The sequence below is a fragment of the Zonotrichia leucophrys genome, chromosome 1 (assembly GCF_028769735.1).
Source record: "Zonotrichia leucophrys gambelii isolate GWCS_2022_RI chromosome 1, RI_Zleu_2.0, whole genome shotgun sequence".
NCBI lineage: Eukaryota > Metazoa > Chordata > Aves > Passeriformes > Passerellidae > Zonotrichia > Zonotrichia leucophrys.
This window is the reverse complement of record NC_088169.1, coordinates 66,255,272-66,377,167: the sequence shown is the minus strand read 5'-3', so window position 1 is coordinate 66,377,167 and position 121,896 is coordinate 66,255,272. Positions and strand designations below refer to the sequence as shown.

General features: G+C 38.8%; 3 protein-coding genes and 1 long non-coding RNA gene across 14 annotated transcripts; 2 read left to right on the top strand and 2 right to left on the bottom strand.

The window, feature by feature from the left end:
* Positions 1-2,890: 2,890 nt before the first annotated feature.
* On the bottom strand, positions 2,891-22,079 carry ALG5 (ALG5 dolichyl-phosphate beta-glucosyltransferase). The gene is made up of 10 exons (XM_064715924.1): positions 21,933-22,079; positions 20,771-20,912; positions 19,890-19,936; positions 19,141-19,209; positions 17,851-17,943; positions 16,214-16,327; positions 14,860-14,919; positions 13,185-13,336; positions 5,373-5,458; positions 2,891-4,160 (listed from the first exon to the last, which is right to left on the bottom strand). The coding sequence occupies exons 1-10, from the start codon at positions 22,020-22,022 to the stop codon at positions 4,048-4,050; spliced, it is 966 nt and encodes a 321-aa protein (XP_064571994.1). The 5' UTR covers positions 22,023-22,079; the 3' UTR covers positions 2,891-4,047.
* Positions 22,080-22,206: 127 nt separating this feature from the next.
* EXOSC8 (exosome component 8) lies at positions 22,207-31,609 on the top strand. Its single transcript, XM_064715937.1, has 11 exons — positions 22,207-22,259; positions 23,847-23,883; positions 24,912-24,975; positions 25,523-25,596; positions 26,148-26,193; positions 27,185-27,290; positions 27,377-27,422; positions 27,688-27,784; positions 28,873-28,993; positions 30,871-30,977; positions 31,389-31,609. The coding sequence occupies exons 1-11, from the start codon at positions 22,243-22,245 to the stop codon at positions 31,502-31,504; spliced, it is 831 nt and encodes a 276-aa protein (XP_064572007.1). The 5' UTR covers positions 22,207-22,242; the 3' UTR covers positions 31,505-31,609.
* On the bottom strand, positions 31,530-61,320 carry SUPT20H (SPT20 homolog, SAGA complex component). 11 transcript variants are annotated; one of them, XM_064715826.1, is made up of 24 exons: positions 61,186-61,320; positions 60,409-60,506; positions 58,385-58,420; positions 57,239-57,297; positions 57,089-57,155; positions 55,690-55,819; positions 54,981-55,084; positions 54,338-54,454; positions 54,170-54,223; positions 53,838-53,977; positions 52,397-52,553; positions 52,255-52,311; positions 50,593-50,664; positions 49,446-49,603; positions 47,252-47,284; positions 45,227-45,338; positions 43,064-43,172; positions 42,676-42,834; positions 40,633-40,945; positions 39,485-39,639; positions 37,150-37,205; positions 33,544-33,649; positions 32,887-33,014; positions 31,530-32,056 (listed from the first exon to the last, which is right to left on the bottom strand). In XM_064715826.1, the coding sequence occupies exons 2-24, from the start codon at positions 60,424-60,426 to the stop codon at positions 31,922-31,924; spliced, it is 2,475 nt and encodes an 824-aa protein (XP_064571896.1). In that variant the 5' UTR covers positions 60,427-60,506; positions 61,186-61,320; the 3' UTR covers positions 31,530-31,921. The 11 variants fall into 11 exon arrangements, with proteins under 11 accessions (XP_064571896.1, XP_064571920.1, XP_064571954.1 ...); XM_064715850.1 differs by having other exon boundaries at positions 31,530-32,053; XM_064715884.1 differs by having other exon boundaries at positions 40,633-40,702.
* Positions 61,321-99,778: 38,458 nt separating this feature from the next.
* LOC135455651 (uncharacterized) lies at positions 99,779-108,950 on the top strand. Its single transcript, XR_010442373.1, has 3 exons — positions 99,779-99,876; positions 104,327-104,395; positions 108,820-108,950. It is a non-coding gene; the product is annotated as an uncharacterized LOC135455651 (long non-coding RNA).
* The last annotated feature ends 12,946 nt before the right edge of the window (positions 108,951-121,896 follow it).

Genomic DNA, 121,896 nt, shown 5'->3' with positions numbered 1-121,896 from the left:
GCCCAGCAAGCAGGCCTGGAAAGGTTTTATTTGTTTCTTTTTTACACCAGAGAAATATCTAATTATACAGCCAGGGCAGTTGAACAGATCCATGAACGGAAAGTTAAGTAGATTAAAAAACACTGAGGGAAATGGAGGCTAGTTAGCCCTCTCTTTTCTGATGGATCTCCTAAATGAAATCATATTCTAGCACACCCCTCTCAGCTATGATCTCACAACTATTACTAATGCTTGCTCATATGGAAATATAATTTCTTTCCTAGTAAGAAACAAAGGTTTGCCGGTAGCTTCTCCCCTGAGCCTCAATGACCCATTGGGCTTGTGTGCTCAAGACTCCCTTATGTGCTGTTATATAAAGAAATAGGTATGACTTGGTATCATCCCATTCTTAACCTCTGAATCTCTATCCCAAAGAGGTAGATAACTTATGGTCCAGCTGGCAGGGTGCAGCCTCCAGCAGTGCTGGAATACTACTTTAATTCATGCCCCTTGAGCTATTACAGACATGCCACTGCATCACTAAGAAACACACACAGATCATAAATAAGGTTAGATGTTATTTTAAGTAATAAACACTAAGATACAGAGATTTCATTGCAGCCTTCTGTCTTTGTCTGTCTCTTCGTTTTGACTATTTTTAGTTTGCAGTCAGCATTATGACTGTGAACTCAAGGAACACTTGGACAATAGGTACATAAATAATTATGGATAGGTCTCCAGAGCCTTAAACATTAGCAAAGAATTCAAGTTAAATACTGGCTGGTACTATTCTGTGGCTTGGAAATACAAACTGTACTTATACACATTGCTATAATTTTATTTCCCATGACCTGGACATTGGTGGTGGTGGAAGGGTCTGCACAGAAGCTTCAAGAATTTCAAATTGATGTATTACTGAACACAATTCTGCAGAACAAACTGGTGCCATCTTCTATGTTTATCTGCTTATACCTCTCAGCAGTGAACTTTGAGCTGTCATAGAAAACATATTGCATATCCACAGACATGCCTGAGAGTAAAAAGATTTTTACTGTTTTTCCAATTGATATTTAAAATATGAGTTCAAAAAAATAGCTTGTAAGGATAAAAGCTAAAAGATAAAGTGTGTACCAACGGATATTGCATGGCTAGTGCTTTGGGTTGTGATAAAAAAGAGAAAATTGTGATAAAAAATGAGTACAGCAAACTCATGTTAAATACTGAACATTTTCTAGTAACTTTTTTTTAATGTGTTTTTCAAAGAGGACTTTAAATTGTTCCTTTTGAAAAAATCACTTGTCACTAAAGTGGTGCAGAAAACTAAGGTTTTTATGCAGAGATGTAATTTTTTTTTTAATTGAAATTTGTATTTATAAAAGCGCTGCCTACGCAGACATCGATGCTGGTAAGAATGTTGCAGAATTACCATGTAGATTTTCTCTATTTGTTTTATTTTCTTTTCACATTCTGTGAGAATACTTTGAGTTCTTTGGAGAGCTGGGTCAGGACAGTGAGTAATATAGAAGATTTTCACCTCCTGCAGGTCACCCCTGCAAATGCAAGGCTAGGAAGAAATAGTAAAATTAGGACTCCACTGGAATACAAATAAATCTATCCCTGAAACTCTACAAAGAGAATCATGAGGACAAGTTAGGCAGAGCACGGGTCTGAATGACAGCCTTGGTGATCAGGGAGATTCTTTGTTTATGTCTGAGGTGCTTAGTTCTCTACACAGAGAAGGCCTGCATCAAGTGAGAATCAATCAGCTCTTCTCCTACTAGGAATAACTGAAACATTCAACTCAAACCTCCCATTTCAAGTTTTATCACTTTGTAAAACCAAGTGGGGTCTCTGGAACATGTCAAGAGCCAGAATCAAATCTTTCTTGATGGAACAGAGTAATTCAAGGCCTCATTTTGAGAGGGCAACAACATCTCAGGTCTTGTATAGGTTTAAAAAAGGAGGAATTTTAATTTACTTTTCCTGCCCTTGAACAGTGAACTAGCCTCCAGGTGACAAGTCAGTCTACAAACTTGTGGTAAGTTCACAGCCACCAAAGGCGGCAGCTCTCCTTTTGCTGCTGCACCCTCTGCCTGATAGACCATGCAGGGAATCATTTTAGATCACTGAAATGGTAGAAAACTATCTCAGAAGAAAGGAAAAAAAAAAAGCAGACATGTAGAAGATGGCATCCTGCCATTCTAGTGAGCTGAACTGGCTTCAGGGAGACCCTAAGCAGCCCCAGAACAGGTGTAGAGAGAGAGCAGGAATACTCCTCTTTATGCCTCTGTGCCATTAAACCAGTACATCTGCTTCTGAAATGGAACCCAGGAGATTCTGGGATCACTGTGCAACAATTGAGGTGTGCTGGGCCTGAAGGAACACACAGGAGAGTAGAGCAGAAATCTAAATGCAAGTGTGAGTCTAAAACATGGTTTTTTAGAGCATGTGTGTGGTGAGTCCTGGTCTACTGGTACTGCCTGTGTGTCTTGTATCTCCAAATAACTGCCTGGGAGATGAGTATGCTACCCCGAAGACTTCTGACTGCTACACGAATGACAGAAGGCCAAGCCAACCATCTTTCTCAGCCAAAGTAAATCTTCCATTTCACTCTAGCTTTCAACCTCAGCCCCAGATCATGCTCCTTTTCTATTTCTCCCCATTCTCCTTCCATCCCAGTTGGCTCCTTTATTCCAGTTCAGCTCTTATTCCCACTGCAAAGGAATGCACCTATAGAAGCAACCATTATAGGTCCCTTCCAACTCAAAATATTCTCTGATTCTGTGAATCCACACTGTAGCAGGTGTCCTGAGGAGCTGGTATTTTATTCTAGTAAGGACAATGAGAAGTGGTGATTGATTCTGCAGAAGTGACAGACATGTATCTGGACAAGGTAAGAGAACAAAGCCTGTAAAGTCAAACTCAATATATTTTTTGAGAATTTATTCCAGCACTTTATAGAAAACTGAGGTAACCCTAACAAAGGCAAAACCCAAGTCAGTATTACAGAAAGAGTAAGAAAAATCACCAGTGAATTTATATGTGAAAGTACAACCATACTATTCATTTTTTAAAGCTCTTCAAATTTGTACAAGTTTCAGGAAGACAGATTGGCTTAGATTGTTGGCAATTCACAGCTACTTTGAAAGCACAAATGAAACTGTTACTGTACTGTAATGCAGTGTGACATTAGTATGAAAGAGTCAAGACCCTCCCTCTGCCTCTGATCTCATTTGAAGCATGACAACATCAGACTGGCATTACTAATGCACAGGTCCCCAGTGTACACCGGGTCTCACTTTCGCATGCTCTGAGCTTTCCATACCCTTTTCACTACAGATCTGTAGATGTCAAGGACTCCTAGCCTTGAGCATGCACTACTAAGTACGTATGAGCAAAACACATTTATAAAAGACATTTTTAAATTAAATGTGCTTTCTCTTGGACCTTCTACAGTCTGGAAAAGATCTGCGGTTGGATCTCAGGAAAACTATTTCAGCTTCAGACAAAAACATTTGGAATGTCAAGGGACTAATGGAAGTCCTGAGAACAACTTTATGAACATTACTGCTAGAACTCAGTAAAATCCATTAATGTTTCCCATAACATTGAATCTAAACATGCATCAGCATGAACCATGAATGATAATTCCAAGTTGCAATATGTCCTAACATTTCCAGATATAACAGAAACAAATGGCTGTGGTCATTCACAACAGAACATTGCACAATGTCGAACAGAGTGCCTCTTTTTATAAGGAGATTCCAGATGGATGATGAGACAAAAGCAGATATATTTATTTGAATGAATTTATAAGAAATGTTAAAGCTGCTGTTTAATAAAATAAAAACCTGATTACCACATAAGAAAATCTTTTTGGAAATGCTTTCTTTTATCAAAATGTAGAAATTCTCCACTGACAATCTTATAAAACACATACATGCTGGAAAAATGAAACATACAGAGGAGCAATGAAGAATTACCTCAGCTTTCACCACCACTTCACTTGATTGAAACTGTTCTTGTGTTCCATTAAGCATAATAATATATTTGGAAAATGTAAATAACCTAATTACATTTTTTTGCTTCAAGCTTCCAGGCACCAGTCATATATCGCAGTCGTATAAAAAGAAGATCCCTGCCCATCTGCAGCCAGCTCCAAAAGGGAACTAACTTAGAACCTGTGATTAATGAAGAAGAAAATCAGAATGACATTGTTAAGAAAAAAATGAGCACTGGCAAGACTCACATTTACGCAGTCACGAACCCCTGCATTCTAAGCATACTCAGCCCCACAACCTAGATCTTAACATTAATAAAAAATACGTATTTTGAAAGCAATTGCTTTATAGTATTACGTTATGCCATAGGTGAGACACTCGAGTTTGCAAGCAGCACAGTAATTCCATGTATGTGACAAGATGTGCACTGCTCCCCATGACAAGGCTTTGTTCAAGTAAATGGGAACCTGAGCACCAATAGCTAAGCAAATTATTTATCCAGCAGCTTTGGAGAGGAGGATCACCAGCTTGTCTTACAACAGTAATACGAAGGTACCTATCTTGAGGCAAGGCAAGGAACCCACACTACAAAACCAAGCCTTCCACCATCTCTGTTAATATTTGTGTTGGATGGAACACATGGAACTGCACTGAAAGGAAACATTCACATGGAATTGCACTGAAAGGAAACATTCCTAGTAAAGCTGGCTCAGGACATTCTCTACTTGCACCTTTCATCATTACTACAGTTCATTATAATTTCTGTTGTCCAGGGGTTGTGTTGAAGAGATTTAAAAAAAGATAAAAAACATGAAAAGGGCAAAAAAATAGAGGAACCACATTTGATGTGGGAGAAGTGAGCCAAAGCAAGCAGAACCTCTTAAGCTGGTTCTGCACTGAAGAAATATGCATGGAGCTATACTTCTCAGTAACTTAGTGGCAGAGACCTTCCTACAGGTCTGAAACAATATCACATTTTAAGAAGACATGGTACTCTAGAGGAAGCCTTAGTAGCTGAGAATTTTGTAAGGCAAGATACAGTGAAATGGAATTTAATCAGTAAGTGGTGATGGTCAGACTGCCTGCAGAGTGTTTTAAAATTGCACTGATTTATTGACACATTACAGCAAGAAGACATGCCAAAACAGTGTTTTGTCCTAGAATTGTAATTTCTTGCTTTTGTCTCCATGGGACTGCAGTTTCTCAGCCATGTTACCCCTTCACATACACTTTCTGTACCAAGCCATAGCAATAGGCTTGCAAGGACACAAAATTCAGTATGGAAAGAAGACTGTGTGCTATCAAAACCAGGTAAATAGGGCAATAACCTTGGATCTATTATTCTGGATTGACATGTCAGGAATCTTGTAAGAACATGAACTATCTCCCCACCTTCTATTTCAGTCCAGTTGACAGCAACTTCTGCTATAGGTATTTTCAAGCGCTGGGCTATATAAAGAAGTTCCACATCAAATGCCCTGAAGAAGAACAGGAAATACCAAATATAATCACACATACTCCCAGATGAAAGACAGTGGAAATGTTAATTAAATGACTGTTCAGTTATGCAGTTGATACCAATGCTCCATGGGTCAGATACACATGGATGGGAAATTAATTTTCTTGACTAAACATCTCACAACATAGCCAAAATACAGACAACAATAACAATACTTCACTGTGTTCTGTATTTGAAGGTATAGATCAATCTGTGTTCAGCCCACTTCTTGCTTCTCCTTCTGTCACAATCACAATTTAAATGTTTTTGAAGACCATGAAGACCAAGCAGTCAAATGCACAGTGTCACTCCACATCTCTAGTAGTTTCATCAAAGAGGACATCTACCTGCTGTGGCTTTATGCTGATCTGATGGGTGCTCCTTTTATTTTCTCAGTCAAGGAACTCAAGGCAGCAGCACAGAAGTGAGAAATTATTTATGTTACCATGCACAACCGAATCCAAACAACAGTTTAGTGACCACTTAATGCACAATACAAAAACCCTCTTGAGAGAGACGTGGGGTTTTTTTTGGCTCGATTCTTTGCAGGTTGTATGGCAAAATTAATTGGGGCAGTGATGCTGCTGTGTCAAGTGCTCCTTCCTATTCACTTTGTCCAGAATGCACCTTAATCCTCCCAGTTGTCTGCACAGAGAATTGTCTGTGTTTCATTCCTGTAAATGCAGTCTCAAGTAGGCCTTCTGGCTCTGAAACACCAGACTTTTGATAAGCAACAAGTAGTTTGGCAGCTTTTAATGCCTGTTTAGAAATCAGCATATGAAACTGTCAGTAGCTACTACTGACAGTGTAGAACACAAATCACAATTAAGAAGATTCTGATAATTTGCCTTAAATTCTTGTTGCTGAATCAAAGACAGTTTTCTTTCAAAGTGAAAGAAAATATTTTGCCACTGGAGGAAATGTATGCAATAAAAGACCCCCAAGATTATTCATTCGTGCTTAAAGAGTTGCTTGAATTCACATCTTTGGTAATTCCATTTAACACTAGAGAAAAGATGGAAAGGGACAAAGGGATCAAGAGCAGGCAGAAGACACACTTTAGCAGGTTGTTTGCCAAGTTCAGATGTTACTTCCTTCTACTCCAAGCCACCTTCTCCTTTCAAGAGGTGCATTTCTGTAAAACTATTAATAAATGCAACAACAGCAGCAGTCCACTCTGAAATGTGCACGTAGGTCTGACACACACAGGTAGGTTCCCCCTGCAGTGCAGACCACAGCAGGCTGCCTTGCTGGTGGAATCACAGGCACAGAGCTGGACTCATGATCTCTGTGTACAGGACAGGAGAGCCACTGCTTCCACACGGGACAGCACTAAAACAAGCAAAGGCAGCACAGACAGATGTTATCTATAGAAGCTACAGCTATTGTGTACAGGGAATTTAGAGCTGCTTTGCAACTCCAATTTTGATTAGGACACAGGCCTTCTCACTGTCACCAAAAAAGTTAGAAGAATAAATTATTTTTTACCTCAGTGAACTAAATCTGCTCCAAGCAGCCCTGTCATTTCACTGCTGTCTTTACATGAGGGTTGAATATTATTTTATTAATCACTCCATGGTCTCTTCTACTGAAGAGGCAGTATTTAATTTTTTGCTGACATTTTACATTTGTAAGCCAAAACCCCAATGTATTCACCTTTGAATGTTTATGAATCATGTGTATTAAGACTAAATCTAATTTTGTAATACTTACTTAAATGACTAAAAATCTTAAGAGACGCAGAATAATTGTCTGATGAATTAGACTGCATGAGCTGCTCTAAAAGTATTACATAAACTATTAGCCTAGTGAACTAATAGTTATTTGCAGTAATTCCTGTGGACAACTGATTACTGGAATGTCAGCACATACATCACAGAACAAGAACATTAAATAGTTCTGTGAACTACAGGGCTCAAAGTAAGAGATTAAAAGCACAGGAATTAATCAGGTTGAACACTAATATTGTTACATGAGGTTGCCATTTGGGTAACAGTGAACATATCCTGAAATAAAAAACAACTATTCAAAACTGAAAGGAGAATGACTTCAGTAAAATACCATTGGGTTATTGTTTTTCATTCCTTTTCCCCGCCACCTTTCAGTATGCCAGAATGGTTAGTCAGGGAACACAGAGTGCACCGTGCTCAATACACTGACAGCACTACAGGCACACTGCAGACCACCAGATCCAGATGATACAGGAGAACCATACAGAAGCCTCCACAGCCAGGATTAAATTTGGGTGTGTTAAATAGAGCCTACACTAGAGGAGATCAAAGCCACACCCGTGGATGAGCTGTAAGTGCAATTCATGGGCCATTTGTGAGCAGTTAACCCGTGACAGAACCGCTCTCGAAAACAGCAAGATATTATTCACACCATGTACTTCATTCTGCTGCCTCTTGGGAGGGGGACACATAGATTCCAATCTAAGTATCCAGAGTTAGATAGCCAAAAATCTATGGTGTGAACGATTTCCCCATCTATTTCTAATAGTAGCTCCATGACTTGCTAATTACCACAAACATGTATTGTAAAGAAAAAATTCTCCATGTGGTTGTATTTTGGTTAATTGTGTCACAATTTAAGACAATGCTGGCTAAAATTCATCTGGAAACCAAGTTGGTAGGTGTTTAATTGAATTCAATCTTTTTAAACTGAATCCTTAAGACGCTAGAGCTTATAAAATATCTATCCTTAAAAATTATTCTGTATTTTAAAATTGCACTAGGACTCTTTATTTTTCTGGTCCAGTATTATGTGTTTCAAAAAGGAAAATCAGACCTTCAGCTATAATGTTCTAACTGGAATTTACAAGCTTTGTACATGCAAGATATGTTTTTTCCAAGAAACTCTTAAAGGCAATGAAAACAGCAAATGGTCAAAGAAGTCTAACCATGAAACAAGATGCCAAGTGGACTAGACTGCCAGAACTGCCCTAGCTGAACTTGGGCTTTTGAAAGTCCACACCTCAGCCAAGAGCAGGACTTTTTAAAAGACATAACAGACAGAGTTAAAACAGCAAAAATATTTTTACGTTGACTAGACACTCAAAAACAATTCTACGTGCCATGCACAAAACCAGGAAAAAAACAATTAATTCCACTGCTTGTATTGGTCTACAATGGCACAAAAGTGGGAAAAAAAAATCCCTGCAGCAATATGAATGCTTATTTTTCTGTAACTGTTATATAGCAACTCATATTTAGAGATTAGTGACAAACTGGACAATAATTTTTTTTACTAGTTTCTTTCCCAGTTTTAAATGTGAAACAGCCTGCCTTGTTCAGTGCACAAGGCAATTTTTATAGACAAAAGTAATAGCAACAATTTGATCTCTTCATTGATCTGCTGACTTGTACAATGCCATCATAAATTGCCACTTCACAAAAATACGTCCATCAAACCAGGATTAGAACTACATTTTGAATTTCCCCTCCTTTTATCATAAAGGTAGGACTGCAATTGCTATGTCTAGTTCTCCTAAGGTTAGACATTTTCCGGCTGGAAGAAAATTTATCTTTTTTTTTGTTGTCAGAAAAAATCAATGATCAAATTTAGGATAGGAAAACTCAGCCAGCGAGACCATTTAATTTTCCAGTATTTCTCCTGTGCATTAAAATTTAACATGAACAGTTACAGCTTTTAGGTCAAGACCGTAGATGCAGAACTAGATCTTCTTTTATAGCCTGAAGTGACTAATTCCAACTGTCTCTGTTATGTTTTTATAAAATCTCTTTTAATTTTCTTTTAAGTTTAAAATTAAAAAATCTGCTCCATCCATTTCTGAAAAACAGATTAGCTATGTAATCAAATTCAGAATCTAAAACACAAAGCATATGCTCTCTGTTCAAAAGGCTGCTTTAATTTCAAACTAATGTCAAAACTTTGCTATTTAGAAAGTAAATTTCAAGAATGCTTCGTTTATAGCCACATATACACAGCCAAAGGATAGTTAAACAAAAAAGACAATGAGAACATTCACCAAAAAAAAGGCAGTTTAGGATGCAACTATCGAATGTATAAACACTTTGTAGTATCAATTTTCAAATGCCTTCTAAAATTTAGGGTTAGATTAAAAAATATTCTAGGAAATATCTTGGTCTCTCTTTAAGAAGTGTTACGTGATCCTTATTGCCATAATAATAAAACTGTATTTTAACTTGTATGCTTCAGTTTCAAGATTTCTTAAATGTAAGCATCTATAAATCATATTCAGTGCAGCAAGAAGAAAAATTCTGGTCTGTTTTCTAGTATTTTTAATATTAAAGAGGTGATATTCACATCAATGTGCACTGGAATGGAAAAAGCATGGGGAAAGTATTAAGAAGTGAAGGTCTAAGCAGGTGGGAATTATTAGATAGCTGATTTTATAGTACTTTTGTATTAACTTGATGACTGAACATGTTATGCATCAATTTTACTCTAGGTGTTTTTTATAAGCATTTCACCTAGCACTGCAGTACCCCCACAAATCCAAGCCTGACTAAGGTTGAGCAGACAGCACAGACAATTTAGTTTGTGCAGAAGCCTGGTGTTCATTCCCTTCAGCAGCTCACCACACATTCCAGCACAGCAGCTGCGGAGCCCTTGGCAGGCTCAAGGACCAGGGTGCTTAACTCAGATGGCTTTTATCCTATTAAATCCAGCATCCTCCTCCATTATTCCCTGAACATCTGAGCACTGACCACACAGAGCTGAACACCCCTTCAAGTACCTAACAGACCTGCACCCCACTTGTGGGATTTTAAGAGTCAATGAGAATCAAACGTCCAATTCCTTGGAAGTCAAGTAGCCCCAGTGAAGTGACGTAGAAGCGGAAATAAATCCAGATTTCAGAGCCTGTTATCCAATACCAAGAGAGTGGTTCCTCTGCTACCCCTTGCTGATGGTTTCTGTATGAAAAAGTTGCTTTGTGAGCCAGCTGGAGCCACATTGTTCCAGGTCAGCAGAAGTACAATTCCAACTACTATTTCTTATTCTTCTGTCTCCATATTCATGATATGTACAGAACCTCTATGGCACTAATGTCTAATCAGTTTGTATTTTCCTTTTTACACATGTTATGCAATGGAAAGATATCAGATTTGTTTAAAAAGAAGTTTCCAGCATTGAGCTATTTCAGATTTTACACAATTACATACAAAGAAATCTAATGTTATGGGATGAATGTTTGATGTCCCTATATAATTTCCACTGCAATTATCCTAACTGTTTGTACAACATTGACATTTCACTTAGGACTATCATTTCCCTGAATATATGCACTCTCCCCACACACTTATACCTCCCCATCTCCCAGTTTAATTCCAGATCTTTGTAGTATTAACTGGGAAAGGGACAATACTTGATTTGTGCACTGACATGCTATCTTCCAGTTACAGAGGCTGAATGACTAGCTATGGAGCAGAAAAGTAACTTTTGAGACTTTTGAGGTTTTTTTCTTCAGCAGTGGCAATAATCTGAGTTTTGCTCCTCTAAGAGGGTTTAATTTTCCACACACCTTGCCAAAGATTTTGATCTTGAAATCTCTACTGTTCTGTCAGATTTGGTATAAATTAGCCAATAAATATAAAAAAGAAGGCAGGTAAACACAAAGAGTGTTGATTGAGAGATGAGCATGAAACCAGAAAATACATTGCCAGTTTGTACAGAAGTAAACCAAATTTTAAAAGATCCAAAAAAATCTATAGCTGTTTTAGGCAATTTCTGACTTATAATTATCTGAAGAGCTTATTTCTTGGAAGAACTTGAGTTGCTCTTTTCTTGACACACAAAACAAGCATTCTTCATCACTAACCAGCACATTTCAGATAAATAATAAAATATACAAGGGATTAGTTTATGGATTACTGTAGATAAAAGAGCAAGAATAGAAGGCTCATCTTCTAGTGGCACACACAAGGCTCAATGAATTAAGACATGAAGATCTGCCTGTATGTTCCACACCAACGGCCTAATTACTGTAAAATGTTAGCAATATTCCTTTTTCACTGCTTCTATTCCCGGATAACAGAGTACAACACAATTGTTTTTACTCTTTCATTCTTTTGGTGCTAGATAATTGAAGTGGCAGAAGAAAGCTTGTTTTTATCTAGAAAACACTTCATATAACCAAAAAATATTATTACAAAAAAATCCTTAATTTTAAAAATGAATAAAATTCAGGATTGAATTTTTACAGCTGAAACTGATTATCCTCATCTACTTCTTTCAGTTTTCTTCTTGGAATGCTTAATTTATAAAATGAAGTTAAATAAGACAATTTTGAGATGTGCACTTCTGGGCCTTGCATATGAGTTTAACCATTTATTACTAGCACTTAGAAAAATCCTGTATGTGAAATTTACAGAGCTTTATAGATCAAGACTGGGTTTGGAGGTAGCAGCACAAATCCTACTTCTGGCTCAGGCACAGTCTCCTTTGGTGCAATAAGCAACCCACTCAGGTGGGAAAGTAATTTTCTGGCTGTTGACTGCTCAGTTCAATGCAACAATGGCTCTCTGTTCCACACGAGATCCGTGTGCCCAAACACCACCTTTGCAACTGCAGTCTGGAGGGGCAGCACAGCTGTCAGAGCTCAGCCTGAAACTATACACAGTGGAATTGGCTAGGACTGTAGGATTGCACACAATCCTGTTTGTGTTTAGGAACATTGTTCAGCAGTTCTGCTCCCTGTCAAGCAAACAGAAGCCCATGAGAGATTTTCTTGAATGAAGACAATAGTTTGAAGAAGTTTGATTACACCTAATTAAACTATCCTTTTTAGCAAGGATTGTGGTATGGAAAATCTACAGAAATTGTGATATTTGTGTGAAAATAGTGCTTCAGTCTCATAATAGCTGTCATGGCTGTATAACTCACATATGGGAACTGTTGCAGCTAAATTATAACTAAAGAAGCTCTAAAGTAATTAAAAAAAACCACATAATTTTCAGTTTTCTGAAATTAAAGATATCTGTCAATGTTCCTCACATAAAATACTTCAGCAAGAAAGTAGTAAAGAATAAGCATTTGCTTTCACTTTACAGTCCTCAGCAATTACAAACACCTTATCAGATATTGATTTTACATAAAATACTTTGGTTAAGCATTACTGAATTGTAATGTATAAAAAATAACACTGATAGGAGATTTGAATATGATTAATAACTCTTAACTTTCCTAATCATAACAACAGCTGCTGTCTGACTCTGCTTGTATGGCTTATATCTGTAAAAGGTAAGAGGACTCACAGAAATTGGGAGTGCATTACAGCACCATGAAAAACTGTTTGTTTGAAATTTCTTCTGGAGAAAGAAGAGTTCTTGGGATTTTCAGTTGTTTGAGGCCTTTTTGCCTCTTTTTCCCCTCTCCTCTTTCCTAATCAATTACCATGTCCTATGACAAGGCAAAACCAAAGTTTTTTATCCTACCTAGGGTTACATACATCTTTTGAGAAAAGAGAAATTAAATAAAGAATAAAATTAAATACCCAAGTACTTTGCTACAATGTATCTTAATAAGAACATAGAATTTCTAGCAATTACCAGGATACTTTAACATAACAAGAAATCAAAGTTGCCATGCAGGCAATACTATAATTGGCTGAGATGCACTACACAGACATCACATGCTTCATTGTAGCTGCAACACTAAAATTACTTTTTCAAACCCATGTTCAATTATAAAAAAACACCACCAACAAAAAAGGAACAATTTACCAGCGTTCTATGTGAAGATTTGAGAAAGTCTGCAAGGCAGCTTGTCTGGTGAGAAGTTTAAATCCACACTGTGTGTCCCGGATCTCTTTGACACAGAGAAACCACACCAGGAAGTGGAACCCATACATGAGGAGAGTTCGGAAGTAAGAGCGCTGTGGACAAAAGGCAAGAAGTTATCTGGCTTTATTTGAGGGATGAGTGAATCGTTTGAAGAGAGCAGTCTTACAGGACAGTAATCCTGTTTCATGATAGCTTTCAAAGTTTGTAAACTGGTTGCATTTTGCACCGGAATGAAAACAGAACTTAAAAATTGTTACAGTACAAACAAAATATTGGCTGAAAGAGAAATATTTTGATCTAGGGAAAGACTTGCCAGTCATGTGTATAGTCTAGGATAGGAGAAATCCAAGTTCCTTTTTCTCCTCTCCCCAGTTCAGAGCAGTTTTTCACTCAGGATTATGCCTTATTAAGTAAAGCAGGAACCTGCACCTGAATTTCAAATAATTAGTGGAACAGCCATAGTTATCTTCTGATTGATTCTTTGGAAGTATATAATGGACTAAGTGAAAACCAGGTCTAAAGTAAAGGCTGCTGTGCAAGACATTTTCTTTTATATTTCCAGCAATGTTACAGTCATCTCTTTTGTTCTTTTGCTTTCACAGATATATTTTATATTCCCGATATTTGTACCCAGCCTATTCATTGGTTACACTTGTGCTCCTGACATAATAATCATACAGATAAGTTTGGCCATGAACTCCAGAGGCTGGAGTCTGGATTTGCAGAGGTCCCTCTTAGTTTTTTATTCAAGACAGTTCCTAAACAACTAGAACTGTTGTTGGTAATGATCTACAAGAGGCTGAACATTACCAGTGTAACTTCTTTTGAACTTCTGTAACTATTTCAGTAGTTGTGTATATATTTTAGAATAATTTCAAGTACTAAACATCAGTATAAACAAAGCTTACTCTTGAGAACATTCACCATGAAGAGCATGTCCAATGACGCTAAAAAATGAGCCCAGCAATGTGTCTGTTGCAATACACATTCCATGCCTGTACTTTGTCAATTACTGTCTGCCAAGACATCAGAAAATCAGATGCAAGATAAAGCCATGTGCCTCTGCATCACTGTTTATTACACAGGAGCCACACATAGAACAGCACTGTCCGTGTGTTCAAAACTCAAAAATTTTACTATGAGTAATACAGAAGACTTAAAACCACTTTCCCATGAATAGTGGTACTCTTCAAACAGCTGGCTGCTAATTATCCCTAACTCATTTTCAACAGGTTTCAAGATCTGCAGGCCAAGTTCTAGCACTGGAAGGAAATCAATAATAATGAACTCATCAGCTGCCTTCCCTTCGAGCCCCACTACTGGTTACTGGCTACCAATTCTGTCAGGGTTTAGAAGCTCTGCTTGTGAAATACTCTCAACTATAAAAATTAAATCCATAAATTGGAACACTAACTGAAATAACTTCAAAGTGCTTAAAATTTAGAACACATCCTTTGTATATGATGGAGGATATCCTGCATGTATGACAAGCTTCTCCTTATTTTTAGCTTCCATTCTTTAAAAAATATTGATTATCTACTTGCAAAACCTGTAGAGCAGAAACAAATAATGGAAATATTTGGTTATTAGCACACAGCAGGAAATGGAAACAAACCTTTGCTATTGAGTCCTTCTCCAGATGAGCTCTAGAACCACAGGAAATAGCCATCCCTTCCTGTACAGGAATATAAATTAATGAGTTGTTTCTTAAATAGTTATTATTTGAATTGGTGGAATCTTGTGTTGAGAACCATAAAATTAAAAAAAAAAAACAACTTCAAAGCAGTACACTTTTCAGCTTCCTGTAGGTGCACTCCTTCTATTGCTAGGTTTTGATGCTAAATCAGTCTCCTACAATTAAGAGACAATCTAAAGTTTATTACAATTTGCATAAGGTGCATGCAAATTGCCTCCATTTATTCAGGTCTTGTTTAGCTTTAAATTGTTTACTTTATGCACATGGCAAATGTTAGCAGCACAGATAAGTATGCAGCATTCCTAGGAACAAAGTGTTACAATGTACATTTTCCTTAAATATTGCATGATGGAAGCAATAACAGAATGAAGCACTTGTTGCACTGATGTATCTTCAAACAAATAAAATGCCACGATGTCAACAAAAAATATAATCTCAAATTAAATCAACATGATCAAAACAAAAGGTTTAACACTATTCTCACACTACTTCTCACATAAAATCTCTCAAATCTACTCTATTTGAGGCCAGTATGGAGAACCAGCAGCTGCTGCAGCCCTGGTAGGGAAGAGCATCAGGGTCACATGCTGCCCGCTGGGTCCTGCACTTGCGGCTCTTGCACTCACAGGCTGTGACCCGTTCCACAGGTACATCCCCCACAGCTCTGTCTGTAAGGCTGCACACCTCTTCTAACGCTCTGGGAAACCAGCATTTAAGCAGAAAATAAACCTCAGTTCTTTCAAGTCAAGCTCCCAAAAGAGAATGACTGTGCAGAGAGGTGTTCTTGTTCCACAGGTTCTTGAATTTTTGTTTACAATAAAAGTTCTTCCAAATACTGTCATTAAACTAAGGACCCTGAGAAAAGAAAACCTATATAAAAGAGGGTAGAATTAAGATGCACCCTTAAAGGTATACAGGATGACATCAGATAAAATGAAAAAACAAAACAGTTCACAAAGAGGAACTAAGTAGGCATCACATAGTATTTATACAGAACAGAACAATTTCAAACAATTTGCAGGAAGGATAAACAGCAAATAGAACATTCTGTACTGCCTTGGAGTAGGCACAATGGTGCAAAGGAGGTAAGAACTCAGTAAAAGCTCCTTCTGACAGCCCATTCTTGAGGCTTCTAACCTTACACTTAGATCTTCAGACTTACACCTAGATCTTCAAATAGATCTCAAAAAGTTTGAAGAGAGCTATAGAAGTCTATCTTGTGTATTAAAGTATGCATGTGTATTGCAGAAAAAGCATGAGAATTTATACCCACAGGCCATGGCTGGAGATTCTTCAGACCTTCTTCTACTTTTTCAATATCTGCAAATTTTGTAGCTCCATCTGCGTCAGCCATAAGAATTGTTTTCCCCCGAGAACTAAAGACACCCTGCAATGAAAATAGTCAATACAAAAATCAACGCCTTTGTAATCAAGTATTTGTCATAAGCTAGGTGCAAGACACTCCAAAAACCTATGTAGTAACGAAACAGTGATATCTCTCAGATTCCACACAGCAGGTGCGTCTTAATATTCTGTTACTAACAGTAATTTACCTATTTATATGGTTCTAACATCTAGAGACTTCACACTCTGAGTGTCCACAGTGACAGACAATGCATGAACATGAAAGGCTAACAATCCTTCTCAGGAAAACCTAAATCTAAAAGGCAACAAGTTGCTACAGTCAGCTCTAGAGGGGAGCATGAAGAAGCAGTGATTAGCAATTGCCACTGCAGTGGGTGGCTTTTCTTGGTCACATGCACTGCGGAAAGGAGGATGCAGCGCGAGTTTTTCCTAACACCGTTTCATGAAAATTCAGGAGCTATTTCTCAAAACTAATTTAAGACTAAGTCTCAAGTCATAGTACCACTGCAAAACACTTGTGATGCACAGGTTTCACAGCTTAATTTGCTATATGCTTGGTCAGAAATATTTCATAATTTTTGAAGGGGTCCAGACAGGAAAACAATTAGCAGTACATGCAACAGAAGTACTGTTGCAACCAAGCATGTGTGCATCTGGAAAAGCCTGTCAAGGAAGTAGCTGTACACACATCCACTCTGCATCATGCATTGTAAAAGTATATCACACAGAAAACTGTTCTCCTTCTCTTGGAATAGCTTCAAATTTGTATCTCTTATAACAGTTCCATATGTTCCAATATTATGTTCTCTCAATTTCCAATAGTTATTAATTTTTCATAAAAAATAAACTGACATACTAAAGACAGAGCTGAAAATACAGATAAAGACACATCACTGACAATCCATAGATGGTATCACCCTTTTTCAGAAAAGCAAGGTGTCATACATCATAGGAATACAATGTTCCTTCTAAATGTGTAACAGCTATTTCATATTTAGAACATGCTCATTTTATGATAATATCTATGTGAAAGCATGAATTGTGCTGTTTTGACTATCGAGTGTGGGTGATAGAACAAACTGTGCTGGATGAGTTCTTGTTTATCAGCCATGTTAAAAACCACAGCCATGACCTGGACAGTGAAGTTTGCCAATTTGACTCTATTTTGTCTACATAAGCTTAACTTTAATCTGAAACAGTTTTGGGTTTTTTTTTTTTTTTTTTGTTGGCTTTTATAAATGCAAGTATATTTCTAAGTAGAACTAACATGATTATGAGATTCCAGCAGTTTTTTCTACTTTGAATTATTGTATTATAAAAAAGTCTTTGTTATTGATCTTTCTGGAAAGACAACACTGCTACCAAGATCTAAAACAGTCTTATTTTGAAAAATATTTTTGCTTTAATTTACAGAATCTGTACTCAGTTTTCTCCTAATCATTTTGTTAATGCATTGAATTCAAAATGTCAATCAGCACAGCTCTATCTTCTGCATACTCGGGCACAGGTAGTTCAAACAGAGAAGGAGATGAAAGTATTAATTACCGTCCTGACTGCTCCCCCTTTCCCTCGATTTTTTTCCAAAGTTATCACTCGCACTTTGTCACTTCCATATTTCTTGCAGTACTCCTTTGCAACCTGACAGATACACAAAAAGCCAGCATAAAACAAAACCAGGAACCAAAGGAGAAGTGTACATTTGCTCACCCTTCAAAAGAAAATAAATTAATAGCACAGAGCTATAACCACTTCAGTCGGCACAAATACATTGCCGGTGTTCGCTGGAGTCTGTTTGGGAAAATAAAAAACAGTTCACAGTCAAAACAAGAAGACTGAAGAAATGAAGTAATGTTCAATAAGAACAGGATATTTCCCTAAGCAATCTCAACTCCCATCCTCCCACCTCTAAAAAACTCAATCCTAATTTAATTTATATCATACTACTACAGACCTTTTCAATTAACACCAATAGTTCATAAAAGAAATACAATTTTCTATGACAGCCACCTATTTCTCACTTGTCTTGCTGCTATTTGAGGTTTTGAAGAAAAATTCATATTGACCTAAAACCCCATTCACACTGCAAGGATCTGAACATTTTGGTACATGTGGGGAAGAAAAAGCTTGAGTTTTCTTCTAATTTTTTCTAAAGGTTGTCTTGAGTCCTTTTAAGTCCAGAGGCCTGCAGACATTGTATGCTCAGTTGAGAGAGATGGTAGAAAAAATGCACAGCAGTCAAAAACATATACTAGCAATCCTTAAAGCAATATACATTTTAGTGTCTACCTCAAACATCTTCCAAGCAGTAGAAAAAAAACCCCACAAGCTGGCTAGCCTTCCTTGTCAGTGACATACATCAAAAGCAGAAGAAAACAGAACTATTTTGAAAATACTGCTACTGGCACATGGATTTTTAAATTAACAATCCCACAAAGGGAAAGAACTGTGTCACCTGTTCTGTCAATCACAGTATGAATGAGATCTTTTAAAAGACTTTTTAGCTTCCTCAAATTCATATTCACATCATCACTATGCACATGTAGAGTACTTCAAGTGAAATTTCTTGAAGTTAGGATTAGAATTCTTAGAACCTCAGCTGCAGGAAAATGGCTGTCACAGTTGCCAATCAAGAAAACTAGAATTTGCAAAACAATAATATGTGTATTCATCTGCAGATGCACCATCCACGATGCAACAACAGAGGCAATTCAGAAATGTGAACTTCAACTGTCAACCAAAATATAAATACAGACCACTGGTATATTCCACAAATATACAAAAATCCAAACAAAATTCATGACTCTGATTGCTTGGGAAGACATTACTTTTTCTTACCTTTGCAGTTTGATCTTTACTACCATCATTAACCACTATCACTTCATAAGTGAATGAAGGATCTTGTTTCTTGAAAATAAAAGCAGAAATAATGCATTTTGTTTCAATTTCATGCAATTTGTTAAGTAGGCAGTAGGCCTTTCAAATGTCATTATTCTTTTCTCCCTAGAAGTCATTCATAGGTGCCAACAGATACTAATATGATGCAGTAAATTTGTTAAGAAGACATAATTACAGAATTTTGCCATTTTTGATGCAGATACCGTTACACTGGCTTGTCATGCTACCATCTAGAACTGAAAAATCCATTTAGCTGTAGAAGATGGAAGCTTAGAAAAACATCACTTTTAAGAAAGCCCAAACAAAACAAAATCCACAAACTTTCACAATGAGCTTCTTACCCAGAGAACAAATCCTAATGAAGAACAGATGCTTATGAAACTTGCTGGAACAAACCAGGACTTAGCTTAGAAAGTTAAATGCATGGTTAATCCTTAGCTCTGTCTTGGGCAGATTTCATGCATATCAAGATTATTTCATCCTACAGTAGCAAATTAAATTTTTACTTAATTTAAAAATCCTTTCTGGCACTAGATCTAAAAATAACTGATAAGATACAGAAGCATTATTTCTAAGTTGCCAAGTGCTACTGTTTTAATGTACACTAACATAACAAAGTGACTAGATCACTGACTTGTTATGCATAATACACAGGAAAACAATGAATTTTGAATGCAAAAAGAAAATACCTGTCTTTTTTCTAGATAATCCAAAGCTTCATCCATCATAAGTGGTACTAGAGAAAAGGTGGAGGAAGTCAGGTTAGCAGCTTATAACACCAAAAGCACCTGCACAAGCAAGCTGAAAACAGCCACAAAGCAAGGCTAAGCAAATCAACTCTTTCATACAACACTACTTTCAGTAACCAAGCTTAGCAGCTGCAACTCTAAGTGCTGCCCTTTCTGAATGCAGAAAGAACACTGAAGAAAATCACACACATTATAAAAAGACAGGATAAAAATATTTTTTCTGAGGAACCAACTTTTCATTTTGAAGTATGTAATTCTCTACACAATATTAAAGGATAAAAACATTCTTTATGACTGAGCCTGTAAAACAGCACTGACTTTTATCTATTTAAGCAAGCTGTCAGCTTGTGCACTGCCACATCACTTTAGAGTTTGATTATTTCTATCACATTTAAATGCCTTCACTCAGTATCAGGTACTCCTATCTATGGCCAAACTAAACACAAACCAGTGAGATCATCACTTTTTCTGCTTGTCTGAAGCTGCTGTTGTCGTTTTAAAGAGTGGGAAGCTCTCAAATAAATGAAAAAAGTATTTTACTACTTCTTGCCTTGCAGCATTTGAAGGGGCAACGAACAGCCATTCTTCTGGGGTTCATTAAAATTAAGAGGACTCTTACAAGTGCCCCATGCTATTTTTAGCAGTAGAAATCAAGTTACACTATGCCTTAATTTTGAAATCCAAAGTACTTGGACTGTTTTCTGGAAACTGTGCCCAAAATCTGGCCTGCCAGAATCTACTGCTAACCCAACTGACCTCTGTATTATTACAGTAACAACAGACAGATTTTCTTCTTTTCCTGAAAACTAGAAAAATCTTACACCGGTTTTCCTCATTGTATGAAGGCACAACGACAGAGAGTTCTCTTGTAGCAGGATCATGTAAATTTAGTGCAGATCCTTTTCTGCACTCAGCATCTTCGTGTGGCATTGTTTTGGCAGTCACATGAGCGATTACACAAATCTGTGATGAAGAAGAAATGAAAAAAGTTGTCAGGCATTCTGTTAGAACCTTACCTATCTGTTAAATGCGCTACCAGTTACCAGAACTAAGTATATTCCAGTAACGAGGTGGGTCACTGTTGTGGAATTTCACACAGGACCAAAACCCTCTCATGCTGTTTGGTCACTCCCACTGTGATCACTGTCAGCATCATTGGCTTGCTGCTGTTTTTAACTGCAAAGCATGCAGGTGCCTCCAAAGTCGTGGTCCAAGCTCCTTCCCCAAGTAACCTTGAGCACAAAGGCAGGTGCCACCTCTGATCCCCACCAAGCCACTGAAATCAATGGCAAGGCTCACGACAGGCCAGCCCTATGTGCTTGCAAAACTAAGGCTCTGATTGCTTTATGCAAGGCTAAAAAAAGCGGCAGAACTTGGGTTCTGGAGCACTTTTACTTGGTGGCATCACACACGGAATCACTTAGGTTGAAAAAGAACTCTGAGATCACCGATGCCCCAACACCACCGTATCAATTAGACCACGGCACTGAGTGCCACGTCCAGTCCTTCCTTCAACACCTCCACGACGGTGCCTCCGCCACCTGCCTGGGCAGGATGCATACGTGGCACTGTGGACAGGCAGCAGAATTTCGCTTTCCAGGGGGTCGATCTTCTTAATCTCGCAGGGCATTTCAGATAGGCAGACACACAGCCACTTCCCAATGGTTAACGCGAAGGCGTTACCAGGACATTTCCCAACACGTACTCTAAGGCTGAAATGCTCTGTCTTGGTGCCCTTTGCCAGGTACGGCACCCCACGCCTTGCGAAACACGCTGCCCGCACAACCCCCCGCACAAGCGCAGCCCTGCCGTCTTCTGCCGCCCGGCCCGGGCCGGCCCTGCCGCCTGCGGGACCGCGGGACCCCCGGGCAGGGCCGGGACTCCGGGCAGCGCCCCTGCCCCGCGCCTGGGGGCGGGCATCGAGCGGCCTCGCCCACCGCCCCCGCCACGGAGCCCCCCGGGCCCGCCATGCGCGGCTCTCACCAGGACGAGGAGGAAGGCGGCGAGGGCCGCCAGCGCCAGCGCGGCCGCGGGCAGGGACAGGGGCAGTGACGGGAGCGGCGGCAGCGCCATCGCCCGCGGCAGCCGCGGGGCCCCAGCGCGCCGCGACAGCGACGCGGAAGCGGCCGCGCCGCCCGCCAGGTGCCGCTGGGAGCCGCCGGCGCCCCCCAGCGGTCAGGGCCCGGCAGCGCCGCCGCCCCTGTGGCCGCCGCTGCCGCCGGTCCGCCCGAGGAGGCTGCCGGGAGGGCAGGCCGCCAGGGGGCGCCACATCCGGGGCGGAGACGGTACCGCCATGGCGGCGGCGTTCAAGTAAGTGCTGGGCCCGGGGACCGCCGTTCCATCGGACCCGCGCCGGGGGTCCCGCCCGCGCCTCCCAGCGCCCCCCTGGCCGCGCGGGGACCCTTAAGGGCTTTATCCGGTCACTGCCCCGGCCGCGCGGGGACCCTCGAGGGCTTTATCCTGCTCCCCGGCCGCACGCCGGGGGCGGGCTCGGCGCGTCTGGGAGGGATGGCGTCGGTGCTGCGCGGCTGTGGAGCCTCCGACGCGTGCGGGAAAGACTGAGCGAGCGGGGTTTGGCCAGCCGGGAAAACGCCCGGCAAAAAGCCGAGCTCAGTGAGGCCCGGAGCTGCCTGGTATCAGAATTGCAGAGAATGCCGAGGTGGATCCTTAGAGATCAGCGAGTCCAGCTCCTGGCTCTGTGCAGGATACCCCCAGGAGTCACCATGTGCCTGAGGGCGTTATCCATGCACTTCTTGGACTCGGGCAGTTTTGATGCTGTGACCTCTGCCCTGGGGAAGTTCCAGTCCCAGTGCCAAATCATCCTCTACGTGACAAACTTTTTTCCTACTCTCCAACCTAAACCTCCCCTTACACAGCTGACCGAATTATAAGGAAGTTAAAATTGTAGGGAATTCAATGACTTCCCACTTACAACTACTCGTTTTAGAACAGGAAAATGGTTTGGGTCAGAGGGGGTTTTCCCAGATGATCCAGTTCCAATCCCTGTGCCGTGGGCAGGGACACCTTTTGCTGGACCAGGTTGCTCAGAGCCCCATCCAGCCTGGCCTTGAACACTTCCAGGCATGGGGCATCCACAGCTTCTCTGGGTAGGCTGTCCCAGCATCCTTGATTCTATTGTGTGGTTTAGAAGCTTCAAACAAGGTTTAGCAAGTGCTGTTACATGAACTGTAAGACAACAGACCTTATGCTGGGTTTGTAATCCAGTGGTACCGGACCAACACATGTGGAGCCAACAGGAGCCAATTCATGCTGTCCATTATGTTGGTGATACCTCTGTGTGTTAGTTTGCATTTGGAAAACTTGCCTATTCCATTTATCTTTTTTCCACCCCTGCCCCAGAAGCACTATTTTAACAAAACTGTGATTGCTTTGTTTAAATATTGGCAACACATTTATAATAACTTTTTTTTTTAACCTTAAAAATCCCTGCTTAAAATACTAATTCACAGGTACTGTTACTAGTATATGATTAATAATAAGCATCAATTATTTCTTATCTGAAGCACTGCATGAAGCATATTTTGTAGTTTTACATTTTCTCAAAGATTCTAAGAAAAACTGAATAATTAAACATTTTTATACAGATCTTTGCATTGGTTTGCAGTCCTTGAGCTAACAGATATTTCACACAGTGTAGTAAAATTTTCCTGTTTGCATTCCTTGAAAGATGAAAGCTAGCAGTTTTTGTTCAGTGTATGCACAGGCAGGTTCATTGTGAAAACATCTTTTTTTTAAGATTAGTTTAAAATTTCCTCATTGTTCTGTAACTGTATTGCAAAACAGCTTTGTCAGGCATCTTGATTCCCAGATTTTTTTTTCCCTGTGTCTTGCCTACTAAGGAACTTGCATTTGAACTTCTCTTTCTATTTGTTCTAGAACTGTGGAACCACTGGAATATTACAGGAGGTTTTTGGTAAGTGAAACATAAGATGCCGTATAAGAAAGCAAGAAAGAATTTTTTCTTTCTTGCTTCTGCTCTTCTAACTTGTCTGTATGGAAATATGAAACTATGGAAATAGAAACTGAAAAAAACCCAACCCAAAAAACTGTCTGAGCAGGTGAAAAACTTTTGTGCTCTTCAGAACATGCTTTTCTTTCCATCTTTCCATGGTGTTGATGCTGTTCATCTTGATGGGTGAATGCTTCTGTTGGTCTTGAAAGCAGTTCAGGTTAAATTTGACCAAGATGGTGATGCAGGTTTTTGCCTAGTACAAAATGGTGCCAAACCAGGCTTTTAGATGCTACAAAAATTAGTAATAGAGACTATTGCTGCTAACCATGCACACTGTAACTGCGGGGGAAGAACACTCAACAGCTGAACCTTAAATTAGTTCAGCTGTTACTGAAGTTGTATTGACTTAGAAATGGATCCAGTATTATTGCAAATTTTGGTTCTCATAATTGAACCAAAAGAGTTTGCTTTTGAAAAGCTTGAAACTGCAGTGAGTAATCTAAAATGATGGAATATTGTTTCAGTTTCTAAAATAAGGGTTATGTGTGGTATTGATGGTATTTGAATGCTGCATTTTCTTTTGGTGAAGGGTTTTTCTTTTGTTTTCTTTAGTTCACTCTAATTTTAAGAGCTCCACTAAGCAATGCAGGCAGTTAGAAACTCTCATTTTAACTTTACCAGTGTGTGTTCATTCTTGGATTATGTTCTGAATCTAATCTCCTGTAGTACCTACCCTTGAGACATCGGTCTATTGTTATAGTGTCTAAATAAATTTAAATTAATTTTAAAAAATCAGGAGTTTTCTTTTGTAGGCCTATAACCACAAACTACATATCAGTTGATGAAAAGCTAGCTATAGACTGACTGAGTTTTCCCTAGCATTTTTGCTAGGGAAAACTCATATTTTTTATGAAGTTCTGTAGCAAAAATATTACCATGTTATTTGATAAAGTATGTTTTCTAATTTGAAGTTTGTAATTTTTCTTTAGAAGGAGAACTGTCGGCCTGATGGAAGAGAGTTGGGTGAATTTCGGACAACCACTGTCAACATAGGCAAGTGCTTATGTGGAATAATAATGGGGGAGGTATTATTAATATCAGGTTATAGCGGTGACATGAATGACTTGCTAATTGGTTTTCTTGGTTCTTGTATTTGGAAACCAGGAAGAGGAAGGATTTTTCTTTACAGTTTCAACAAGCATGAAAGGGAATGTGGGCCACAATGGTATCCTCAAGCATTGTTTTCAGTCCCGTTCCTGGGCTAATGTGCTCAGTGTAATTAGTCAGTTCTGCTCCTGTATGTGCAGCACAGTTTAGGTGCCCTCACAAGTTTGCAGATGACACTGAACTGGGAGTGTTATCTGATATGCCAGAGGGTTCTGCTGCCATGCAGAGGGGGCTCAGCAGGCTGGAGAACCTCAACCATTCTGTATGATTGACTGTTTAATACAGAGATTCTGTCCCACTCTGGATTCAAGATTTTGCTTAGGCTGTGTTTAGTACAAAATGATGGAAGGTAAACACTCCATGAAGATTGGATGTTATTTAGCGCCCTTTGAAGGGAAAATAGATTTTATTGAACAGTACTTTTTCTCTTCAGGTTCAATTACAACTGCAGATGGTTCTGCCCTGGTGAAGTTAGGAAATACCACAGTGATTTGCGGAATAAAAGCGGTATGGTTGGTTTTTATCTTTATTTATCTGTTCGCTGATTTAGTGCATTTGTGTTTAGAATTGATCGCCCTTGGAGTTACAGTAATGTGCCAGTCAGATGCAATTACAGTCTTTCACCTGAGTTACTTCCAGACCTGAAAGTTAATATATAATGTAATTGTATAATCCTACCTGTATAGTCTGAGAACATGTATTTTTGTGATGCCCATCGTGTACAAAACTAAAGTCCTTGTTCCTTCTAGATAAAAGCTCTGTAATTGAAAAAAGTTCCTGAACATGGATCAGTAAGCGCACTGGGAATGAGCTGGCTGGACTATTGAATGCCTTGTAGCCCCATCTCTACTGCTGGCCTGCCATGACCTACAAGACAAATGACTGTTCATCCCTGTACTGAGTTCTTCCATAGGAAATTAACAGAGAAGGAATGATTAAAAATGACTTTTGTAAATCTCATTGTAATAATAACTGGGAAGAAAACAACCATTTGTATATAGAACAACTAAAAATATTTTGTACAAAATTCTTCATTTTTCTCTTTTGTATTTTTCCAGGAACTTGCTGCACCTGCAGTGGATTCTGCTAATAAGGGATATATTGGTAAGTGTTTCAGTATGGATCTGAGGTTTTGTATTGCTTCAGCTAAAAGGTTGTGGAAATTGTGTTCTGTAGATTTCTTAAAAGAATTCATTTGGATCAAATTTTATTACAACTCTTCAAATTAATTTCAAAATTGACATCTAGGCATCTAGAATTCCCTTTGCTTTGCTTGTGAGTTTTCTGTATACAGCTACCTTTTTGTTGCTGTTTCCAGGCTAGGCATGGAAGGAAACCTGCATCATTGTGTATATTAAGAGGGAGAAGGTACTCTATAAAAGATAGTGGCATGCATGGTTGTGCAAAGGCATGTTAACTTCTGTTTCAAAGTCCCAGTAGGCAAAAAATGTAACTGTTAAAAACTGTGGAATAAAAACTGTTTATTTCTCAGAGAACTGTAAGTCCCAGTGGTACCTCCTCACTCCTGTTTGGAGTTTCTTTGGAAATAAAATAATTCTGTGGAATTGAGAGACAAAGTCCCCTTTTTCTAAGGCATCTCCCAAGTATGTTGTTTTCAGTAAGCTTGACTATGCTTAGGTTTTTTCATGAATGTTTATGCATGTTTTTGCTTCAAGTCTAAAGCCTCAGGTTTTAATAGTTGATGGAAAGCAGACAGCATACCAGCAAAGTCAGGCAGTGGGATGGAAATGCTGCTGTTTTGATCTGCTGAAAACTGCTTAATACTTAAATAAGTGTTTGTGTGGGTCATGATAGAGAAGGATTATAAACAGAGAGTGGTAGCTAGGAGTATGTGCTTTTCCATGGAATATATAGTTCCTGAGTACAGAGAGTACTATAAGTTCTTTAATACAAACTCATGCCTAACTTTATTTTTGAGGGGAGAATTAGGAAGGCTTGATTGAAAAATTCTTGGTCTTGCCTTTCATTTGAAGTACATAAAATAGTATTAATAGCATTTGTTACTTATTTTTTTATTTTTGATTACCCATTGCCTGTTTTCTTTGGTTTATGACTAATGATTCTTGCCACCTAGTTCCAAATGTGGAGCTGCCATCCCTCTGTGCAGAGAGGTTTCGCTCTGGACCACCTGGTGAAGAGGCTCAAGCAGCGAGCCAGTACATCGCAGATGTGATTGAAAAGTAAGAACCATCTCAGTGCTGTTAAAATACAAGCAAATCTGTCTTGGTGCCCTTTCATTGCCTTGCTTACTCTCATTTTATTTTAGTTCACAGATGATAGTGAAAGAAGACCTATGTATTGCCAATGGCAAGGTAAGTTCTGTCTCAGAACGAAGAGGGAGATAGTAACAAGATCACAGGACCTGTACACAAGTGCAAATAAAGAAGGTATTTGAGGTTATAGGAGGTTTTAGTATTGTTTGTGCTTTTCAGTCTTCATAGCTTAGTTTACTTCCTAAGTCCAAAAATCAGATGATAGAAATAAGTATCTGTATTTAGTGTGGCCAGAATTTTCTTATATATTAGACCATTTACTTAGCTGATGGAGTATCTCACATGTGCAAACCTTTTTTGATAGCTTGCGTGGGTGTTATACTGTGATATCATATGTCTGGACTATGATGGAAACCTTCTGGATGCCAGTGTCTTTGCTTTGTTGGCAGCATTAAAAAATGGTAAGTCTTATTTAGAACAAGAGACATTCTGGTAAGTGTTGCTTGGAGAAAGGCATCTGTTTTGAACCCTGCTAAGTGGGTAACTAGTTAATGGGACTGTTTGTTTCCTGTCATTTGAATGCAAATACAAGGTGGAAGTGATGGTGGGATGCCATAGGTGTGTAACACCTGGAAAATAGGATCTTTTTTGTACACTAATTATTGCTTTCTTAAAGGACTAACTGCTATTCTGCCACGTGTTCTCTGGTGTCAGATACATGAGTCTTTCAGCAGTGACCATGAATAAGTTTAACATCTACATCAGGGTATTACTTTGATAATGTATTTTGCGTAGGCAGGAAGAGCTGTTGGAGGCTTTGCTTACAGATATATAATATTCTGTTGTACTTTGTCACAACAGAATATTCCTTTCCTAGCTTAATGAATTATAGTTTGTAAAAAAATGTGTGGCCTGACTGTTTGCAGGTGTGTGGCTTATAAATGCATGAAGGAGCAGTTTAAAGGGAAACTTATGGCAAGGCCTCCCTTTCTAACTGTGAATTGCCAGCCTTGGAATTCCCCTAGCTACTTGGCTCTTGTCCTTGTCACTAGCAATGTATGGGTTGTCACAGCAAGAGGCAAGAGTTAGCTGAAGGTCAGGTTGCACTGTTTCTACAGATATATACAATTCATGACATGAGACTACATTACTACTTTTTATATGCCCAGTAGACTTGGGGGAAAAAACACTTTTGGCTAAATATTCTAAAGTATTAGAATCTAAAGTACTAGAGTCTGAAGTATTTTAATTGTGTGGCATTTTGGAAGTAGAAAATATTTCTGTGTAAGGAAAAAAAGCTTCTGTTACCCTCAATACAAAAATCAAACACTTCCTTGAACAGGTCATTCTAAGCTAAATACTTTCCTTGAATTCAAGAATGATTTGGTTTTTTTGTGGAGTATAATTAATGTAGGAAAAACGATTCTGATTGATTTTCAGCAGGTTAAGAGAACAGCTTAAATATTTCAGTAGTTGTTAACATTTCTAGGCCTGTTTAATATTAGACCATGTTTAATATTAGACCAGTGTAATTTTTTCATCTCTTCAGTGCAATTGCCATTGGTTACGATAAATGAAGAAACTGGTTTATCAGAAGTTAATTTAAAACAGAAGAATCCTTTGATTATCAGAAAGCATCCGGTTGCCACATCATTTGCTGTATTTGATGAGTAAGTTCCAAACTGTTTCGTACTTTATGGAAATAACAGTGTTTGTAAAACAAATGAAAGATGGAAGATGCCACCGATGATGTTTGTGCACTTCTGCCAAGGACCAGAGTGGAGCCTCAGGCAATGCTGCTCCACCCGTCTTAAATCCACAGCCTCTCTCATTGAAGGGGCCTCTAGTTCTGTGATGTAAGGAGTTCACAAGACAAAGTGCAGTAAAAATAAGCTTAAAAGTACATGGATGGGTACTGTTTGAGGTTTTTGAAGTATCTTTAAGATGAAAACGTTACCAGTGCAATTAATGTTTCAGAAGCCTGTGTAAGTAACTGATAGAAAGGAAGTAACAGTCCAGTTAGAACAATAGAACCCCTGGATAACTGAAAACATAATTACTCAAGGTGAAGTGTAGCCAGCATGCTTAAGTCATTGTTCATGTAGCAAGAGAATCTGATTATGAGAATTCGAAGTAATCACATCTGGTAACTTGACTCCTCATCTGAAATTGTCTACTGGGTCTTCCTTAGGTCAAGAATGTTAAAAATGTGTCCTGCTGCTATTTATAAGAAATGCAGTCATTTCTGGTGACATCCATTTGCAAAGTAGAAAGTGACAGGATAGTGATCACTCTGCTCTTCAAGATTTAGGTCTGTTTGGAGATTATGGGGGGTTATGGCACATTAATGTTTATTTACAGAAATTATTAGTAGGGGCCTTTCATCCAAATAACAAATGATGTGGGGAGAGCATTAATGTCAGTTGTTGACCAAGTGATTACCAATGCATCAGAGCAGGATATTATTGGTACTTTAGAATGCCTCTGTTAATTGCTTTAGTACCATTTCTGCTGGGTCTGAAGTTGGATGTACACTACGTGTTTGAGTAACGTACTAGGCAGACAGCTGTCAGTAAGGTATTATTTACACACAAATCACATATACTTACACATAGACCAAAAAGCTGCCTGGGGAAGAAGGCTTTCCATGAGTGTCTGTTGGGCTTTGTTTCCTTCCCTGAAACCAACTGTTGCATCAAACAAGTTACTGAAGTCTCCTTTTAGCTTCTAGAACTAAGTACTGAAGGGGTGTCTGCCTGTGTTGTGTGGTTTGCGTTGGTTTTATTTTTTTTTTTTTAATTCTGGTTAATAGCTCTTTCAATAAAATGCTTTACATACTCTGGCTTCCAGAGGCAGTTTTCTTCTGCATAAAAGGCCTCCTTGAATAAATAGAAGTGGTAATGGAAGTGGTAGGTTGCTGGTTAGTGTGGCCATGGCTGAGGAGCACTGCTGCAGGGCTGCTCCTGTGGCAGCAACCTGTACATCAACAACAGCCATGCACTGAACTGCATATGTGACAGCATGAAAGCCAAAATAAACTGTCTTAAGCAACCCAATGAATCTGGTTTTGAACTATTCCCAGTCTGAGTGATGTTAACAGTTCACTGACAACAAACTGAGAACCACTTTGGTGAACTTGCCAGTGGCAATCAGTTTTGCTTTAAGGTGTCTGGTAGAAATTAGTGCAGCCTACACCTAAAACCAATGCCAGTCTTCAGCGTAACTACAAAATAACAACTCCAGTCTTTCATATTACATACTGCAAATAGCAATTCAGCGGCCTTTTCCTGCAACGTCACAGATTTATGAAACCGCTTATATGCCTATTTTCCACAGTCACAAACACATGATTATGTGGACTCTCCCACATTTTTTGGCTTTTTTTTTTCTTTCTTTTAAAATTGGTGCATTTTGGTAGGAAAACAGATAAGCTTGAGCACTAAATCCATCTACAAGTATTTTGTAAGACTGCAGTAAAAATTGTATTTTGCAATAACATTAATGGAGCAATGTATACCAACATATGTGCATGCATTTCTTTCACAAGCACATTACTCATTGTTGATCCAACTGCTGAAGAAGAAGATTTAGCAACTGGAACAGTAACCATTGTAACTGATGAAGAAGGCAGACTGTGTTCTGTCCATAAACCAGGTACTTCTAAATTTACTACAAAGAAGCCTATAAGAGACGATGATGTTAGGTCAAGAAAAGATTCTGTACCTGCTTTGCTTTGTGAGATGCAGGTGCTTTATGGTAACAGTGTCTGCCTGAATACTCATTAAATTACCTGCTCTTGAAAGGAGTTTTAAGATGGTGGGTGGCATGACTAAAGTTCAAGAAGCAATCACAGGAGAGGACTAATTGTGGGCATGTCTCCTGTTACACCTCTTGTTTATTTCCATTATCTTTGCCTGAAGCTAGGGCTGGGAAAGCTGTATGCTCCCCAGTGAAAGGGAGCTGGTAATGGTAATTAATGTATTAATACTTGCATTTGGAAAGCACAGTTAGATACACATAACTGAAGTTTAAATAGAAAATCAAATTGTTCTCTTCAATGTTTAGGTGGAAGTCCTCTTACAGGAGCCAAGCTTCAGGACTGTATCACCAGAGCAATTACAAGACACAAAGAAGTAAAGAAGCTCATAGACAAAGTAATAAAAAGTATAACACCCAAGTGAACAAAAAGAGAGCTCTTTTCAAAAATGGATTTGTAAAAATTGTATTTGTTACAGTGTTCACAAACCTTTTATACTAAATAAACAAATATCAATACTACATTTACAAAGTTCATCTTTTCTAAAATGTTTTTCACCCTCATTCTATGTACAATGTTGTTGACTGGTAAAAAATACAAGATAAAACATTCTGTTAAAAAATTAAGTGACTAGAGGAAACCAGATCCTAGCCACTTTATAGATTAAATTTTTAAGTTCTGTAGGGTTGGCTTCCAAATCAGTTCATTTCTTTTAGTGTAATGTCAAAAGTTCATTTTCCCACCAGTAATATAAAACACTAATTTTATTTTAAGCCTTTTCCTTAACAATCTGAAAAAAAAATCCCCTTCCAATCAATTTTTTTGTGGGGGGAGGCAAGTCTCATGATTTTGGAGGGGCTGATGTGCCTCTTTTCCTTTTACTTTTTGAGTGGCTGCCTGAATGTTGATGATGCAGGTGAGCTGCTTGTGCTGCTGCCGCTGCCATAGCCATTTGATGCTGCAAGAATCGCAACTGCTGCCATGGAGGAGAAGGGAGAAAAAGCTTGTTAGTGTTGACTATAAAGCTTTCACACCAGGAAGAATGAAGAGGGGGAGAGAAAGAAAAAATAAAGAAGCACCAGGTTGACAAAAGGAACACACCATGTACTGGGGCAGTTGGGTACAGTCAAGCAGCACCAGTGGCACAGAAGCCTGCTGAGGGCACAAGCTAACATTTTACATGTGAATGTGCACAGCTTTGTTTCTTTGCCCTTGCTCTTCATTGCAGTAACTGCAGTAACTCAGCAACTTCACTGAGTGTTTGGGTTACACAGTACCTTCCTAATGTGATAGCTTCTCAGTGTATGCGTTGTATGAATTTTCTGTATATACTACAAACATGTGACTGTGTGCTAAAAAATGCTAAAATTTTTTTATGAAGCATCTGAATGGTAAAGGAGCTTTGCAAAGCTCATGCTTTCATGTACTGACTGTAGCAGGGCTACATTTGAAATTCCAGGTGCTTACATCCATGCCATTTTGAAATCTATTGTCACCTGGTATAGTATTTAGATATGTGCCACAAGCACCCCTTGAATGTTTGCAAATCAGGAAGGTGGAGGGCTTAAACGAATAAAAATAAATTCAGTGCTCCAAGCTGAGAGAACCACAGATTTCAGGTCCTGCATGATAGTTTGCCAAATACATGTTGGTTTTGTCGTTTGTTTTTTCTTTAAATTTGCGAGACCATAACTGCATTAATTAAAAAGAGAGATCAAGAGGGCAATATTTTGGATTTTGGAGCCAAGAATTGTATTTTTAATTTGATTTTTTTTTAACACAGTCAGAGTGAAGTTGCTGGATTACTTGTATCTGTTGCTGCTGCTGCTGCAAGGCTTGTTGTTGTTGCTGTTGCAAGGCAGAAGAGAGCTGGAGTCTCTGCTGAGGAAGGCTTTGCCCAGGTCTGTTCACAGCAGAGCCAAGCTGAGACAACACTGAGAAAGGAGAAGGGGAAAGCAGGCAGGTCAAAGAAGTCAGATTGAGTTGGTCAGGGGAGGAAGACATAGGAATACAGTGTAACAGGAAAGGGGGATCAATTGAATTAGTTTTAGAGTCAGATTTGGAACAGTGCAGAATAAAGTATACATGATATACATACTCTGTTAGTTAATTAGATTATGAAGTGCTTGTGGAGACACAAAGGTTTCTCACACTGGATGTTAAGCACAAGAGTTAAAGAAACATTCCTTAATGAAGTCTGGCATGAAGTTCGCTGCATTTTCATTTTGTCTTAAGTGTAACTTGCTTTCATGTGATACTATCAATTGATGGCACTTAACTGCCAAACAAAGCAGAGAAGTGCATGCTTTAGAAGTCAAGTATTTCTCATAGAATTCATGTCTTGATAATAAACAGTAAATCATTGTGATCTAACGTAAGACTTCCTTAAGACCAAACTTCATTTCAGTGTGAATTTATCAACATAAACACTTCGCTACAAAAGGAGGCTCAGCAAGCACATACCTGTGGCTTGAGGTTGCATAAAATTCCCTACTCCAGTCAGGTTAATTACAGCAGCTTGTTGGGCAGATAATGCCTGATCTTGATTGGATGGACCTTGGTCAGACCCCTAGCAAAAATGAAAAGCTTGATCCTTATTACCAAACTCGTATCAATGAATAAGCAAATAAAGCCAGTGTGAAGGCAAAATTCTGAAGTGCCATTTAAAAACATTTAATGCTACGTCATCCAGTATGTGCCAGATACAGGCTAGTGTAGTCACTAACAGCAGAACTAACAGATACTGAATACCCCAGAACAGCTTTGTTTTGGCAGAAATGGTAGTGCTCCTGTTACTCAGCAGAAGTCCACATAGTTTTCAATTTCTCTGCAGTCTAGCAGAGACTACACTTCATGGTTGTAATCTTACAACAATTTCCTGTCCCACTCCCAGCCCCAAAGTCTTCAGGGGCCCCTGAAATACCCATGTGCAAAGGTCCTAATCCATCAAAGTGTGCAAATGCTGATGCATTCCCATGTTCGTATTGTGCTACACATCTAAATTTCATAAAAATACCCTGCTTTTAAAATCACATTATCAGAACACAGTAGTTTTCACAGTAATCACTTAAACCGAATTAATGGGAGTCTGACCAATGTCTCCTGAAGTCAAAGGGTGCTGAATTATGACCTCTTTTAGAACTTAAATTACGCACTGATTTATAACAAAGGAAAATAAAGCATTATATGTACAATTCATTATATGCATGGCTTATGAGTCAGAAAAAAGATGGTTCAGTCCAGGAGTTGCAATGCTTCTTCAGCATTACATTATAATGCTACTAAGATCTAGGAAAACCAGACCAAAAGATTGCATGTTGAGACATCATCACCTCCATGATGACTAGGAGTCATAGAAACACCATGTGGGGAGAATCCCTAAGTATGACAGAGAATGCATGTTTGTATTATATTGGTAGCACAGAAAATTGTTGCTGTTTTTGGGCCTAAGTTTTTCACTAAGCACTGTGAGCACATAACATTCCTATCTGTTCCAAAGCTAAGGAATCTAGCATTCATAATATGTCATTTTAGCCAACAACCCCCTCCTCTATAATGCAAGGTATGAGAGAAGTTCCTTAGGGCAGTTGAACCAATGCAGAGATTGATTTTCTCCCGAACTTCCTGCCACAAGAACTATGCTTACGTCAGCCTTTTTATAAATGCCCTTGATGTTCAATATCTAGAAAATAAAACCCAACAGTACAAGGTCAAGTTACTTTTTTTTTTTTAGTAGTTCAACGACTAGCTGACATTCAGAGATTCGGATGCTGTGAACAAATTGCAAAGTTTCCCATTAAACCTTCCCACAATCCAGAACAAGGCCTGTGGCACAGGAGGCTATATATACCATAAAAAAAATCAGAGAGGCATCTTATTTATGAACAGCCTACAGTCTCACAAGTCAAATTATGACTAACTTGAGTACCCAGTAGAGAGTATTTGGTTAAACAGAAAGCTTGTGTGTCTGAGAACTCAAAAGCAGAGCAGCTAGTTTTCTCATACTGCTGCATCAATGTTGGTTAGGATTTTTAAGTACTAACCTGGTAATTGTACCTTAGGATTTTAAGGTGCAACTGACCACTCAGAATTTGTCATTTAAAGATGGATCGGTGTCTTATCAAGACTCCAGATTTCCTCAGTGATTAAAGCCTTTAACACTTATTACAGGCAGCAGCAGAGCAAATCTCTTAAGATTACAGCTTTAAAGACAACTTGTATTTCCTTTGGTGCAAAGAAAATTCTGCTGAACTACAGCAGTGAGGTTTGTAGGCCAACTCACAGCAGTGTCAGTAACAAGTGTTTGTTTCTCTGTTATAATGCTGACTGCATTTTTTCTCTGTTCATCTGATACATCTGTTAGTTATGATAAACAAATCACTAAGCTGATTTTACACCACTCATACAGTGGGGCTGGCTCTCTTCATGACAGAATTAGACAATGCTCAGCAGTTATAGCTTTTCTATACAGGATACAAATAAAGAAGTATAACCCAGCTCCAGCCATAGCAACAGAGCCACTGCACTCTTTGCTGTTTGAGAAAGTTTAGGAGGAAGAGTTTCCTCCCCCTCTGCTTCAGATCCATGGGTAATGGCTCATTTACTTGTGGAGATGGGGAGAATAGGAGGAACTGTTTCATCCATGCACCCCAGACTGAGGGCTGTTAGCACACACCTGTTCTCCCTGCTGCTGAGGACTACAGGTTGTAGGCTGCTGAGATTGCTGCTTTGGAGAAAACTGTGACAGCTGCTGCTGGAGTGGGTTAAAAATAAATGAACCACCTGGAAGCTGTTGAAGATTAAAAACAAAAGGCATAATTCAATCAAACTGCTGAGTTTCCTGCTGTTCTAGGATGAAGATTGTATTGATAGTTGTGTACTTCCCAGGGGCTTGATTTTTGTTTTGTAATGCCTTTAAAGTCAATCAATTTACAATTGTTGCTGTTTCTGAAAAAGGCTCATGCTCTGAAAACAAACTTGAATGAACTGACAGAAAGGTATTTCCATAGGAAAATGTATTTTAATTATTTTAATTAAAATGGCAGATACTGTACTGATACTGGAAAGATAAATGACAGTCTTCAACACCACTGTATATAATTTCCACTTTCAGAATATTCCACTGAATTTTAATAGATAGTGAAACAGCCTTGAGTCCTTTCCCTTACCCCAGCTTTAATTGCACTTATTTCAGCTGAATTGTTCTTGGTTTATATGAGTGGCAGAGCTAGCTTGAAAGAACGTCCTTTATGGAATCATTCAAATACAAGCATTTAATTCTATAGAAGAGCTCCACTCTGACATAACTGCCTCCTGTGCCTGCCCTTTTCCATCTTTCTGTAGTGTACATGAGTGGGAAGAGGAAGTAGCAAAGCTGGTAGTAATTTTTTGAAGCGTGGTGCAATGTATGTGGAACACCGAAGCTGCAATTCTGCACCTGCATCTGGCAGCTGACTGCAAGGTCTGGGAACTCCGCCCAGTTCCACAAACAACCCCTGCTCTGCTTTTAAATGCAACTCTGATATAACAAATATCTGCTCATGTTTGTATTTGTATGTATGCTTAGTGCAAATAAAGCATTTACAGACCTTCCAAACTCCCTATCTTACATGAACTTTCATTTCTAAAACCTCTTGAAACCTATTACTGCACCTACCTGTGCATGCTGAGCTTGGCTTTTAGGCATTCTATGTGTAACCTCTGAGTGATTCTGTTTTGTACAGTATAATTGTGACTTTAGTCTGTGATCTGCAATGAAACCTTAGGCAAATCCTGAAAGATTGTATTTTAGGGTTAATCTTTTGAATTCAGATGTCAGCATCTTTATATTGTTACTGAGAATTATCTGCTTTTTTCTGAGCTAGGAATATAACTTCCACCTTGTATGTCTATGGAGATGTTTTTTCTCTTATTCTAAGCCTTTTAAATAAGCAATTAAGATTTGCAGTAAATGGTCTGACCACCTGGCTCCAAAGATCTGTGTGGGGCAGTGCAGTAAGCAGCACTAAGCAGGTCTCTACAGAAAGATAAGAAATTATCATTATTATTGTGTCCAAGTATATAAATTACCTGTAGAAGATTTAAGGGCCGAAGATTTGATGTATTTTTCAAACCAAATGGGCTGCCTGTTAAAGAAAACATCTTTTTATTAGTAGTGAGTCTTTACTCAGTTCTATTTGTGTTTTGCAGTACACCTTTCCACTGGGACTATTTCTAAACATATGGAAGTTGGAAAACTGGCAAGTGTAAATTGAGCGTAAACTTAATACTAAGTGTATAATAATAAAAGTATAATAAAAATGTAATACTGGCAAGTGTAAATAAGGTGTAAACTTAATACAATGCTGCATTTTCCATAATGCAGCTCATAGTTATTCAGACTCCAAGTGCACAAGAGCTGACTAAATGGAAAGAAACCTGTATCTCTACTTAACATTATACCCTGTGACCTATAACCTGTTGGTGCATTTACACAAAGGTGATTGTGGAGAACACCACAGCAGTTATTTTTCAGTGATCCTTCTTCTGCCTTTAAAAAGCTTTACTGTTTGTACAGTAAATCTAAAAAAGTCCAAGGGCTCCATGAAGTAATACACTCTTACAATCTTTAAAAGAAAACAATCCCACCCCAAATTTGAGTGACACTCCAGTAAGACAGCAGGTCTCAAAGAGAAGCCCTGGAGGTCTTGCACAGACCTAGCTCAGCTCATTACCTGCATCTGTTGTGTGTGGGTGACAGCACAGCATGTACAAAAATGTGACACCTAACTGGTAGAAGTTGATAGTGCTTGAAAGGACAGAAGTAGACTAAAAGCAATCCTCATGAAGTGAAGAAATGGTCCAAAACTCAGTAACACTGATTTAAAAAAAGACAAATGACCAAGTACAAAATTGTAACTATCTTTGCGTCTATACAGCAAGAAAGGACATGTGAAGTTACAGGTCACAAACATATCCAAATCATCCATATCACAAACTACAGAGCACACAAAAGAAAAGAACCTCTCCACACAGTTTTCATTTATAAAATTCACTGTCACAAGATGCTGTAGAGATTCCGAAAATATACATGGGTTCAAAAACCAATTAGATAAATCCACAGACTAGAAATCTAGCACAAGATATTAAGCACAAAGATCCATGTGGATATTCTTCAGCTGAGAAAGTCTCAAAGCTGTAGATTGCCAGAAGAGGTACAGTTGTAGACAAGGGATGTTTCATTTCACATTTTTGTCTCATCTCAAACACTCTCCTCAGTATCCTCTAATGGCAACTGTCAGAGACAGAATATAAACTGGATGGATTTTTGGCCTAAACCAGTAAAGCCATTCTTATGTCAAGGCAATGCTGTTGCAAAAAATACAGATAAAAAACAGGCAGACCTCATTTGGGGAAATGTTAACAGGAATGTTGTGAAAGAGATGAGATGCATTTATTCTGCTGTGCTCCACAGTAGTAAATCAGCCAAGCTCAGGCTTGTGTCCCGTTTTGGTTATCACATTTTAAGAAGGATGTAAGCAAATTGGACAGTCTAGAAAAGAGTGACAGGATTATGAAAGGTTTGAAAAATACAACCTATCAGAAAAAGACAAATGTGGGACATGACAGCATGTTTGATACTTAGAAGGTAAAGAGAAAGAGTGAACAACTATTTTTCACATCTGAAGGATATAGGAGGAAAAAAAAATTGCAATTCAGGAGATGCATTGTAATTAGAGGGAAACATTTTGCATGGATAATGAGCCACTCCAAACAGCTAGAGGAAGACTGGAATCTTCTTCAGTGGAGATATTTAAATACAGTTTATATAAACATTGGTTCAGTATGGTTTAGACAGATTTAACTCTTAGTATAAGGGATGGATATCTTGAAGTCTTCTACTGTTCTCATTCCATAACCATACATTAGACTCTTTTTTATTATATGTTCAGAAAAAAGAAACTGATAATTTAAATTGTGCTTTTAAGATTTATATAGTTGCATTTGAAGGCAATAATGAACTACTTAATTGTTGTACAAGAATAGAGTAGTACCAGGGCTAGAATAAAATGCCCCACACATTTAGAAAGTGAGGCCTCTTTCTAATTTCAATCATGACTTTTTTCTGGCAGTCATCATTATCAAAATTTCATTTAAATTTGGAGTTTCTTCTGAACTTCTTACTGAGTGCACCAAACAATCCAGGTTTTGACTGTGTACCCCCAGCGCAGCTCACCAAAAACCAGCTTAAAACAATCTCAACATAGCCTACACCTTGAATACAAAACGATGTACGTTGTTCCTGAGCTCCAGCCATCAAATACACAACCTCTTCACACAAAGGCCACTTCAGTGCACTTTTCTCACAGAATGTTTTCACACTGTCCCTGTCTGAAGGGTGGCTTTTCCACTCAGTCACACTGACCTGCTTGGGAGGCAGATTGCATTGCAGCGGGCAGCGCACTTGGTACCAGACCTCCTGGGGGTAAAATGCCACTCAGATTTATACCTGCAGGGGCTATGGCACCAGTGTTGCACCCCAACATAGGGTTTGAACCACTCATCAGTGACTGTGTTCCACTGTAGAAGAGGAAAGACAACACATCAAACCCAATTGGCACAATTAAGTCTGAATAACTAAACTGTCGCCCTCTGTCTCATGGCAAGTAAATCAGTAGCTTGCTGTAAATTATGGAACTATGGATAAAGCATCAATGCAGCTTAAAAAAATCATTTTGCCTAGAGCATAAGATATATTTGATATTATGAGCACATACTGGTTTTTTTCTTCTTTGATATGAACTGTTAAAAATAAACCACAAGTGGTCCTTTCATTCTAGAAATACTAAAGGGCCAACAGTCTGCAAAATGGTTGTACTATCGTAAAAGGAACGGGTTTGCTCTTTTTTCCCTATAAAAAAAGTCTAATTTATCAACAGTGACCAGCTGCTGAACACCTTAGCTGGGCAATTTGAATGTCTGATACCTGCATTGAAGCACACTATGTGTCTTACACTGACCATCGTAATTGCAGGATTTTCTATAGTCTAAAAAGCAGTTCATGTTATACCATACCATCTATTCTTGACAGCATTTTTTTTCTTCAAACCACAAAATGAGTTTTAAGGATCAAAAAGTATTTCACCTCAATGCTTTTTCAAATGGATAGAAACGAATCTGTTCCCATTTTTCATTTAGATTGGTCTGCATATGATATCTACTTCCCCTCTGATTAATAAAAACTTTTCAAACTTACAGAGCAACACCTCAGAAATCACTTAAATTGAGATAAAGCCTTCAGAAATGAACCTATATGGCTCCACAAAGATAAAAGCAATAAAGGCCTTTTTTAATAGATCATTTCAATACTCTAATAGTAGGTGACTTCTATCTGAGAAATACAAATAGTTTCTAGTGGCTCTTCACTTTGTAATTACGAAGTGAGTGATCATTTTGTACTGCAGATCCTGAAAAATATTTACCCTAATGGATGGTGGACAGTTCTGGACCACATCCCCTCCCACCAACCAACCCCCATGGCAAATTAAGAAACCATCATAACAAAAGACTTACCACACAGAGCCCACTACATTGATGAAGTTAAGTCCTGCAGGGTTTGCCATGACCTGGGTGGAGGTTGTTCCTGTAGTAATGGATGTTACCATGGTGGAAAGAGGAATGGTCATTACAGGCAGTGCCTGGCTCAGAGACATTTGCTGCTGAGCAAACGGGGTTAACAAAGTGGGCTGAGGGGTGAAGCCTGAATCTTGGGGAGTAGGGGTGGCAGAAAGGGTAATAGGAGTTGAGCTCTGAGCATCAGGAGGGTGTGGGGTCGATGAAGGGGTGTTGGTTGGAGTAGGAGTAGATGGTTTAGGAGTTCCAGACCCTGCTCATTGAGAAAAATAAAAAGTGCTAGTTTGTTATAAAAGGCCAGTCCTTTTTGTATAAGGTTAACGGAATCTTAGCATTGACAATTTCTTCCATTTTTTTAGATTGCAAGTGTTAATTTCTACTTGACAAGTGTAGCAGCACACATTCGTTGTTAAGGATGCAGTATAATCACAAAGAAAATCCATTCTCCATGCTTCATTCCTTGTAACATACACCAATTTCTATTTTCCTTTAAGGCTTCCATAATCTATCATACATCAAGTCATAATTCTATTCAAGAATACTTAAAATAATTTCTTAGTGACCATTTTAATCTAATTAATGTTTGTCCTAAACAAATAGTATCCATGTACTGCCTGCACAATAGGTTGTGTTAAAAACTTACAATGGAAAACAAGAGTCAGCAAGATCATGTACAATTTCAGTGATCATGGGGCTGATCTAAATTTCATCATAGTCAAACTGCAATCTTCCAAGTAATGATCAAATAAAAAGCAACTATCTAATATTTAAGAACCATAGAAGAGGATAATACTGCATCTTTAAAAGCTACTGTGCAATTCTCTCTACTTAAATGTAACACACACAGCTGTAGTTGTTGTGGATGCAGTAGGCAAAGCCTATCAATAGAAAAACAAAACAAAACCAACCCCCCAAAAAGCTTGAGCTGTTTTTTTTTGTTTTTCTTTTTTTTTTTAAGCTTTTATGTCCTGCAGAAAGAAAGGAAATAAATATGAATGGTGACCAGAGCCTTAAAGTAACTGTGTGCAGCAGATTTACACAATTCATAACACTAACATAAATCCAGACTCAGTATTTTGGAAGAAAACTTAAGTTTTCTTTTTTATCTTGTGCAAAACAAGAAGGCAGAAAAGTTACACCTTTTGAGCTACCCAGGTTTTAAATTATTTAATGCAAAAAGCATATTATAATACCATGCAGGATACTGGAATGTGCAGTATACAAGTATTCATTAAAAAATTTGAGAAGCTGCAGCTATGGTTTCCTCTTTGTACAGATCTGTTCATGAAATGGCTCAAGACACATACATGTTTTAGAAAACATTTATGATCTACAGCTAAGATTACAATGATCCTGTCAGTGTTAATGAAAATACTTTAACTAGGATGTTGCTTCTGATTGAAATTTGCATTTTTACACCTGAGAATATGGTGCTATCATCAGCAGCATCACCACCACACTTGCAATCAGCAATGATTTGTAAAACAGTGTAGGAGTGTTTTTAAAAAATCATCTTATCGTTTATTGTATCATCACCTTGGGACTGATCAGATTATATACATACACAGATACACAACTGCACCAGCTCCTATAACATTTAAAAAACCAGATGCTTAAATAATGTAAAGGCAAATTGATCTAACATACTGTTTTTACACTGGAGGAAAAAAATCTACACTTTGGAATTTATCTCATCACATCATCTACCAGCCTTTCATATATGAGGAGATCATGCTAATTGCAGAAAATGTATTAAAACGTATACACAGAGGGTGCATACATATATATACAGAAAACGAACACAGTTACAATAAACATAAAATACATACAGTGAACAAGAGACCTGCCTAAAGCTGCACAACTTATACAATTTAGGGTACACTGTACACTTAAGTTTCATCATTCCACAGGTTAAGAAGTTTATCTCAGGAAGCATTTATGCAAAAGCCTAAGATTTAATGGAGAATTTAGGTCGTGACTCACTTTGTGAAGAGCTCGCAGGAGACATGGCAGCTGGAGAGAGCATGCTAACTTGATTAAGATCCATAGATTGTTTCCGAGAAAGACCAGGAGGCTTAGAAGGAGGAGGTGGAGTTGGGGATTTTAGATGGCCACTTGACTGTTGTGAACTAAAAATATTACCTGAAAAAGCATAATTAAAATACATTACTATTCTGTGAGTACATGTTACCTTGAATATTAAGATAGAATTTTATGAACTATATAATCAGAAACTAAAAAAAAAACCCATGCTCTTCTCACAGATAAGATTCTGATATTTTTTAATTAAATCTTAACTAAAGGGATATACTTTCATTTTACAACAGGCAGATCATGTTAAAATTAGATGTTTGAGTCAAAAAATAATTACCTGAAGAGCTACTTCCTGAACTTGAAGGTAATTTGATAGGAGGAGGTCGGTGTTTTACACCTTTCCCCAGTACTGAAGACTGAACAGAGCCTGATACACTTTCCGGCTGCTGGGAGGAAAAAGCAATTAACACTACCAAAGCAATGACAAAAATTTTCACACAGCTGATAGAAAAGACAATTGGTTGTATGAAATCAACTGATTTGTATGAAGGCTTCTAAGAACTACGACAATATTCCTTTCAGCCATTTCAGATGCTTATGCATTTATTTTTAAAAACTAGCCTATTATGAACTCTCTTTACATGAAGTCTTTACCATCAAGAAGCAGCACGAAAGTGCTAGTAAAAATTTAAACTGAGCAAAAAAATAAGTAATATAATTTAAGAGTTTCACTTTTCTCCATAATTCTGGAATTTCTTGTAGTAATTTTCACAAACACAAAAGTGATGAATACACTTGAAATAATAAAACATTTACATTTTACTTGAAAAATGACATAATTTAATTCACTCATTCTCTATATACCTGCCATTTTCAACCAGGACAGACTTAAAGAACAGGATCAGAATTCTTTATTCTGGAAGCAGGATTTCAAATAAATTCAAGGAAAATCTTGAATGCAGAGAAATCAAGACACATTTCCCCACTGGTTTGAGTGGGACCAGAACTTCATACTCTTAGAGGGAAGATACAGCCTTTTTGTTTGCTTTTGTATCCTAATCATCAGGTTATCTGAACATGTATCTGCTTCACCTATATGAGTCTGTAGTTCTCAGTCACTCACAACAGACCCTACATCCATAATTCCATTATCTGACACTGTCTAAAGACTCAACAGTGAAATGCATTCAGTTATATTCTATGTGGTTTTACCTTATAGCAGATGTCCATAAATGACAGTACTGTTTAAACAAACATACAGTGTGCAAACTGCTGAAACTGGGAAATGAGGCTGGCAATTTAGTGAACAGAATATGTCAATACTGGAGCCTCAATTAAATGTGCATGAGCTAAGAAATCAGAGCATTGTGCAGAATCACCCTTTTTTGGTGAGCTTAACTTCCAATGATTCTCAGTGATAAGAGAGAGTCCCTCTATATGTTTTTAATTGCTTGCTTATAAAAAAGAATCCTTTGAGGAAAATTCTGAGGTCTACCTTTCTCTTCTTGTATTAAAATCTGCTTTCTTGATTTTGAAAATAAAGACCAATGCCCCATTCCAATGGTACCTAGATCATTAAATACAGTAACCTGAGTAACTCTAGTCCAGCTTTTGGCAGTGCACACATACATAGAAACATCCATATTCCTTTTTGCAACTGCTGGCCTTGGAATGCTGCTGGTCTGCCTGACACCAGGAACTACCTCCTTCAGAAAAACATTGTTGGAGTTTTAAAGTAGATATTTAGGGGAAAGATGTCAAGGAAACACCCCAGGGGATATAAATCTCATTTACTAGGTGGAGTATAACACACAGCTCACTGCTGAAGTACTGACTCTGACTAAACAAAGCCAGAAGCAGCAAGTAAAACGCAAGGCAATACCAACAGGCAGGGAAATTTAGGAATGCAAGAGTTTATACTGGAAATGTAGAAATGCGTGTGCATGTAAACATACACACTTTAAAGTTGTTGGGGTTTGTGTTTTGGACGTTTTTTATGTGTTTGAGCTTTTTTTGCCTTTGGCTTTTTGTTTCTATTGGTTTTTGTTTGGGTGTTTTTGCAAGTTTTCCTCTTCAAAATGAAGAGAAAATAATTTGAATTTCTAAAGGTAAAAGAAGTTCAGCTACTCCATCTGCTTCTGTGTTTACTGACCTGCAAAACAAGACACACAGCTGCATTTTACTATACTGCTCTATGAAAGTTTCACCTGAACAGGGGAAAATGCTAAAACAAAACTTTGGAGCTAGCTACATGATACAGAGCCAACCTCCCACCCCTTAAAACAGCTAAAAGACAACATTTGAACATTGAAAACATAAATGTTTTCCACTAACTTTTCCAATATACTCACACTGAATGATCATGACCATAATGCATTTAAAAATTCATTCAGGATAACATTTTTAGGTTATTTTACTGTTAAATGTGCATAACAAAATTTATTCTAATATTTCAATAATTAAGCTCAAATAAAATAAATTTGTAGCTTGATAAACTCACTTCCATTTCCTTCCCTGGAGAAAGATGACTGACTGATCCACTTGAATTATGAAACATTTTCACAGTACATTTAGCTTCATTTTGCACTAACTCCTGGTACTGGTTCACCACTCTGAAACAAACAATAAGGACATAAAAAGATTTAAAAGTTTGAACTTCCAGAGTATACTTATAGATAAACACATAATTGTATATGTTATAGTCATATATTTTATATATTGTGTAAGCATATCTCTATGTAACATAGAGATGCACATATATAAAACAGACTTATACCTCTTTGTATCTTTCTACATTATATTCCTGGGCTCTTAGATTTATTAAATTTTAACTTTTAATCTCTCTTTTTTTTTCTAATACAAAATACAGTGTGAGAAACACTCTACTGGAAGAATACAGAACACAACAGAACAGTTCATTCCCAAAAGCAACTGCAGATCTTTAGGATGTCAGTCAACAGGGATCCCATTCTCCCTTTATTACAGAGGTCCAGAATATTTTATAAAAAGTGTCTCTTCTGGTTATGCTGCCTGTGAAACAGTCAACCCTCCTTCAGCTTGAGGTCCATGTCAGATGAGGAGTCTAAATGCAAGGGCTGAACAATCACTCCCCTGTGAGCATTATGACAGACATTCGCTAAAGCATCAGGGAAACAAGTTTAAAATATGGTTTTATCAAATTGAATCAGATACTACATCTCTGCTCATCTAAGACAACAAAGTTGAGGGAATACTGTTTCACAAACATGAGTGGAATATACAAAATGACTTTGAAATATAAAGCTGAAGTACTGTGGTCACTCACACTCTGGCAGACTGGACCTCAGTGAAAACCAGGTGGAATATTTCCATTACCTCACACCTAAATGTGATGAAATACTCTCTATTCTGATGTAGCCCTGCTTCTGTCATATGCAGTTGCCTGACTAATGCAGACATAAGCAAGGGCCCTGACACACATGACAGAGGAAAGGGGGCAGTGCACTTCTTGTAGCAATTAGATTTTAGACTGACATATTTAAAAATCGGTGGAATCAGGGTAGCAAAATGCCATGTACTCAAAAAGGAGGCCCTGCACTCCTCTACTGTTTCTTCTCATCCTTGTCACTGAAACCCTGTTGCTTATTCTGATGAAAGGACTTCAGTGACAAATATGATCAGGAAATCAATCTCAGTTAAAACTATGCTCTTGTAATATTTTTGTTTTATTTTTCAGCCACCCAATCTCCCCAGTTCAGCTTACAGAACAAACAGCAAAAGTATCAGCACAAAGGAGGCAGGAGAGAATATAAGCAAAGAGTTTCTTGATCAAAATTATCTATTTAAAAAAAGAATATTATGACTGATTTTTGATCAAATCAAAGACTCATTTCCCTGCCAGGCACATAAGGGTGTGTGAAGAGCTATGGCATGTACATAGCCAGCAGTATCCTATGGAGGCACAAAACCACAACTGGATCTGACAGAGGTTGCTTTTTAAAGGTTCTGTGCTTATATGCACTGGCAATCCAATGCAATGTAGTCTGACAAAGAGTTAAAAACCACTTATTTTGCTGCCTCAGTTATCCCTGAATTAGCTACTGCTACCCATTCTACAACTAAAATATACTGAAAAACTGGTTTATGACTTGCTTCTCTAGGAAAGCTGAATCAAGGCATGCACAATAAAACAAATGAAGGTGTATAAATCTTAAATCCTAGATTACACTTCAAATAACAAGTTTAAATCAAGCATTTCCATGATTGCTAATTTACCATGCCAAATGTTAGGATGAAATTACTACTAAGTGGTCTCAGAGTTCAGGTGTACTCACGTATTTGATGTCCTCTATTCTTCCTTGCTTGTTAAATACAGAAGCTACACACTATTCTACTTCTTGATATGATGACTAATTCCTCTTATTTTTTTTCATTTGTTCTGCATCTGCTTCCATAACCATAGCACTGGCAGTCATAACTGCCAAAAAGGAACAAAATTTATTATTTGTCATCAAGCCAAATAGCCGTACAAACTATATTAATTTACCTTTCAGCATCAGTCTTCGAACCAATAAGGAACCTAAAATATAAAGTATATTTTCAGTATGAATTGGACTAAAAGAACATATTTTTATAATCACAAGGCTTCAAACAAATGGCAGTGCTGTGTTTTTCTCATACCTGCTTGAAATACAAATGATAATGTATCCATTCAATGGACTGAGTATCATTCAGTATTTGAAATACACACTTGACTTCCTAACTACATGTACAATATACACACATGATCTAATATGGTCTCCTTTAACAGCAAATTACCTACAAAGCAAAAGGCAGAATACAGAAGTTTTGGATTTTGGTTTTTTTTTTTTTTTATGTAACTGCTACAGAATTACTTATGAAAAAGTACAAAAGAAAAGATATGTATAAACCAACACCATACCAGTACACTCAGACTGAAATACAAGCGTGCTGAGGGGAGGTCAAAAACAGTCCTATGCATAATATTTTATGAAACAATGGAAACAAAATGTTTGTTTTCACTTATGCCAATTCCAATTCCCTATGATCTTCCAGACCTCCTAAATAAGTATCTCTCTTTTGCATGACACTTACAGCTCGAAAAATTATTACTATGTTTCTTTAACTTTACAGAAGTTTCTCCAGCTCCAAAAAAAGTTTTTAAAAGTATTTTATTTTACTGAACAACGAAAAAGTTTACTTCACCTTTCATTTCATATGTCAGTTTGCCAAAGATGAGCTCTCTAAGTTTTGATGAACTTTAATTGTTAGTGTCTTAGCAATGATTTCCAAAACCCTCCAGGCATTTAATACCTCTATATTAATTTAATTCCCAGCCTTATTACACAACTCCAAGCTAGCACTGTTGTTCCAAAAAGATCAGCACTAAGTATGTGTGCTGATTTTGGCTAGGGTAGAGTTAATTTTCTCCATGACAGCTGACACAGGGCTTTTTTGGATTTGTGCTAAAAGCAGTGTTGGTAATACAAGGGTGTTTTAGCTATTCCTAAGCAGTACTGAAAGGTCTCTCACAAGCAAAAGGGCCAGGGGTGTTCACGAAGTGGGGAAGTAACACTGCAAGGACAGCTGACACCAAGTGACCAAAGGAAGAGATATTCCATATATACCATGTGGCAAATAAAGCCAGGGCATAAAGGAAGAGAGGGGTAGGGGAAGCATTTAAGGAGAAGGCATTTGTCTTTCCCAGTAACCATCAGGTATGATGGGGCCCTGCCCTCCTGGAGACAGGCAAACACGTGCCTGCCCATAGGAAGTGGTGAATGAATTCCTTGTTTTGCTTTGCTTCCATGTGTAGGTTCTCCTTGACCTATTAAACTGTTCTTATCTCAAGCCACATGGTTCCTCACTTTTACCATTGCTATTTTTTTCCCCCATTCCACCAGGGAGGTCAGGGGAGGAGAGAGTGAGTGCTTGCATGTTGCTTAGTTGCCAGCTAGGGTTAAACCACAACAGTTTAGAAACAAAAAGTGAATAGCACAAGTCTAGGGATAAAATACTCTTAAAACTCAGGATGTTTTAAGATTTTCATAAAAAACTAAAAGAATGATTACATACTAGAAGACAAAAAATAACTTTCATTAGCAGAACTAAAAGGTTTGCTCAGTCTCACTGCTCCTTGCCTTAGTGAAATTTATAGGCTCTACTCTGCTGCATGGGTTCCTCCACACAAATTATCTGGTATACACAACAAAAACAGCCGAGAGCAGAGAATCTGTAGAACCCCAGCCAAAACCAGCATATTCCAAACAATTCAAAATTATGAAGCTTCTCAGAAGCTCATGTTTTTCTTCATTTATTTAGTTCAACTGGATCTAAGAGTAAACAGAATATAGTCACATCTTTCACTTTCACGGCATCAAGCAAATTTTGAGAACAATCTGAGTATCACCAAAAAGGAGTGCAACAACATCTTACAGTATCTCCACAACTTTCATGACTGGATTTGCTGGTGGTCTTATTTCTCCCCCAATGTATCTTTAATGTAAAAGAATGTACTAATTTAAAATAAAAGAATAAAAGTACATTTGAAATATGATGGTGGCATGTACATGTTTTGGTTTGGGTTGTTTTTTTGGTTAAAAAATCTTAAGTCAGACTTCTAGCTCTAGAGTATTTTTGTGCCTGAAAATGACAAGCAATGCTTGTTTTCCTCCACTTACTTATCACAGCATAGTTTAAAAAAAGAACATGTAACTTACTGTGATGGAGTTAACAGGTTGTCATTTTCCTCATCACCTTTGAGCGTCTGAATTTTACCATAGTACAAGGGATTGCCAAGAGACTGAAAAATGGTCAGTTTTGTTTTTTGAACCTGATTACCAACTTCACATTCAAACACATAATCATCCTTCATTTCCTAAAAAGACAGAATGACCTAGTAAGTCTTGAACAAGCCTTAGCTGAAACAGCAAGTAAAGCAGACCACCTCTATATACAATACAGAGTAAGAAACATTCTATAAGTAACTTCAAATAACACTCTATAGGAAGGGGTGCATTATCTAAAATCAAAGTGATTCCAGAAGTTACATTAACAGGATGAGAGGAAAAGGATTTATACCTCTTAAAAATACAAAGTTATTGCAAACCCCAAATGATCATGTTAGACATAGAAATGTAGACTGGGTAAACATATATAGAAACAGTTTTATATGAATTATGACAATGCAAAAATGTTGAGAATAAAATGCTGGAGCTGAACATTAAATTCTATGGGGAAGTATTACTTTTTTCCAACAAGCAACTACAAGGATATCATGATACATGCTGTAATAAAGCTAGTACCTTGCCTCTCAAATTATACAAAAATACTCAATTATGTGATTTAATCACATAACTAATCAGTGAATCCATTATTATTAATGTGAATTAATCAATGATTATATTAAATTACTACTTCTAATCAAGTCACATCGTTTGTGCCAAAAATCTTAAGGTTCAACTTAAACATTGCAGAAGGAGTTTTTTTGTAAGAGGCATTTAATATTACTCTCTCTCAAACTGTAACATTTTGATTTCAATAAAGCTCTTTTTAATCAGCCTTTGAATGTCTGAGTAAAGAAAGCAATTTGCTGTGCAGATGTCTGTGTAAATAATGATAATTTCCTTAATACAAGCTTCTTATCCTTGTATTTCTGGAAAATCTGAGGAAATCAGACTGATCACATGCTTGCTTTACTGTATAAAATTACAAGTATCTCTGGTAATCTTCCCATGTCTCTGTAACACATGGAAGATCAATTAAATTGGGGGAGGGAAGATTATTCCACATTACACTGATTTTGTTGAAATAAGAGGCATTTTAACTAGAAACAGTGAAGTTTGGACAAAGGTCTAAATAACTCACGTGTGCTGGCCAGACAGTTGGTTGTGAGTCATCAGACTTGATAGACTTTTCCACTTTGGCATATTTTTCCACCTTAAACAAAACAGAGAGATCAGAAAAGAAAGAATCCCCTATGTTACCTCCTACGTTTCTTCAAGAAAACTTAACTGAAGAATCCTCAGAACTATACATTTATAGGGTTATAGCACATTTCCTATGTTAAACTTAACAGAAGAGTGAAACATGGTTTCAGACTACAGATTGAAATCATTGCCTGCAATGGGGAACGGTTAAGTAATTTCACCATAACAGTAATTCCTAAAGCCTCTGATTAAGTCAGGTACAACACAGTTGAAGTGAAAAGAGAGGTTTGTTTTGTAGAAACTTACACTGTCATTCCAGTGTCATTTGCACTCTTGGCAGCCCTATAACGTCCAGAGCTACAGTCTTGTCTAGTCTACAGTCTCTTACAAAACCTCAGCATAGTAGAGAAAACCTGTGGAAAGGGACCTGGACATCCTGGTTGGTGGCAAGTAAAATATGAGTCAGCAGTGCCCTGGCATCCTGGCACAGCATCAGGCACAGCATCACCAGCTGGGCAAGGGAGGGGATTGTCCCGCTCTGCTCTGAGCTGTGGCTGCCTCACCTCAAGTGCAGGGGGCAGTTCTGGGTGCCACAGTATAAGAAGGATATAAAGCTACTAGAGAGAACTCAAAGGAGAGCCACGAGGATGGTGAAGGCCCTTGAGGGAAAGCTGCATGAGGAGTGGCTGAGCTCACTTGGTCTGTTCAGCAGGGAGGAGACTGAGGACAGAGATCATAGCAGTAATAACTTCCCTGTAAGGGGAAGAGGAGGGGCAGGCACTGATCTAAACTCTCAGTGGCCAGTGACAGGACCCCAGGGAGGTACCTGAGGTTGTGTCAGGGGAGGTTTAGGTTGGATTTAGGAAAAGGTTCTTCACCCAGAGGGTGGCTGGGCACTGGAACAGGTTCCCCAGGGTGGTGGTCATACCACCCACCTGACAGAGTTCAAGAAGCTTTTGGATAAGACACATTATATGATTTTGGGGTTTGTCCTGTCCTGCAGGACTAGGAGTTGGACCTGATGATCCTTGTAGGTCCCTTCCAACTCAGGATTTTCTGTGAGTCCCTTCTATACACTAATAGCATGTGTTCTGGTAGTGCCAGAAACTAAGTATGAGTGCCCCAAGAGAAAAATGCACACAGAGTGAAAAAAACAACTCTCAATTAGAATTCTCTGCATAAAATCTAAAACTTTTCAAAATATTAATGTCCCATAGTACAGCATATCAAAAGGCAGGAATTTCTGCCAAGATGAAAAGTAACTTATATTTAAACAATCTAAAAACCTCATTTGTTTTTTGGGTTTTCATACTATCAGAGAACTTCAAATAGACATGTGCTCATTAAGCCCACAGAAAAACAATGCTAACAATTTGTTTGTACTGATTACTTCATCCAAACTATTCTGATACAACTGCAATATATTACAGTGTGGCTTAACTTGTGTTTATACCTTATGGTACAGAAAAGTAACTGTAAATGTTAAAGTCACTCCCATTTTTTAAAGGTCACTCTTTGATACTGGTTACTTCTTAGACACTTCTTCATATAATACAATTTCTAATAATTGCTAATTATAGATAACAATTGGTGGTCTTACATCTACTTCAGAAGGAGCAGTCAAGTAGCAAGGGTTCTGTTTCCACATATCTACGCACTGGAAAATGAAAAACATGATTAATATATTAAATCCTTTAATTAAATAGTTAGAAGTACATTACATTACTTTTCAGAACACTTACATTTCCAGCTTTTGAAATTTTGAGGTCATACTGCTGGGCTGCTTTCCTCTCCTTCCTTTTCTGCAAGTAGTCAAGTAGTCTGAGCTGAGGTGGGGTTGAGTAGTGAGCTACTTCTTGCTGTCTGTTCAGAGAGGACCTTGAGTACCTTTTGAAGCACCTATGGCAAAATCACATCTAAGCTTGTAAAACCATCAACAATAACTTCTCCACTGTCCTTGTACAAAACCAAAAATAAGCACAGAACTGCTACTTACATGCAGACTAATAGGTTTGTAAATACTAATTTAAAATTGCTTCTGGATTCTAATTGGATTACACTATACAACTTTAAATTATGATTTTGTATTTATAAAATATACCAGTATTCTGTTTATCTGTTTCAGCACTAAGAATGTGGTTATTTTTTAAATGCCTAATTTAAGTACATCATCAAAATGAGTAATTAAGAAGATGCAAGCTTAAAATATTTATGTATTACATTATCATAATTTCAGTGCCATCAAATGACGCTTGTCCTACCTATGTAACTATAAAGTTGTAATGACAGTAACTACCCTCTAGTTTTTGTTTCATGACAAACTCATGGGTTCAGTAATGCTGTTCTGGACATTCATTAATTCGCTTTTCCTATTTTTCTAGTGGAATATTTGTTGACTGCCAAGCTTTAATTTCAAAGACAGCATGATCAAATTAATTATTTACATTTTTCCAGAAATTACTGCTGGTTTGGTATAGCATAGTATAGCATAGTATAATGTATAATAATAGCATAGTATAATAATAGCATAGTATTTTAATGAAAATTTATTTTTAAATATTTCAGTAATTGTGACAGACCATGAATACATTTCCTGTTTACAGAGTGAATGCAGCTCTGATAGAACAAACACGTTGAACAAAGCTTTCAAGCTTCTGTGGAAATAAAAAAGGGCCCAATCATGCACAAAAGTGAAGCAATTTCAATATTTTGTACATAGTGCATACCACATTATTTTAAGTTTTTCCAATATTTTTATATACTTACACTTCTGTTTAGCCTGAATGTCAAACACAAAAATAATTCTTTTCATTTGCTCATTCAGGATTAAACTTATATGTAGCTTTTAATCAATGAGAGACCAATATGCAACGTATCTGTTTATATATTTTACATAACCGAGCTGCCATCTGACTCTGCAAAGAAAACCCCAAATCCAAACTGCAATAAAACTGATTATGTTAACATATTTACACTTTCCTTTGATATACAAAAATGACCCCACTACAGTATCTACTAGTAACCAAAATAAAATACAGTATTGAACACCAAAAAATATTATATAATTTCTGACTGTTTCTCACATATTCCTATTCAAGTAGATATTACATAGGAGGAGCTAAATTTTTACATAAAGCATTACTTTTATTTGTCTTTGAAAACATATTTCATACTGAAAACTACCGTTTCATGGGGCGAGTGTTCATCTTCTGCTTGTTGTACAGGAGTCTGTTTGTAGTACAGGTCACTGCTATTGAAGGATCAAGACACAAAGGCTCTGCTGTAGCCAAAATAAGTTGGCTCTCAAGTAGGAGTTTGTCCTCCTGTAATATACACAGCTATTAATAAAAATAAAATTTTTACAGCAGTCAAGTTCCTATATACCTATGCATGTAGACATTATCTTAGAAAAAAACCGAAAAAAATTATTAAACAAATAAAAACTGTTAATAAATTTTTGGTTTGCTGTGTAATTATGACATCACTGTAAAATTTTTAAATGACCTTTAACCTACCTGTGTCCATTTGTGGTTGTCACTTGTTATAGAATGCACATCACAAATTAAAGTCTGAGGAAAAAGACATAATGGTAATTGTGAATAATAGGATTTGATAATATATGTTCAGTAACTGTGCATATCCAGTCTATGAACTACCACAAATTACTTAAGGCTCCTCTTTACCTGCATTGTAGGTCGCAAAAGAATGTGCTTGCTTTGGTAGGTTGGAGATTTCATGTTACCAGACTGCCTGTAGTCCCGTATTTCTGCTATGACACATCCACAATGGAAAATATTAACCTGGTTGAAAGAAAAACACCAGCTTTTGAATAAACTAATATTTACCAATCTTCCCCTGCCTCTATAAAGAAGTTTGCTATATAACATATAAAATTCAGTGAAACTAGGAATAAAACTCATGACTACATTTTTCAGACCAGCAGTCTTTTCTATGTACACAGACATGTTTGTCCTAGACACACCTAAAGTACAAGCTTCAAATGCAGGGTTTTCATATGCCAGCGATGCAGCTGTAAGAAATTCCCATGCCACACATTCCATAATGACAAAGAACAAACGAAATTTTGCTAGAGTTGAAGATGTTTCACAGCTGTAATCATAGCAATCTCTCTTATCTCCTTCTTCTCAGTAGTAAGTACTGGTTTTTTCCTATATATCAAAAAAATATTTATTTGGGGCATTAAATACTACAGTTTCATATGCATAGGTATCTTGTGCTTATAATCATCTATGTGAAGCATTCAGAAAAATCAAGGTTTATCTGGGTGCAATACGTAAGTTCTTTGTGAAAACAGAAATTTCAAACCTGAGATTTTTCTAAAAGATCAACCAGAATAGGTGGTAGTTCCTCTGCATCCAAATATTCAAGCAGCTCTCCTTCTTCATAAGGCAGACGAATGGTCTCAGAGTCTGAATTTAAACAAAACATATTACCTTTGTATTTCAAAAAAACACATTAAGAAATCTAAAACAAACTTGCCACAGGAAAAAGCAAGGCTGGCAGAAACCTATCCACACATACTATTTTTTCGGATACTACTATTTTTTTACATCCATTTCTGTACTTAGAGTTTTAGTTTGCTCGTACTGTGCTAGCTTTTGCTCCCAGGTGACATAATGTATGCTCTAATCGCCCATGGCAGTACAAATGGTATGAAAATAACACCAAAGTGGAACACAAATGCCTCTGGGCAGATCTAGACATGGGAAGCAGTGAAAGAAACAGTTTGACAGGAGAAACCTGAAGTGAATGAAACTTGCATATGCAGCTGCAGAAACTAAGGGAAAATAAGAGACTGGAAAGCTATCAAAAAGACTCCTATCTACAGATTTTGTCTGTAGATAAACAGCTCAGAGCTTTATGTAAATTTTTAGCTCAAGTACAATTGGTTCTTCTCCCACCCCCCAGTGCAATTAGGTTGCAATTACGTAACAGATAAATGTAAACAACAACACATTCTAAAACTTTATACAGCATTCGGAGTATTTTTTAAAATTCAAGAGAAAAATATTACCTGAACCATTTTTCCCCCTGAGCATCAGCGAATAACCCTCATTTCCTGGATAGAGGTTTACTACCAGACACGACAACGTCTCCTGCATAACCAGCTTCTCAAGTAAGTTCACATTTCGTCTCAGCTTCTGCTTTAAAAGTAAACATTGCTCATGAACATAATACTATGAAATAATTAGCAGATATAAAAACAACAGCAATTGTTTTTGTTAGACTGTTGCTTAGATTAAGGACAAATTACACATCTAAACAAGCCCAGTTAAATTTAACTGTACTGTAGTCAGCAGAATAAGCGTATTACGTATCATCATGCATGTTTATAGACACAGATTTTTGTAAAAAATCCCACTCATTTAAAATTACAAACCCTAGAATTGGAAGTTCACATACAGAGTTAATAAGAATAACATTATGCTAAAATGTTGTAAATCTACAGTGCACCATTATTTGTATCATTCTACAAACATCATGAATCCAGTACAACTTGCTTAATAACAACAAAATATTTAGTACTTTCAGATATTCCTAATAGAAGGCAGCATTTCTGTCCAGGGTTAAAATAATGTGCATTTGGTAGCTTTCTTAATTGTGTTTTCTTGTCTTTATTTGCTGAAATTTGATCCAGCAGCCACAGACACTATTCCCGTATTGAACTGTAAAACTATCTTTTGGATGTATAACAGATTTTTATAATTATTTGATGTGTTTCAGAGAGCACATAAACATCCTACAAATGTAAACATTTGAAATCCCCTTAGAACTTAAGACAATGAATTCTGAACCTCAGATAATTTTACAGCCTCTGGCTGGAGACCATATTTCATCTCTGAATACGAGTTCTGGGTACAATCATCAGCTGGGAGTTAACCTGAGTGCTCATTTGTCTTCTCATTAGTTTTACTTCCTTGAAAGCAGCAATACAGCAGGTTCCACAGCTTTATCTTGTTCAATTTGACATTCAGAGTTTAGCAAAGATAAGCCTCTTTGAGTGTCTTTGCTAACATTGTGAAAATTTTCCACAAAACTTCTTAGCTTACCAACAGCTGGAGAAATTAATCAGAATTTACAACAAAATTACAGGGTCTGAAAATGTTCCACATTTTTCCATGGCAGTCATGCTAAGCAATTGATTGTGAAACAACAATGCACATGGCACTGACACTGGCCCTGAACTTGTCAAGTGACCTTCACTGACCCAAGATTAAGACAGAATGAACAGCTCACTAAAGCAATCTAGGCCTTACTATTCACGTTATATAGTCTTATCTTTAAGTGACTACTACAGTAAGAAGGGTTTATACTTGATTTAACAAAGAAATTAAGTGGAATTAAAACCAAAGTATTTTCTCAACCTGCCTGTTTAGACAGAAATGAAAAGCTTTTCAGCAATTTCCACTTACCTTTATCTCAGGCTCTTTTTCACATTCTTCAATATATAAATCATAAAGTTTTTGAAATACAGATTTTCTGAAATTAAAAAGACTCAACATGTAACCAAAATTAAATCAAAGAAATGCTATTAAAAAACTAAATACTGAAACTCTTGGTACCTTCCACTGGATAAATATTTTCTTTTGGGAGGTCTCTGACGGGCACTTTCAATGATATACTAAAAGAGAAAAGTAAACAAGGAATCAGCATGCATTACAAAGAAATTTAATTCTAGCTACCACACAACTAGAGATCACTACCAGACTGTGTTCCACGTATACAGAAAGTAATTAACAATTATAGTACAAGACTGTTCTGAAAGTGCAGTAACTACAATCTATTATGTTACAGTCATCAACAAGAACACAACTCAATTTAGCTGCCAAAGACAGCATTTCATGCCCATGGCATCAGTTTCATGCAAGGTCTTGATCCTACACTCATATCTTTTAATTACAGTAGCAACTAACACTACAACACTACTGTACTTAGCTACCACTACTGAAATTCATGTGGTTAACACACTAAGGTACAACCAAGTTGATGCATACTGGCTTGACAACATTTACAAATCAAATAATCTTCAACATGATAATTTCAGAAAGTTCGTCCTTTGCCTTTTGCATTTAATTATTTTTCTCTATAGAGCTATGCCTTGTAAATACAATTCATGTACATTAAACATTTGAATTAAAAAAGAATAAAAGAGATAGCATCCTCCAGTAAATGTGATTTATATTCTAACGAGGTTTTTCCAAATTTTTTTCCAAGGTTTTTCCTCTGTTGTTTGAAGTATTTAAATTAACAGTTTTTTTCTCACAGGAACATGTATTTCCTGTAACAGGGCTCAAGGTAACTGTTATATCAGATGACAGCATTAAGGAACACGAATGTGAAGGCACTTGCCTCTTCATTCCCACTAGGCTATCCTTAAAAAGACAAACAGGATTTTACCACATATTTCTGTGTGCTTATTTCACAGCACACAGATTTGCTGGTTTAGAAGGGGAAAGCTCCTTGCACAGTCTATCACCATTGCACTTGATGATGCTCTCAGTACAATGGGTAAGAGACAAATACATGACAGCAATTTCAGTTAGAATTCTGCAATCTCAGTGTTGCATGTATAGGTGATTACACACGTATATATTTACATAACATGGTTTTCTACCACTCTTCAGGAGAAATAAAAAAATAGCTATTGTATTTTTATAACTCTAAGACCAATAAATTATGTATAAACAAGCAATTTAGCTGCTTCTTACCTCAGCACGATCCAATGCCAGTTCTAAAGCTTGTTGCTGCAAGAATGACAAAGGATTTTTTAGAAATTATATGACCTTTTTTTACATCCTCATACATTAAAAACACCCCAACAACCCTACTATAACTGATACAAATTTATTATTAGAAGATGGACTCAAAAATTCTTTGGCACATACTAAACTTAGCTAAAACCTCATGTAACTGCATCACAAGGCTTGGATAAATTATGAAGCCTTAGAACAATGAAAGGCAATTAGAATCAAAAGCAGGAATGGAAATTACACCTAATAAAAGCATTAACAAATACTACCCAAAACAATTAGAGATGACAACTAGAAAACCAGATCTCCTTTTTTAAGCTGGTCACTAACTCAACAGAGAGGATAGGCAAAAATATCCCCGAACAGATGTCCAGGAAGAAAACATTTATCTTTTAGATACCAGTGCCCAAGTATCAGCACAGTTATTCTTCACACAGTGGAAACAAAGATCTTGTGCTCAGAACTTGACTTCTGCATATAATACAATTTAAGGAGTGCTCCTTATTATATACTGTTAGGTGGCTAGGAAACAAAACCAACTTCCACTAGACTTTTTCCAAGGTGGGCTAAAAGTCTGCCCAACCCCATGAAACACAACAAAATCTGCAAAAGCTTCTCAATATCCCATAGCATGGTATACTCAATACCATTTATTTTAATGAATTTAGCTCTTTCGGAATGTTCTTTACGTCAGTACATCTGTACCTGATATAGTTTTATTTAAAAAAGAGCCTGCAACTTCATAGATCAGAATTATGAGTTCTTGGACTAAAATTTGACAAGTATTTCAAACCAGAATAAAAAAAGCACGAGTGTCAAAAAAAAAAAAAAAAACCAAGAAAGTCTTCCTTGGTTTCTAATGTTCTTTCTCTGGCACTCACTTAAGCTCTGACATCCTTTGTGCAGGAATAATGTGCAGCTGCTAAACAAACCAGACAATGGAAGTGACTTGGGGCAGGGAGGAAAAAAGAACACTATTAAGAACCAAAGCGTTGTAGGAGAATGCCAGGAGCTTGATTCATCTCCAGGTAAGTCCAGAGAAGCAATGCATTCACTTCACTGGCAGCTGGAAAATGTCCTTAGCAATGTACTCCTGACAAGCTCTAATATTCAGTGAAGTTTAGGAACATTTGCAATGGGTACCTCTATCCAAACATGCATTTGTCCTATTCCCTCAGTTTAAACCATCCCTTATCAGCTGCTCCTAAAAGCAAACACCTCTACTTCAGCCTCAAGGAACAGAAGACACACAAGCATGTCCAATCCAAGGTAGCACCAGTGATTACATAGATAATATTTTATTAGAATAGAATCCAGTGAAGAAAACCATACTACACAACAACAAAAGAATAACAAAGAAATATACAACAAAAACACTCATATAATATAACTAAAACAAAATTTCTTACCTGTTAATGAAAATCCCCCCCACCTACTTACCATGCTACCGTGTGGTACATTATGATTTTCATGACAGAACATTATGATTGACAGAACATTATGATTTTCAAATGTCTAGGTGTTTTTATGAAAATGTCAAATACTGATCTTTCTATATAAGAGAATATATCTAGTAGATACTTCAACAATACCTATGTCCAGGTATGATTTCAAATATTCAATTCACTGACTGTTTAACATTAGGTAAAAATCCATGTCAATATTAGCATCTGTGAATAAAAGACTACTATGTAGAAGTAGGATTTATATACACCAAATTTCCGGCTATCACTCCTGACTGAAAACACCACTAGCATGATATGGCAATTCCTATGCTGCACTGGCCAGTGAGTAAGTGTTTAGAAGTATCCAAAAGCTATGAAGACACTCCTGAAAAGGGAAATATCAGAATTCAGCAGTAACAAGCAAAACAAATTTTTAAAAGAAAATGTCAAATATTAGTGGCATTCTCCTCATCAGCCAGACAGTCAGCAGACTAGAGCAAAAAGATCTGAAAATATACGATTGAAATCCTAACTTACCATTGTAGTTGAAGCCATGTGGCCAAATGGCAAAAGGAGTACTTAAGAAGTTTCGTGTAGCAGGCAAAGAATCATATTTGATGGTCAGACTTGGGGTACTAAAAACAAAAAATTCAAGGAGAAAAAAATACCATTGAGAAACGACATCATTATTTCATTTAAATACAACACTTCTGGTGGTTAATTCTACTTTAATTTCATTAGCAGAGTTTCCTCCAAGAGTAGAAAAAAGTGTTCCACCCGCTGCTAGTGCAGAGGCTCTCACTCCAGCGACTACTACTACTTTTCACAATCATTTTACATTAGTTTTATTCAACAGTAAAGCAACAAGCACGTAAACGTACACACACTTTTCTCTATGGCAGCAGTCCACCTAGTCTGCTAGGTGTCACAACCTCAGATGCACAGGAGGCTAAAACACTTAATGAAAAGCAGAGTTTAGCACACCACATCATCACACAAAACATCTCTTTTGTTTTGCTTTTGAGAAGGTGTTATTAGCCAACACCATAGCCAACACCTCCACTAGCGGTGTCTTCTAGCATTGTTTGGTTTAAAACTGACTCACAGCAAGCTGTCAATCAACAAATAAAAAAAATTTGCTGCCACCGCCGGGGCGGAGAACGAGCGGCGCAGCCCCCGACGGCAGCATCCGGCCGGGAAGGGCCGGGCCGGCGCAAGCCAAGGGCGCAGGCCGGGCCCCGCTTCCCTTCCCGCCCGGCCCGGCCCGTTCCGCCGCCCCCTCCCCGGCTGTGAGTGCCCCGTGCCCGCCGGTACCTGGCGGCCTCTCCCGCGGAGCCCCCGGCACTGCGGCCCCGCCGCCCGCCCGCGCATCCGCCCCCGGCGCGGCGCCCCGGCCGCTTCCGCCCCGCCGCTTCCGAGCCGCGGCCGGAAGGGGCGGGCGGGTCGCCGTGGAGACCGCGAGGGGCGGGCGAGGGCGGGGAGCGCCGCCGGGGCCGCGGTGGAGGTGGGAGTGTGGGTCGGTGAGGGACACGGATGGGTGCCGAGGAGTTCGAGGGGTTTAGTGGTAGTAAAGAGCCTGGACTGCACTGCGAGTCACAGCTTTAATGCCGTTGTGAAGATCAGGATGGGCTGCTGTGTGTCTCAGGGATGCTGTAAGGATATTTGGTGTGTCCATCTCTTGTCCCTGCCCAGGACCGTCCCCGAGAGTCTCACCGTGTGCGTGAGAGTAGTGTCCAAACACTTCTCAAGCTTGGTGCTTCAGTCCCTTCCCTGGGGAGCTCATGGGCCGATGGAGCCCACTCAAGCTCTGCCAGGCACATCTACACCACACATTGTACATATGTCCCTGAGCACAGCACTTTTATGACTTGCAGCACGTTTTCCCCAGACCTTTCTAGCACTTGTGGCTGAGCCATAATCTGTTTGTTCACAGCAATGAGTGAACGTGCTACCCTGTGATCCTGCAGCCAGTCCTATAGGAAAAACCACACCTACCACCACCCTTCAATGTCTTTGTTAACCTTGCGGTGCTGACATGTCCTAGCTAGGGACGACTTGAAAACTCAAGAAAATGTAGACACTGGGAGCCCTAGGTAGCTCTGGATAGAGTGAAGTGCTTCTTGTAGGACTACACAAGTACTTTGACTTGGTGCTGACACTGTTTTGCTCTCAGCGCTGGATTCTTAGGAGCCCTTCTGTGTCTCACAGTATAGCCAAAACGTTGGGAATCAATTACTGGCTGTGCCTAGAGTATCTCAGAGGTTCTCAGTGCATAGAATAAAAACATCTGATGGGATCACTGTTCTTCAGCTGCGGGCATAAATAAGTTGGACACCTGTTTTCAGCAGCAGGAAGGCTAGTTTATTGATTTTTTAGGAGCCCAAGTTGTTCCTGAACACCAGAGAAAAGATGGCTGGAATCCTGTTCTGGAGCAGGAACAGGTGGCAGTTCTTCCTTGACTCATCTAGGCACTAAATAGATGTATGGTCCAACAGTTCAGCAACTGCATTTCATCCAACTTTGAATCTCTTTTGAAGACGCAGTTGTGCCATCCTTTCACCTAATTTTTTTCTAAATTTATGTGCTGTATGCCTGGGAGTACCAGAGTTCTGTAGCCATACTCATAGACCCATCCCAGTACAAAATTGCAAAGCTGTTCTTCATTTTCCTGTGCTCTTTCAAAATTAGATGGATTACAGGCCTATGAATCTGAGTCAGATTTATATGCTGAGGCTGAGACAGTGATTCAAGTAGGGTCCCTCTTATTTGAGTATAAACATTAAAAAGAAATGACAGCATGCTGTAAGTAGAAATTGTTTCATTCAAGTCAGACAGACTGTAGGCATGGGGATGAAACTTAGGGCAAACAGCCATGAACTCCTGAATTCTAAATCAGTTATGTCACTGGCTTTCTGTGTGGGCAGTTATAAATCCCTCTGGTAACATTTCCTACCCTGATTATGTACATCTGTATTCAGGACTTAAATGATTTGCAGATGTGAAGAAGGCCCACAGTTTCCATTTACTTTTAAAGTCAGATACACCTTGTCAGGTATAACCATCCATTCTTTTGTAGGCAGATATTTCTAACATGGCTGTTTAAATAGAATTTTAGAGGTCTGGCAAGTGTAGCACAAAGCTTGAGAGATCTGTGTTCTTCAGCTGGGGACGTTACCTCTGTCTTAGTCAGCCTCCTGCTGGTCAAACAAGTCACTCCCTTGGGATTTGGCTGCCTTGAAGAGTTCCTCCGACTGTGGGAGCAGTAACACATAGAGACACCTAGAATTATCTGTCTCCATCTCAAACTGGGCCTTTCTGCAAGTTCGTACCTCAGCTCTGAGAGACACCTTAAAAACAGCCTTGATTTTCTGAATTTTCTGACTTACACTTTGTGACATAGGCATGTCTAATTCCATTCTTTCCCTATTGCTCCCCACTTGACAGTTGGACCTTGACAGTTCCTATTAGGCACAGCAAAAACTGTTCAGTAGGAGATAAAGTGGGTAAAGGCTTGCTTGCATTTCTGTACACAGAAATGTGGCTTTCAGAGAATTAATCCAGGAGCTAGCAATCCTTTTCAGGATAGCAAATAAAGCAAGGAGATTTAATAGAGGTGGTAAGTCTGAAACGTTCTGAGCCACAGGGAGTAAGCCAGAGGCTGAGGTTACTAGGACTGATTTTTGGATACAGTTTTTTCTATTTGCTTGAGAAAGGCAGGGAGAAGAAAGTAAAAACTGAGGACATGTACAGTGGTCAGAATAGACTGGCTTCCTGATGGTCCGGAGGCAGGCAAGGCAACATTAGCTTGGGCCTGAGGAGGTTATGCAGTCCAAGCTGTACTTCAGATAGGAAGGCTGCTCTGGCTGGTCCTTTTCTTGACATGGGCTGACATAGAAACCCTTATGAGAATGCCAAAGCATGCTTATAGTAATTAATGTCTCATGATGCTAGCTCAGTCTGGTATTTGGATTTGGGATAGGTGTCATATTCTTTCCAAGAGCCAAGGAACCTGTGGTTGGAGGAGTTTGGCACTGAAGGCATTTCAAGGAGAACTTAGGGCAATACAGATATAGCCAAAAAATTCAAGTCTATGATGCCAAACGTACCTAGCTTGCTAGCACATAAAGGGAGGCTTATAAAGAAACCATTATATTTAGAGTATTTCTGGGAAGATAATTTTGTCCAGTACCAGTTGATCCAATATGACCAATCAAAGCAGTGAACTAAACAGTGAGGTTGCCATGGCAAACCATAGTGGAACAATAAAATGAGGCCCTCTAATTAAGGCAATGATGTCTGAGTGCAAGAATTGCAGCGTAGCAAAGTTAAGGGCAGCCTCAGGATCCCTAGAAATTTTTGTCAAATTATTCTTATTTGGAAAAGTCTAATATATGTGTTTGGATTATGAACAAAATTAATGTAGATATTGAATTAATAAATCTGTAATAAGGATAGAAATAGGATGTTTTCTTCTCCTTAAAGGATTAAAAATCATATCTTTTATTGAGCATCTTCTGTAATGAATAAGCAAAGAAATGTACTATTTCTACATAATTAATTTTTGGATGGGCTGCTCTGACTGAGTAGTCCAAACTTCATAAGTAACAGATTTGTTGGCCTTCTCTTGCAGAACTCAGAATCTGGATAACATATCTGCATATTTGCATTTTAAACTTTTACAGATGATGTTAAAGTGCAGTGCGTTTGTCACTCTTTGGAAGAGGTATCTTTTTTTTTTTAAATGACAACAACAACAACAACAACTATTATTATTATTATTATTATTATTATTATTATTATTATTATTGTTGTTGTTGTTATTATTTCCCATAGTGTCACCCTTGTTATGTTCTGTCTGTCTGATTTGGCCCAATTTGCATTTGCTTAGTTCACAGCAAACCAGAACAACATTATATTCATTAATTCATTAATGCAGGTATATAATGTGACATAAAGAGAATCAGCTTTCAGTAGTGCTTTAGTGAGACTTCTATGCTGGAGACTGTAGAGCACGTAGGAAGGAGTATGGCAGAGTATCTGTGGCTATCCTGTTAAGGCTGTCCATGCATCATTTATCCTGTGTCAGGAATTTGAAAGAGGGAGACCACATTCCCATCGCTTTGTGTCTTTCGTTGGCCTTCTAGATGAAGGCAGCTGAATTTAATTGTTTTTATGTTTTAATGTTGTCTCTTGCATATTTTCTGCTGTCTTTATGTGGAAGCCTCCCATACTTAATTGGAAAATTATTTCAGTAATCTTGTCAGAGCTCTGGATTTAATTTTCACAGTGGGATAAAAATAACAGGAAACATAAGACCCTCAGTCTTTGGGTAACTGGAGTGTATCATGCAAGTGTTAAATTTTTATTGAATGTAATAGAGGTTCATAAACCTTTGCAGCAATCAGGTCTTAGTCTAATTCTCAGATCACAGAAAAATAGGAATGTACTTATCCCTAGCCTGTCTTACTTGTTTTTCTGAATCCAGTCATAGGTATCTTTCTTTTGGTCTGAAGGTAAGTTAGCAAAAAAAAAGGTAAGTCAAGCAAACTTTGCAGATAACTAAGAGTTACAGAATACAGAGCTCCCAATGGGAATGAGCAGTCATCTGCTGAGAATCAAAACACCTCATCAATCAGATGGATGTTGGCTTAAGGCAAAACCAGTGCTGCTGTTAGCCTGTAATTAATTTTCATCTGTTTAATAAAACAGCTATTCCTTGGCTGATTGCATGGCTTTGCTTTCTACTTTTTCCAGGTTTAAATGATATTGTTTATGAAACCAACTTAGCATGTTGTCCTGCCTGCAGTATTGTTTCCCTGAATCCACTAGAGGTCAGGGCTGTACTGCTAAGGTAAGTGGTTAAAAATCAGTTAAAGAGAAATCTCTTAAGAGGTTGCCAGAAGTGAGAGTTATGTGAGAGACTTCTAAATTATGGAAATTTAGAATATGTTATATAATGCAGCTAAAATTAAATAATCCATTGTATTTATACTGCTGAAGTAGGTTAGTTTGGCAGGTCCACAGTTATTATAAAATTATAGAGCAGTGAGAAAAATATCTAATCTGTTTTTTAAAATATTATATCTCTAAATTTCTATTAAATTGCTACTGCAGTTTTAGTTTCAGCTTTGTGATTGCATCTTATACACTGATTATCTAAATATCTACTTGAAGAAGAGTATAAGGTATAAGGAATTTTTCTTAGTTCTGTAGAACAAGGGCAATTCAAGTCCCATAACTTTCTCAGCAACATTTTAAAGGAAGGGATTGCAATAGTAATGGATGGTAATCCAAAGCAGGGGCAAGGTCTTCAACATCACATTTCACACACAGTCCTGTGACTTCTGTGCTTTACTTGCTGGTAATAGGAACTGATTTAATCTTGTTATGAGTAACTAAAATGTGGCACATGATCAGTACTTTGTTCATCCTTTATTCTGCTCTTTTGTAGTGTTCCTTTTGTAAAATCCATGCATGCTAAAGCAGGGAGAGCCACAAGGCTCATGGAAAACCTATAAAAAGGCTTAAAACTCCTACTACTTCAGTGTATGACAAAGCCAAGGGAAGGCAGATGAGGATCTTCATACTGGTTCTGGTGTAAGAAAGAAAACATTCTTTTTTCTCCTGTATTGACTGTATGCCTGACAAGACCAGTTCCACCTTGAGACAAGAACAGGCAACCTGAAGAGATGACAAATTAGTATTCATCCAGATGAATGGCAGTGATGCTCATTTCTTTGCCATTGTTTGTTATGAGGTCAGCATCTAAAATATCTGAGACATCTCTCTCAAGTGACCAGTGTGTGTTTAAACACACATCACTCATTTCTCATTTTGATGTCTACGTGCACTATGGATGTGTGCCTGCAAGTAGGGGTGACAACAGCAACACCTGCTCCTTGCTGTGCCTGTGGCATTGCAGGAGGGATGTGTGCCTGCTGTGGAGAAGGTGTGCTCCAGGCCAGTGCTGGGGGTGCTGCAGGGAAGGGCTGTGGCTGCAATAGAGCCACATAGAGTGGGATTGTGCTCCTGGCTTTGCTGGCATTCTGCCAGTCCAGTAGCCATGTTGCCTGACCAGTAGTCAACAAATCCCAGATCAGGTTGACATGTGGCATCTGCCATGTGTGGCTCTGGCGTAGTGAAGCTGCAAAAGCACAGTTGGAAGGGACTGTGGGAGAGCCAGAAGACTGAACATTAAACTGAGAGCAAGATGTTTAAAAGGTCTGATAGCGTTTATTTTTATAATTTTATTTTATCATTTTCAGAGAGTGAGACCTCCCTCCTTCCCTGAATTTTTGAAGAAGTCAATAATTGAAAATTTCACACATGCAGTTGTGTTTTTATCTAGAATAACTTAAGATTCTTTCCATGATAATTGGCTTAATTATTCTTTTGAGATCTCATGCTTACAGAATTTGATTGAATTTGAACAATGGAAGTTGTTATGTTTCTGAGCAGGTCTGATATCAGTATCTGCAGGAGAATGCCATGTGATGGGTTTGGACATTTGTTAATACTCCCTAGCAAAGAAAATACTTTTGGCTGTGTGCTGGGATTTGTTTTCAACTTGTCTTAGTGAACGAAAATTAGGAAAACCAATGTGGACTCTTCTAAATTTTTCACAATATTGTAAGATGGTGCAGAACAAACTTACCTATCTCTGTCAGCAGGAAGGGTGATATATGTTGTTATTATTTGTTAGTGTAAAATTCATTGAATTTTTGCTGTAGCACATTGACAATCCAAGATAATTAAATCTGGTTTTTTTGTCAGGCCTGGCTGAGCCACCCCATGTTGCAGTATGAACAAACTGTGGTGTTGAAGCCCCAGTTGTTTAATCCTTTTGACTCTCACATTTTCCCTTTCCCATGATACTGTCTTTCAGGACACTCAGTTTAAGAAGAGTTACTTGTTCAGTGCATCTCTGCCCTACTACTTATGCCAAAAATAATAATCAAGCGTTGCTGCTAAGTACTAGTCACGTGTAAATGGTGTAGTTGGTAGCCTCAGCAAACTCATACACCTTCCTGCATGTCAAAAGTTTTTTGAAACTAATTTGGTTACCCAGTATTTGGCAAAAGTTGGGGTAATGAAGTGAAGAGTAACAAATGCCAATCTTTTTCTCCACTGAGATGGGCTGGTGACTTATGACGGTCTCAGGGTGGATATCCAGGGCCAGTTCTCCACAGGGAACTCCAAAGGTGGCCCTCTGTATGGGGAAATTCTTCGTCCATTGTTAGTCATCCTACTCATAGCATAGTAGTAGTCTTGTCAATGGGTTTTAGTTTTTGAGGCCTTTCCTCTCTTAAGAGGTAATGCATAGCAGACTTGGACCCTTCTTATTGCAATTGGCCTTGGCAAGGAACTGTGGGCCTTGACAGCACTTTTTGTTCCTTTGCTGAGTCCCAAGACAAGGCGTAGGTTATGTGTGTCATGGATCCTTTGCTGATCAATAATTTTGTCTCCAACCAAGAAGGCAAGCTTAAGAAAGCATGCAAAGCTGTCTGATATGAATAAAAGTAATTAAAAAAAAATCAAAGCAGTTGGAGCTTTTGGAGTATGAGCATCCAGAGGCAGCATGTACACAGAAGGTTCAGCAACTGCCCACGTGAGAGCATCTGTGGGTCAGTGCGTGTGTCCTATCGGGTGTGTGTGGGCCACTTCAAAGCTCTGGGAGATGGATCCCATGCACTAGTCTCTGCCATCTAACTGGCATCTGGCCCAAGATCACTGTTTTGGAAGGTAGTGAGTTTACCAGCCTGCATGAACGCCATGCCATGTCAGCTTGCCGAAGGGGCAGAGCAAGTAAGTGCTTTGGCATGCTCATTTTTGTAGTGGAAACATATTGTGATTTTGTTAGGCAGAGCTAAGTACCTATGGATGTTTCATGAGTGCCAACATGCTGATTGGGAAATCATAGACACTGCAGTGTTGAAATTGTTGTAAACAGCAGTGTTGTTAATCATAACATTTCTCAGCTTTCCTTTGAAGATAAAGCCATAGTAACAAACTTAAGGCAACATCAGTCCTTGCTCTCAAAAGATGATCAAAGATTAGATTCACATTTATCAGTCCTTTCTCTGGGGTTTTTCCTCACTGTCTTTCTTGTTCTTTCTCCCTATCTAGTTTGAAGAACTGTCACTTTAGGACATGAAATAAAATGACGTGGACACTAGAATCTCCAGGGTAAAAAGGAGGGTAGTTTAATTTCTAACTTCAACATTTATAGATTTCTAAAAGTGACAGTGGATTGGAGGATGACAGTGTCACCTCTCCAATGATACTGGACAAACTAACAGTCCATCAAATTTCTCCTCCTCCATAAAAGAATGCAAAACAATTATTTACATAAAGTCTGTGAGAAAGTTCATTACAAGAATGTAAGCATCAGAAGGCTTAGAAGAACTTTAAAAAACAGGGTGACAAAGAACCTTTTCTTAATAATGAAAATTGGCCCAGTTTGAATGGAGCTAATGAAAACAACTCCCATTTTCTCCATTCTCCCCTCATGCCGTCTTATGCTAGAAACATACATTCTTCTGAATATCCTAGAGCTGTGGGGATGAGATTCCCTGGGACAGCAGGAACAGTATCTTTAATCCCCCAAGAAAAGAGTGGACTTAAATGGCCATCATACAAATCTTTGCTAATCACTCTAATCATTGTGCAGTGATGGAAAGAGGGACACTTCAATCTCCCTTATGGAGAGATTGGTACACTTCATGTACTCTGAATATGCCTCAAGAATTGAGCTCTAAAGGTGTCAGGCCTGGGCCTGGAGGAACATTTTACTTGCTTTATTATGCATGAAAAAGGTGCAATGAAATTGAGTTTTCTGAGCTATCAGCAGCACATTTCTTCTGACAAGTCTCAGGAGCAGCATTCTAGATGTCAGGTGAGCTCTGGTATCAGAAACTTAGCCAGCTGCAGAGTTTCTCTACAGACTGAACAGATACCAAATGGTGATTGTGCTGAGCTATACTCCCAGTTAATGCCTGAAATGTCAACTGGGACTCCTCTGAGGTGAGACTTTTAAAGGAAGTCTGGATTAAGCTATTTAATACTAGTTTTAACTGTAGTAAAATTAATAACTGATAAATGCAATAGCTGAACCAGGGCCCTTCATTTTTTTTTCCCCTCAAGCCCAGAAAGAATGTTATTGTGTTGCAATTATCTTTATGTGACTGAAAATTTAAAATTTTTCAGTATGCCTCTGTTTTAAGTCAATTTTAAATAGTTTTCAGTATAAATAATAGTCTTTCTTATGAATAAGTAGTTCTGAAAAAAAGTCAGATTAAATATTGCTCAACTGACAGAGCATGGAAAAAAATCCCATGGTGAGAAGGCCAAGTATCCTTATGATGTAACTTTGTCTTATATATCATGTCATAATTTTCTTTGCGAATATATGTTTATTTCCAGCTGTTGGCAGCCTCTGCTTTTCATCTTTATGACCTTTAAGAGTGTCTGTTAAGCCATTTTCTTTTAGTTGCTTTCCAGGGAGAATCATTGTTTAGAGAATCCAGAAAGTTGTTGCATGAGAATTTGCTTTCTTTTTGTTTTGGCTTTTAATTTTCTTTCTTTCATGTATTATTATGTGTTTATATATGCTGTAAATGACAAATAAATCCAAAACTTTGAACTGATGCTGAAATCTTAAGTCTTTAGGCTTTTCTTACATGAGCACAGCCAATTTTTTCCATATGTTACCTAAAAGCTGGCTTGTAAATTCTGTTTATGTGTTAAAAATGGATGTCTTATCAAAACTAAAAGCTACTCCTCATAATTTTAAGCAATTTTTATCTATGGATTTCATTTCAGTCTTGGAAGAAGGTGTAGGATGGTAGGCATGCTGAAGGGACTGACCAGCCTAAAACATGTGGCTTTCAAAGAAGCATAGTACATTTTCACTAACCCGGGTCCCTCCACAATCTGAAGTCTTTTTTATTTTGTCTTTGTTTTGTTTTGCTGAAAGTGTTAATACTATGGCCAGGACAAACTGCTGCCTCGGAAACAACACACTTTTTGACTTTGCAGGTCACACATATTTGCATATTCTCAAGTCAATGGTACTTTTAGTTACTGTCTAAACTTTTGATGTGCCAAGGGCTATTTTGTGGTGCTACTGGTTTTTTTTTGTATTAATAATACCACATTTGGTATGGGAAATAAAGTGTGTCATGGCTTCTGGTGAAGGCAAGGAAAAGACATGTCTTACTTTGGATATGTCATTCTACAGCTGTGGAAAAGTGGACTTATACTTGAGGGCATCCTATCTATTTCTATTTGTTTCTATACATTTGTAATCACTAAAGAACTCCAGACAGGCTATGCTATTTCTGGTTTTAATTCTGATAAATATATGTGGAGGTATCATTCAAGTATGTGTATCTTCAAGAACCCAAGGTGGGAGTCATGCCCAGACTACAGTCACTTAAGTTCCTGCATCTCAAAAGAAGTTTCCACATTCTCATGAGGTGCCTCAGATGCCAATATAATAAAGAGATCAGTACGAGGAACAGAGTGGGATTCAGTTGCGTTAATTCAGCTCAACACTCTTAAAAGATTATTCAGCTGATCACCTGTGTCTCTTTTAGGATAAACTGGATCAGTTGATTATATAGGTGAAAAGATGATTTTGTTTCCCATGCATGTGAGTTTAATGACCTTTATAATGGAAGGGGTACATTCCTGGAATTTGGCTCCACATTTTTCCCTTTGAGTCCTCTGACATCGCCGTCAGCTCTGTCCAGGTGTTGTGGATTGTCCATGATGCTGGAAATCTCTAAGGTCACTGAATTCTACTCTAGCTCTGGTGACATCAAAATTTTATCTTCAAAGTCTGACACTGATTCAAGCCTTTTTCCTTTACTGTTCTGCTAATCATGTCTCTCTTAATCTACCTTAGATTTTTGTTTCCTGCCTAAGTGTTGGACACTGGTTCTGCATTTATGTCATAAACTTTATATCATATAAGTAATCCAACCCTGGTTTTAAGTTCACAGTATTACTCAGACAATTAAAAAAAATACTGATACACTTTTTAATTAGAAATTTGAATCAAAATTGTATAGCTCTTTTGTCTTTACGAAAGACCTTCTGAACAGTATAATGTAATTTTTCAAGTATTGCTGTATTTCAGTTATTTGGGAAGTAATTCTTAATTGCAATTTTGGGATCCTTCAGAATTAATATAGTTGGTGTAATTGTTATTTTCTTTCATTGTGAGTTTTACCACAAATTTAATGATGTGGGTTATAAATACTGGATGTTCTTTCTCTTGACTTCATAACTTGGTCTTTTAAGCAGCTCAAGCATTATTCTGATGTAGACAGCAACTCTCCAGTTCTGCAGATGCTATGAACAGGCTTAATTAAAAAACCTTACTCTTCTATTCTGAATGGCGAGACAAAAAACCAGATTTTGAAGTTGATCCAGCTGTAAGCCGGAGAAGTCTCTGGCATTGCTTTTTGCTATTTTTGTCTGAAACTAATGCCTTCTACAATTTTCTACGCCTTGTATATCATTTCAGACAGCTACCTCTTTCAAATGCACCATTTACTCTACCATATATCAAAAAGTAGATAATGTTTCATGACAATAAATTAGTAAGAATTCATAGTAAGGAATAAATAGAAATGCCTCAAATAGAGTTTTTCCAGGTATTAGGGTTGCCTTCCTGAACTTCAGAGAATTACAGAGTGGTCATTCACTAGGTTTATTCACTATCTGTGAGAATTTACATGCTGTACACCCCTCACCTTCCAGTGCTTTCCTGCCCTGCTGGGCCATAAGGTGCTCAGCAAGCTTTTCTATCACTCACTCTCTCTATCAAAAGGACAGGGGAAGAAAATGCAATGAAAAGCTTGCAAGTGTGCTAAGGAGAGAAGGATCACTTTTCAATTGCTATCATGGGCAAAACAGACTCAACTTGGCAAAATTAATTTAATTTAGTTTATTATTTGACAATAATGAGAAATAAGAATTAATCTTAAAATACCTTCCTCCTGTCGGATCTCAAGATCTCAGTCCTGAGATGCTGAGCCTCCGAGACCAGCTTGGGGGGCTCGGGAGTCCTGGAATGTTGCCAGAAGTGTCTGGTAGCTGGACTTTAACCCTGCACAGGAGACGACAAGGATGAGGGCTTCACCGGGTGAATGGTGAAGGGATTAGTTAATTAGAGAGTGAGACACAAGGTTTAGGATTTATGTACAGGGGGGTTTAGAGGAGTAAGATGGAGGAATTGGGGTGTGTCCTACCCTCCTTCTTCTTCCTCCTCTCCTCCATCTTCTTTGGCCACGGTGGCACCTTTGGATTGGTTATTACTAAGAGTACACCGAGTTATAATAATAGATGGTATTGGGGAAAAATGATAAATATTGTACACGTCACAATGGGTATAAAGATAGGTGCCTGCCCCGGAGGGCGGAGACAGTGTGCCCATGGCTGACTGCTGAGCAGATCTCTGGTGGCTGAAAGAACATCTTTTAGATAAACAATTAATAAACATAAAACCAGAAAGAAGAACTGAAGCCTCTTCTCGTCCTTCGATACCCGGGCTGCCCCAAGGTCACCCTCGGGCCTTTCCAGGCCCCTCAAACAGCCGAGATAAACCGGACAATTGGCGTCCCTGGACGGACCAGAATCACCACAACCTTTCGGGGGAAGATAAACCGGACACTTGGCGTCCCTGGACGGGCCAGAACCACCACAAAACCTTTCGGGGAGAAAAACCGGACATTTGGCTTCCACTGGGTGAGCTCCGACCACCACAACCTTTCGGGGGGGGGCACCACCACCACCTTCAAAGCCCTGAAGAAAAAGAGAGAAGAAGAAAAAAAAAAGCCAACAGAGACTGCAAAAAACCAGCAGTCACTGAGAATTCCATCTCTCAGTTTCTGCCGAAGAGAATTCGTAGCAGAACAGCCCGGACTGGAACCAGAAGGCGCCCTGGGTCCACCTCTCGTAATCTGCTGGACAGATCGAGAAGTCCAGACTGCTCTGAACAACAGATTTGGTAAGAAAGCCTGAAAAATAAGAACATGGGGGCACACCTTCCCAGGAACAACGGGAAATTTTGTCCACCTTATAAGGTGTGACACAAACATACAAAAAAAAAAAAAAATTAGCTCTGGCCTTAAAAGGCCGGGAAGGAAGACCCCCGAGACGCAGCAGACGTCCGGGGGGGGGGCCCTTAAAAGGGGGGGAGCAAGACTCCGGAAAAAAAAAAAAAAAAAAAAAAAAAAAAAATTAGCTCTGGCCTTAAAAGGCCAGGAAGAAATAACCCAACAGACGCAGCAGACGTCTGGGGGGGGGGCTCTCTGAAAGAGAGGGGGGAGCAAGGCTCCAGGAAAAAATTATTAGCTCTGGCCTTAAAAGGCCGAGAGGAAAATGCTCTTGGAGAAAAAGAGCAAGAAATATTATTAAAATACCCGGTCCCAAAACCCAAAAACCCTGGAAAACCCCAAAAGCGTCCAAAAAGTCCAGAGAGCATGGAGGGGGGAGAGCAGGGGGAGGAGAAAAAGGGATCAGAGGAGGCGCTTTCTCGCGGCAGCCAGGCAGCGGCGGAGCAGGCGGGGAGCGCGGCTGAAGAAAAAACAAAAGACGCGTGTTCAGATACGGCTTTGCTAAGCTCAGGGCCAGGGGCGGCAGCGGCCCCGGGGGCCGGCAAGGTAGCAGAAACGCGCGCGGCGGGCAAAACTCGCAAAAAACCCGGGGGGGAGAAGCCACAAACCAAAGCCGGGGCGTCTGACCCATGCAGCGAAATTAGGGGAATTGCGCAATCCCAGAAAGGCTGCCGGGAGACGCAGGGGGCGCGCGGTTGTGACGCAAAAAACCCGGGACGCAGATCGATGCGAACGCGGCGGGCGCGGGTGCCGGCGGGGGCGGCCGCACACACTGACGAAAGGCCACACACACACAGCGTCGGAGGAGGAGGAGAGAGTCAGAGGCAGACCGAAGGGGGAAAATTCAGAGGCGGAACAAAAAGGGAGAGGAAAAAATTACCTCGGGAGAGACAGAGGGCGGCTCGGAAAGCACGCATGCGCAGAGTAAAGAGCGCGGGCGGGGGCGGGCCGGACCCACGGTAACGTCTCGGGCGAGGAGGGGCCCTCTCCAGACTTGGTGCCTTTGGTAAAAAACCCTCGTGGAGTCCAAGCCTCTCCCCTCCTGGGGAGGCTTGTGTGTTTTCTAACCCTATTGTCAGTTGAATCAAAAACTAGGTAACCCCTGAGTGAGCTTGCAAACAGCAACAATCGCGGAACAAAGAGGCAGTTGTCAGCAGAGCTACAGCATCATTTCGTAACAAGTCTGCAACTATCCAGCGATTTTCCTCAACAAGATATAAGAAGAAACGAATACTCAGACAAAAGTCGGGACTCAGACTGCAAAGGACAACTCAGAAGAGAAACAAGAGAAACGAAAGACTCTGGGGGGGGTTTTTTCTCTTTGGGGTCTTGAATATTTCTGTATAAGAACGAAAGACTGGGAGGTTTTCTCCTTGGGATCTTGAATTGCAATAAGCAATGGGGTAAATTTATCTATTACAGGGGAAACTGACAAAGGATCATATATTGATCAGCTGGTAGATTTCTTTGACATTTCTCCCATTTGGAGAGGAATTTTAAGGGCAGATTTCTTTGACAATTCTCCCATTTGGAGAAGAATTTTAAGGGTAGGATTTTATGTTTTAATAGTTTAGGATTTTATGTTGTAATAGCTTTCCTAGTCCTCATCCATGTCGTCCCAGATGCCATGAATCAGATTGTAAAAGAGGTTTTCTTGGGGCAAACAGAAGGGGGAGATGTCGGATCTCAAGATCTCAGTCCTGAGATGCTGAGCCTCCGAGACCAGCTTGGGGGGCTCGGGAGTCCTGGAATGTTGCCAGAAGTGTCTGGTAGCTGGACTTTAACCCTGCACAGGAGACGACAAGGATGAGGGCTTCACCGGGTGAATGGTGAAGGGATTAGTTAATTAGAGAGTGAGACACAAGGTTTAGGATTTATGTACAGGGGGGTTTAGAGGAGTAAGATGGAGGAATTGGGGTGTGTCCTGCCCTCCTTCTTCTTCCTCCTCTCCTCCATCTTCTTTGGCCACGGTGGCACCTTTGGATTGGTTAATACTAAGAGTACACCGAGTTATGAGAATAGATGGTATTGGGGGAAAATGATAAATATTGTACACGTCACAATGGATATAAAGATAGGTGCCTGCCCCGGAGGGCGGAGACAGTGTGCCCATGGCTGACTGCTGAGCAGATCTCTGGTGGCTGAAAGAACATCTTTTAGATAAACAATTAATAAACATAAAACCAGAAAGAAGAACTGAAGCCTCTTCTCGTCCTTCGATACCCGGGCTGCCCCAAGGTCACCCTCGGGCCTTTCCAGGCCCCTCAAACAGCCGAGATAAACTGGACATCCTCCCACCCCTCCCTTCTTCCTGGGTTCAGCTTCACTATCAACTTCTCCATCTTCTCCTACCCTCATCAGCACAGAGGGTTGAGGAATGGAGAATCAGTTCATCACGTTGTCTCTGCCACTCCTTATTCCCTGGTTCCCATGTTCCAGTGTGGGATCCTTAAATATAGGCTACAGTCCTTCATGATCTTCTCCAATGAGACTCCTTCCCGTGGGCTGCGATTCTTCACAAACTTGCTCCTCCTTCCACAGGGTAGAAGAGTCCCTTAGGAATGAACTGCTTCAGTGTGGTTCCTCACGGGCTCCCAAATCCCACCAGAAAACTTGCATCAGTGTGGTCTCCTCCTGCAGCCCTTGCCAGGAGCTGTGTGGGATATCCATGGGCTGCAGCTTTGTTTGGGGCACATCCATCTGCTCCAGCATGGGGCCTACCATGAGCTGCAGGTGGATATCTGATCCACTGTGATCCTCAAGGCTTCAGCAGAACAACCTGGCTCACCGTGGTCTGCATCACAGGCTGCAGGGGAATCTTTGCTCTGGTGCCTGGACCGCCTCCTTCCTCTGCTTCTCCAGGGTCCTTGGTGTCTGCAGACTTCTTTCTCTCATATTTTCTCACTCCTCTCTCACAGATGCTGCTGTGCAGCATTTTTCACCCTTTTAAAAACATGTTATCACAGAGACATTACTTGTGTGTCTGATGGGCTCAGCTTTGGCCAATGGTGCATTCATCATGATGCTGGGTGGAAACTGGCCCAGTCCATTGTGGGAGCAGCTTCTCACAGAAGACAGAAGTCTTCTCTCCAGATATCAGCAAGCCAGCATCACTTAGGCACTAGCTTTCTCTTGTGTAACCATAAAATACATAATTAAATTGACTAGTAAGCTTCACCACTTAATTATATTGTTTCAGAGTTTTTCTAATTATCCAAAGAAAAAACAGCTGAAAATGCATCCAGTGAGACATAATTGTTTCATATTTCCTGTTATGATTTTAGAAAAAATCCCACTCTTCAATCAGTCCCACTTTGAGAAAAAGAGCAACCTCTGTAAAGTTACCCAAGCACTCAAATAGAAACCTCAAAATTGCATGAAAGCATGTGAGATGTATCAGTAAAAAACAGATTATGTCATTCCCTGATTATATGTCTGATTTGTCACTGATAGATTTTCCTTTTCTGCAGCCACCCCATGCCCCCAGCATGGTGCAAATAACATGTGGCTTGCATAGCAGATATTGTAGCTATTCTTTGGACAGATTAAAGCTGCGTTAAAACCACGCAGCTTGGAATATAGTCTAGCTTAGGTTTCCAGCTGGAGCCTTCTTGCAAACCCAGCAAGAGTTGGACTAAATGGTTTGGATCTTTTTTTCACAACTACTCTTTCCTTGTTTCTTTTCCTCTTAGAATATATTGGAGTAACATTTAAGATTTGTTCTATATTTTTTATTTTTTCCCCTCTTATTCTAAGTTTATTGCGTCTTCATTGAAAAAAAAAAAAAAGATAAAACGGCAAAAAAGAAAAGGAAGAAAAATATGTCCACATATGGGGGAAGCTTCTGAACTTTTCTTACTCATTTGTATTTAGTGATATAAAGGGGAAAAGGCATTTCCAGAAATTAATTTTCATACTTTCTGAATACATTTTGGTTGAGAGGTTGAGTAAGAGAATGACTTTATACAACCTCTCATTATACGAATACAGAAAAAAAGGGTATTTCTGGTAAGTCAAAGGGGTGAAAGATGTTCTGCAAAACTCAGTAATGGTGGTCTCTGGATTGGAAATTGTGGAAAATGAAGAAAATATATTAAAATAATATCTCCCCATACTTATATTTTTCTTCTCTTTTCCTTTAATCAAGTGTTAGAGGGCACTGTTCAATCAAATTAACCTCTTTTGTAGCTGGAAAGGCAGTTCTTATGTTCTTAAGTTCTAATATTGTCCTTATTTTTTGAGAATTTTACATGCTAAAACACTTTTCAAATCCACAAGATTGCCATATGAATGAAGGATTGTTGTTCATTTTAGATTTTCTGTTTTGAGAGCTAGATGTTTCAGAGCCTGTTGTTTGATATCTCCCTCCCAGGGAGATGCACAGCAGTCAATAAACTCTGTGTCTCTGACTCAGATTCTGTCTATGTCCTACATGTTTCCTGCTGAGTCACTGTATGACTTTCTCACTGACCTTTAGTGTTCTCGTTTTTGAGTGGGAAATTATTTTGGCTGAAGGCCGTATTTTTCTGTATTTCTATGAATTATTTACAACAAAGAAACTTGATGCGAAAAGCTGGGGAAAACAGCCATGGGGTGATCATAATAAAGCATTTTTTGAATGAAATGGGTCATTAATTTAAAAGTTAAGAGAAAACTGTAAACTAGTCTTCTTTCTATTGACTAGCCACATCTTTTTGTAGCAGCTGGAAGCAAGCAACCAAGGAAATCAATCTACAAATTTTCATTTGGACAGAGGGGATCTTCATGCTCACCACAGATTTACAGAGAAGAAACTGAGCTGTTTTTCTGTACTTGTAATTCTACTGCTCCCATATCACCAAGACTACCTCAAGAAACGAGGAGTGAAGCAGGTGTAGTTGAGATGAAGAACTTTATATAAAAACTGTGGATTATGCTTAGAAAAAAAGGTTTTTGTTGGTGGTTTTCATCTTCCACCTTGTTCACAGTTGCACATCTAAAATAATCTGCTGCCAAAACTCAGCTACATTAAATGGAGAAATTAAATCAGTTTTAAACTTATATAGCAGTTATAAATTTATAAGAACATCTTAATGTTAATGTGGATGACAGTATATATTTGCACCTTTAGAATAATAGTTAGAGGCTAATAATTAATAAAAATTAAGTAGGTTTAAAACTGGGGCCTAATTTTCTATTGGTCTCCTGTGGCAAGAGAAACATTATGGATTTACAGAACAATGCATCGTTCCCTATTTCTGTACCTTCCAGGCTTTCCACTTCATTACCTGTGTTCTTCTATTTTTTTTCCAGTTTTTTTTTTTTGTTCAAGGAAAAGTTTTAGCAAATGAAAAGGTTTTGTGAATTGTGAATTCTTAGTGAAGCATTTAAAAATTGTGGCTTACCCCGCTACTGAAAATCCTGTCCGACAGTCTTTCTGCACGCCTTTTTCTGTATGCACTCCTTCAGATTATCTGGGTAGCTCTGAACTGTCCCAGTCTCTCAGGTCCCAGTACTTAAATTATCATTACTACTTTGGCTTTGAGGCAGAACAAAGCAGAGGTAGGGAAGCTGTCTGCATGGAGGTGATGTAGCGATGATTGCTTTGTCATTAAGTAAGCTGGAGACACCAAACTCCATAACTGACAACAAAGGTTGAGAACACCACCAAATATTCTAACAAATTGGTGATTCAGTATGCAGAAAGTTAATGCATAGCTTCTGCAGCTTTCTTCACTCATATGAATGCAAATGTTTATATCTCCAGCAGATGAGTGTTAACATTTCTGGTAGGATTGTTTTAAGCTCACTTTTTGCCTGCTCTTTGAACAAGAATGAACTTTTGATAGAAAGTTTTCAGAACTTGGAGATGCTTAGTTTTCCTTGTCCCCTGGATTAGACTGTGTATGTGTAACAGATTTGCACATGTGCCTTTGGCACTTCTCAAGGACTTCTGGACATGCAACAGTCAATAGATGACTGCTTGGAGCTGTAGGATGGCAGGGTATTGCTGTGTAACACTTCAGTCAAAGCCTGAGAAGTAGCCTGAATAGCCACAATCTCACAGTCTGTTTCTCCTTTGAGTCATAGCTCCAGAGGTTCCAACTTCAGCTATGTTGCTTTAATCCAGTCTGTGAATCTAGGCAGCTGTTTCTTGTGATTGTTTCCTAGTACCTCTTTTATAGTATTTTATTTTTTGTGCCACAGTGATTCAGTTGTGGGAGAAGCTTAGCAAGATTCATTGGCACCCTCCATCTCTTTTCTGTGTTTACTAGATTGAAGTAATTGACATATGGGAGCATTTATGGGATTGTGTCAGACAAACTAGACTGAAAGCAACAGACAGATGTCCAGTGAGTTAAATATGCAAATCTTGAATATAAATGATGAATTGGATTAATGAACAGATGAAAAATGATCATATTAAAAATGACTGGAGTCTGATCTCATTCCTTCAGGGATAGTTTTGTGTATCACATTATTATCATAGACAAAGCATGTTTCACTTTTAGTGTTATTCTGGATAACTGGCACATTCTTTGTTAATATCGTGCTATGCTTGAATGTATTCTTCTGTGCCTAAGCGGAGCTTCTCAGTAGGTACTTTCTGATTATTTGCCATTCACGCTCACTTTTATCACATAGCACTAGATAGTAACAGGAGTACTGATTCATCCTCTCAGTAAGTTTAAAATTCTAACAATTGATGTAAAGGTGTCTGATCAAAGTAACAAGAATAAAATTCTATCTTTTTTTTCTTGCATGTTTTTCAACACTGAGCACTTGCAGACACACAAGACTTAATTTTGAATCACTGGAGATTGTAGGATTTTTCTGGGACACAGCTGAACTGATCAGATTTAATATTAAATACATTTAATTACAACAGAAGAGATTAATTTCTTTCTAGCACACAGCCTAGTATGAGCTATGTTTTTAAAGCCATTGGAGAAAAGTAGACTGAGGTCATGGCCAGAGGCTCACTCTAAGTCAGCATGCCTCTGGCTCCATTCATGCCATTGCTCCTTCTGTGCCTCTTTTAGCAGCTGCTGGAATAAGCAGAATCAGGTTCCAGTGTACTGTTTCCCTGGAGGGATGCAGGAGCATGGGGAATGTGGAAACCTCCCTTTTGGTAACAGTTCAGGTTTCTGTTGCATAAAAATGCCCATTTAGCACAGTTAACAATGCCTGTAATGAGCTGTACTGCTTGCAGCAGAAGCCCAGACAAACAAGTTACTTAGTTACTTAGATAAACAGAATTAAGGAAAATAAATCCTGGTCTTATATACTAAACATTTACAGTCAACAAAAAGTGAAGTGTTTACATGACAGGCTGTGTGAGGGTGTGGTGCAATAAGCTTCTTCTGCATTTCATTCTTTACAGCTACTTTAAAAAATGTGAAATAAGAAAAAAAAAGAAAAGATGAAATAAGTTGAAGATGAGCATGCAGTTGCAAATATTGATATAACTGCTTATTGTCACAGAAACACAAAATAATTGATTGGAAGTGACATTTGGAAATTGTCTGGGCCAATATCTCTGCGTAAGCAGGGCCACCCAAAGCCGGTTGATCAGGGCTGTGCCCAGTTGTCTTTTGAGTATCTCCAATGATGGGGACTTCACAAGCTCCCTGGGCCAGGTGTGCCAGTGCTTGGTCATCCTCACAGCGAGAAAATATATTTCCTGGTGTTCAGATGACATCTCTGTGTTTGAGTTTGTGCCCATTTTCTGATGTCCTTTCACTGGGCACCACTGAAGAGGCCAGCTCTGTCCTCTTTAGACCTTCTCTTCAGGCGTTTTTAGACATGAATAAGGTCTGCCTGAGCCTTCTTTTCTGAGGTCTGAACAGTCCCAGTTCTCTCAACCTCTCTTTACAGGGGAGATGCTCCAGTACCTGTGTCATCTTTTTGGCCATTTATTGCCCTCTCTACTATATGTCCGTGTCTTTGTTGCATTCACAAGACCCACATGGACACAACTGTGCAGGGGCAACCTCACCAGTGTCAGAGAGGCAGGATCACCCCTTTTGACCTGCTGGCAATGCTGTGCCTAATGCACGGCAGGTTAACCTTGGTTTCTTTGCAACGTGGACATACTGTTGGCTCATGTTCAACTTGGTGTTCATCAGTACCCCCAGGTTGTTGTCTGTCAAGCTGCTTTTCACCTGGTATATGTGGGCGCTTTTCACATATACCTCTGCCTGATGTTGTTCATCCCCACATGTAGGACTTTGCACTTCATCTTGTTGAACAAAGAAATTACTAAAATTATTTAGAAAGAAAAAAATCTCTTAAAATATTGCAACCACAGGGACGTTGCTTCTTGAAGTACAGGACTTTTTTTACCTAGTCAGGTTTTCTCCTACTGGTCTTGTTTAGTTTGTCTCTGGGGTTTTTGTACAGTTTTTTGAGGAAAAAGCAATAACACATTGAGTTGAAGAATTTAGTTAAAAGTATTTTGTGGTCAGCCCTGAGATGTCACTCTTAAAATCTGGGTTCAGAATATGGTTTCCAACCATTGTGAGTCTTCAAGGAAACCACTTTCCCTCATATTCTCATTAGTATATTCTGCCTTAAGCCTCAACTTGTGAAGAAAAGGAGAAAGTAAGGTTTAATGCCTTCCCAATCATTTCACCCCTCTCATGTGAGGGCAGCTGAACTTGCTATTTATCAACTAATGAGGTAGCAAATTGCAGTGTCATGATTTAAAGTGTCACTGGCTTTCATCTCCTTACATTCCACAGTTTTTACTGGAGTAGTTTGGAGGGTGATTTGTAAGTGGTTTAGTGCATTTATTTCCTCCCACTGAAGACAATTTAGACTTCTGGGGTTGAAGTTTGATCAACAATCTTCTTTTTTTTTTGTCTCTATTCAGGAATCAGAGCATTTTAATCCTAAATTAGCTCTTCAGAGGAACTTTGACTCAGTACATTTTAGTGAGTCATTTGCCATAAGAGTCCCTCCATGTCACCTGAGACTTCCAGTCACTATGACAACACAAATCATACAAATTGGTGAACATCTGAAAGAGATTGTGAAAAGACAATATGTAGCTGGGTGGTTTTTTTTAAAGAAATTTCATTAACCTATTTTCAGAACAAGCAGAAGTGCAGGGCTTGGGAGTGTCCCTGCTCTGTGAAGCTGAGTCATACGTGAGTACTTTCACTGTCAAAATGTGAGCTGGGTTTATGACCCAATGGTGGGATGTCTTCCAATTGCTCAACTTCCACTTGTGGATGAGGTGGAAGGATGTGGTTTTGGATATGGCCTGTTGTAGACAATGTCACCTGGTTTTGGCCATTCCCAGAGGACCCATTGGTAGGTGCTGATCTACCTTGGTGGGAAAAGTGGTGCTAAAGAGGCAGAGAATACAGCTACCTATATGTCAGGACCCAGGACATTCCTCTGGCTGCCCTGGCTGATTCGAGACCCTGGCAAGGGGCTCAGAGACCTTGGCACAGAGTCAAAAACACTTGTGCGTTTGATTTTAGTCCATAGAAAAGATTACCAACTTTGTGTGAAGATTTACAAGCCACAAGAGTTTGAGTAGAATGATAGTTAATTTGTCACAGGGTGAAAAAGTAGAATTTTTGGGTTTTAGAATGGGAGTTCAAGAGGCAAGATGGAGGAATCTGGGCGTGTCCTGTCTTTCTTCTTCTTCTTGTCCTCCATCTTCTGCTGTGATGGTGACAGTTCTGGATTGGTTTAGAGTAGAGACAGACTGTCTAACATAGGTGATAGGTATTGGAAAATTATTGTAAATAAAGTATATATAGTTTGTATAAATATAAAAAGAATGTAATAGATAAGAGAAAATTAACAACCTTGAAAAGCAGAAACAACAAATCTCGACTTCTTCTTCAGTCACGGGGGTGGGAAAAAAAGACTTTCTAAATCTCAGGGGTCATCTTAACCACAGAAACCTGAGACATATTATGTGTATTGAGCATTGGGAGCTACTTTCCAGCTGTAAGCATCCATAGAAATAGGTGCTTTGATTTACACACTTCCTATTCCAGCTTGCTTTCATCAAGTAAGCAAAGGTTGTGTACATGCTGTGATCTGCTTTTTTCTGACAGTCCGCTGGTATGTGCTTCTGTTTGAAGTGTTTATGTTTATTTTCTCAGCAGAGAAGAAAATATTAGTTTTGTGTAAATTTAACAGGCATTTTTAGCAAGTAATTAGTCTCCGAGTATTTCCAGGTTAAATATGCTGTAACTAAGAAATACTTGTGTCTCACAGAGACAATACTTTGACTTTATTATTGCAGACAAGTGAAGTATGCTACAACATATTTATCTGTGGGAACAGTGAGGTTTGATGACTTCCTAGGCATTTACAAATTAATGTGAGTCATCCTTACAATGTGTTTGTTTCCTTGCATGGGGAAATATAATCAATGCCTCTCATTAGAAATGTTCTTTTTTACAGCTAAAAAACTGCTTATTTGTGGTGGTGAGATATCAGTCTGACTAAATGACTAATTCAGGCAATAAAGAAGGTCCTGTGGGGAAGGTGGGAGTGAACTATTTACATGAGAATTGGTCATTGTTTGTTAGATGTCAGAACCAATCCAGATTCCAATTCCTATGAACAGAAGCCCACATTTTCCAGTAAAACATGAAGTTCTGACTAAGACGTTTGATTTCTAATTGTGAAGTTATTGTCTCTCTCCTTTGGTATTACAGAAACTTCTTTTGGGCCTACCCTACGATTGCAGTGAATCCAGAAGTAGTTAACCTTTTACTAAGGCATCTGGACTACCACTGCTTAAGACATGTAAAATACCATTAAGGTAGGCTATTAGAAAGCCTTAGAAAATATCCAGAGAGAATCTGGAATAGTAAAATTTCCTATTCCTTTAAAATCCTTTACTAACTCATTTAGGTAAGTTTTTAACAATATTTTATTGTGTGGAGCAAATGAAATAAGGAGAAACTAGAACCTTTTTTGTGCTGGAATTTGAGTGAGTCTTTAAGTGGGTGGCCAAATTTCACTTTCCTTGGAACTGAAGGTATGTATGTGAGTCTCAGTGAATAGGTTTAAATACATTGTCTTGAGGTCAAAGATAGAAGCATAAGATTTGATTTCCTGTCCCACTTGTCAGGCTTAGGCATCACTATGAACTTTGATTTATGTGCTTCCTTTTCCAGTTTGCTTTCATTTTGTGAGCAAAGGCTGTAAATACACTGATCTGCTTTTTCTGGCAGTCTAGCAGTATGTGCTTCTGTTTGAAGGATATATGTTTATTTTCTCAACAGAGAAGAAAATAATGGTTGCATATAAATTTAAGGGAATTTTTAGCAAGTAATTTATCTCTCTTATTTCTACTATCTTCTGTGTATTCAATGTAAAGTTTTAGCTGTATTATAAAAAACTTACTTCCCTAGGTTTGTTTTTTTTTGCATATCTATGTGCATACTGTGTATGGGTGCTCATGTGATGAAGAGCTTGTATTGCTGTATTCACCTCATATCACTAGGACAGCTATTACAGCTCAGCATACTCTATCTCACTTGCACACAAAATTCCTCCTGGGTACTTATTTCTAGTTTATCTCCTTTGGACTTATGAGAGTTATAAGTTAAATTCTGTTAATGACAAGTTTTCCAACAGAAAATGTCCACCCTTAAATTTAGGAAATATTTCTTTTATTTCAAATATCCAGGAGCTGTACATACTTCACTAAGTCTAACTGGAAAAGTATAGTCTGTAGCTTCTTAAATTATACCTGGTTCAGAATTAAGGCAAGAATTCATGTAGAGAGATTTCAGTTTCCACAAGGATAAAGAATTTGTAAAGGGAGAAGCAGGGTAAAAAGCAAACAAGTAATAAAAGTCTAATAAAAATGCTAAGATATTTGCACACTTGACGTGTCTACAGCTACTGGTTTAGAATGATTATGAGTTGTGCCAGGGACAAATATAAAACAAGTTCATTGCTTGCACATGAATCTTTAAAGGCCATGTGTTAAGTTAATGGGCTACTGATAACTTATCACATTTTATGTCTAGACATCGAAGCTAATGCGAATAGAAATATTTTCATGTGTTTTTTCCCTCTGGTGGTATTCCCTCCACAACTGTGCTCTTTTTCTGCTTCAGTGCTGATAAGAATAATAATGGAAACTTTTGTCAGAAAAGACAGGCAGACAGACACACACTCCCCCACACCCCCTCTTACCTTTTCATGAAATAATGTGGAATATGGAGCTTTGGCCCTTGCAATGACGTGTTATAATTTGAATGTGGTCATTTCTTCCTAACCTAGAATAGCTGATGCACTGTTTACCTCTAGAGTTATCCTCGAGGGGCTTAGAATATTTAGGTCTTGTTTTGCATCTGCTGTAGTACACTTGGATTTTAGATGGGTTACCAGATAAGAAAGACAATTCTCCTGGTCATACAGTAGATTTTTAGACTTTTGTAGAGCTATCACTTAGACAAAGTTTTAAATCAGGAGGAAGATTCTCGAATTCATGGTGATTTGGCTACTCTTGCAAGTGGTTTTCCATTAACTTTGTATAAAAGCTCCTTTGAAAGCTCTTCAATTAGCAAGATTCCCCTACTGAAAGATTAAAGAATGACAAGACTGGGAATTGCCTTAAAAACACTATGGAAACATATCTAATTTATGTAAGTTCTAGCCGTCTGACAACCTTTATAACATCCTTTGTTCTTCACTAAATTTATAGAGTATCTGCCAAAATATCATTTACATGTCCATGTAATATTTGCTTATATTTTACCCCATCATCCATTGGGCTCAAAGATTTGATTCTGTCTTATTGTCATTAAAATTGGGATAAATTTTCCTAACAATGAGCAATGTATAGTTAACCATGCTTATCTGTCAGGTCACTTAGAAGCTTTCAACAGTACTGATGATGAGATGTCTTGCCTTAAGGAGAAGTAATATCCAGGTCAGCTTACTGAAACAATTCCTTGAGGATTGTATCTTCTGAGTAGTGAAAGAGGCTTGTATGTCCAGCATAGTGTCTTTTGACATTTTCAGACCTGTCAGGATGCCGTGGGTGCTGGGCTGCTCTGCAAGGAACACAGAGCCTATAGAGACCCTTGGACAGGAGCCCTGTCCCATGGTACCCAAACAAGGGGAGCAGAGCAGGTCTAGGGGGTTATCAGGGCAGTAAATAACTCTCATTTCTTGACCAGGATGTGATGACAGACTTGGTCTGAGGCCACGCTGGGAAGGCAAGGTCGCAGGTGGTCACAGCCACAGGCATCCCTGAGTGCTGCTCAGACAGGGACTGTGGGGCAGCATTCAGGCCAAAAGCAGGTCCCAAGCTGGGAAGAGGTCCCCAGCAAGGCATTCTCTTGGTTCTTTCTCACACATCTCTTTCCCAGCAGCTTCACCCAAGGTTCAGCCACACTGTGCCAGAATTGGTCATGAACACCCAAAGCCAAAGTGCTGGCAGTGGGAAGAGGCTGCAGAACCTGCTGATACCCTCAGCAGGTTGAAGCTGAGGAGAAATAAGTCTAATTGGGATAATTTGATAACAATCTGAAAAAGACTGTTAAACAGAAGGTAAACAAAAGACGATTCTTAAAAACTTGGAACAATTAATTTCAATCCTGAGCTCTTTTTTTTTTTCTTTTAAAGAGATAGTTGCTGATAAAGTGAAGATAAAATAAACAAAAGGAAGTATCTTCTCCATAATGATTTGCTATATCATGAAAAATATAGCAGAAGTCTATAGACTTCTAGAAGTGGCAGCAGAAGTCTAATTCAGAAGTAGGCAAAAGTACTTCATCTCTTTTGTGGAATATAGATCCCCAGACGACAAGTAAACTTCATACTCAGGATGTGACTTTTGGTTCCGGGACACCCTAAACCATTGGCTGTGAGGAGTTTGGAAGATGTGCCAGGGAAAAAATGTCTCTGCATCAGGCATACTTGTTACATAAAGTAATTATCCTGAGATAGTTAATCATGCCTTCATAATATTAGCATTCACTATGAGAATATAACTTAGCTGGACATGAGTCTTTTAACTCTCAGGATATTAGAAATAGTGCAGTTTGCTATTGCATATCTTCTCAGTTTTACAGGTGCTAACATCAAACTTATCCTTCAAACAAACTATGGGTTCCAATGGTACTTTTAGTTAGTTTCAAAAGCTCATCAAAATATTTAGTGTCTCAGGCCAAAGGTATCTAAAAGCCATCCTGAATCTCCTGGTTGATGATTTTCATCTCTGCACAATGCAATAATCATGAAGTTTTCCTGGCAATGTTGGAGGATTTGGAAAGAAGTCACTGGGGAACTAAGGATCATTACAAATGTCAGCATATTTTTTTTTCTTTCAATCTGGCTTTTTCTAAGAAAAAATGTATGTGACTCCGTATTTTAATACAGTGTGTAAATAATTCCTTCAGAAAACCCAAACCTCAAATCTAATAAACCCTGAAAAACAGCAGAACAAAGCTGTCCTATTCTGTCTCTTTTGCTCTCTTGCTCCTGGGGAACTGGTGGGGAAAATCCACAGCATTTCATAGTCTTCTGTTCCCTTTCCTTTCCAAATTGAAGTAGCTCAGATTGTGCTGTAATAATCACAGAAGAGAATAAATATAAAATAGGACAAATGTCCCAGTTTATGCCCAAACTAGTCACATTCCACCATGTTCAATCAGTGAAACAAACTAATAGCTTTTTTCCCTTTCCTTCCATGCAAGAATATGCAGAGAAATTTGGAAGTCCACTGTAGACTGAAAATGCAAATAGGATATTAAATTATACCTTTTAACTTTTTATATATAGTAACTCCTAAGATGTCTTTGCATTTTTACTGTGTTTTCCATGAGTATAGATCTCAAGATTTTGTATTGGGAAATTTATACAGAAACCCCCCATTTTACTCTTACAGTCTTCTTTGTAGAAATAGGGTTTTTAATATTATCTGCCAGACAGTCAAGGAAGATGACATGATGTGATGCCAAATGACCCTACTCTGAAGATATAAGTAAATAGTCCACTGCTGGTATATGAAAAGAAAAGCAGCAAACCACATAATTTCATCTTCTTCTGAGGATAAATTTTCCTTAGATTTGACTCATTCTAACAGAAAACACCTGACATCTTTTGGAGGGAGAACTGGAGCCTTTAGAAACTCCTGAATTAGTTGCAGAATTCTCAAATTCTACTTACCCTCATAATTTCTAGCCATGCGACATGAACCTGAATCAATGCAGCCACTCACAGTTGTTTGCATTTGTGATAGGAAAAAAAATACTGATATATATTCAGTGTGCACTCAGTGTGCTTGGCCCAGTATGTATGAACCATGTGATTCTGTTTTACAATAACTATCCCAGAGGAGTCACAGTAAATTGCCAGCTGGAGTTCATTTTAACACCTCATGGATAGTTTATAATGGGGAGAGTTCCTGCTGTGGAATACCGTGGCAGTGTTTCTCCCCTTTCTCCATTTCCGTCTTTCAAATGAAGTCCTGTGATCCTTAATGGTGTCTTCTATCATATACTTTATTATGAATCTAAATTCAGATGCGAGACCACCATGGGTGTAATATGTCTTTTGTCCCAGTTTGAGTTTTCTCCAGCTCTCATATTGCTGTGTTGGCAACTCACAGTCTCCAAATACTGGTGTGCCATCATAGTGTCTCTCCTGCTCCTTCTATGCTGGAAAGGTCTGAGGAGCAGATGGAAAATGTTTACTTGTCTCTAGGTTCAATCTAAGCTCATAGGCATAGTATCAGACTTGGTTTGGGGAAGCAAATATGAACCCATTTCCTGGATGTGACCCGATCTGGGGATATGAGATGTGGACATTCACATCACATCTCTTCCCCACTCGGTGGGTTAATGAGGTAATGTTAAGGATTTGGGTCTTCAAATGCTTAATTAGGAATCTGCTGATGCTGGTGAACCCATTTTGATATGAGTCCAATAGGCATTCTTGCTATGAGATATTGGATTTGGGGTTAACCCTATGCTCTATATTGATACTTAGATCAAATTCCATTGATACTGTTTACTCCTTGGCTTTCATTTTCACATCTTTAAGTGGACAATAAAATTTTTATTGTTGAGTGTCAATGAGATCCGCTTTTGAAATATAGGTTTTACCCGGGGAATTTTACTGTCTACTTCTCTGTATGTATTTTAGGTAGAAAGAACTTCTTATTAAAATTGTCGGAAAAAGAAATTATGTATTATATAAGCTTTTGAAATCCTGCTTTATGTTGAAAAAATAATAATAATACAATAATTAAAAGAAACACCTTGCTCTAAATATCTGCAGTGTAACCTCATGTGGGGGTTCAGACTTTTAGCATTTTGTTAAAATGTATAGATATTTTGCATTATGTACTCCCAAAGGCGTAAATAATCAACAGCAAGGACTGACTGAAGACCTCATGCTCTGACAGTATGTCTGTAACCTCACATTGTGTCAGACCCCAATTAGTAACATTTGAATGAAGTGATCTAGTGCAGCTAATTAACAGCTAAGACAATTTTTGATCTCTTTGTGTCAGAAGAGTAGCAGAATGATTGCGAGGTTAATTTTTGAAGTTAGCTCCATTAATGCACACAACTCTGAAAAATCAGAAGTTTGTGTTGCTGCAAAACTGGAATTTTACTCACTGTCGATGCTGTGCTTTATTTATGTCTCACCATGTTTAAGCTGGTCAATGATGCTCAGTCACTTTGGGCATGAATAAATGTGATACTGAATGCTTTGCTCTTTTTGCATGTGGAGCTGAATATGAAGAACTGGTGGGCCTTAACTTTGCTTTTTTACAGAGATATTTATAGGTATTTATGGACTTACTGAATGAAAGCAAAAAGAAGTGTGTGTATTACACACATGCACATTAGTTGTGGTAAAGTGCAGGAAAAATTATTATTGATGAGTTTGAGGTATGATTGTTGGTGGAACCAAGAAAAAGTTTTGGGAGAAAATCAAGCTAGAGATGATAAACTACTTCTGCACTTGCTGTCTGTTTTGCAAATACTTTAGCTAGCCTTTAAAAAAACAAAGATGGCATTTCAGTTCCTACAGTTATATAACTCTAAGAGACTTAGTTGGGGTTTCTGGAAATGTGTTGGAGGTCTTAATGTAGGATCTCTGGGCTCCAGCTGCCTTTCTTTAGGCACATGGGGTCATCAACAGCTTCTTGTCACACCTGCCAGCTCTATGTCTTCATCATTGTAAGTAATTGCAAAATGACTCTCTCTGTACCAGTGTCCAGGCAATTGAATCAGCTTGTCTTGCTTTTCCCCTGCATCTCAGAAATGGGATTTTTTTACCTGGATCCTGGCCACATCATCTGTCCTCAAAGTCCTGGCCTCTCAGTCCTGCATCTTCAGCAGCTGGTGGAGGTTGCATGGAGCCTGTCCAGGGTAGGAATGTGGATTTCCTCTGCGAGAAAAAAACAGGGCATGTGGGAGGATGAGGTGTGTAGGCAGGAAACACACGCACTAGGATGAGAAGCTGGGATATGGACATGTGGGCCTGAGAACTGGGATGTGTACCTATCTGAGGGGACTGGATATGGTCTAGACTATGTCTAGACATGATCTAACAAAAAGTACTAGATTTTTGGCTACAGGGAGCTTGAAAAGTTCCCAGGTTGAGCAGGAGGGATGCTGAATCCCTCATCCAGCTGCTTCAGGACAAATTAATAATGGAAAATTCTCAAGTATGGTAGTTTTCACAGCTCTGCTGGTAATCTGGCAGTCTTACCCCTGCTAGAGGCAGGTAGCTTTGAACTGGATTTGTGGACGTGAAATGAACTCTTGTTATTTGTCATATTTAATTGCTGAATTTGGTAAGAAAACTATAGCTCTAAAAATATTGTAGGAAAAAAAGTTATTTGTACACATAGCAAAATAATATATTCATACTTATGCAAGAACATTTACATTCAGAAAGACATTTTTCAAAATAAAAATAATGTATTCCTTCTCATTCCTCCTCACACTTCCCAACCCACCAATTCCTTTTTATGTTCAAGTTTCAGATGATGTAATTCAACCTCTTTGTGAACAGAAGTTGGGCTGAAAAAGAGAAAACTTTTTTTTCAATTCACAGATCTTTTTTAGATCCCGGACTCCTACAGAGTATCAGTTATACAAATATAAATCACAGGATTGTAGAATAATGTATTGATAGACATAACTATTCTTCAGGAAACCAGAGAAAAGTTCCAGAGTTTACTGGAATACTGGAAGATTGTCATGTCCTTAAATATTAGAAATCTTATCTTTGTCATGAAGTATTGTACTCAGTGACATCCTTGGTGACTCTTCAGTGAGCAGCATTGGTAAATAGATCTGGATATGCTGTGAGAAAGCCACTTTAAGTTAAATCTTCTGCGAATCTCTTCTCTGAAAGTGCATGCATCTTCAATCAAGTATTCAAACAGAACATCTCTTGTTGGTAGGAAGAGTTTTATGACTCTGTATCAACAAGATAGTTGATGGGTTCCAAGAAAAGGATGTTACCCTGAGATTTGTTCACCAATCTACAGAGAGAAACCTGTGATTGGAAAGATAAAGAAAAAAGGGGAAACCTGATCCAGAGTTCTGTTGCTGACTTTCAGGAAGGTTTTCCATACTTACTATGTCCCAGCTGAATGTCCTTGTTGGTAGCCTCTAATCCCAATTCCCTGTAGCTGCTCTCCTTCTGGTCTGATGACTCTTGCATGCCTGATCCCACAGCACATAAATCATCTCTCCTAACTGACCTGAATCCCAGGGCTGTCTTGTGGAAGATGTGGATTTGAACCTCTTCTGACTGAAGGAAGCCACTTCATTGAAAGCGCTCTTGCACCTTTGTGGAAGGTAGGAGATGTGGCCAGAAAGTCCTGAGTCCTTCAGGGGAAAGAGAGGTAGCTGATCCAAAATGGTTCTAGATATCACTTTCTCTGACTATAGAACAAAGAAAAAGGATCTCCCTTCAGAGGTTTTCAGACGCTGTTGCTTCTCTCCCTGATGTTCCAGCATAACTGGGGGCTAATTTTAGGAGGTCTAACTTATATCCCTCAGGCAACCACTGAATGTAAGAAAGCTGGATGCACAAGATGGGCAATGAAGATGTGCATTGTGAATTACATATAAGATTAATATAGGCTCTTAATAGAAATTCTTTCCAAATAGTTGTCTTTAATGGGATACATGCAGGTCAGAATGAATAAATTTGCCCAATTTTCCCTCTTTCATTTGAACTGAGAAACTCCTAATATTTCAGCTTCACTTGTCTCTTTGAAATGGCACATTGAACCCATTTTACAACCTGATACATACTGCAGAAACATTAGGCTAATCTATCTCTTTTTTTTTGAGTTTCCTTTTATTTTATTTGGCAATCATTGTGTATAGGCTCTTTTCAGATCATGGTAGATTTTGCAAGACTGGATTTAGTTGGTAGTGGCACCAAAGGAAATATTTAATTTAATAATTTTTGATCACAAAACCGCTTTCTTTGCTATGGTATCTAAACTTAATTAGGTTTATTGTCAGCTAGATCACTTGCAGTAGCACTGTTTCCCTTTGAAGTTTATCACATTCAAACCCTCTAGATAATGTCAGCTATTAGACTGAAGACATCAAAATTGTGATAATGACTGATAGATCTCTTGTACTATCTTTATCAGTGACTTGTGATTACAGTTCAATATGTGAATGAATTGACAGTGAATCTCTTCATCCCTTCAATCCTCTGTGGACTGCTCAATAAAATGAAGCTGAGTATTCATTTTTCCCTTTAAAAAGCATCCAGAAATATTTTTGCAGCTTCATATGTGTATGTTTCACAGGTAATGATAGAACAAGGGGTAATGGCTTTAAACTGAATGAGAGTATGCTTTGCTTAGATATTAAAAAGAAGTCATCTGCTATGGGAGTGATGGCCCGAAGAAGTGGTGGATGCCCCATCCTTGGAAGAGTTCAAGACCAGCTTGGATGGTCTTGAGCAATCTGGCCTGTGGAAGGTGTCCCTGCTCCATCCAACTTGGCTTAATGTAGCTTCTCTCAGGGGAATTTTTAATTATACTTTCCCTTCTTCCATAAACTTATGCCAGTTCCAAGAGTGAATTTTCCCTTGGAGGCAGACTGTGATGCAAAATCCCTGACCACCTCGTCCAGGCAGCAAGCAGAGAGGCTGCCAAGGGCCTCAGCTGTCAGCCCATAATTAGCATTTGTTTAACCTACACGTTATTTACACACTTGTTATGGACAGCTTCTCCAGGAAAGCAGTCCTTTGACCTTCCCAGCTGGGACTGGAAGCAGGGAGTTCAGTGTCAGGGCTGATGCTGGGTGGGAGCTCCCTGCAGCGGTGTGGCTTGCCTTCTGCAGACTTTCTGCAGCAAAATGAGGGAAAGGGCTGCTCTTTTGCTGTGTTTCACAACTACTCACAGACTTTGGAAAGGTTGTACATTAAAAATATTAGAAAATCCAAGGTCTGAATTATCAATTCATTCTTGGAAATCACTGAAAGACTTTGTTTCTGGTTTTTGGTTTTTTTTGTTGTTTTTTTTTTTTTTTTTTTTTTGGTGGGTTTTTTTGTCAGAGAGGCAAGGGTTTTTGGCTGACTAAAATTTTTCTTTATGGAACCTCACCTGTTCTCATAGCATCTAATCCAAGAACCACAAAAAGCAATTGGAAAATGATACTAGAGTTTTGTCAGGCTTCTGACTGGGCCCTTTACCTTGAGCTAGGAGTGTCTATGCACAACATCCATAACAGGGTCTGGTACTGGTAGCATATGCAGAAGGGTTCACAGAAATTAAATCTAACCCCTCTTCTGGGTCCGAAAATCTTGTACTAGACAACTTTGGGCAGGGGATAAAGCAAAGGACCCCCTGCACAACAGGTAGCAGTAGTAACACTTTGCTACCCCAATGGGGTGCTCTGAGGATGCACAGATGCACAGGTCTGTCTGTGAGCAGGGCTGTGAGCATCACTGTCAACACTGAAAGACTGAGGTAGAGGGACCAGAGCTCCATAACCCCATCCATGGACACAGGGAGATCAGCCCTGATGTATTAAATTTGTGGCACGCAAACTTCAAAATCAGATTTCTCGCTCTCAAATTTTTCCAAAAGTAGTTGGTGTAAGTAAACTTACATTTTTTACATTATATCTAGTTTCACTAATTACATGTGGTAAAGATTTATTCTAGAGGCAGGTTTGCACGACTGTCTGTAGTATAGTAAATATAATAATCTGCCTGCTTTGTTAATATGTAACAATTAAGTAAAAGCTGCAAGAAATTGTTCTTATTTATGATCAAGTCTCTCTTGCCTGTACAGGTTTGGAGGCTTTGTTTTGTTTATTTAATTTTTAAATGATATAATATGGCAATTCTTGCTCTTGCTATTTACATTCTGAAATTGCTGTTGTGATAAAAAATCTCAAACTAACAAACTCAACCCAATCACCCAAGTGTTTTACCCTTATGCATTGGGTTGTCAAGACTGAATGTGTTTCTCTCCCTTGACTGCATTCCTTTGAAAAGGACAAGTCAGCACAAGGTGGTGCTAAATAGCACACCATTAATCTTTTTCTAATATACAGCCCTGAAGGGAGCTTTGGGAAAAGGCAGTCAAAGGATCTTTTAACAGCCTGATAAAAGATTTTTCTTTTTTTATTACTTGTTTGTCATGACTGGGAGACTTTTCCCAGTAAAGCCTGCTCACTTTGGCTATCAAGGATGACAGCCAAAACCTCTGAGAGGTGTGGGCCCCCAGTCTTTGGATAAATGAAGTAATGTCATTTTTAGCTTTCCTTACAGGAAAGTGTAGCCATTATGGACTTATTTTTAAGTGGATGGTGGTATTTTTCACCTCTGTTCCACAGATCTTTGGTTCTGTGAGTTGTTTCTGAGAAAATCTGTACATCGTGTGCTGTGGGCTTAAGTTACAGTGTTCTGTATTTCATTTGGACAAATTGCTAAGGAGAGGCTGAAAATACAAAATGGGTGGAGAAAACTGGAATGCCTGAGCAGATTCAGGACTGGCAGCTCCAGGGAGGATGGGTGCCCCTTCACCCAAGAGCTGCTCTGTTCTGTGTGCTGCTGCTCTGCCAGAAGAGAGGAGGGATGCAGTGTTTGACAGGCTGCTGATCTTTTTGCTTTGTCTGCAAGCAGAAGCACTAACTAGATATTTTGTTTTCTTGGCACCAAATAACCTCTTCTGAGAAAATGCTCCTGAGATGCAAGCTGAAAGGGATGGACATCATTAAATACTCTATATTTTAGGGGAAGGCAAAATGAAAAAATATCTCTAAAAATCCCCCAAAACAAAATTGTGTTTTTCAAGTAAACACAAATCAGATCAGCTGGACTAAATTAGCTAGTCATGCACTTGTTGATGCTGTGTTCCTCAAAGAATCTTGACTCCACAGATATTTGGCAGCACTTTGACATTGTATCTGCACCTCAGAGACTTCCTTTTGTGTCTTTTGCCCTTTAAAACATGTGTTATAGGTAGGAAAGGTCTCTAGGAAAGCCTGCGACATTATTTCTTTTGCAAAACAACATAAGTTTCAGAGGGGTTCTATTTTTTCCCCATCATTTAAATCCCGTTGTCGGAGAAAGCTTCTTAAAAAACGAGGGGAGCTGTTACTAGGCTTCCTAAAGAGGTGGTCAATACCCCAAGCCTGTCAGTGTTTGAGAGGAATTGGAGAATGCCCTTAACAACATACTCTGACTTGTGGTCAGGCAGTTGGAGAGGATGATTGCTGTAAGTCCCTCCCAACTCAAATATTCCATTCCATTCCATTCCATTCCATTCCATTCCATTCCATTCCATTCCATGTAATGAATAGCTAACTTTCTCTCTTAATTTGTTTGGACATGAGTTGAACTAATGAGGTTGGCTCTATTCTCTCTTATATGGACATATATTAGTTAATATACACTAATATAATAATATTACCAGAACTGAGGTTTGAAATCCAGTCTGAGTAGCTCCCTAGTTCTTATAAACTAATTTTCCCCCAGTGGCACCAGATCTCTAAAACACATTTGTAACTGTAGTAACACATTCTCTGTTGGAAACAAAGTGCAGATCATGACTTGTTCTTCCTGCATGCCATTGACTCTCCATTTTATTAAGAGACATTAATTTTATTGAGAATTAATGCTTTATCTATTGGCTCTTTACCAAGCTTGAAAATGCTGTTCTATGTTAGCATTCTAAATCATGTTATATAACTATTCATAGGCATTTTCAACAGAAGATGAGTCTGGACAACTCATCAGGATCTGAAACATCCAAATTTATGGTGAAGTTCTTTAGGTGATTGTGGTATGAGCTGTTGGAACAAAATTTGGCAGGCATCAAGAGATTAGACATGTTTATATAGTGGGAACATTGAATTAGTTTTGGATAAGTACCTGGACTTCAGAATATAGTTCAGCGACTGTCTGGAGTAAGCAAGACATTCTTTCTTCAGATAGGTTATCCCACAAGTTTTTACTGGATAGGTGCATCAGAAGTCTGCTCTGATATGGCAATCCCTGCTTTGTATGTTTTAAGCATCAAGTGCAGAAAAGAGCTGGAAACACAAAGTGGCATTTTCAAAGGTGAGATCTGATACTCCTCATCTGTGTTTTTAGTTCCAGCCAGGAGTCTGAGTGGCTGAAACTCAGACACTATTAGACAATATAGCGGAGTTTGGGGGGGTGGTGGTGCTGGAGGTGGCATTTTTTGTTTGTTTGTTTGTTTGTTTGTTTGTTTGTTTTGTTGCCGTTGGTTTTGGTTTTTTGGATTCTTTTTTCTTGTGAAGAACATGAATTCATATATCAATAATCTTCCCATTTCTTATGATCTGTCTAGTTTTTCAGATGTGAGTCTGTAGATTCTGTAGCTTTCCAAATCCTGGGCTGGTGGCTTTTTATTTGTCCTCCATCTCCTACCTCAATTTATTTATCTCCCATTTTGACCATTAGCAGTAAAACCAATTTAATAAGTTTTATTTGATAAATAAATCTCAGGTGGCAAAGAGATCTACTTTGAGTCCATTCAGCACCAAATAATTAACGTGATGTAGAAAGAAGGTACATTTCCTTTCAGGAAGGCAAGAGGGAGCACGTGAGGAACCAGCCTAGTGTCTTGGTTAGAGGGCATGTTTCTAGGAGCTATTTCATAAGGCAGCTTTGCAGTTTCTGAATTGGCACTGAAAGCAAGTAAAAAAGACTAAACAAATCAAACCCCAGAAAACTAACAGCTTTATAGATAATGATTCTCCAACTATCAGGTGAGGCTCAACAGAGAAAAAGCAAATGGTGAAGTAGAAATCAAATTGATTTCTACTAATCTCATTGCTCCTGTTGATACTATTGCACTGCTACTTGTTTGTGCCAGTGGGAGAGAGAAATTTGTGATGCTGACCACCTCAGCAGGGTGAAGAGTTTCAGAAGGGCTCTGTATAAATTGAGAATGAGTTTACTTTGTTCCCTAACCTGGTCCTTCAAACTGACTAGTGAGAGATTTTGCTTGATGTAACTGCTCTCATATAGCACAGCTGAGTCATTGGTCTCTTTCATCTGCTTTATTTCTTGTAATTACAGGTCTGCATACAAAGGTGTGAGCCTTTGGCATCTACATTGCCTCAAGTGATTCAAGTGCTGAAAGAGGAGACATTTTCCTCATTTTGTAATAACACTGCCTTCGATGAATGCTATAAATCACTTGGTCCTTATGCTGATTTTCCTTTGGCCTTCTGGTGTTGTCCCTCCTGCAGTCTGGAATGATTGCTGCTATGAAGCACAGTTTGTTTCTGGGAAAATCATGCTGGCATTTGTAGCTTGAGCTCCTCTGGAGGATACCGCCTATTCATGTACAGAGAGGCCTAGTGCTTCACTTGCTGGAAAACTGTCAGTACTCTCTGGAGTGTTAGTAGCTTAAGTTACAAGTGACTGCATCTTTCAGGCTTCCAGCCTCTTATTCCACTAGGATATAAGAATTTGACATTTTGATTTTTTGTTTAATGAAAGCATTCTCTTACCTATAGCTCAGCTGTTCTGACATTTAAAAAAGAAAAGAAAATATATATTTTGGAAACCAGAGATCTTGACAATATGGGAACGTTGTTTTCCATCCATCCAACAGTGTGATGCCAAGCAATTAGAAAGAAGAGTAGCATTGGCCTTCACACTAGGTTACAGTGAACAAAACATGACCAAATATTAAACATAAATTGTGCCCACAATTTTTGATTCAGATCTCAGTCTGAACAATTTCCACTATTAGAGGTGCTTACAGCTGAGTCTTGGGTTCAGTCTAGGGTAAAGGGATGGATTGTTTGCATGTGTGGTTTGCAAATGGGCTTGGGTTTAGGTCCATTTCCTCAAGATGGACATGGCCCTTTGCATATGATTGTTCAGGCATACTGCTGCTCTGCAGTGTGCTTTGGTGTCCATCGGATCTCGAGAAGCTGTTCTGGGTGGCTGCACAGTTGAGTTCTGTCTGAGCAGGGCTGCAGATGCTGCTCTGCTGAGTGCTCCCCTCTGAGGTCTTAGAGGAGAAATGGGCTGAGCTCTTGCAGGCTGAACTCATAGCAGCTGGTCCAACTCTGTGTTGTGGACCCCACACTGGAGTCTCCAGGGTCGGCTGACAGCAAGAGAACCCCTTGGAAGCATGAGGTCTTCAGGAGCCACGGGGACGGGTGTGGTGCATGAGTAACGGTATGTGATGCATGTGCAAGGGGCCTCTGGAAAATACCTGAGAACACAGAGATAACAGCAGGAACTCTGTATTTATCTCTGAGCTGGAAAGAGTTGCTCATTCACTTCACTATCCGGTCCTAGCAGAGCCAACATCTGAGAAAGATATATGCAAGGTCAGACAGATAGCTAACCTGCCTTTCAGAAAGTTCTTCCTCCTCCTGGCTGTTTCATTAGTTTGTGAGCTAAGGTAAGAATAATATATATCTTTAACCTTTTCAAAAAGAGCTTTGGATGTTCTTATTATCTGCATGAATGTCTAATTCTGCTTTTATTGCTGGCCGGTGCTTGAATGCATCACACAGCAATGACTCACACTGGGTAATGGTATGTCATGTAAAAGGCACCTCTGTAAAATGTATTTCTTTTCTGCTGCACTACTTGTGGCTTTCTTCTTTTGTTTATGGAAGACTTGTTTTCATAAGACTTCTTTCAAAACTTATCTCTCAGAGAGACCAGTTTCACATGAAGGTCCAGATTCTCATTCTACAGCCATGCAGTTTAGAAGCACTAGCCTTACATGAGAATGGCACACAGTCTACAAAAGCATGCATTATGGATTTCTGCTACAGCTGCAGGAAGAAGAAAAAAAAATACAGGGAGTTGCAAAAAGTTCCTTTAAATAATGCATGGTCTCTTGATTTGGAAATATCTTTGATTTTTTTCTTTTCATTTTCACTGAGTTTTTAGGCTAAGTTTATTTTTTTTAATGCTTAATGTTGACAAAGCTGTAGTAGTCTTTGAACCAGCCAGAGTAGCTGGGAAGCTGACATTCCTTTTCAGTAACTACTGGGCATTGCTCATGTGCTCAGGTATTCCATGTTAACTGGTCTTGCCTCTGTCCTCTTGGGCTCCATGGTGGTGTGTGTGAGTGTGTTAACCAAGAAAACTCATAAGAAATGTCACAACAAAAGTTTGTTAACCGGGAAAACTCACAAGAGCAGCTGAGCAAGACAGTGATTTCTATTTTTCATCAGAGGAGCGGCTTTTTTCTGGTTTTGTTCCATGCAAAATATTTCTCTCATTCTTTGAGGAAGATTGCATTCTTCAAATTCCTCAGAAATCCCTTCAAATGACTCTGGTTCTGCCTGGTAGCAGTCATCTTCACAGGAGCTTCAGCTTTGTTGGTTGGCAAAGAGGCTGGTACACACAAAGGAGCCTACTCAAATTTCCTGAACTCAACAGAAAGTTTCTTCAATTACAACAGCAGATTCTGGACATGATTAGTCTTGTCTGATGGACTTTTCAGAATGGAAGAAGATCCATTAAGATGTTTTTTCAAGAGTTTGTTAAAATATTATATTAAGATTAATTTAGTTTGCAGCAGGGTGTATCAGAAAGTGAAAATATCCCTGAGGTAAGGTCACAAAAGGGCTCGCAAGTCTAACACAATAAATGGAAGTAGTGGGTTATATTGACAGATACAGTTCCTAGCAGAGTAAATACTATGAAAACCTGGGAAAATGCTTCCAAAATTTTATGTGCTATTTTGAACTTCTCTCATTAATTTGTTATAGAATTAATTTACTTCAGTGAAGCTCATCTTATTTAGACCAGCTGGGGATGGGGTTTACTATATGCTGTTGGGAAGAAGCAGGAACACATTTGAAGATGTTTGGCAAAAGTTTTCAAGTTATTCTTGTTGCAAGTGTGAGAAAATGTCAGTGCCTGAAGAAAGCAAACGAGTTACCTTCATCCGTGGCACTTATTTATTTAATGTGTATTTAATAACTATGTATTTAATGCATGACTTTCACCACACCCAAAAACAATATGAAGGATTTATGTTGAACGTAAAAGTGAACTGCAGGTTTCTCTGCTTCCCGTGCCTTTGAATAATTTTTACATGTTTTCTGTCTGTACAAGTTCAATCGACTGAAGGATACGATTATGCTGGAACACTGTGAACTGAGGAAAAAAAGGCACCCCAATACTGACAAAAATGTGTAGGTTTCTCTAGCAGTTGAATGAGGGTGAATTTAGTTCACTGAGTTTAAACTGAAGTCTGTGTGGGTTTACTGCTGACAGGGTTTGAAGGGCAGATTGGCAATATGGTGCATTTCTTACTTCCTTTCCAATTACTAATGGAAACCATTATGAATTTGTATGGAACCATAATTGAAACCACATGATTTCAAATCGCTGTAATACTTAAATTTTGTCTTCATAAAGCCTTCATATAATCTATTATTTCTTCTCTCAGTATTGCTATATAGGAGTATTAATACTTGCTCCAATAGTATGAAAATACAGACAGGTCCCTGTATGTAGTGGGATGATTCTTTTCTATACTCCAACAGCCTTCTCTTTCCATGTTTCAGGATCCCTAACTCTGCAATTTTCTTTCAGTACATTTTCTTCTGTTCCAGTGAGCATTAATTCTTACCACAATATCCTCCCAAATTAATTCCCATCACATTATCCTCCCAAATTCTTTCCCTTAATAGTATGTTCTTCACTGCTGAATGCCACTACTGCACCTGAGCTATTCAGCAGGCTGCCATACCAGGTGGATAGAAGAAGGAGTTCCTAGGAAAGGGATAGGTTTGTGCTACAGGCTGAATATAGGACTGCAGTAGTCTGTTGATTTAGACAGAGAAAGGAACATCTTTTCTGTGTATCATACAAACCCCCCATTTTTTAGTGTGCCATGACAAACCCAACATAATAACCAAGAAGTCATAAAAAATGTCTTGAATGGGCCTCAGGGACACAGCAGCCAAAGGCATTTAAAAAGGAAAGAATTTGAAGACAATTGAATTTAAGGTGTGAACTGAGTTGCCCAATAATGAATTTTATGTAAATATCAAAAATTTTAAGAGAAAGTAAATGGCTTTACTTTTGTACATCCTTGCTTCTTTTCTTGTTTAAAATAATAAGAGTACTCCTGGTAGCAGTGAAATAATTTAACTCCACTATATGAAATGTAATGTGGTTTATGATTTATTCTTCTGGCTGCCTTCTATGGACAGCTTTGCCTAAATTCTGTAGAGCTGAAGGCAGTGGATAGTGGCATGAAGCCATGGAACATTAGTTAGTGTAACAAAACAGAAATGCAGGACTTATTGAAAGTACTGAAAATCTTGGAGAAAAAGGAAAGTAGCTGAAGAGAAAAGCTGAAATAGCCAGGATAATAACTTGATAAGCCTAATGTGAAATAATGTGTGGATTAGCCTGACCAACAACAAGAATGGGAGATCTCTAAGTTTGGCCACACACCCAACTGTTATTTGTGCCACGTGATTGTGTGTACATGAAGGGATTTCTGGAAGAGCTGGTAAGTTGAAACTGATTGTGTGAGTCCCCCTGGCGCAGATCATCTGATCAGCTGTGAAAATGCCAGGGAAAGACCTCCTCTATTTTCCCTAGTCCCACATAATTTTTTTTTGGTATTTCAAAATTAATTGATAACAGAGGGTTCTCATAATTATCATCTTTCCCCACTGCTCCCTGGAATGCCCCTCCCTCTTTTAGATTTTGGCTCTTGTCCAAACTACTACCATCTCTTTTTGCCCACCACAGGAAGAAGTGCAGTTCCGCCACCTTTATCCTCTGGAATTATTCAAAAATGAGCTGTCTGAAAACATCTGGCTGTGTTTTAGCATGCTGTTTATCAAACTTGCATGCTATTAGGCAAATACAGAATTATGAGTAAGTCATACCAAAAATGAGCAAAATAATCATGCTCATAGACTGCAAAAAGAAACAAGTAAAAATGTATTTCATTGTAAGCTCATAATTTTTCCTTGAAGAGTCATTATGTAGAAGTATGTTTGGCTTTATATGTATGCCCTTGTGCTCAATATATGTTTGATTTAGGGGAAGAAGAGAGGGAGAATGGACAACACAGGGGCTCTCACTTCTGCTGCTCTGATGATCTCAGTTTCAGTGACTGAGTAATTCCTAATTTGTGCAGATGGCAGATGTAGGCTCTGGGGTCTTCTGGTTTATCAGTTTCCAAGAACTGGCTTAAGAAACCTTTTTTAAAAGTTCAAAGAGCAATGTTTTGAATCTCTGGGATACATTGTATTCTAAAGGAAATAATTTCCATGTCCTTTGAGATTTGGTGCTCAGTTCTGTTTCACTCTGGATGAATTACAGTGTAGGAAGGAAAAAAAGAAGGTGTTAGTATTTAATCCTACTCCTATTTAAAAAAAAGTTGTTTAGAAGGGATCAAAGTTCTTTTCATGCTTTACTAAAGACTAGCTGAAAGATAATCCTCCCTTGTTTTTGACTCTATGATTATGGATGCATTATGGATGTTCATACTGCAAATGCCGCTGCCATTGAAAGTTCTGATGTGAACACAATATGGGTTCCTAGGTGTTTACATTCAGAGCAGTACAGGGTCTATCTTGCTTCTTGGTTATGACAGCTGGTTCCAATTTTTGAAGTGTGTTCACTGTTTCCAATGAACAGTACATTGCATTAACTAGGTACATCATGTCTTCAGATAGCTGAGGACCTGCCAGACTGTGAGATAGATTCATTGCTCAGACCTTCTATCATGAGTAGTCATTTTTCATTAGTTGCCCTGAAATTTGGTGAAAATAGATGAAGATATAGCCATAGGTGAATTTTGGTCATTTTTGAGGAGACTTGACTTTGCTTTTAATTGACTTTTCCTTTTTACATTGCAGATTTTATTAAATGAAGGCCGATTATAAAATATTTGGTAGTGAAAGGTCTATCCAGTCTGCAACTTCAAGGTTGGTTTTTTTGTTTTTGTTTGTTTGTTTGGTTTAGTTTCTTTCTCTGTCATGTATACTCACATCCATTATGTTGAAGAATATTCCTGCTGTCCACTGAACCACGTCAGACCTGCAATTAAAATGTGTTCTCTGCAGCTTCCTTAGGCTGAAATCAGACCTAGATCTAGATACAGCTTCTCTGTAGCATCCTTCCAGTCAGAGCACAAACAGCACACGTCATTGCTGGATGCCAAGCAGAGGAGAACAGAGCACAGTTCACACCCACACTCATCTCTTGGATGACCTTGCAGCTCTCAGTGGGGAATATATCCAAGTTTCTTATCACCACATGGAGAGCTGGAGGGAGAACAGGAAGAGAAGCATCTGTTTCTCCCCTCTTAGAGCACTGGCTCTAGGGTTAGGGGCACAGCTAGAGAGCTTGAGAGCTTATTAGCACTTCCAAATGTTTAATTTCCAAGTCTTACAGCAAATGGCACATGCATGTCCCATTCTTTGCTGCTTATGGAAAAAGACAGGCTTGAATAAATGCTCTGTAATAATCTGGGAAATAGGAAGAGGGGAAAGAAGTACCTAGAGAAAACTTGTTATCCCAATTAATGTGTCATTAGACTGACTACTGGCTTTAATATTGCCCTAGTAATGTTTGAGATGAAAATTTATTACTTCCTATCATTTACTGATTATACTATAATTTACTGATCACATCCAAGACCCAGTTAGCATAGGCCTTCTCACCTGGGGAAGTGATAGCTCTGTCTTTGCTGTTTTCTTGAAATCCAGGTAGAAGATGGAAAATGCAAATATCCCCATGTGTAGTGGTTAATTTGGCCTCCAATTTTATAACAATTTTATAATTACAGAACACTGAGGAGAACTATTTTAACCCCTCCTTAATCATTAAGTGTGCAGCTCTCTGGGGCAGGGCATGTCCTATCTTGGCTCCTTATTGTGAGCTTTCAACAGCTTTTATATTCAAATTAGTTTTCTTTACTTTGAGGGCCCTCTCAAGTTGTTCCCTTTTCAGTCAAGCACTCAGCCAGAATGACACTGTTCCTATTCCTTTATAAGAATCTCAAGACAACACAAATTTTATTTTAAATCTGAAGTGTTCCTCACACTGCCCTATTTTTCACTACTTCACTGTGTTCAAATACTATGAGAGATGTGTCAATTGACATTTTTTCTGATGAAAAGCAGCCTAACCTTTCTTAAAAGAATTCTGCCAAGTGTCTTGTACAATATACTGCCTTTAATTCACAACCAGATGGAAAAATAAAAAAAGTATTTTTAGTGAAAATTTAATAGACGTATGAGTTTCCACTTTATACTTTTGTATGGTGAGAATATGTATTCTTTTGATGCATTTATTTCACAGACCAGTCACATCACTCTCATATCTTAACATGCCACTTCACATCCTCATCTGAAGTGCAGTGCTGCTCTCAAGAAATGCTTTCCAATCCGCAGAATGTGGGCAATGAGCCCAACATTACTCATGGTACATTTGTTCGTATAGATTTTAATTTCTTTAACATGACATGAGATCAGAGTGGCATGTACCCTCTGAAAGCAGCACAGACACTTTTAGTCATACTTTTATATACCTCTCATAGTTTACAGATACTTTCCTATCTACTCTGGAATGTTGATTATATTTTGAGGGAAACTTTTTGAGTGCTCAGATACAGTCTAAAGAAAGAGTATACATTAAAGCGTATTTTGCACAAAAAGATCACTGTATTTTTATGGGTACCTCCTATCCCCTCTTTGATTCATTAGGCATACAAATATTTCCTATAAAGAAAAAAAATCAAGTATTAAAACATAAATTCCTTCACTTAAAAACACTTTGGAAAAACAAAAGTATTTATATATATATATATGTATGTATATATGTATCTATACCATCTGATAGAGTTTATAAATTTATTTCCTACAGTGATCATAGATGAATACAAACCCTGTGGTGGCATTTGCTTGGGTACGATTTCTGGAAAAATAATTTTATTTAACTCTTCTTTTAGTACTCGCTTTTCCTGCTGTCATTACCTGGTACTATTCTATGCTGCATCTATATCTATATTTGTAACTATCTATCTATCTATATCTATCTATATCATCTATATCTACATCTATATCTATATCTATATCTATATCTATATCTATATCTATATCTATACCTATATCTCTCTGGATTTATCCATATATCTATCAGCTTTTCCACTTTTTTCTTGTGTTTCCTCTATCATCTTTATCTGCGTTACTCTCATCATGATGGCATTGTCAAGTTCTTGCAAGCAGTGTAATCAGTTGTTATTTTTCCTTCTGTTTTCACAGAGTCTGGTTTCTGCTATTTGTCACAGCATGCAGAATTTTTTTGTTCAATTTTGTTGTTTTTTCTCTGCACTCTAATTCTGAGCCTCATGTATTTTTCCATCTCAAGTCTCTTTCATTTTAGCATGCTGGGTTTTTTTTGTCACGTACCCATAAACTAGTCCACCATAAAACACCTTCCATGGAGGGGATTGGGAGGGCACCTCATCAATGTCCATAAGTATCTGAAGGGAAGATATCAAGAGGATGGAGCCAGGCTCTTCTTGGTGGCGCCAAGCAACAGGACAAGAGGCAACAGGCAGAAACTGATTCACGGGAAATTTCACCTGATCATGAGGAAGAGCTTCTATACTGTGTATGTGACCATGCACTGGCACAGATTGCCCAGAGAGGGTGTGGAGTCTCTCTCACTGGAGATATTCTAGAATTGTCTGGACACAATCCTGTGACGTGCTCTAGGATGGCCCAGCTTGAGCAGGGAGGTTGGACCAGATGCCCCACTGTGGTCTCTTCCAACCTGATCCATTTTGTGATCCTGTGATTCTGTGGTTCTATGTCCTCCTTAGGTTAGCATCTACAGTTTGCTGCCTGGTTGTCAGGTAGAGACTTTCCTTTCCCAGTTATTATTTGCAGATGGCCAAGTGTCCAGACTGGGCAGTGAGACATGGTCAGTAGTAATTTTTAGGGAGAGAATTTATTTTTTTAGTTTTACCTCTAGGGCCATAGGCCATTTTTAAGTCCCAAGGAGCCTGACAGAGTCTGGATAAAGTCAGATCTGCCTTCTGACTGTCGCTCTGAGCCCATGACACAGCAACATCCAAGTGCCACAGCCATGCAGGACAACTGGCTTTAGCTGAGTCACCTTACAGGTACAGTTTCCCCAGATACACCAGGAAAACAGCAAACACAACGTGTTTCTGGTTGTGTGACCAGAAACAGATTTTTTCCATAGTCCAATTTAGGCTTTTTGGCTGTTTCAAGTATTTACTAGCAATAGGGTATTTGAATTCTTTCTGGAACTGACTCTGATGAAGCTTGACTCTTCGTTCCTCCTGACCTCCTTTTGACTTTTTCAGCTGTGATGAATGAGTCAGGGTCTGAAGGTGGTGATTTGGGTGCAGCCTTTTCTTGTGCTGCTGCCAGAGGATGTTTTCAAAAGGAGAACCAAACACAACATCATTTAGGAGTTTACTTCTTACCCTCCTTTTCATCCCTATAATAATGTTCAAATATTACAACACAAACGACTGTCATATGTCAGAGCTTGTCTTGTTGCTTGCCAGCATTCAGGCAACAGATTATAATAAATTATAGAGAAATAAGCCTCTTTCTTAGAAAGCTAGAATAGATCTCCCTGTGCTGTTGTGTCTGTCTGTGTGTAAACTGTCTGTTACGTACCTCTGGAAGTGTTCAGAAGATTAATGCTCTAAAATAGCTCTACCCAGAAATAAAATTGTGATTATATCCTGTTGTCTACAAAGTGGGTCTAAAAAGTCCTCAAAGCTTTCCCTCAGCTGATGGAAATAGTAAACGTTACCAAAACAGAGAGAGAAAAAAAGTGTTTCTTTGGGCCATGTGCTCATCATCAAAAGGGGAAGGAGACAGAGACTCTAAAGAAAGGCCTTCAGGTTTTGTAATCATCTTCCTGACCCTTCAACTAGAGGCACTTAACATCTGCTGGGAGAGATGGCTATAAAACCAGGAAGAAATTAGTGAAAAAAAATAATTAAATTGTCCTATTTTATTCCCAGGACGACTTTCTGATGTTGTGGAGTGTTCTGTACAACCTCCAGTAGCACTTGAAAGTATGTCAAAGCCAATAAAGCTTTATGATTTCAGCTAAACCCCGGATTTTTGAATGAAAAACTGAGAATTCAGGGATTGTTTCCATCTGCACCTGCCAAATCTTTTGGCATGATGCTGAGGTGGGCAGAAAGAGGCAGCATTTTCTTGAGCTACCACAACCTAAACCTGTTCAGCTGAGCTTCTTGAGCCCTTATGCTTCTCTCTCTTCTCTGCGTTCATGGTTCATGAGGTAGTTACATCTGAACTTCACCCTACCTCTCCTTGTTCCTCCTCTTCCACAGGACAGTGGGACAGAGCCAGAAGTGATGCTGACATGACAAAATGGGGAAGTCTTTCATACATGGATGAGGAAAAATGGACGAGGAAAAAAATCTTCTTCCTTAAGTTTTGAATATGAGTCTTTCAAGATGTGGCCATGGGAAAAGCCAAGGCAGTCCAAGAAAATGTGAATTTGTGGGTGGTAAGAAAAGATTGTATGATGCTTTCTGCCTAACTTGAGTTACAAGCTTGTGCTCACTCTTTAGCACATAGCAAAGCAGTCATAAATGCTTACACTGAGTATTTATTGATGTAGAGAAGTGGATAATGTTAAAAACCTCTATAGTATACTTCCTTTCTTTCTTAACTTTAATAAAAAAACCTATTTAAAATCATACTTTATAGAGCCTGAGTGACTTTCTTACCAAGATAATAGTGGACCAGCTGGTGTAAGGACAGTGCCCCTCAGGATCAAAAAAATGACAGGTACATAAAACAATAGACTGTGTCTGAGGAATAAAAATTAATCCAAATTTTGTCTTCCCTTTCATAGAACACATTTTTATTCTGATTCAGACAGAGCACTGCAACACAGAGTCTTAATCTATTAAAATCAGCACAGTTAAAAATGTTTGATCAATAGACTCACTTTTGCTATAAAGTTCAGATAAGGTAGATCAGCTCCTGATGTAGAAAGAAATAGAGTAGAAAGAAATTATATAGCCAGGCTGAGCACTGTTTGCCTGGCTCATTTCTGTGCCTCCTTAGTTGCGTGAAAACATAAATCACAGTTTCTCTCCCACTGGCATCCTCTGCTCACAGAGGGCACTCAGGAGTTTGCTGTTAATGCTGACTTCCAGAACATTTATACTTCAATAATAAAATTACTGGGAGAGTTAAGGGAGGAAATTCAGCAGCTTGTTTCCACAGCTGTGATTCAAAACCTCAAAGACATTCATACCCAGTGAATGAGGCTGCTTCAGACCAGCACTCTTTTTGCATCCTGTCTGCTTTCTATCACCTCATTAGGTTTTTTTGTTTTTTAGTCAGAGGTCAGCTGTGTCCCTCTCCCATTTGTACACCTATGGAGGGAACCACTTGGTGAATTTTCCCAACAGTGTGAGATTTCCTCTTGTGTTATGCAAGTTGTGTAACTCTTTTGAAAGTCTCAGTTTTACTCTGCTTATTTTATTTCTCATATTTCCTCTTTGTCAGGCCTGTTCCTCTGTGGGCAGCTACTGGATACTTTTCTTCATGAAACTGATCCTATGGAATAGGTGGGGTGCTTTTTCTGTTTTAAAGCATCTGCAACTGGCATATTGCTGCTCTGTATGGCTGTGCTATGTTGTATTTCAACAAGCTAGGGAAATGGGCCTGAAAAGATGTGCTCTTATCTGTAAATAGTACTTAAGGATACATTTTTTTTTAAGCACATGACTATTCCCATCAAAGCCGTCTGTGTAAGTGCTTTATTAGGTCCTTGTAGCAATAGTACAATTTTTTTGATATAAGGGCAAATGAGTACTAATGAAAAATTGTGCTGAATTCATAACATTTACTGTACCCTAAATGCTGGAAATAAATTTCTCATTTTTGGAAATGTACTTCCAAGGAGATGTTAGGTAAATTGTTAATATTTTTGGAACCTGGAGGTCAGTTTTAAATATTGAAGACTAGTGGGAGTGAAACCTTTGATAGTTCTTCCAGTGCTATGAGTAATCTCCACTTCCACAGATTAAGAAAGATTTCCTTAGAAATTTTAGTTGCTCAGAGGATGTTTTCTTTTGACCTATTATTATTAGTTCTGTGGAAACAGCATTTTTTGTCTGTTAACTTGGAAAGTTTTATGACAGAGAGCACTAAGCAGCAGATATCTGCTTACTGCTCCTTGCTTAGTGGTTGTGTGCATAAACCCACAAGTAAAGAGAATGCATTTGCCATGGCACGATGAGTAAAGGCAGCAGTTTTGACAGAATGTATTTTAATATTTAGGAATGTCAGCAATAGTGGAGAGGATCAATTTTGAGATATCTCTTACTTGTCTTGAGGAACGTGAATCCCTACCATTATAAGTAGGGATTTCTGAGAGTGGTGTTTATGCCTTCTTGTTTTCAGCTATGAAATGTAGAAAGCAAGTGATATCTCAGCATGCTGTGGGAAAGCAGGCTGGAGGTGCTTGGGGCAGGGTTATCCTCCTGACTAAGCCCAGCAGATATTTAAAGGTCAAGTTGTGCAACCACAGGATGCTGAAGGGAAGGTTCACAGTGCCAGGGGTCAGCCAGGAAAGTGCTGTTGGAGCCGAATGCTTTCTGTTCCTGGATTCTGTTCTGGGATGAGGAGGGAGCTGCCAGCCAGGTCATGGCAGTGACAAGGCAGGCTTCTGGGTCCCAGTGTGAAACAGTGTTCAGGAGCACTGGTGAGGAACTACACCTTCAGTATATGGTTCTGTTGAGTCATAGCTGCAGAAAAATCCATGCAAGGTTCGCTGAGGTTGTGTGCATGGAGGACGTGAAGAATAACCTGACTACAGTTTCCACCCTTTAGAAATGTGCCCAAATTTCAGGCTGCAGAGCTGCCTCCTGTAGAAGAGAAGACATTGCCACCAGCACTCCCATGAGTCTGCTGCTACTGTGTGCATGCTGCTGCTCACCTGCACATGTCAGGTATAACCCACTTGTCCTGTAAATCACCTACTGCTGGATGCCCTGGAGGGGCACAGCATACACACAGCATGAATATGGTCAGGGTACTGGCATCTCTCTTCCTATTCTGTGTGGAGATCCCTGGGAAAAGGGATATTATTATTATTATCATTATTATAATTATATTAATAATATACAATAGTATTTTACTATTTATAATGTAAAATTATATTATATATAATAATAGTAATATAAAATCATTGCTTCATTGAGGGAGGCAATTTCTCATGACAAGTGTTGATTTGAAATTATATGTCGGGGATTATTTGTTGGTGATATTTCTTTTCATGAGGATGAAAAGGATTCTTTCTTATTGTGGGTTTTGATAACTCTCTATTGTCAAGTGGTGTCAGGGCCAATGTAAGACAAACAAGTGATTTTTTTCATTTGGGAAGGATTTCTGTTTCTTTACAGGATTAGTCTTTTTCCACTTCCTAATGGTTATATTGTAGATATAACAATATAACAACAATATATGTTGTGAGTGGAACATAAATTTATTTCCCCACATCTTTACCAAGAAACAAAATAGGAAAAGATGGGAAAAAACCCTCAAGTGTGTTGCTTGGTGTTTTCATGATTTTGTTTCTCCTGTTGGCTTGAACTCTATTAATTTTGTTGTTTTCAGGGGGTTCTTGGTTTCAGGGGGTTCAAGGTGTTAAATCATGAGAAAGCAGAAGTAGTATCTTTTGGCTCACAGACAGGTTGATTCATGGTTGTGGTATGGAGTAGGTCAAGTCTTTCCCAACAAAACGTAAACTGCCTATTGCTGCAAACCTTAAATTTAAAAAAGATCTTGGATACCTCAGGTGTGGCCCTGTACTGAGGCTAATGACTGGTACGCAACAAATACAACCCTTTCAAAAGTTTTTTCACATGGGACTGGGATCTTAAAATCTGGAGTGTATAGCATTCATACAATAATAATAAGTGCTAATTAGTTGTTCTGATGGTGAGATTACTCTTATTCCTGTGAGGGTTTCCTTTCCCCAGATGTGTCAGTTCTTTTTGTTGCTGGAGCCAGGGAAGATGTGTCTTATTGGTGTGAGTGCTTTCCTTCTGCCACTCCTGCTGACCTTCCTCAATTTGGATCCCCGACACCTCTGGGTCCCTCTCACAGTACTGAGGTGATGCTGAAGGCATCATTTCATCATGAAGGAGTATAGACCAAGGAGGTGCTTGGACACAGATGTTTTTAAGCTGTCTAGTACAGTTTAGAGTAGAGAACGTGAGGGATAAGTGATAATCCATGAGTGCTGGAAGAAACATCTCTCACCACATTCTGTAAGGTAAGGAATAAGAGAAAGGAATGGGATGTCCTCAGTATGACCTTGTTTTACACATCTCTGGAGGATGGATCGTGGCTATTCCAGAGAAATCAAAAAAGTACATGGTGCTTTTTCCAAGAACTGCTAGACCCTGGGGCCAAAGGCTGCAGCACATAACTTTTCTTATCACATTCACTTTCATGCTGTAAGGAAATAATGTGGTCCTCTGGCCCAACACTACCACTAGCCACATGACTGGGTGTATGAAATCAGTATCTATGTTACCATCTTACTGTACATCCTTATTGGCACTATTTGTTGGGTTTTTTTTCTTTACAACAGCTTTAGAAAAATTTCAATTTTCATTGTTAAAAAAACCAAGCTCACTTTTTATCTTCTACTTACTATTTCACTATTCATCTTTTGGCTCTGAAAATCTGAAATTTCTTAATATTATTGGGTATTTTCCCTCCAAAATAAATTGACTGAGTCTACTGGTTGAATACATAGACTGGCATTGGATAGAGCAGCTTGGAAATAAAGTCTAGAGGAGACCTATGAAGAGTCCTGCATGGTCAAAAAGCTCACACAGCTGTGTATGTGGCCAGCAGGAGCTGTTGTCAGCTTTGCTGGCTGATGTGATAACACAGAGGTAACTGGGCTGAAGACATGCAAATTGTCACTGTGAATAAGGGTGAAATCTAGAAAGAAACCATCAAGTTGTCTTTAGAGTATTGCCCAAGTTTCCAATACTCTTCTTTTGCTCTCCACTATACTAAGACTAAGGTGGATTCTTATTCTGTCAGAGAATAAACTCAAGGGTCTCCTTCACAGTCCACAGGGCTCATGCAAGGGCTTAGCAAAGGCTTTGACAAAAGAATGCATGTCCTATGCCTCTGCTGAATACCAGCCAACACTGAGATGTTTAAACTTCCTGGTAAACTAGATGTTAATCAGAGATCTGTTTATCAGGTCCCTGTGGCTTTGGGATCAGTGTCTGTGCCTGATGGAGTTCAGCTTGGCTTCTAATCCAAGCCCAGTCCTGCCTTGGGCTTTTCTCTGCTGAGGCCCAGTGACAAACCTGACCCATCAGACATGGCCTGCACATGGCTTGGTCCAAGCAAGGTGTTGTATTCATGGGATTGCCTGATGTGTCTGACAGGCTCGTGGCCTGCCAGGGCCATGTCACTTTGTCATGTCTCCGTGCTATTCCCAGTGCTTGAGCATCACCAAATCAGTGTCTCACAAAGTGTAGCCTCACCTGGTCTCATCTTCAGGGCCTTCAAACCTGTGTTTTCCACCTTCCATAGCTGTACTGAAACCAGAAATCTCTGGGCTCTCCTTGGTGAGCAGAGGTCAACAGCAGCGCATAGATTTGTGGTGTCTTGGTTGGAGCACTGAACTAGGAAGAAGGTTAACTTTTGGCCATCTAAGCCTACACATTTTATCTTTTAATTGCTTCATGTGAAATGCACTTCAGAGGCAGGCAAGAAGGGAGCGCAGGTCAGAAGAAAAAAAGAGACCTTTTTTCTTCTGACCAGTGAAGTAGCAGTCAACTAAGTCTAGCTCTATTTTTTATTCCTATAACTGTACAAAAAATAAAGTATTTTCTTTGTAAAATTTCCCAGATTACTTGTCAGTGTTAGTCCAAATAAGTTTTGAAAGAAATTGTACATTGTATTTCAGGTATTTTTTACCCAATTTGGACATAAAAATAGTCAATAGAATTATTTAAGGGTGCTGAGAAATGTTATCTATAACTAGACAAAATTCAGCTCTTAGCCACTTTGTGGCAGAGGAAATAACCCAAATAGTTAGACTACATTGCCTTGCTGGGTTCTTATAGGAGAAAGCTTTTCCTGGGTTCACTAACAGTCTTTCACTTGCCAACATTCATCTGTAATAAATTCCTTGTGGTGAGACACAAGCTCAGCCCCTGTGATATTTCAGGTACCCTATACCATGCAGCACAGAAAGGCACAGAGATGCTTCAGTTCACATTGCTAGGCCTTTCTCACTGTCTAGTGGCAGATCTGCTGGGCCAGCACAGTGTTGCAGCCAAGATGAAAAGTGTTTGTGAAAGCCCTCATTAGCTCATGTGCCAGTGCTGCTGTGCTGCTCTGGGATCTGGGAGATTATCTCCATTATGTCCTAGTAGTATTTTATAGATATTTCTACTCTTTCAGGGCTAGTTTCAGCATCAGCATGCTCTCTTGTGCAGTATGAAGACACTGAGACAGGAGACACTCCAAAGGGAGTACAGACACCACAGGGCTGCCTAGTGGAGCTGGGCAGCAAGGAAACAGAGGTCACTCCCCTCTGCTGCCTGCCTGGATAATACCACAGGCTGAGCCATTAATGGGAAAAGAACATCTAGATTAAAGTGTAACAGCAAGCTAATTCTTGCAAGCCATTCCTGTGTTAAGATGTAGAATCTGGTATAGAGAGTGATTTAATTTTGCAATGTTCCATTTTCCTGTGACTAACATGTACAACACTTGGCACACTGCTCGACAGTTCTGTGTTAGAAAACAACATCCATGTCTGTTTCCTCACCAGACTCCTTGTGTTCTGCCTGAAGACTGCAGAGTTTGCATCCAGCAGGCATTTCTTGATGGCTAGACACAGAGACTCCAAAATTCAGTAAATATTTGGGTCAGATTCTGATCTTTGTTCTGCTGATGTGAACTTGGAATAACTCTATGGATTTCAGTGATCCAGACTTGCACTTTCAATGACAGAAAGTTTCTTGGGCTGGATTTCTGGCTGAGACAAATGGGTGTGCCTTTCTTGGACATGAGGAGTTACAGAGATTCATATAGATGTAGTTATGAATTTACTGAATATGCTGCTTTTACATTAGTATGTATTAAAACCATGAAGTGGTGTGTTTGTTTTTTTGTAATTTGATTTGAAAGTCACAGCTGTGGAGTAGATTTCCATTGTGGTTACAGCCACTGAGCAGCTTTTAATTCACTGTCTGTAATGTGGCTGGCTGAGTAGCCAAGAAAACACAAAGCTCCAGATGGAATGAAAGATCCACTTGAGAGAAGAGGAAAGGAACCTGCTCTGAGATCTGCATTTCTTCAAGCAATGTCAGATATTCCTGAGTTACAGGCCTTGTGCTGCTGTCCCAGACTGCACTGAAAGGCTGTTGAAATTTTATTTCTTTGCCCCTGGCATCCCCTGTTCTTTTGAACAAGCAGTGGTTTCCTAGTGTACATATACATTTTTGCATAACATGAAAAATGTCCCAGTCTGTACTTTCCATTGCTGAAGGTATTTCTGTTATCTTTACCACATACAAAAGGGAATGTGTTTTACATCCTTCTTTACATGTAAGACATATTAGCCCAAGGAAAGAGAGCTGTGGGCTGGGAGGGCTTTTTTTTCCTGTCTCTGACATTAGGCAAGTCAATCAGAGCTGGATTTTCAAACAGATACTTTATGCTTCTTATGGTTACTAAGATCAACAAGTACAAGTAGTTCCTACTTTATACTTCTTATGGTTACTAAGATCAACAGGTACAAGTAGTTCCTTGCTATCCATCAAGTATTCTCCACCATTTTGATGTGAGAGAAGAGCTTTCCTGGCTAACAGTGGTCATGAAGGAGTGAATCATTTGCATCAGTTAGCACCTGATGCCAAAGGATATGCAATAGGTTAAACAGAGAGGAAACAACTCTGGGAGCAGTAGGTTACTTAACTATTCTATTTTTGAGATATTTTTCATAATTGCAAATAATTTCAAAACATTTATAAATGCTCTCTCTGACTTTGGACTAAGGACTTCACTGTGCATTTGAGAAGCAAATGTCAGTATGAGAAATGGTGTCCTAAGTCTGAGGACATGAAAGTTTATCCTCAAATCATTAGCAGCATAGTCATTGATCATTTAAACCATCCATTGGGGATTTTTTATCCTCCAGGATATAAAAGAACACTACTCCACTGAGGCACACAGAAATTCTATGGCAATTGTAGACCTACCAACCTTCATTATGACAGCTTACTCTGGTCATATCAGGCATCATATCTGTGTAGTTTAGTGGAGTTCACTGCACTCAGACAACACTACATGAAAAAATGGCTTTATTGGTAAGGAATTCTCTGATGGGTTGGGCTCAAACAGTTATATTAAAGGGGTTCACAGTCACAGAATCACAGGGGGAACAAGGTTGGAAAAGACCTTTTACATCACCCAGTCCAACCTATGACCTAACTTAACACCTCCTCATCAACTAAACTGTGGCACTGAGTGCCACTTCCATTCCTTATTTAAACACGTCCAGGGACGGTGACTCCAGCATCTCCCTGGGCAGACAATTCCAGTTCCCAGTCACTCTTTGAAGAATTTTTTCTAAAATTTAACCTGAACTTTCCATGGCACAGCTTCAGACTGCATCCTCTTACTCTGTCAGTTGTTGCCTGGATGAAGAGACTTTCATGCAGCCCTTTGCTACTTGATGTGCATACACCTCATTTAATCCAGGAAGGGGATATAGCTCAGTGATCCTGGATCATTACTTTCCCCCCCAGAATCCTAGTTATTAATATTCTCCCTATTAATAGTAACGATACTTAATTTTTCTTTTTTTTGTGTGTGTGTGTGATATCAGAAGAAGAAAACCCCAGCTCTCACTAATTGTTCAGATATTTAGTGACCTTCTTCTCAACAACTCAAATCTTGTAACAAACAGAAAAATTTTAAGCAATGTGGTTTATCATATACCTTAGAAATGATTGATTTCACTGATGGCTCTTTTTCTCCCTCATGTAAGAATCAATTTTTTCAGTAATTTTTCAATGGGGCTTAGTATATAGAAATCAAGAAATCATGCTATTCATTTTTTTTCTCATAGGGGAGGTATTTCCTTTTGTCATAACTTTCAGTGTCTCAATTTAAAGGTAGATTTTATAGTCATGCATTCAAAAGTGGTCTCTGTGAAGCATTTGAAAAAGTTTGTAACTTTTGTTACAAACTTTTGTTTGTAACAAGTGGAAAGGCAGTTGCTACCTACCTAAGTGAAATAATGATAAAATCAAGGAAGGAAAGAAAATTTTGCTGTACATTTGCTATTCAATTGCTGTTGAAGTGGGTATCAACTTGTCAGCTTCATGGGGAGGTATGGGAGTTTTCATCTGCTTTATGGCAGCAGTGACTTCTTGCAGGCTATGATTTATTTATTAAAATCTTCTTGTTTTGGAAAAAGAATTTTAGGAATCACTTCAGTTAGAAAAAAATCTGATGAAAGAGGTAAAAAATTTTACTCTGGGAAATGGTCTTTTCAGGAGCAAAGGGAGGAGAGGCTCAATGCGAGGCAAAATATTTTGCTTTTATTTTGCTGTTTTTCACCATCCAAACCCACCAATTTGTTTTTAAAAGCTGCACGTGAAAGACTGGTTTTTGTGTCACTTATACACTGCATGAAATTTTTTCTGGGATCATACTCATAATGGCTGGACTAAACTCATAATTGACCTTCATGAATTAAAAAAAGATGCAGTGTTTCTGAGCAGTCCAGCAGTATTTTGCTCTGCAGCTACATCGTACTAAAGTCAGGGGTTCAATTGGCAGAGTTCAGTTGCAGGGACTGATATTTCCATCTCGTCATCACCACATTAATTTTTTTTCACTGTGAGTAGCAGTGCATAGAAGCCAAACTAAGAAATGAGGATCAGGGGATTAAAAGGAAAACTGACATTAAGAATAGAGAAATAATTTAAAAATTCTTTAGATTGATTAATCCTGGTTGCCTTCAATTCAGTCTCAACTGACCATTTAAATAGACCTCAAGGATTTACTAACTCTTTTTCAAGTTATTCTGGTTTCTGTCCAGCTTCAGTGTCAGAGAACAAGGAAAGAATAACAATGTCTTCCTTGTCTCAAAGAGGCAGCATACCAGTAATTATTTTCTTCCTTATCTTTCTATGCAAAGTTCATCCTGTATATGCTGAAAGTTTAATGACTGAATGGGAAATTTGCCTCACTTTTGGGTTATAGAATCACAGAGTAGTTTGAAGGGACCTTTGAAAGTGACACAGTGTAAACCCCTGCAATGAACAAGGACACCTTCAACTAGGTCAGGCAGCTCAGACTTCCATCCAACCCAGCCTTGAACATTTCCTGTGCCTGGCACAGCTAAGTTTTAGTTACTTGAAAGGGCCAATGTAACTTTTTCAGGTGCAGCACTTAACCTGGGTGTCATTGCTGCTGCACTTCAGCCCAGAATGAATGAGGAATAAGGGAAGCTGAGAGTTGTAACCAAAAAGGAATTTCTTTAGGTTAGCTTGTGACTGAAGTACATTGACTGATAAATAATCCTTGAATCTTAAGTCTTGCAAGGCATGCTGATACCACACATTATTTTTTTTTTCTCATGATTTTGAGAAAAGTAGATATACATTTATATCTGGAGATACATAAAGATACAAATCTGTTACAAAGATACAAAGGTCTTATAAAGATAAAAATCTGAATTTTTAAATTTTGAAGCATAAGCAGGTCCCAGTATTTTGGATCACCTGATGCAAAGTTATTTTTTCAAACTGTCTCTATTGGGTAAGAATAATACAGTAGGTGTTGATACCTATCTACCAGCTGAGGCACAAAGAGGCTCAGAATCAATCACTGCAAGGATAAAAGTTGGCCAAAGAACCACTGCTCAAGGTAAAATGTATAGTCATCATCACAGAAAATGCTTATAATCTTCACCAAAAAAGGAAAGAGAATTATAAATCATCTCCCAGGTGAAACTTAGCTACATATGGAAAAACTCAGTGAACTCAAGCAGACAGCTCAGTGAGAGAATGTATCAATGAGCAGACATCTGAAATGATTGGTGAAGTGGAAGAAAATCAATAAATTTTCCATCAATCAAGCTGAGAAGAGGTATCTCAGAGAGATATCCAGAGGTTGGGGTTTTTAAAAACATTTATTTTTAAAAATACTTTGGAAATATCTACTTAAGAAGCCAGGCCAATAAAGTATTACTGAACTGAGATTTCACTGGAAAAATGAAATGGAATCAGTGCCTCAGAGTCCTTGCCAAGTGAAGAATGGAAATTGTGGAGAATAGGTCTGACAAGGAGCAGAGGCACTGGAGGAGACCAAAGGGTTGTGTCTGGAAGCTTTGCACAATGACATCTGACATCTGAGGCTTAAACTGCAGCAGGGTGTGCCAGCTGCTGCTGGAAGCTGGGAACAAGAGCTAATGAGACACCTCATGTCTGGCACGCTCTAACGCTGCTGGAGAGGAGGTTTGCACATGAACTGTTGGGAGGGGTGACCAGGCTGCTGGAGCTGCAGTTGTAACAGTTCAATGGCTTGGTTCATCGGTGGGGGTAAATGCAGACACAAGCAAAGCGAAAGCATGAGCTGTGAACAATGGGATGGGTTGTGTCCTGTCTCTGAGGACAGCAACATCAAAGTATATCAGGTAAAGATTAGAAAAGAATATGGGTGGACATTTGTCTCTGACATCTGCAATCTCCCTGCATCATGACCATAACTCCTGGACAGATAGTGGAAACATGACAGCCACTGAACCTGAGAACACTGAAGGACAGGTACAAAATAGGTACAAAATCTGATGTAATGCAGTCTGCATTGGCTTTCAGAGGGACCACTCTAGTAAAGCACCCCCAGAGTCATACTAGGGCATTGTCTGGGAGACAGCTAGGTGGAACACACCAAGACTGAACCATGGAGCAAGATAAAAGGACAGCAGAGTGGAGTGGCTGAGCTGGCTTCCTAGCCTCTTCTCATTTAACAGGGCAGGTATGTATGCTTCCTGCTGGCTTCCTCATCTGAGCAGCCTCCAACTCCCAGAGATGGCATGTAGAAAAGGTACAGCAGAGAGAGGCGGAGTGTACCTTCAAATTTTAAAATGTTTTGTTTGCTTGAATTACAGAAATGCCATAATGGGTTTTCCTATCTGCAAAATCCTTCAAGGAAAATTATTGATTATTGTACAGTGGTACACCTGGCTGCTGCCTCCCAAGGGACTGCCTGTACAGGAGTGCAAAAATCTGCCAGGGACAAGCAAGCAAGACATACCTGACAGGCCTTGCTGAAATGAGACTGTTTCCATCAGATCATGATAAACAAGTAAACTCCAATAAAAATGTTTTTAAAACCTCCCAGTGGGAAACACCCATTGTGTTATTGACACCACATCAAACCATCCAGACCCCATTCAATCATCAGCAGTAAATTCAGTTTGCTGAAGCAAAGAGAATATGAAGTTGTTAAATTATATTTATGAGATACAGTCTATGGAAAATGATTTGCAAAGCAAGAGTGTGTGATTGTATAAGGCCCCAGTTTTCATTAAATGTTTCCTTTTGCCAAAACATGTCGACGGATGCATATATTGATGTAATCCTCTCATCTGCCTGAAGAATACAGCTGCTTACTGCTAATTAAATCAATTAGGAGTTTTGTGGGAGCTCACTGGTAGAGGTTGTGGGGTCAATGTTCCATGAGCATTAGTCATGATCAATCTTTTTGGGAAAGTGCAGTTATGCTATGCTGTTTGGATGTTGAACAAGCTAGGGAAATGCCAGTGCTTCTTTGTGAGAGAAATACTTCTTGTTGCACTACTGGTGACAGGTATAGCAAAATAACTTATAAAAAAGAAGTGGCTGTATCTGACAGATATCAATGAAAATGTATGAAAAATACCTCTATCTATAAATGTAGATAGATATTATCTATCTATATTTATAAGACAGATGTATAAACAAAAGGAAAGGCAAGACAGCCATCATCAAAAAGCTAGGACTGAAAGCTGGTTAAAGAAATGCATAGAAAAGGGAGATCTGTTGGTTGGTGTAGGTATCTCAGATAGATCTTCCAATCTTAGCATCATTTAGGTTGGAAAAGATCTCTAAGATCATCGTCAGTTCCAGTCATTAACCCAGCACTGTTACACACTTACTACTAAACCATTTCCCCTGGTACCACATCCATGCATTTTTTAAACTTAACCACTTCTCTGGGCAGCCCAGTCCCATGTCTGACCACCCTTTCAGTAGTGAAATTCTTCATTGTATCCAATCTAAATCTCTCCAGCCCAACTTGAGGCCAGTTCCTCTCATTGTATCACTTGTTACTTGGGAGGAGAC

Excerpts from the sequence above, each read along its gene's own strand:
- SUPT20H (XM_064715826.1), bottom strand. Across the intron at positions 55,820-57,088 it reads AAAAAGAGCCTGAGATAAAG|CAGAAGCTGAGACGAAATGT; the intron begins GTAAGTGGAAAT and ends TTACTTTTAAAG. Across the intron at positions 54,455-54,980 it reads ATCTTTTAGAAAAATCTCAG|GTTAATATTTTCCATTGTGG; the intron begins GTTTGAAATTTC and ends TCTTTCAACCAG.
- ALG5 (XM_064715924.1), bottom strand. The coding sequence starts at position 22,022 with ATGGCGCTGCCGCCGCTCCCGTCACTGCCCCTGTCCCTGCCCGCGGCC. Across the intron at positions 17,944-19,140 it reads GTAAAGATCAAACTGCAAAG|GTTGCAAAGGAGTACTGCAA; the intron begins GTAAGAAAAAGT and ends TGTATCTGTCAG. Across the intron at positions 16,328-17,850 it reads AAGGGGGAGCAGTCAGGACG|GGTGTCTTTAGTTCTCGGGG; the intron begins GTAATTAATACT and ends TTTTCATTGCAG.
- EXOSC8 (XM_064715937.1), top strand. Across the intron at positions 23,884-24,911 it reads AATATTACAGGAGGTTTTTG|AAGGAGAACTGTCGGCCTGA; the intron begins GTAAGTGAAACA and ends ATTTTTCTTTAG. Across the intron at positions 27,291-27,376 it reads ATCGCAGATGTGATTGAAAA|TTCACAGATGATAGTGAAAG; the intron begins GTAAGAACCATC and ends ATTTTATTTTAG.